We start from the raw sequence: 144,179 nt of genomic DNA, 5'->3' as shown, positions 1-144,179 counted from the left end.
GAGATCATTTGGCTTCTGTTGTTTATCATTTAGTCACTAATGTCAAGTATGACAGCCCCTTGTCATCTGGCATTTGATGCAGAAAAGCACATAAAAAGAATGGTTATAATAAAATAAAGAGCAGTTCAGAACAAACAATTCTACCATCACTTTGCATAATGCAGGAACAGCAAGGATTGTGTGTTCAATAAGAAAAGTGTCTTTGAGGTCTCTGAAGTCCACAGAAACAAAATTCAATTCTTTCCCTTTTTTATCTTCTTTTGGTAAAAGATTAAGCTGTGACTGAAAGAAAAAGATGTTACCTAGTCATAAAACTATATTGCATATATATCTGGTGAGTCAGTGGATAAATGATGCTTGAAGAAGTACGAATAGGAAACAATGACACCAAATTTTGGCATATGCTAGGTAGACCTGAAAGCTGTTCACATCTCAAAGAAAAGGTATGTTACTGGACAAAGCTATCACATAAATAGGGCCATCTTATGTATTTGGAAACTCCAAGTATTTTGGATGTGGTTGACCTCCATAGTTTCACCATTGACAGCTGGAAACATCACCGTCTGAACGAGTCAAGATGGTCTTCTTTTCTAATCAGTGGAGGGAAATGAGCACACCCAGAAGCATGACAGGGTGACCTATTGTCCTGGGTTGAGCTGGCAAAATGCCAACTGTCCAGGACAGGGTGAAAGGGTTTCTCCTCCCCCCAACCAGCCAAGGGAAAAAGAAGAGAGAGAGAAAAGAAAAACCCTCAAAACCAGGTTTATGCTGGAACTAACTACATGTATTTATACAGAAAAGAGAAAATTAAGAGGATACTACAATGTAACACACACTTACACAAGTTATATATATATATATATATATATATATATATATATATATATATATAACAAGGCATAACTTCCCACTCCCCAATTAATACAAAGCCCATTACTCTAAATTCATAAGCACTCCAAAAGACACTCAGCAAGAAAGAGAAAGTATAACAGCAAAATGTTTCTACTTCCCTGAATGCAAAAAAAATGCAAGCACAGGAACAGGAGCAGGGCCTGGCATAGTAGAGGAGCTGCCAGATGTCCTCCTCTTAGTGCAGCCATGATGGAACTGACCAAGCCACTCCCACACACTGGATTTTACACCCTTTGAGATGATGTAGTATGGTATGGAATACAATATTATTGGCTGGAAGAAGTCAGCTGTTAGCTAGCTCAGCCCAGCTTAAATCAGCTGACAATCCTAGGCCTAGCTGAACTTTAAAACCTAAATTTAGGCCCACTTGGCTAAACCCATAACACCTATCTTTCCAGTGTTGAACACTTACTCTATAAAAGCAGACTAGAGTGACTACTTCAGCTGTGGAAATCAATTATGCAAATGGGACTTCCCATCTATGCACAAATACCTAATACTACACATCTCTATATCCAAATCAAATACATACATAGTAAGATTGATTATTTTTACTAATAAATCTCTGCATTATTCTTGAAAATCTGAGCTATTTTTCCAGATGTTTTCAAATTAAAATTCCAGATATAGATTCCTTATATGACATGTTTCTTTATATGGAGATGTGTTGGAAACAAATTTTTTTTACAGAAGGAATCACTGATTGCAGCCATTTTATTTTATTTTCAACCTAAAGGATGATGCTACGATCCCTATAGACAGGCTAGAGAGATTTATCAGATGCAGTTTTCAAGATGAAACTGCAGATAGTCAGCTAAATAGTCTCATTTGAAGTAGTGACTGGTTCCCAAAGCTACTGTTGATATTAATAGTTGTTACAGGTGCTTCATGTGTTTATCTAGCTTACTTGTCTATTAGTGTGGATCTCCAAGATCCATCATCAAAATAATTAGTGATTTGGGGTGCATTGAACTTCAGATTTGTAGCTCATGATGAATTGAAGAGAACACACTTCAGTCGAGGTAAAAATTTTCTTTCTTCCTTGAACTTTAGAAAATGTTTTTACAGCAATAAGAGTTTTATTGTGGCATTCACAGTAACCGCTGAAGGATGTAAGTATTTGGTTGTATGTAATTCTTTAATACCACACATGAACACGGATTTTGGGTTTGCATCTCTTCTGAGAAGTGCAGCCATGGCAGCAGTAAATATCAATACATCTTCAAAAGCAGCATAATATGACAGCAGCCATTGCAATTTGAAGTGAAAGCAACAGTAAATTAACATGTCTAGCAGCTGCTTTCTGTAATGTCTGTTATATTATTCTAGGTAAGAGGAGTAAAATGTTCACTAGAGGAAGTGGGGAAATGCTTGAATTCTGTGGTACAATGGACTAGTGAAAGAAACGTGACAGGAAGTAATATTTCCTTACTTTAAGCTGTTTGCATTTGGATTTGATTGCTGCTTCTAACTCCCATGCCATAACCAGTACCAAAGTTTTCATTCACATTTTTCTGTGAGTGAAACATCACATGCAATAGTTTTCAGGAGATCATTTTAAAACTTAACTTCTAAAATACCCCTTTTCCAGCCTTCAGCAGAACCATGACGTGCCTTCCATCTTTAAACACAAATTTACAATTCATGTATAAACTATTTTTTTCATTAAATGTTCCTTTTTTCCTAACAATGGACTACAGTCGATAGAGATATTTATTCAGAGGGCTATTCTTGTTGTCAGAGGTGACGGAGACAAAATTATATTTGCTATTGAAAATATAGTCACAACGATTTTGCCACATAGATTTTGCCTCTTCAGCTCTAACTCAGAAACTATAAATGAGACGTGTCACTTTTTCCCCCCTCTCATTTAATAAAAAGTTACAGTTTAGTTCAAAAGTGTCATTTTAATATTTCCACCCACTCTTGTTCAGTTCGGCTGCTATAGAGGAAGGAAAAGGTGTTGTGCATTCCTAAATAGGGACTGGTGAGCAGATGGACTCTAGCTAAAAAATTCTGGGTGAGAGAAATCAGAAGTGTTTCATTTCCATGTCTGCTCTATTGGCAATGCAAACTCTAGATCTGCTCAGACGTGCACATTCCAAGAGACATGGAATGGGAGAATGGAGATCTCAGAAGTTTCTGTGAAGTTTTAGAAATGCAGTGAAAAATATAATGTGAAAATGGGAAAGTGTGGGGGAAAAAAACCCAAAACAACAAACAAACCACGAAAAAACCCAAAGAGTAAAATCTCAAAAGCATAATTTTACAATTAAAAATCTGACTACACATAGAAACTCACTACCTGCTTACTATCAGTCTACTTCTAAATATCAATATCAAGACAATGAAATGGTCTGTGTCTAAAGCTGACATTGTGTTTCATCATATTATTCCTGTGTATCATTTCTTCCTCCCTACACAACCTCTTCCTTGCAAGATGTTCTCAGCTTGGTAATTGGCAGAAGAGTAATAAAAGACTTTAATTATTATTTGTGGTAAATTACTGCCTAAAGACCAGATCAGATTCTTATTGTGCTGAGTATGTAGAAACAAAACAGAGAAACAACCAATGACTAAACCAGCTTATTGGGTTAAGGGACTGTGAGATTGTTATAGAGCAGGAACTATATGACACACCTTTATGGCAGCAAGGAAATACTATCTGGGGCCCCTTGCAGAATAAAGTCAGTCATAAACACTACCCAAAAAGCAACACAGAAGGTTACTGAATCTAATCCAGAAATTCGTATATTTTGTTCTATCCCTATTCCAGCACCTTCACCACTACATCCACAAAAATGGTATTTTATCCTCTGAGCTGGGCTTCATAAGGCCAAATTGCAATTGAATGAAGGGGAAATGTGATAGCATTTTCCCACCCACTACTCAAACATGACTCAGGAAACAGAGAGGAAGTTGGACCCTCTGTGATTAAGGCTATGGGACCTGATTAATTTACAGCTTCAGAGAGTATCTATCAGATGGAACAGGTTAGAGAGAGAAGGAATTTTTCATGACTCAGCACTCAATTTGTGGAAGCAAAGAGTGCACTGATAGGGTTGCATGTGTCTCACCAGTGGTGCCCAGCTGGCAGCTCAGCTCTGCAGGAGCAATACTGACCATCCTTGTGCTAACACGAGGCCTGTGGGAACCAGTCAAATACATTTCCTAAATTTATGGATCAAAGCAGACAACATTATCAAGCAGTGTTTTTATCAGACACTTTGAGAAGAAAAATACAGGTCTAACTCTGATCACAGGAAATTAAAGTCACATGCTAGGCAATGCATGTCACCTTCTTTCTTCTGGATGCATGTTCATAACCTGAGATAAACATTTCTCACCATGCCTCCTTTATTGTTAGATAATATAGATTTCCCATCTTAAAAATATTGCTATCAAGTATCTCATAACGCCTGTGCCATAGCAACCTGTTAGGGTGATTTACTTTGACAGGAGACGATGGGTATTTTATTGTTTGACCCCTTCTGCTCTGGCAATGTAGGCTTGTTCTCTTTTTTTTTCTTTTATAGGAGCTGTTTTATTTAATCTTACAGCAGCTGATATTGAATCTTCACATCATTTTTTCCCTTACCAAGGAGTGCTCTTAGAGTAAATAGTATGATGAAAATCCAGGATTTCACACAAAGGAACACACTTAAGCAACTTTGCACCCTGACATCTCAGAAAAAAAATGCCTCTAAAAATTTATATATTGCAAGTAGTTCAAGGAAACACCTTATTCTTTAACATATTAATTATGGATTCCCATAACTAAACATATTAAGTGTATTGAGACACATTCCAATGGATAAAACAAGAATAAAAAGGCCAATGTTGCAACTGCTGAGTGACTGTTACGGTTACCATGATGAGAGTCAGGTATATAGGAAGGCTCAAGAACTTTTGGTTATTTGGTAGTGAGGTTAGCACAGTAGCTTTACAAGGGGGGAGGGAGGGCATTAACCACCATCTTGCTCCTTACTTCATTAGCATGAATTACTGCAATGTGAGCTAAAAGCTTAACCATACAAAGTTGAACTATGAAACTGTCACCATAAGAGTTTCTAGGAATCAGGCACAGAACTTTAAACATTCATTAGCAGAATTTACTCATATGTCTGCTTGGAACAGAGACCTACCCCAGTGTCAGTGCTTGAATAGAATGCTTCATTGATGCTTCCTTTGTAACTTTTGCTTAAATTTGGGACCTCTAACCTGGTAGGTCTAGGAGTCTCCATTAAGCTGACTGCTTCTTCCAAATATTTTGAAGCCAGCCCAAAGGCTTTGAAACTTGGTAACTTATTATATATATGTATATATGAAGGCCAAAGCCAGAATCTTTGAACGATGACTCTCTCTGAAAGCAGCAAGAACAGTGTATGAAGGAAATCTCAGTGATTACCAGTTGCACTTAAATAAGATTTCAGGAAATAGATGGTTGCAAAACTCTTCATTAAAAAAGAAGTCAAGGTAGACTGTATTAATTGCTGAGGCAAATTATCTGATGTGCCCCAGAGGCAAAGGAGAACAACAATGTGTCTTTGTTTATTAAGCTCTTTTCCCAAACTGAAGAGGTAGACAGGGACTGTTCCTTTGAAATCTAGCAAGTAGATGTGAGCAGCTGTGAAAAGAACTGACCCTTTGGTACTGAGCAACAGACAGAAAGAGAAGAGGTAAGCCAAGTAGCCTCCCTACAGTATTAGTTTATTACTTCTTTGAATGCTTGCAACTATTTTTGGGACTATTAGAATTGCAAAAATCTGGTGGGACAGGTTCAAAACTCAGAATTGAAGAGGGCTTTACTGGGAGTAGCATCATGACTTTGAATAGTATTCCAGCCTTTTGCACTGTATAACGGAGAGGGATTTCCTTAATGAATACTTTATTTGGTTCTTTTTTTCAGGCTGAACCTGATGTGGTTGCCACAGTCCAAGGCTTTTGAAGACAACTGTATGTATTGGATCAGATTCTTTCTCATAGTGCCATTTCTATGTGAAGGTGGAAAAAACACCAAAACAATAAGCAGATCACAGTATTCTCTGAGTAGATTTCCCGTATTCATCATCTGACATGCATGGACCTGTCAAGTGAATGTTCAGCTGCTGTCTTCTTTCTCCTGGACTTGTCACAGTTTTAATCATGTCTTGTGTTCAATCTGAATTAATTTAGGATCCTCAGTTTTCTGAGTTTCAGCTCAACAGAAAACATTAATAAATTGAAGAATTAATTCCAATACAGAGTAGATCAATCAAATCCTCAGCTTGGGAGTTACTTCCATGTTGCTGTGTCACTTTCTCTTTTTCTCATGGGTCAAAAAGTCATCAGCCTGCAACTATGGTAATAATCAAGAAAAGAAAAATTTGCCAAGAATCCCAGTCAAGGTGACAAGACAGATGCTGCAGTTTTGTTTACAAACAGAAAGTGTTGAGCTCTGCTTTGTAGCCACTTATGCTGGAAAAGAGGCAGAGTAAAAAGAAAGGTTGGTTTTAGCTAATTAATATATTCTCTAATTGTAATATCAGCTGATCTCAGAGAAGACAGTTTCATAAAGAAGAAAAGTGATGTCTGGTTGTTGATTAAATCCCTTTATAGAAGGCAACGGATTGCAGGAAAGGAGGACATTGCAGAGCAGCATAAATATCCTTTTTCCTGCTTTTCATACTCCCTGCCCTCCCATCCAACATACAGCAGACCTCAGAGGCAGACAACCAGAACAATTTACATGATCCTGGTCAAAGTATAACATGCCAGTGTTGTCCCTGACTTGTTTCATTTGCTTCTGTAAATATAATCTGAAAGTGTCAGAATTCATTGTTTCTGGCTGGTAATATGTTTAAGTGCCAAGGCACTCACGTACAACATGCACCTGACCTTGCAGTGGTTGCAGCATCCTGCAAACAGACTGCTTGGGGTGTTTGCTGCTTGCCTGGGGCAAAAAGGTGCTATGGTCGAGACAATAAAATGTATGTTGCTGTTCCCTTGACCACTCATTTACTTTGGCTTTTGTGTGATGATACACCTTTTAGGTGTTGGAGACAATTTGATAATCTTTTTTTAACTCCAACACTCATTTTTAGTATAAGATACAAACTTTATTGCTGACAAATTAAAGCATGGTAAAATCAAAAATCCATTCCAGAGCCATTTCAGACCTCCCAACTGGCCTAACCTGAACACCCAAATCTAAGTTTGCTAGGAAGGCAATTAGGGATATTCTTGCCACTCTAAAGAGTTATGTACATCTAAATCACGGTCAAATTCAAAATACAATAATGTAGAAAATAGGATCTGAAATAGTTATTCTTACCATTATGCCTTCTTTTTAATTTACATGTTAGGCCAAGGTATTAAACTTTGATAAGTAAACTATTTTTTGTATTATTTCCAGGGGTATTTTGTATTTGTCTGTGGAAGATAAAGTTAATAAAGCTGTCTTTAGCACTTGAGAAAATACTGAGGATACCTCTTGATTTTAAGGAGTCTTTGGCACCCTAACAAACACATCACTGATATTTTGTATTCTCTCCACATAAGTTATTGTAACAGAGCAGCTCCACATTTACAGCTCAAGAAAGGCAGCTGGAAATAGTTCCTCTTGGATCCCAACAGTGTCACTGTAAGTGTCCCTCAGAGGAGGTCTTTGTGGAAGAGTGCAAAGCACTTAGTCCTCTGATGCCAGCACATGTTTCCATTGTATTTTTTTATTCTTGCTGTCCCAAGGGAAAAACAAACAAACAAATAAAAAAAAATTAAGTCATAAACCTTGCAAAATTGGAAACTCACGTGCCAAAATGCCTTGAAATGAGCACTTGCCTGACTTTTATTGGAACCTGTAAAGCACTAGATAGAAGCAGAAACAGAATTTATCTTCTGATATGACGGGAATAATTGTTTTAAAGCTTCTGGAATTCATCTAACTCTGCTCCCATTGACATCAGGACAATTTTCATTATATAATCTTTTTAAGGATGAAGACTGGAACTCATATCGAAGACTTCTTTGAATGTGCACAGTGCACATTTCATTGGTTTGGTTTGTATTTTAATTCTGTTGATAAATTTTTGCTCAAATTAGTTTGAATATATGAATTATTTCATTATTCATTAATTCAAGAACTGCCCAAGAACTGGACAATTTTTCAGAAAACTTATATTTGTCTACCTCAGTAATTAAAGAACTTGCCTTAATTCTTTCAAAAGATTTTAGAAAACTCTGAAAGTTTAGCAACGTCCCTAGTTGAAGAACTCTCACTTAAATTGTTAGACAAGCCCAGACTTTGCCATTGTCATCTTCATATTTTGGATAACTCTAATTAGGTAATATGGTTTTCATACAACGTGGTGGTACTGGTGTCTTACAGGATAGCACAGCATGTTTGCTTTGCATTTGGAATTCCTGGAAGATGGGCAGCCTCATACCCAATGAGTTTTCACTCACAATATTCATTCTGCAGTCAGGTGCCCTAAAAGGAGATCACAAGGTGCCATGTCATGGTTCATCTCTTTTCCTGTTGAAATTGTGACTGTCAATCTTTAGAGGAAAAAAGCATCACAGTGGTCTCAGCAGCACTTGATTTATTTTTTGATTGTTTATAGAGGAATTCCCCAGTCTAGATTGTAAAAATAGGAAAAGGTTTGGATCCTCAAATTTTAGATTCCTACCCAGTACATTACCTTTTATTTTATATGTAGGTAACTTGCATTTTGAGTTCTGTGTTGCAGGACATAAACCATCAGATGAAGAAGACCTAAGCTGAACTGGTGTTGGTGTCCAGTGATGAACTGTTTTTCCTGCCTAAAGTACCTACCCCATCCTAATGGACTATTGCCTACAATATGGAGGGGTGGAAGATGGCCCTGGAAAGAGCAAAGACTGTTTAAGCGCGGGAATAGATAGATTGAGGATATGGGTGATGTAATATGGTATGGAATAAGGGGTGGAATATGTTATGGGTTTAGCCAAGTAGGCCAAAAAAATTCGGCTTTAAAGTTCAGATTAGGCCTGAAATTGTCAGCTGACTTGAGCTGGGCTGAGCTAGCTAACAGCTGACTTCTTCCAGCCAATAATATTGTATTCCATACCATACTACACCATCTCAAAGGGTGTAAAATCCAGTGTGTGGGAGTGGCTTAGTTAGTTCCATCATGGCTGCGCTAAGAGGAGGACATCTGGCAGCTCCTCTACTATGCCAGGCCCTGCTTCTGTTCCTGTGCTTGCATTTTGTTTGCATTCAGAGAAGTAGAAATAGTTTGTTGTTATACTTTCTCTTTCTTGCTGAGTGTCTTTTGGAGTGCTTATGAATTTAGAGTAATGGGCTTTGTAATAATTGGGGAGTGGGAAGTTATTCCTTGTTATATATATGTAACTTGTGTAAGTGTGTGTTATATTGTAGTTTCCTCTTAATATTCTCTTCTCTGTATAAATACATGTAGTTAGTTTCAGCATAGACCTGGCTTCGGAAGTTTTTTTTTCCTCTCTCCCTCTTCTTTTCCCCTTAGCTGGTTGGGGGGAGGAGGAACCCTTTTCACTCTGGCTTGGACAGTTGGCGTTTTGCCAGCTCAACCCAGGACACAGTGACAACTCAGTTATTTACCATAACTTTAAGGGACTACAGTCAAACTAGAATCAAGATCTTTCAGTTTCCAGATGTCTTTCCCTGCTTTTCCTTGGAAAGACATTGCTCTGACAAGTTCGCTGCGACAGCTGATGGACTCCAAGTCCTGGGAGCTAACCCATTACCTGGAAGGTGCTCTCCCTTTGTTCCTCACCACGTGGTCCCAAGGTGCCTGAAAAGAGCCACACAGAGACCACAGAAGAGGAACAAGAGAGCATTTATTAATCCTGGGTAAGGGCATATAAAGGTTTAGGGGGGTTCAAACTACTACCAGTAAGGAGCCAGGGGAGATTCAAACTACTGCCAGTAAGGAACCAGGGATAATAACCAATAGAAAAGAGTAAATAAGGGTCAATAAGAAAACTTATTGAAGCTTCTTCAAGAACACTACAGCATTCCTGAGTGATAACAGTTATCTTTGGGGATTTGGGGAAGGAGATGGTGACTAAGGGAAAGAGAATGAGAGAATCCATTTTGTTACATGTATTTATACAACAGTAAAGGCTTCTGTTTTTAAGGCATTTGGGCTAGTTTCTTCATCTTTTTCTCAAGACCATTTCTGACAAGTCTTTTTCCATTCCAGATACTGCAGATCCATTGCCACAGTTCCCATCTTTAAATGATGAAGAAGAAGAGTCTCCACTTGTTTTGGGTAGATTCATCATATATTAGGTCATTTATTATATAGACATCACTGCTTATCATAAGAAAGAGATATTTTTAAAGAATTACTTATTACAAGACAAGGAGAACTTAGCAGCCCTCTAGTTCAGCCTAATAATTTATCATCTTCATAGTTAAAAATCTATTTACATAATATTTCTGTTTTGAAATGATCTTTATCTTCTATTTGGTGGATTTTTGCTGTTCCTGTCTCCACACAGAGTCCTTTTAAACAAGACCATGGCAGAGTGAGGCACAAACATCAGACAATTTTGACTACTACCCTTGATCCTCAACTGCAGAACTGTGGGCTTCCTATGAGAAAATACACAAAATGGATCATTCATTGAGATCCTTAGATTAGCTGAGCATATACCATAAGTATTAAAAATGGCTGTGACATGCTGGATTATGGATGTACTGCATTATGTCACATCAAAGCTGTTATAAAACTAGCCTGTCATCTTGTAAAAGACAAAAGATTTTTTTTTTAAAGACGAACAGAGGAAAGTCATTATTTCATTTCTCCCTATCAGTTTGGATAGTCTGCTTAAGTGCTGTTTTTTAAAAATAAAATAAAATGCTGGAAGAAATGAGCATTTTATGCATATTATTATCATACTTATTTTTATATTCAGTTACTCATACAGTATAACTCAGTGTGGTAAATAGTTCATGCTAATTACTTAAAAATCCATTAAATTTTAAGTCTCATAGCAGATGCAAGCATCATTTTAAATGTTCTTATTGTGTTGCCTACATAATTCATGAGCTCTTATTAGAATGTAGACTCAAAGTGTGCATTTGGTGTGTGAGTTTTGCTTTACAGATTATTTTGTGTTCCTGAAAAAATAGAATACACACCTACAGAACCTCAATACCAAATCCTATTCAGTGTTAATGCTGACCTGCACTAAAGAATGAGAGGTCCAGTAGTGATCCACTGCAGGAGACACTGCAGTTGCACAGGCCCCTGAGAGGGTGGATAGTTCAGGCAGTCCCTCCCAGAGCTGGAGCTGGGATGCCTGAACAAATTTCTGGGAGATGATCTCAGGTTCCAGTCCCCAATACCAAATTTATTGCATGTCCTGTGTTGTATCTACAAGAGGTCTTGGATGCTCTCAGGTATTTAAAATGGTGGCAGATACTCCACTCAAGCACCTGAATAATTTCTTACATATATGAAATCTAGCCATTAAAATCACAAGTAGATATTTTGTGTTCCTTTTTATAGATTGAATCACAGGCTGCTTCATCCCACCTATGCTACTTACCTGGGTAAGCTCAATATGTAGTGCTCTTTGGAAATGACTTCTCTCACTATTCACTGTAAGACAAGTTTAGAGTAACTAACTTTAGACAACCAATATTTATACTGTTAAAAGTAAGCAAGAAGACTCAGGTCAACCCGTCACAGGAATTTGATAAAATTCAGTGATCTGTAAATGGTATCCTGAGTCCCAAAATAAAGTTTTCTTAGTGTAGTTAAATACATTTTTTTCCTTTTCACCCTTATGATCTGTCTTTAATATATATAGTTCTTCAAGATTTTTTGCTACTAAAAGTATTAACAATTGCAAAGTACTCTGTAACTCCAGAAATGGGAACTTGTAAGTACTTTATTAGTCACTTCTCCAAGTATGGCTCTTCTAAAAGAACAGACCTCTGTACCCCACTCAGCTTTTCTGTACCGAAGCCCATCAGATCTGGCAATCTGGTGGTTTTGTACTCATATTCAAAACTCCATTTTCTGATTTTAGCATCTTGCAGGTAAATGGATACATGGTGGGCAAAGCACAGACAGTTAGCATATTTCAGTGTTCTTTATACATATTTAAAAAGCTTTAATACAGTTCTTTTGTTATTTCTAACATTTATGCTTCAATTCCCTATTCTATCCTGCAAAATTTTGTCTATCTTATTCTCTGATGTTTCACTTTGATAGAAATAGAAAACCTTTGGGAATATGAACTAACATCTCTTGTTGTTTTCCTTCTTTGTTTTTTGATGTTGGGTTTTTTTCTCCAGCATACATTTTTAGTTGTATTCTTGCCACCTTCTTTAATACTTTCTGTGTATAACAAATACGTCATGTTTTTTTCTTTTCTTAGTAAAAGACAAGATCAGATTTATTTTCAACTTTAACCCTTCACATTAATGAAGAAGGAGATAAAAACATGAGGAAATAGTCTTCATCGAGGTAGAAGAGGAACTGGCTTAACAGAACATACCCTTTTTCTTGTTACAGGCTTCATGAAAGCCTCACTAAATAAATACTTTGGAGTCAGTTTCCTCAGTACCCTACTGCTATCATCACATGCAATAGTGTCTTGCAGAGTCCTGGTGAGCACGGGAAGAAAAGCTGTAGGGAAGGGAAATATGTAAGAAGAGCTTGAGATCTTATAACCACAGCCAAGGAAGCAAGGCTTTTGCCTAGAACTTCCTCTTTATCAAAGCCCAGTAGAGATTAAATCCACACTAATGAGGGTTGATCTCACTGGCACTTATTCCAGTTGTGTTTCTTTTGCTTAGTTTTAAATTCTTGATATGTTCTTGCATATTTTAACCACAAAACATCGAACATTTTTTCATCACTTTGGTCTCTCATGCTTGAATCTGAGTGTATATTTATATATATATATATATATAAAATTATATATATTATATATATTATATATATATTCTATATTTATAATTTATATATATATATATATGTATAATTCACCGCTCCCCCCACCCTCCGGTCCAATTTTACAGAACATTATTAGAATTTCAAATATTTCCTTCAAAAATAATTTGAAAATCATAACAGATCACAGCATTCTAAAATTCTCCTTATATGCAGTCACTTTTTGTGTTCTGTGAATTTTACCTTTTAATTCATACTTCCTTTCTTCCAACATTGTTTCCACTTTTCAAACACAAGTGTATTTTAAAGAACTCATATGGCACATTTCTCTATGTTTAGTATTCCTGGGACTGAGAGAAGACTGTATAGAGAAGTTGCACAAATAATAAACTGTTACACCTCTGTTTTGCTGGTGACTATGGCCTGAAACAAGCTAATGATTACAAAGGTCTTAAGTATTGAAGTATTTTTATAGTATGTAACTTTTTTCTCGGGTAACCATTGAATAATTAGCAAAGTTTAGCTATTCATCATTGTAAAGTACTACCCATCTCCACAGAAGATATTAATCACTTCAGAAAAAAACTGATTTGTTATTCAAGACTTTATGATTTAGGTTTAGATACAGAGATTCTTGTTGAATCATGAAAATAAAGATGATGCCACATTATTTTATTAAACGCTATAAATTATTTCAGATTTTATTGCATTTCTCCAAACGTAATTTTTCATCTTCTGAAGCATGACCTAAGTATCTCTCACATGCTTTAGAAGTGTGTTGATCACGAGTCTTCACTTCTCCAAGGAACAATGTTCTCTCCTGTAATCTCCTTAACTGTTTCCTTCCCCTTTACTTTGTACTGAGCTGCAAATATATATCACAACATTCTTAAAATTTTAAGTTTTAGAATTTTTGCAAATAAACTTGCTACATGTGCTGGTTTAAAGGTGAACCAGCAGGGGAAATGAACTCACCACGAGAGAGATTATAAGTCAGACCTAAAATTTAATAATAATATTACAATAACAACACTGACACACAAGGGAAATTGCTTTCAACTCACAAAAACCCAGCAGTATAACCCAGTGTCCTGGGGCACAAACCCAAGGGGGTTTGTTTGCCCTTGTGCTGAGACCCCTGTGGCTCCCCCAAGTCCAGAGCAAAAGGAAAAGAAAAACCTGTTGGTGCAGGCGAGGGCTGTGGTCTGGGCGAGAGCGGTGATCTCCTCCTGTCGAGGTCCTGCTGCTCCTCTGGATCCGACAAGAGGTTCCCGAGGTCTTCTTACCCACCCCTTATGTACCCTCAGGGAGCTCTCAGTCCCTCCCCCTGGGCGGGGACTCACACAATGGGTGATTAACTCTGGGAGCCAGGGGGTATTGAACTGTTGATGGCCCATTAGGAGCTCCGCCCCCCTCAGGCTGGGTGTGAAGGTGATAATGGCTCCCTGGGCAGCTGCTGCTAATGGCCCATTGACCTTGGGGAATGAATAGAGGGGGTAGAATACACAGCTTTGATCACCCCCACACAGGGTTAGCTGGTCCCTCCTGCTGAACTAGGACACTACAGAAGTTCCAGGTCAACATTGTCCAAGTCATAGTTGGACAACGGGTACAGATTCCTAAAGAACTATGTCCTGTCGAAACTCAGATTTTCAATTTATGCCTAAATTAAACTCAGTAAGGTTGATAAGTTTAAACTCTTTCACATGGTTGATTGAAGTCCAGTAGAGGTTCTTGACCTTTATTTGTTGAACAGAGATTTAAATAAATTAAAAAGGGAAGTGAAATATATTTAATACAATAATGTTTAATAAAAGGTTCACTCTCTTACATTTGCAAGGGTTATTTCACATCTACTAATAAACTATTTCCTGAGGGCTCAGAAAATCATTTTTCCCTCTGAGACCATATCACACTTCAGATATTTTCTAGTATAAAGATTTTACCATGTTTAATCTGTCAAAATAGAATACATTGCTGTCATTCTTATTCATCCTTCACATTGGTTTGTCCGTTCTTTCATTATGTTTGTATTGGACTAAATGACTTACATTGCTGTCTGCTTTATTGCACTGTAGAGAAGAGCATCACTGAGTCAGAATATACATTGCAATATGATAAAATTATTCTCCATACATGTAGCTACTTTTGTACTAGAAGTGTGATAATCTTTGTGAAAAAGACAGACTTTAGTGTCTGGAATACTTAGTTTACTATGTTTATTTAAATTATTAACCAAAGTTGTTATTATGAAGATTAAAAGTTTCAAAACTTTTAAGTATTGAATATCATCTCAGATTTTTCTTATTATTATAACAATATTACTCTTCTGTGTTTAAATACACCTTATGGAAGATCACTAGCACTAATTAGGGTGTCTTACAAACATAATGATCTGAAAAAGAGACCCTTCCTGAAGTTTAAAAAACTGTACCTTTAATTGCAGGTATAACACTGCATGTAGAAACATTTAAATAATTCAGTACTTTAAAAAACATATGCGGAATCATTGATTCTGGGATATTTTAGGGGAAATACTTATTAATGTTTTAAAACATGAGGCGAGGAAAAAAAACAAAAAGCAAACAAACAGGGGAAAAAGAAAGCAAACACACTGGACTTCAGTTTCAGTGGGAATGTACAGCTGAAAAAAGCAGTAAATGTAAAAGGTATTTAATGTTTATAGTTAACCTTTCATGCAATGGTTGAGTGTCATAGAGTATAGTATATATGTGAATATATATTTGGATTAAAAAGTAATATGGCATACCTTTAGGTGGCATAATATTTTGACAAACGGTGAACTTCCTCATCTCTGTCCTTACAGAAAGGAGATATCTATCATCTCATGTGAGTAAAGGTTTTTTATTTTACCTGTCTTTCATTTTATATTGCCAGTTGCTACTGCTGCTACATTGTAATCTGTTGCATACTTACGACATCTAATATATGAAACTTTATAATGTGTCTTTTACTATGCAATATGAAGCAAATTTGCTGATGACACCAAGTTGGGAGGGAGTGTCGACCTGCTGGAAGGCAGGAGGGCTCTGCAGAGGGATCTGGATAGACTTGAGTGATGGGCTGATTCCAATGGGATGAGGTTCAATAAGGCCAAGTGCTGGGTCCTGCACTTTGGCCACAACAACCCCCTGCAGCGCTCCAGGCTGGGCACAGAGTGGCTGGAGAGCAGCCAGGCAGAAAGGGACCTTGGAGTACTAATTGACAGGAAGCTCAACATGAGCCAACAGTGTGCCCAGGTGGCCAAGAAGGCCAATGGGATCCTGGCCTGTATCAAAAATAGCGTGGCCAGCAGGACCAGGGCAGTGATCCTTCCCCTGTACTCTGCATTGGTGAGGCCACACCTTGAGTACTGTGTTCAGTTCTGAGCCCCTCAGTTCAGAAAGGATATTGAGGTGCTGGAGCGAGTCCAGAGAAGAGCAACAAGGCTGGTGAAGGGACTGGAGCACAAGCCCTATGGGGAGAGGCTGAGGGAGCTGGGCTTGTTTAGCCTGGAGAAGAGGAGGCTCAGAGGTGACCTCATCACTGTCTAGAACTACCTGAAGGGAAGTTCTAGCCAGGTGGGGGCTGGTCTCTTCTCCCAGGCACTCAGCAATAGGACAAGGGGGCACGATGGGCTCAAGCTCTGCCAGGGGAAATTTAAGTTGGATATCAGAAAAAAATTCTTTCCAGAGAGAGTGCTCAGGCATTGGAATGGGCTGCCCAGAGAGGTGGTGGATTCACCATCCCTAGAGATTTTTAAACACAGATTGGACGTGGCGCTGAGTGCCATGATCTGGTAAATGGACTGGAGTTGGACCAAGGGTTGGACTCGATGATCTCCGAGGTCTTTTCCAACCCAATCGATTCTATGATTCTATGATTTTATGAAGAATGAGTTCTATTGCAAAATAGTAGTATAAAATCTACAGATTTTAACAACTGTTTCTGGACAATTTTCAATAAGTTAACAAGGCATCCCTAATGGTCATGCAAAAAAAAAAAAGTCTGAAAGAGAAATAACTGATTGAATGAATTGTAAACCCAGTCCAAACCTCAGCTTCCATTTTTTTCCCCAAGTTCCATTCCCCTATTTTTGTTTTGTTAGTTTTTTTACATTATATAGCATTCCATATTTGGGCTATTTATAATACCAAACATTAAAAAAGAAAAAACCCAAACAACTTATTCAATGGGATGCAAAAAAATCTATATTTATATTTTCAGGAATGATGATACAGAAAATAGTTCCATAAGCACTTAAACACTGTGATCATTTACACATTAAATATTAATACTGGAGTAGAGTGGACCCTCAGCAAATGTGCTGATTATGCGAAATTGGGAGCAGTGATTTAAATTTGAGGGGGTCCTGCTGCCTCTCAGCAACCATGCAATAGAATCATAGAATCATAGAATCATAGAATCGATTGGGTTGGAAAAGACCTCCAAGATCATCGAGTCCAACCCTTGGTCCAACTCTAGTCCATTTATCAGATCATGGCACTCAGTGCCACGTCCAATCTGCGTTTAAAAATCTCTAGGGATGGTGAATCCACCACCTCTCTGGGCAGCCCATTCCAATGCCTGATTACTCTCTCTGGAAAGAATTTTTTTCTGATATCCAACTTAAATTTCCCCTGGCAGAGCTTGAGCCCATCGTGCCCCCTTGTCCTATTGCTGAGTGCCTGGGAGAAGAGACCAGCCCCCACCTGGCTAGAACTTCCCTTCAGGTAGTTATAGACAGTGATGAGGTCACCTCTGAGCCTCCTCTTCTCCAGGCTAAACAACCCCAGCTCCCTCAGCCTCTCCCCATAGGGCTTGTGCCTTGGGGCCTGGGTGGCTCTACTTGAGTGGAAGGTTTGGACCCAGGTACTCCTCAAGGTACCCTCCAACCTCAACCATTCAGCCATTCTGTGATCTCTTTCTGAAACAACTCTCCTCTTGTTCTCTTCAATAGACAAATTGCACAATGGTTACCAGTTAGGCCTAAAAATAATATTATTTCAGCTTTGAGTATGTGAAAGTCTTACACAGAGCCGATGGAAGCATTTGAAGCTTGCAGAGAAAGTCTCCTTAAAGCTGATATTAATGATTATTCTCCTAATCAAGCATTGCTGCTTAGGTTCTGCTCTGCAGTTTACATCAGGCAACAAAAAGTAACAGTGTCAATTCAACATTTCCAATTTTTAAAGGATATACCTTTCAAAAGGTATCTACTTTGCTTAGAAAGAGTTCTGATTAACAACAAAAAAAAATCTGCATAAACTCCATGTAAAATGAGACATCTTGTTTTAGTAGAAACAATGCCTTTCATTATTATGTTTATTTTCAGTCTTTTGAAAACATCAAACCCAATATGTTTTGGTTTCTTTGCAATAAAAACTGACCACTCTCCCAAACTTTTTGACCACTAATCTAAAAAGTATAACATTTGACCAGTATTTTTGAAATAAAATGTTGTATATATGGTTAGACTAAAGTATTGATAAATAGCTGAAGCTGTATGAAAATTCTTCACAAACATAAAGAAAACACTAAACACTCATGTGTTATTTTCTTTCCAATTTTCAAAAATCAAGTTTTTCATATTTATGCTAAATTACTTCAGCACTGGTCATCCCTCACCTGCAGTGATGGGGTTGATTTACATAAAATCGATCATATTTGGTCATTTAAAAATTGAACTGAGAATATTGCCTTTCTGTTCTGTATGCCTTACTGTTCATTTGCAGTTGGGTTGGGATCTCACCTTTCACTCTTGAGGGACAATTTCTTCCATCCTCCACTGCTTCTTTACAACAGGACAAATGAGAAAGATGAAAAATTCCAACAGTGCTGAATTTTCTTTGGTTACACTTGGCAACTCTTGTAACTTGTCTATACTGAAGATGTTTAGAGATAGTGAAGATTAATGCTACTGATAAAGGTAGGGGGGATGTATTTACCTTTCATGTATAAAAAATATGTGACTTTTATGGCTATAGCAAATACACTGCAGTTTCTTAAAATATCCTTTGAGGTTACTAAAAAAATGTGTAATTATATCAAGAATGACTCTGTCACAGCCAGACAAAATTAAGTAAGAAAAAAGTACCATTCTTCTGACAACTTTATAGAATATTATGGGTTTTTTTAAAGCAGCAGAAGAACCTTTTTCAGCAAGTTTTTAACCCATGATGTATCCATTTATCATTTAACAATGGTTTCATTTATTTTATAAGATTGGATTTAGGTCTGACTGTTTATCCATGCCAGTCAAAGCAATCCTATTGTGGCGAGATGCATGCTATTTGTACAAGATTAGCACCTGCTGATACACCTTTTTCCTCTAAAATGGAAACACCACATGTGTAATTTTAAAAACAGTCTTGCAGCTTTTGTTTTGTCTCTCTTGGTGTAAATTATTCTGTCTCAATCAGCTTTGAAAAAAAATCATTCCTGAGTTCTTTTCTACTTACAACTTTTTTCTTTTTTTGATTATCTAGAGGCAATTAGTGACTTTGTCAGTGTGTCAAAGCAGGTTTAATAAAGAAAAAAAATAAGTACTACTCAATGATGAAATACCTATAGGTTAATTACAAACAGGAAAACTGAAAAAGTAGGTTCATTGTTTGGTATAAATTGTCAAAGTATTCATAACTTTGATGGAATTATGTGACCTGAGACCTCAAAAGATGTAACACTATAGGTTTTTTCCATTTTGTAAGATTGCACAAACTTTGTTCTAATCCTGCTTTAGCATATGTGCTTTTTACTCTAGGTGAGTATACAAAAATGCAGCACTAAAATCACTTAGAGCTGTGGGTTTTCATCCATTCTGAAAATCAGGTCACTGTAAGGAGGGCTGCATTTTATTTCTTTACTATGCAGGAGTCTGTTTACCCCAGACATACTTGCCTTTTTACATGGTACACTTACAACACTAAATTCCATCTAGATGCCTTTACTTAATTCATCAATAAATGGTGGGAAAGTCCGGTCCAGTTATCTTGATTCTCAGATTCTAATCAAAGGCTAATTAGCATTAAAAGATCAACAAACTCTCTAGAATATACACCTAGAATCATCCTCGTGGGTCAAAGGGGAAAGAGATGCTGACAAAGCTACTTATGGGGCTGGTGCTTTAATACTATTCTCTGCTTGGAAACTTTGTTTATTCAAGTTGAGGAAGACAGAAATAATAGAGAATAATAATAGAGGAAAAGATATGTTGTGGGCAGGGTCAATTCACTGGGTTCTAGAAGTATAGACACTTTTATCAGTTGTAAGGACTGAGTTTGGTTTAGATCATATGTTAAGATTTGGAAAAATGTGAATTCATTTGAAAACTCTTTTTTCCTCACCATAGTAACAATCCATCCTTCTCCTATTTTCTACACATTTTCCATAAGATTCCTTTCATACTCACCCCAACAGAATAAAAAAACACTGTTTTTCATGTGGTTGTCTCATGTGACTGGTCATGCCTGCCACTGTTTTTGTTGAGGATAGTTTACATATAGGTGGCAATTTTATGCAGTTACGAACTACGTGACTTAAACAAGCTTCAGATCAAGATGCATTGACCAACCATCAACCGGATCTAAGGGCCGGGAGCTGAAAATGCAAAGCTCATAAGGATTTTAGAATTCTACTAAAATAAATGATAGAACTACAGCCCAGATTAGTCATCAGAAAGGATTAAAACCTGCATTTAAATACAATAGATTCTTTATTCCATCTTCTAAGATCTGTGTTAATTGGGGTAAGAAGAAGATGAGAAAAAGTTTCAATTGACATATGGCATGTACAGAAATTCTGGGCATAACCTGGATGTTCATCAGCTCCATCTACCTTCATGTTAGTTAGTGTTTGAATACAAGTACATTCATTTACTGGGGAGTATAAGGCAGTATTACAGTCTTCTCTGTAATTCAGTGGATTTTTATTTTCCCAGATTTTTTTCAAGTGAAGAGTTTATTAACTGTGGACATGTAACTGACTGAAAGAGAAATAAATTTTTATTAAATTGAGGTGCTGATTTCTCCCCTGATACCACAGAAATCCCAGGATCTATAGGCAGGGTATGAATTCATATATGTAAAGTTGAACTCAGAAGGCTGTGTTTGGTGATGTAATTACTGATGCAATACTGTGGAATAATGTGACACATCAGCATAGATGATCCTGTCAGGTTACAAGCACCGAATAACGTCCAGAAACGGGGTTGTGAAATGGAAGAGGGCAGAAGCCAATAAAGTCATAAAAATGTCTTTAAGGACTAGGATAGTGATTATGAACAAGGACTGAACCTGCTGGAGTTTTTGAGCTAAAGGAACAAACATTTTCAGGTGCTTTTTCAGATTTTTTGATCTAGCACAAAGGAAAAGGTGCACAATACAGTACACAAGAAACAGCACACAAGAAACAGAAGCAAGTTTTCCCTGAAGTTTGGTTTGGGTCCACTAGTACAAAAGCAGACATGCTATTGCTGCCAAACATGTTTGATATCTTTAAAATCAGGAATTATATAATCCTGTCTGGATAGAATGGTGGATAAATAGTAAAAGCCATTTCAATTTCCTATATTAAATACTTACTTGGTGTAAATCAGAACATTGCCAATGATTTCAGCTTTTATTCCTACCAAGTTAAGACCCTGCCTTTCTTTCACGGCATGTTGCCAAGATACAGTACATATCACAAAATCCTTGAGTAGGGATAACACTTAAAGAAGCAAGAAAAAAGTATGTGAGTTGGAGAGGCGGTGGGATTGATTTGCTCTGGAAATAAAGGAATTGATTTACTCTGGAAATAAAATAAGCCTTTATTTCTGAAAATACCTATCCACTATAACAAACATGCATTCCTCATGCGGTGTCACTTGTCTCTTGAATTCCGAGAAAAATAAGAGCAATGATAATACAATAAAGGAGTCTCAGAGATAAAGTAAAATAATAATAGTAAAATAATAGTAATTTAACCTTCCTTAATTCAAGAGAAAATTTAAATGTCAAAACACAATATTTGTCTTATCATGATATTGATTACACAGATGATTTTTATTAATGGGAAGCAGGCAAAATCCCTCAGGTAAGGAGCAGGTTTCTTTTTATGTTCAACATGAATTTAAAATTACATGTTTGTAAAGAAACTCAGTTTATCTTTTGGCATTGCTTCCAAGACAATGCTAGTCCATGTTTTAAATTAATCATTGATTTAACACCAGAAGGTCTGGAATTTACTTAATGAGACAGAGACTTTCTTCATATTTGCTATTCCCTAGGGCCAGGATGGGTTTGGAAGACTTACAAGTATTTAGGTACTTATAAGTTAGTACCTCATACCACCTTTGAGAAGTTGTGCCTTTGTCAATACATAATTATTTTGCGTTAAAGACCAACAGCTTCTGCATAATAAGTCACTCAGTGCTCCTTCTTCTGTGCTTGTATTAGGCCATGGGTGAGCAATTGTAGTTATTTCCTTAAACTGGCTCCATGAGCATCTCCTTTACAGATGGCTGGTAATTTTGTATGTGGCCTGCTAGGAAACTCCCATCAAGTTTAGCTTTCTTTCTCCTTCTTTTCTGTATACTGAAGATCTGGTACATCAATGAACTGCTGGATCCCTTCAAACAATCCTTAATTCTTCATTTTAAAGTTCAGTACCAAATAAGAACTTATATTGTTTGGTGACCTTTTGTACAAGCACTTCAGCAGCAATTAAATCTTCCTTTCCTTTTCTGCCATGAGAAGACCCAGACTGTCTGCTTGCTTTTCAAGTGAAGAGAAAAACAGTGCTGTTGAGAGCAGTGACAGCAGCCTCCTTTTTCATTAGCAGCAACAGTAAGAAAAGTCAGAAAAGGCAAAGCAGCTGCTATAGCTGATACCAATGTGCCAATATTCCAGCAGGAGTATAATTTGATTTCCAACTGTGAAGTGACACACGCAGCACATAGCTGTAATTTTGATATTAGTGCATAAATAACACTGTGCTCAAACTCAACATTCATATTTTCACCTCTTGCAAAGAACAGGAAGTCAATTTACTCCTTGCACTTTACTGTGCCATGGTGTATAAGTTGTAAAGGCTTTTAACTACTAAATTGATAAAATCAATGAGTTTTGTGCCTCTGCGTAATTATTTTTGTTTGATTAAAAATAGCTAGTGAAAGCTGCAGGACTAACCCAGTTCCCTCATTCGTTCCATGTCTGTTGCTTTTCACCTTGGCTTGTCCACACAGATGTGCTAATTGAAAGGCTGAACTAGAAATGATGAAAACCATCATATGCTATTTATTAAAAAACCTTTTCAAGTATTGTACTGATGAATGATGAGTTGTAATTAGGCACTTTCTTACAATGAGAAGAGCTAATTAGAAGCCTTCATGGGATCTACAAGCAGACCAAAAAAACAAACAAAAAAAAAAAAACAGGGAAAGAAAAAGATCTGATAGCAAATGACAGGAGCACTGCAACATGGCAGTTTCTATCTAGTCATCAGATCATACAAAACCCAATGTAAAAACTTAAAGTTGTATTGAATCACTCATTTCAAGAAAAATAAAATAAAAAAAGCATAATCCCCTCAACAGAGACATCTTAGCATTGACTGGTGGGTGTCCTCTCTGCTTCCTACATAACTGCAATGAAAGACTGTCCCTATTCAGTTGCTTTTCTTTCCCTTGACACCCTCAGCCACATTAATGTAAAAGTGACTTTTCTCTGCTTAGAGTTGCTTCATCTCCACTGCACGAGGCTGTACAGAAAATGAGAGGCTGTCATGAAATGGCAAGAGGAAGGCAGCTAAGGCTAAAGACCATAAGAACTCAGCATCTTTAATTCTGATGTTCAGGTAGCAACTTACCTAAAAATGTAAATTGTGCCTCAAGGACTGAGGTACAGGAAAGAACCCTAAATCCAATTTTTAAAATGCATTTTTGAGGTACTACAAGGGAAAAGAAGATGTGAATCAGCTACGCTTATTTACACTCTTGTTCTTGGACTCCGTGCAGAGTCAGTGAAAGGAAAGAGGCATTGCCAGGGGATGAGTTCTATTTTAATATACATTAGCTGAACCACTGCTTGGACATGTCCCTTTCTATCCCTTAAATGTATAGACTATGTCAATATTTAAGCATTTTTATTAAATTCAGATGATATGATAGAAAGAAACTAGCTGCAGAAACAAACTTTTGGATGGAGAGGGAAGAAAATATGCATTGAGGTGAGTTGAGCTGCCCACAAATACAAGCTACAGGAAGCAGCAGCACAGTAAGGAACAGAGGGAGGTGGGACCATACAAGTCGTTCATGCTGAGGAAGTGTGATGGATGGGAATTCAGTACTCCCTCATGAGGCTGCTGGCAGGAGAGGGATCAAACAAAGCTAACATGCATAGTCCTCAGCACACTCCAAACTTCAGCAATTACCATTCTTATGAAAGAAAAAGTGCACAGCTGCCACAGAAGAGAATGTATGAATATACAGCACAAGTGGATAATACATACAAAGGCAGAACAAAGGCTGAAATGGCAGTTGGAAAGGATGCATTATGGCCACAAACCCGATTGAATCATCATCATGCCCTTTACAATCACATTTTCCCCTTGCTCTGCAGCATATTGGTAATTCACAAGATTATTATGCTACAAATAACCTATTCAAAATGAAGCACACCGTACCCTGTCTTTAATACAAATGTGATTCTTTTTATAAATGCTGTAGCACAGAAATACACAGGGAGATAAACAAAGTAAGAAAAGCAGGGATATATTTTCTATTTGGTTGGGGGGAAGGGGTTAAGCATCTGGAGTCAGCTGAAGACTTTTGACAGCATTTTTTTTGTGATTAGATCATAATTTTGTCCAGTCAAGGAGATAAACTGAAAAAAAATAACAGAAATGCATAAATGAAATTAGTACAAATACTTCAGAATAATGTAATTTCAGGAGGTAATATTGGTTCTTATGAGTGGTTTTGAGGTAAAGAAAATGGTGAAAAAGAGAAATAGCAAGACTTACCTAAATCATGGCATACTGAAATTCAAACCCCATGGGTTTTGAATAGCTCTATTATATGAGGAAAAGAAGAAATTACAAACATACAGAACAAAAAGAAATTTGAAAACCTCAATATGTGACAAAATATAATTATTGTTATTTTTTCATCCATGCCACATATGAATTGTTTTGACAGCTGAGTATTAACTATTAATAGTCAGAAGCCCTAAAACGTATACCATTTTTAGCAAGTTTAAATGTCTACACAGGAATTCAGTAGTGATTTCTTCTGTCACTCTCCTGGGAAAGATGAGTTAATTTTATGCTATCCTCATTCCAGGGCTTAAAAAAAAAAAAAGAAAAATAAAATTATTTGTTCTATGTTGTACTTTAGTCAATAGTGTAACCTGGACTAATATCATCCTCTGGCTAGTATATAAAAAATGTCTTAATAGAATTTCCTGTACTCTAAATCCTCTGGGTCAGGCATAATGTTTAAATATGTGTTTATACAACATGAAGAATATTATTGGTTCTTGTAAGTTTATAATTGGGATTTTCAGACATTGTTGCATTAAAACTAGTAAACAGAAACAAAAGGCCTTAATCTCACTTATGATAACAACAGAAGAAAAAGAAACAAAAATTGATTTGCAAAAATCTTCTGAAAGAATGCCTTGGAAATCAGAACAAGCTTCATGAACTCAGTGATGATGAAAGTGTATTTTGAAATTTAGCAAGGGAAGTTAAGGCTTCTGAAAACTAATGTAGCTTCGCTCACTTCTGCCATGAAGAGTACACTGAAATTTTCTTAACCTGTCTTATATATATAACTAGAGAGAGAGATATGAAATATTCTATGGTCTTGCAAGTATCTGTAGGTATTTTGCCTTGAGGTGCTTTTCACATTGTGGATCTAGCTGAGATATATTTCAAATTACAAGATGACTAGAAAATAAACTAAAGATTGAAATTATTGTTAAGTGATTCAGACAGATTTTTACTTTGGTTTACCAGTAGGATTATTTCCTTTAGAATGTTGTTCTCTTTCAGAGATACTTGTTTTGATCTGTTTCTTACATTTATTCTATCCTTTGAAAAATAGCTTTTCTATAAATAGGTTAAAGAACTATGCTTTTCCTTTTTCCTTTTTTTTAAAACTTATGTTGTTCCTTTGTTAATCTTTCGTAATTCCAGCAATTGTTAGCTTTCTTTTTTTTTATTTTGTCCATAAAATATAATGTTACTGTGATATTTTGTAACGTGGATGATATTTGTATCTATGATACCAGATTCTTGAAAGGCTTTTGTTGCTATTACTGTCAGAAAAGGGGCAAAGAACATAATCCTCATATTTTCCAGCAGTTTAAAGATATAATCCAATGAAAAAAAATTGCTTTCTTCTGATTTTTTAATTTTGGAGAAGCCCAAGGGTGAATTTTTATGTTAAAACTGATTTGCATCATGTGCAATAGCTACTTAAAGTGACACTTAAAACACAGATTTGATACTTTTGTGAATTTTGTGCTTGGAAAATTGTCTTGGTTTGAGATAAGCAACTGCCAACCCCCCAAGCACAGAGAGAAAAGCCTCCCTCCTAACACCAGGGAAAGGGAGGAAAAGAGAGGGGAAAGAAAAAAAACACTTCAAACCGCGTGTATACTAAAACTACATATATTTTCACAGAAAGAAAGAGACAATCAGAAGAGAGTACAAATATTCACTCACACAAGTCTGGAACAACAAGTTCCCCACCTCAACTTCTTAACAAACACAAATTCTACTGTCCTAACTACACATTACTTAAGAAAAGACTTATTCCCCAGGGAGACAAACCCAAGCAGGAAGGAGAGACCCAGAACAACACATTTTACTTTCCTGAGGTACCCTGTGAGCCAGTGGTGGGCCTGGTCCTCTCCATCCCCCCTGGGACAGCATCGTGCGTCCTCCCAAGAGGAGGGCTGAGAAGCGACTGCCTTAACCACTCCCACACTGGTTCCTACTTCCCTGGAGATGATGTCATAATGTGGTATGGAATACAAAGTTACTGGCTAGAAGAGGTCAGCTGTTAGCTCAGCCCAGCTCAAGTCAGCTGACAGCTTTGGCCTAATCCAGACTTCAGAGCCCAAATCTAGGCCCACCTAGGTGAACCCATAACAAAAATTGACAAATATGACCTGCCATTGTTTGCATGGATTGAGAACCTAGCAAATCTTTCTCCACAAAGAGACGGTCCTTTTATTTGTCCCTGGAGGCCTGACCAATACCCCTAAAATTGAGAGTGCTTGTGTAACTGAAGCTAAACAGTAATTCTGCTGTTTAGGGTCAGTGCTGAAATAAATCCGAGAACCCAGTGGGACTGATCTGCTTCCAGCCCTGTGAACCAAATCATCGTGTCATGTGTACAGATCCTTTCACTCTGTGGGTTCAGCTTAATTCAATAAACATAGTCAACTGGAAAGACAAGCCCCAACATTCCCAGGTAGACCCAGTCTTACTTGCAATTAGGCTAAAAAGAGGTATAATTTTGTATTTTTTACTTGTATTTTTTGTTCAATAATAGTAGAGTTCTTACACAAATCAATACTTGGTTCATAAAGCTTGTGATGCAGAAGATGCCGATAGGAAACTTTGATGCAATAAGACTGCATATTTAAGAATGTTGTAATTCTTATTAATGATCCTGAAAAGTTCAGCTAGAGAGCTGACATGCAGTCTTTCTATGCTGGAAGTAAACTTTATTGTTGTTCATTTCAAATCCCATCTGTTTCCATAATAGTGCCTAATTTTGAAGTTATAACATTTATCTTCAGTACAACATAAATCAAAAAATTTCACCCCTAAATCAAGTATTTGCACATATTTCTAATTCAAAACAACAAACCAATAATGATTAGTTATTTTCTCCCATCAGAAACTTCAGCTGGAAATACAAGAATTAATTAGCTGCCAGTTCTGTGCTTGTTTTCTCTTAGTTTTCTGTTACTACTGTGTTTGACTAGACAAGGTCCTGAATCTTTTCTCTATTAATGAGAAAAAGGGGTGAGTAGAATCATTGTTCCTGTTCTTTCACCATAGTTTATTGGAAAACCTTTTTTTCTGTATGAATGGAAAAGCAGAGATTTTATGTCTTCTGTTCATTTCATAAGTAGGGGTAATAAAAAAAGAAGTATCCACAGAAGCAATGTTCTCCTAGCAAGTTCCAGTTATGTGGCACTTTGAAAGTCCAAAAGCAGGAAGAATTATGTAGCAGTTTAGGCACTGGTCAAAGACTTGGATTAAATTATATTTTGTTTCCATTCTTGAATAATTCTAGCAATGTTTAAAGATTGCCAAGGATCTTATTGATGCAATTCAGGTTCTGTGTAATGCAAGCCTCCTTGCAATAGAAAGTAGCTCCAGGCAGGACTCAGAAGCACTACCTGAAGGTACCATTACCTGCCTCTTGTCTCACCAGCTGTACAAAGGCTGTCACCAGATGGCAATAACCACTGGGGAAAGAAAATATTTCAAAATCACGCACCACCCACTAAAAGTCTATGGGACCAGACGGGATCCATCCCAGGGTGATGAGGGAGCTGGCAGAAGAGCTTGCCAAAGTGCTCTCCATCATCTTCCAACAGTCCTGGCTCTCTGGGGAGGTCCCAGATGATTGGAGGTTGGCCAATGTCACCCCAATCCACAAAAAGGGCTGCAAGCAGGACCCTGGCAACTCCAGGCCTGTCAGCCTGACCTCCGTGCCTGGCAGGGTTATGGAGCAGTTCATCCTGAGTGCAATCACACAGCACCTTCAGGATGGACAAGGGATTAGACCCAGCCAGCAGGGGTTTAGGAGGGGCAGGTCCTGTCTGACCAACCTGATCTCTTTTTACGATCAGGTGACCCACCTGGTGGATGAGGGGAAGGCTGTGGATATGGTCTATCTGGACTTCAGCAAGGCCTTTGACACTGTCTCCCATAATATACTCCTGGAAAAGCTGGTAGCCCATGGCCTGGACAAGTGTACCCTCTCCTGGATTAAGAGCTGGCTGGAGGGTCGGGCCCAGAGAGTGCTGGTGAATGGAGCTGCATCCAGCTGGCGGCCAGTCACCAGTGGTGTTCCCCAGGGGTCTGTATTGGGTCCAGTCCTGTTTAACATCTTTATTGATGATTTAGATGAGGGGATTGAGTCCATCATCAGCAAATTTGCTGATGACACCAAGTTGGGAGGGAGTGTCGACCTGCTGGAAGGCAGGAGGGCTCTGCAGAGGGATCTGGATAGACTTGAGAGATGGGCTGATTCCAATGGGATGAAGTTCAACAAGGCCAAGTGCCGAGTCCTGCACTTTGGCCACAACAACCCCCTGCAGCGCTCCAGGCTGGGCACAGAGTGGCTGGAGAGCAGCCAGGCAGAAAGGGACCTTGGAGTACTAATTGACAGGAAGCTCAACATGAGCCAACAGTGTGCCCAGGTGGCCAAGAAGGCCAATGGGATCCTGGCCTGTATCAAAAATAGCGTGGCCAGCAGGCCCAGGGCAGTGACCCTTCCCCTGTACTCTGCGTTGGTGAGGCCACACCCTGAGTACTGTGTTCACTTCTGGGCCCCTCAGTTCAGAAAGGATATTGAGGTGCTGGAGCGAGTCCAGAGAAGAGCAACAAGGCTGGTGAAGGGACTGGAGCATAAGCCCTATGGGGAGAGGCTGAAGGAGCTGGGGTTGTTTAGCCTGGAGAAGAGGAGGCTCAGAGGTGACCTCATCACTGTCTAGAACTACCTGAAGGGAAGTTCTAGCCAGGTGGGGGCTGGTCTCTTCTCCCAGGCACTCAGCAATAGGACAAGGGGGCACGATGGGCTTAAGCTCTGCCAGGGGAAATTTAAGTTGGAGATCAGAAAAAAATTTTTTACAGAGAAAGTAATCAGGCATTGGAATGGGCTGCCCAGAGAGGTGGTAGATTCACCACCCCTAGAGATTTTTAAACACAGATTGGCCGTGGCACTGAGTGCCATGATCTGGTAAATGGACTAGAGTTGGACCAAGGGTTGGACTCGATGATCTCCGAGGTCTTTTCCAACCCAATCGATTCTATGATTCTATGATTCTATAAATAATATTCAGAAATTCTCTGCTGTAAGATGAAGCTGAGGCAATATAATTGGTGCTCTCCCAGTGTGTGGGCAATGATGTTTTCAAGCAACCCCAGGTCATTTGATTCTCCATGAATTAAGGACTGACTTGTTCTGGCTATTGGGCTGCTGACAGACAGCTTTCTGGGAAAGAGGGCTTAAACCCTCTGATTTCTTTTCCATGGCTCTGGGGCAATGATACCCCTCCTTCCACAGTGTGTCTCTTTAGACAAAGAACATCACATCAGAGCTATAGACTGTGATATTGGGGTTTAACTCTGTCAGTAGTCTAGCATCATCCTGAAGAACTGGCAGCAACTCCATGCCCTCAAAACATGACAATTTTTGGTATCTTACTCATGTCATGTCCTAGTCTGCAAGACTTAATATGAGCTTTAAGAATGTTCTTGGTTTTGCTGTCAATTTTCTAATGAACAACATCTTTATTTACATTCTGTAATTTAACTGCACTAACATCTAAATACTAAATACTAATTTTTAACCTTCTTATTAGGAGACACTTTATTATTTTGACACTTTATTGTTCTCCACCAGTTCATTAGACCACACAAGATAGAGGTGGTTGTTTTGTCACTCCATGGGCCACTTTCAGATTTTATTTTTTATCCCACTATAGATGTGACATAGTGATCACTACTTTGGAAATCATTATCTTAATTTAAATTTTGTCAAGAAAGTGAGAATAAAAATCCAGGAGAGGCAGAACAAAAAATAAAATTCCAAACAAAAAAATCTAATTTCTTACTGGACCAGTTTTCTGGAGTCTTGATTTTGTTTTGTTTCAGGATTTTTTTAGCTTCTGATGAGCCTAAACAGATTTAAGAGCATTATAACATTGTTAATAGCTCTAAGAATGATGTATTACTGTAAATGAAATATAGTTTTTAAGGCTTTTCAGTTTATAACAGTCTTGGTATATCCTTCAAATGTATTGTCATTGTAACACCTTAAAAATGCCATATGAATGCAACTAAACAGTATCTTATTCTTTATGTTAACAGTTAGTAGAGTGCATGCTGCGAATAAGAAAGTCAGTCAGTTGTGGCAGTGAGTGCCTGTCAGTACCCACCAAGTTTCAGTCAGGTCTGAATTCAGTTTGTAACTTGAGAATTCATAGGGAAAATTGGGTATGAGTGGTAGGCGGTGGGTTTACGAGGTACATGACCTAGAGACTGAGGAAGCTGGTTCTCCTTAGTCTGAAGGACAGAAGTCTAATGGATAGTCTAATCACTACTACCTAATTATGGATTGCAGAGAAAACAGCACCAGGGTCTTCTCAGAGGTGCACAGGAGATGAAAAAAAAAAAGTGATGAGAACAAGATGCAACAAGGGTGATTTAAATTAGCCACAAGGAAAAGAAAAATCACGATGAGAGCTGTTAAACCATTGTCACAATCCATAGTTCACTTTAAGATGACAAAAGGCAGGTTTAGATTAGATATTAGAAAGAAATTCTTCCCTGTGAGGATGGTGATTCACTGGAACAGGCTGCCAAGAGAGTTTGCAGAATGCCTCCCTGGAGGTGTTCAGGAAAGGCTGGATGGGGCTTTGAACAACCTGATCTAGTGGTCCCTGACCATGGCAGGGAGCTGGAACTGGGTGTTCTTTAAGGTCCCTTTAAGGTCCCTTCCAACCACAAACTATTCTGTGTTTGTGAATATTTATAAAACATATTTACATACTGTAAGATATGCATCATATGTCAACCAAATGATCAATTTAATATGGTCATAAACATAGGCTATTGCCTCAATCCACTTTACCAAATCATTAGTATTTTATGGTCAGTTCCATCTGACTCCACCTTGCTGTAAGTGAATAATTTCTTACTCCATATACTAAAGAGCTTTGCATTTCACAAGAATTGCAGCATCCTGTTTCAATAAAGATACATAAATCTCTTCTTTCCAGTTTTGGCTGTATTGATGTGAAGAGGTAATGTCAATTTTCTTCTCAGTGGAGTCTCAACAACAAAGACTTCATGGTCTTTCATGACTGTGGATTTATTAATCAACTCATTTGGCTTCCCTAGATTTAGAACTAAATTCTGTCTCCCGTGGACATTTTTGTGGTGCCTTGCTATAGAGCAAGCATTTTGTTTTGTTTGTACTTTCTGGGAGTCTTTGCATCCTTCCATTGCCTACTGAGACAAGATTAATGATTATCTGAACTTTACCTGTGATCTCTGTGTGCACCTTGCTGTGTCAACATCTCTTCAAGGTGTATTTCACGTTACGTTTTTCCCTGTTTTGTGCTATTCTGGTAAGTCTGACCCTGTCAGAGCTGACAGAAACTCCCAGTTATGTTCCTCTACTACTTTTCACCCTCTATGCTGCAAAAAATCGTCTGTCTTAATATTTTCTGCATCATTAAAAAATTACTGCATTTGTGTGCAACAGATTGTCTGTAGAACAAAATCTGTGACCGCCTGTAAAGCTGACAGACCAAAGGGATATCAAATATGTGCAAACTCAGGAAGAGAAAAATATTTGAGATCACTCACATTTGCTTTCTGCATCAGAGTTTATTCTGTTTTAAATTTTAGGGTGGGATGAAGAAATGCTAGATTTTTCTCTGGGTTTTTTCCTCTTCCAGAAACTGTCATAGAACTAGTTATTTCTCATTTATGTCCTTGTATTCTAACAAACATACCTTTCTCTGAAGGCAGTCTTGTGGGTTTTTGCAGCTCCAAGGCTATGGTTTAGGAACTGAGCTCTTAACAGTTAAATCTTGCTAAGAATTGCTGGTTGAGTGAATGAGGCATAAGTGTGGTGATCTCAGAGATGACACAGATAGTAACTCTATTTCGAGCAGCAACTGTGACTGTTTCCTAGCATGCTGTATGTGAAATTTGGGGCAGTTGGGCTAGTCTTCTGTTTTGCACCCAAAATCTGATACTTATCTATCATCTTCTCAGCTCCAGATTCTGTGAGTGTATCTTAATTCCAATATTGGCCAACAGCATTGGACTAGGTGCTAAACACTTTTTCCTTGCAAACCATACCAATCTGTCTTTGAAACACAAATAAATTCCTGAAGTAAATATAAATGGTCTCAAAGTATAAGTTTCTGAGTATATGCTCCAGAAAGCTTCTTTGTATTACAAGATTTTATCACATGCTTCCTCTTTTGTTTTATTCTTTTTATCCCTCCAACAAGTGTACGTTTTGAGAACAAAACAGGAATTGAATAATTGCTCCTTGTATACTGGGTATTTTTGCTCTTGGTGAAATCCTGTATTGTACTGCATTTTTCTCAAGTTTATTATTTACAGAGAGCTTTTGTTTGCCTTCTTGGTGAGACGCTCTTCACTTTAAATCCTATGTTTTTATGTTCACCTCTTATTATTGACATTTGCTGTGTGGGGGTTTTTATTATTATTTATTTTATTTATTTATTCCTGGACTGCTATTACAATCTCAGTGACATATTGGCTTATGAACCCATGTACCTTAAAGTTAATAAATCCTCTGTTTGTTCTTTGACAACTATTCCATCCATCTTAAGGTATACCTCATTCTTCTGTAAAGAATTCCTTGGAGCTAAAGGTAGTATTGTCATCCTTTGCCCACACTGTGTGTATTCTGCTTTTCCTTGCATATCCTTATAATTGATAAAAATCAATGCACTTTACTGTATTCCTTTATTTACCAAGGTTCAGTGTGTGCTGCTCTGTCTGTAGTTGTCAGCAGACTTCACCCTGGAGCTCTTTGTGTCTTCTTTTGTCAAATCTAACTTTTAATTTGACCCATGTGATTTACTTGCCTTAGCAAATTCTAATTGCATTTCTTAAGGTTTAGTTTCAAGTGTATCTTTGAACATTTTTCATTCTAGATATCAATCACAGTGTGACATTTTATTAGAATTTTGCTTAGTTCTCCACAGATTCTAAGGTTGGCTCTGATACTAAAAATTATTCTATATACAACAAAACAAAAAACATCAAACAAAAACCCCATAACAAAACAACTGAACAACCAACCAAAAAAAACCACAAACAAAAACAACAAAAGAAAACAAACAACAAGCACACACACAAACCAAAAACAAACCAAAAAAAAAGAAAAAAAGAGGGAAAAAACCACCCAAAAATACCAACACCAAACAAAAAACCCACCAAAATAGAAGGGCATGCATTTAGGCACTTATTTTGAAATAGAAATATTCCTCCAAATTCTAAAATGTTTTCATTCCATTTTGCTTTGTAACAGAATAGTTCTGAAAATTATAAACATCAGAGCAAGCTATTATCATAAATCCTCACCACCTTCCTCTTTATTGCACCCTTTACTTGGGGATGCAAACAGAAACACTGTCTACATGTTTTACACTTATCACATACATATATTTCCAAGTTTCTTTGCCTTCATGATGTGGCAAAATCTGGCTTTGCTCAGTCAGATTTTCAACTTATAATTGCAAGGAAATGTGAACTTCTGCACAGCGTAGCATCGACTTCCAACCAGCTTTGGTGGGCAGTGCTCCTCCCAATGTTGGCACAAAGCTCAGGGTACTTTAGCACCGTTCAGGTCAGTGTTGAATTTCAGTAATTGTAATTGCCCTGTGGCATTTTCATGCCTTGGAAAGGCCAGGTCTGGGATAATAAAGTGCCTGTAGAAGGGACCTGGAGAAGTCAGGCAGGTGCCTTTCCATCATAAACTACTCAAGAGTGACATGCCATAGAAGAGATGTAGATCCCCTTGGCTGTGACATTTACTTGTGAATTTCTCCCTGGGATTAGGAGAACTGTAGCTACAACAATGATGGCTAAAACTGATCCTTTTACTTCTCAGGCTGGGAATCTGAGCTTTCTACATGGGTAATTCTAATTTCAGGGTTAAAAGTCAGAGCTCTATGTAATTACATAGGTAACTTTTGCCCATATTCCCTGAGACAAAAACATTAAACTTTTAGAGCTCATACAGAATATGGTATGTCATACACTATGTCCTCAGTCCAGAGCAGAGTACTGGTATAGGTTTTCCTGCATTAGGACAGTCAGACTTTGGCAGAGGATGCTTTGTGGTGTTCATCATTGAAGATTTTTAAGATCCAGCTGTGTAAATCCCTGAAGAACCTAGTCTGAACCCAAAGATGACCCCATTTTGATCTGGACATTGGACCTCTTGACACCTCTTCCAACTTGCTTTGTTCTATCATTGTATGATTCAATGATTTACTAAAGACAGAGTGTCCTAGGACACAGGATGGTTTAATCTCTCTCCTTCATTTACAATTCCCCACACTTTTTGGGATGTGCTCCAATGCAAAATGAAATAAGGATTAGAAATCTAGCTGCAGCAGTGTTGGAAAGATAAATACATTAAAGATTTGTAAGTGTTCAGACACTGTGTTAATGGGGGCCCTATAAGTACCTCAGAGAGATCCAGGGACCTAAATCACTATTAATGAATTGTATTGATTTCTCTTTAATTTGTGAAATGAAGCTATTATAATAAAGCTTGGCTTTTATTTGACCTTTATCCAATGTGGTAATTATAAACACTATTTTACAATTATTTTATTCTTACTCCCAAAGGAAAATAATACATGCTAATCTAGTCTGGACTAAATGTTCCTTCTTCTGCTCCTTTTGTTTTTCCTGGTATTTTATTCTTAGGCAAATAATATCAAATTGCTTTACAAAAAAATAAATCAATTGACAGAGCGAGTAACAAGATTAATACTTAAATTTGGAACTAGAACTTCAGTGTATTGAATTCATTCATATTTAGTCTAGCTATGTCTAGGGTCAACAATAATTAAATAATTGGAATGGAAAGGATGGCCTGGTGGCAATAGTATGAAGAAAACGAGACTAGAGGGAGAGGAGAGGGAGAGGAAAAGGAGAGGGAGAGGGAGAGGGAGAGGGAGAGGGAGAGGATGCAACATTTCAGACTGTTGCTACCCTAATAACTTATCTATGTGCTTGGGGATTAAAGTAGTCACTGAAGATGTGGGCTTCCTTGTCTGAAGAGTTGAAATTTTCTAACTCTCAGAGTGCTCCAAAAAATTAACTATATATAAAAACCAGGATGTAGGGATGAATTCAGTCTCTCAGTCTCTCTTGGAAGACACTGAAGAATTAGTCACTCAACGGGCCAAGAAGACCAAGAAAAATTTCCTGCCATGGCAAGCTCTATGTCATTATATTTGGCATGGTATAGTTTTGTGCCTGAACACCTGGGTACTAATCCATGTTCTGAAATGGTGTTAACTCATTTATTTGTTTATTGTTTTATGTAAAATACACAAGCAACAGCATTGGAAAAATTGCTCTCCTCCTTCCCTTATTAATGGAAGAAACTTTTACTCCCTTTTGGAAAGAGTTCACTTTCAGTTTTCTGAAATGAATGCAGAGTTCAGAGATAAAAAGGAACAGCTTCTCAAGGAGGAACAGTTTTACTCTTACTTCTTCCTCTTTCTAATTAAGCAATGACTTATTGTTTGGAACTATCAATTAAAATGTAACCTGTACCCTATCAGAGAAAGGTAATTATTGAATGTAGGCCTTAGACATCTTCAGTGCTTCATTACCCTGAAACATTGGATGAAAGAGAGGGGCAGTATCTCCACAAGGTTGCTGACTGAAGAAATTATTACCTCTAGCTTTTTAAAGAGAAAGAATAGGAAAGCTCAGAGAACTCTTGAGGATTGTGAATCCTCCTTTCAAAATAAACAACTCTGCTGCCTGAGAAGATGATTAAGTCTCCAAGTCCCCCAGAAGATTAGCAAGCATATTCAGAAGTATAGATGAACAAATGAGGATTTCTCTGGAGATCCACTACCTTCTCAGAAGAGCTTTGGCTTGCCCAGACCTGTGTCTCAGTTCTGTGGAAGGGAGTGGATACTCTCCTTAGAGGCCATGGATCCTCCTGTCTGGGGCTGTTCTTCCTATCGTCCCAGCACCATCTAACCACACAGCAGCAGCACAGTCCATTGACCAAGGTTCACCTGTAGTCAGCTCCACATCCCATACAGTGTCTGTGAACTAGGCTTGTGTCAGATTATGAGAAGCACAAACCATTCAGGTGTACTCACATATGTCCCCATTCAGCTTATTATCTTAGCAGTACACTGCTGAAAGCTGAGGAGGAGCCCAAACCCAAGGCAGATATAAACTGTTTAATGACTCTTTGGACTGGATTACATACTGTAAATGAAATGTGAAAGCCTCAGACTAGACATGATATGTCAGTACCAAAAGCAGGAGGCAAAACCTATAGTTCTACAGAGGATCTTCTACCCAAAATCAACAGCTCCTTACTGTGCTGCTTTTCTGTCTGGAGGAAAACTGGAATTTACTCATGCACTGTGGTTATCCTGCCACTCAATTGTTCCATATGTCCCACACTGATTTAGTGACTTTTTTGCTGAAAAAGTGTGAGATAATGCTTAAGAAACAGCCTACTCTTTATCATTTCTTATTCCATGCCTTAACCACTGTCTTTTTTAATATCTTAAACTGTTCCTTGCTGCAAAGGTTAAATTTTGTGGCTCCTTCCTTTCTCACATGACCAGATGAAATCCAACATTGCTAATTTCATCTTCATACCAAAGTATCTAGGTCCTTAAATTTAAACACTTACTCCTTCTAGGTCTCAGTTCCCTGTCTCTAAAAGAGTAATAAATCAAACTTTCATTAGTCTGCTTTATTGCTGTGGTTTACTCATGGTAGGCAGTTCAGTCCCACAAAGCCATTCACTCACTCCCCTTCAGTGAGATGGGGAGAGTATCAGAAGGCCAACAATCAGAAAACTTGTGGGTTGAGATAAAGACAGCTTAACAGATGAAGGAAAACTTACATGCACAGGCAAAGCAAAATAAGGTATTCATTCACAGCTTCCCATCAGCATGGAAGTGTCCAGGCATTTCCAGGAAATTAGGGCTCCATTGTGCATTAATTAGGAAGATAAATGCCGGTAACTCTGAACATCCTTCCTTCCTCTTACTTTCCTTGAGCTTTTATTGCTGAGCACAATGACATATGTTATGGGATATCCCTTTGGCCAGCTGAAGTCCAGCTGTATCCCCTTCCAACTTCTTGTGCAGCCTCAGTGAGAGCAGCAAGAGATGCCTTGATGCCCTGTAAGAACTAGTCAGCAACTGCTGAGACATCCCTGCATTATCAACACTGCTTCCATCACAAATCCAAACCACAGCCCCATACAAGTGGCTGTGAAGAAAATTAATTCTATCCCCACAAAAACCAGGACACTTATTTAGACATGAAACTTTTATATTTGAGACTAATCCTTACTGTGCATTTGTACAAGCATTTTATAGGCATACACTCCCTTGAATCTCTAACAATTATGTGCATTTGTTTGAATTCTTTTCAATTATTTTCTGTGTTAATGCAAGTAAGTACTAATATTATAGTGATTACTTGCCTCTATTTACAATCTTCTTCAGCATGATGCTCCAAAGAGCCACAGCAGACCTCGATGAAGAAAATGGCATCTACATCCGATATCGTACCGATGGAAGCCTCTTCAACCTAAGGCGACTGAAGGCCCACACCAAGACCCTGAATCACCTTGTCCGTGAGCTGCTTTTTGCTGATGATGCCGCCCTCGTTGCTCACACAGAAGCAGCTCTGCAGCGCTTCACATCCTGCTTTGCAGAGGCTGCTGAGCTTTTTGGGCTGGAAGTCAGCCTGAGGAAGACGGAAGTTCTCTACCAACCTGCACCTCAAGAAGTCTTCCATCATCCCCACATCACCATAGGCAATTCAGAGCTTAAGTCAGTCCAGCAGTTCACCTATTTGGGAAGTATCATTTCCTCTGACGGTAAGATCGACAAAGAAATAGACAACAGGCTGGCAAAGGCATACAAAGCCTTCGGAAAACTCCATAAAGGAGTCTGGTCCAATAAACACCTGAAGAAAAGTACAAAGATCAGTGTCTACAGAGCCATTGTACTGTCTACTCTTTTATATGGGTCTGAATCCTGGGTCATCTACCGCCACCACCTGCAGCTTCTCGAACGCTTCCATCAGCGCTGCCTTCGTTCAATCCTAAACATCCACTGGTCTGATTACATGACCAATGTGTCTGTTCTGAACAGGCAGGGGTCAGCAGTATCAAGGCCATGCTGATGAGAACGCAGCTGCGCTGGGCAGGGCACGTCTCCAGGATGGAGGATCACCGCCTTCCGAAGATTGTGCTCTATGGTGAACTCGCCACCGGCTGCCGCAAGAGAGGAGCCCCGAAGAAGAGATACAAGGACTCCCTGAAACAACACCTCAGCCTTGGCCATATTGACTGCCACCAATGGTCCACTCTGGCCTCCAATCGGGATTCATGGAGACACACCATTCACGACGCTGCTGCTTCCTTTGAGAATGCACGGAGAGTCAGTCTGGAGGAGAAAAGACAACGCAGAAAGAACCGTTCCTTGCCAATGTCACCCAGGGAGACGTTCCACTGTGCCTTTTGTGACCGGACCTGCCTATCCCGTATTGGCCATTTTAGTCACCAGCACGCTTGCAGCAAGTGTGGGTAGTGCCCTTCTCAAATCTTCATTCGTGAAGCCCAGCCATGATGATGACTTGCCTCTCCAAATAATTTTTGTTGATCTTCACCAACATATCCTTTTACCACGAAACCTAAATATCCAAGCTGTTAATTTGTCTCAGAGTGCCATATACAAAAACCTTACGTATGGCAGCATTTTTCTGCATGAGTTTGATCCTGAATTTTTGAAATACCAAGTTTAACTGACCTCTTGACTCTAATGACGAAAGTGGGGATTGAAATCATTGAGCAATTTATTGGTTTAGACCTCTTCACTTCTCTAATCTCAGAGGATTACTTCCAGTCACACTTGGCTGGCAGGGTACTAGCCTTTCTAACATACTCTTTTAGAGTAGTTTCAACATCTGCCCACTGCCAACCCTCTTTTATCTATGAGATTCCCTCTCTTGGTAGACATCAAATGCTCAATAGGTCTTAAAATAGCTTTCCTTCTTTTACACAGTATTGTGTTTGTTTTTCACTGACAGTAAATTCTAGTGTTATAATTCACCTGGTGATCCTGCATGATTCTTTCAATTATACAGTGAGATGATCACAAGCTGAGAGTAGTAAAACGGATGAAGTGAAACAATGCCTTAAGCCAAGGTTATATTCCCTGGGTTGCTCTTCATATGGATAATAACATTACCAAAATATAAAAAAAAAACCCAGTAGGTATCTCTTTGACTCCTGGTAGACAAAAGTCCAACTCAAGTGCTGCGGGGGAGGAGAATGCTGATAAAAAGTAGATTTGAAGGATTAAAAATAATTGTGATGGTATGTCTAGCAAGTTGCCAGTAAAGTTGTCTGACCTCAAAGGGTAATGAATGAAAAGAAAATAGATTGGCAGAGCAAAAGTAAAAACCTGATGATTCACAGGTAGCGCACCTGCAGAAATTATATTTGCTGAAATTAGAAAACCTAGAAAACAAAAAATCTGGAAATAATATCACAAAAGCAGGTGTGCTGCTGTGTGGTTAGGAGGCTCTAGTGAAGGTGGGAGTGCTTTTAATTACTTTTTTTCCACATTTAAAAAGCTTCCTTTCCTTAATATGTATCTACATATGTTTTCACCAGAAAAACAAAACAGAAAAACAAAACAAGCAAGCAAGCAAGCAAACAAACAAACACAGAAAATTTGGCATACTTCTGGAAATCCTCCATGATCAAAAATAAAAAGAAATTGTAAAGATGAATAATCTTGAGATTTGCAGTAAGATAATCCAACACAAAAGTATAAGTCAACAGTGGCATTTTTGTGTGATCTAACACAACTGGGAGGAGTTAATGGAATTAGCAGAAGAGTTTATTTCAATGACAAGAAAAAAGCCTGAACCATTTCAAGCAGTTTTAAAAGGAAAATACCTCACATTTTCTTCTCCCACTTAAAAATTAAAAAAAAAAAAAACTAAAAAAAAAAGAAAAGAAAAGAAACACACGAAATAGAAAGCATCCCAACCAAAATATGCTTTTGAATACAATAAAGAAGCTCCCTTCCAATATATCTCAAAAAGAAATTCAAAAGGGCCAGCCTAGTACAGTGAACATCAGTGACTGGAAAAAATAGTCAGTGAGCAATCTGTTCAGGTGCATAAAATACAAATAATCACAGTACAGAAGTGTGACCACTAGAGAAAATCAGCTAAATTTAAGTCTGGTGTCATCACAGCCCTTCCCAGTGCAAACACAGGCACTTGGAGCACTGGTGCTGGAGTCTTTCCAGCACCATCAGCACCCCAACCAACCATTACAGGATTGCCCCCAAAATCCTTGTCGGCAGAATGGCCTGGATGTTGGCAATCAGAGACCTCCAGGTATGTGTGTGCACTCAAAGAACAGCAAGCAGGAATCCTCAGAGCACATGTGCAACCTCCCAGGAGTTTCTCCCTGTCACACACATCAGGGGTTACAAGGAGCAGCACAGGCCCATGTAGTGCTGGAGCATCTGCATCTCAAATAGAAGTAGGGTGCAGATGGGCACTACACCCTATAGAGAGAGGAATGCTGGTCACCCACAAAGCCTGTGAGGAGTGTCTTGGCAGGCTGCATGTAGTCATGTGAATGTACATGTGTTTGTGTGCTATATGTGTGATTAGAACTTCTCAGGATATGTCTTATAAGGATACTTAGAAATTTGTAGGTGTCCATTAACATTCTGTATCCAGTACTGTGGTTTGTCGATTGTCTTGCTGATACGGACCCTGAATATATAGTTCACTGATTGCAAGTTAATTACATGCTGTTAATAAATCAATAAACTGCTTCAATCCTATTCTTGCTTTAACTACATGAACTGAGGAGTTTTTCCCTGTGACAGGCATCACAGTGCTGTTTTTTTCTGCTTGTGGGGATTTTTGTTGGCTTTTTTTTCTAGCAGAGGCAATACTGAATTGGTTTTCACACCGAACCAATTAAAAACTGTGAAAAGAGCTAGAGGGGTGCCCAGTCCAGACTGATACTTTGGACATGGTTTATCAGTTTGGCTTCAAAACTCTGCAAAAAACATCATCGCAGGTCTGGCATGATTTCAGACCTCAGCCAGAACAAACCTAAACCTGTTCAAAATGCCAGCAAAACAAGACCATATTTGCTTTATGTTTCCCAGACTTAAAAAAACCCAAACAAACAACAACAAAAAAAACCAAACCCAAAAACAAAAAAACCCAACCAAACCAAACTAAACCAAACAAATCAAACCAAACCAAACCAAACCAAAATAACAATAAAATAATAATGGTGGATGCTTTCTACTATGTGGGTACCAATGCAAAGCAAAATCAAAGACAATGTCTGACCTGTCTCACAGTCAAGAGGAAACCTAGAATTTTTAATTTTTTGGCCAGACCTAGACTAGATTAGAGGACAAGCAGTATTCTTATGGGGCTGCCTCTGGGTCTGCTGCTGCTCCGTGTTTCCAATGGTGTCTGGGCTGGAGAGTATCCTTCTGTGTATGTGCACCACCTAAAGCTGCTGTCTGGTGTTCAGCTTGCAATCTACTAAGTGGCCAAGATCCTTTACTACCAAGTGGGTCCTGACTCAGTAACTTCTCTCCCTGTTTTATATACCAGAGAGACAGATCAGAATTTTCTTAAGTGAGAGCAATGGTCTAAAAAAAAAAATAAGTTGAAAAAAATGATGCACAGCTCACTAAGGTGTGTAAAGAGCAATATAATTTGTACAATATGAAATAGTTCTTTCATTTTCCTCAGTGCTGCATACTGTGCTCAGTCTCAGCAAGCACACTGTGCTTCATTTTCTGAACTGCATTTCAGAAAAAGCGTGGAGCAGTTTCAAAAGAATCTAAAGGAGACCAACCGGGAATTATCAGTGATCTAGAAAGCAAAACTGATGAGGAGAGTTTGAAACAATTGGAGTAGTTTAGTTTATAGAAGAGAAGACTGAGAGCACACATAATAATGTAAAAAGTAGCTGTAGAGAGTAAAGGACTAGACTGTTCAGGTCCCCTGTGGTTACAGCAAGGGTAATGGGTTTAAGTTGGTTCAATAGACCTTCAGCTTCAACTGTAAGGAAAGAAAATCTATGAGTCCTGTCACTAAGTTTCAGAAGGCTGTGTTTTAAAGAGTGCAGCTGTGAGGAATAGTTGAGGACAGCTAATGTTATATTGGGCCTGCAGAATAGATGAGATGAGATCCTTATCCTTTTTCAGTCCCAGAGTTTTTTTCATCACACAGTTCTTCTGGATCACATGTAATTCAGAAGCAATCGAAACCTTCCTGTGGCTTTCAGTGTTTGCCTTAGCAGGACTGCATCTTGCCTTCCATCTGCAACAATGTGGCATAATGTTCTGATGGTAGTGTGTCTGAAAAAGTCAGCCATAGAGGCAACTGCTGTGGATTGGCAAGGCAACTGTCCAGACCTAAATTTTACCTGATGAAAGAACCATGAAAACCAGAAGGAATAGATGGAAGGTAAACTTCTTTCCTTAAAAAGTGGTAGAGCCCCTTCTGTGGTCCAATGAGGAACTTAAGAGAATCATGTTTAGGAAAAGAGAATTAAAAAATTTGGTGGCACTATCTGAAATAGCAGGAATATTGTGAAAGAATTTGTATTCATATGTGAACTACATCACTTCCATTACAGAGTTAGTGTTGTAAGCTAGAAGACAGAAGGTTATAGAAGCTCACCATTTTATTATATGAAAGATAATTGTATTTTACAATAGATAAAGAACAAGATGATGAAAATGGGGGTGGGTGGGTGGTAATTATGTCTAACATCAAGGAGAAATGTAGAAGCATGAAATACTGGCCCTTTAAATGAGAGAAAACTAGGATTTGAGGAAAGGTGAATGGAAAAACCTTGATATTTAATCAGCTGAGACATGCAGAATGGTATCGTGAAGCTGGTTTCTTGCCTTGAATCCACATTCAAATTACCCTTTTATATTTAATGTCATTCCATTGGTTTGTAGCATGCCATGTCTGGGTAAATTAGCTATTCAAAAACATTGCAGCATTGCTATTCAGTGCACAGTCACAAGATGATGTACTGCACCTCCACTGCACTATCTACTGATTTACGTCAGCAAATTATAAAATATTTGATGCCTTTAGTTGAGTGGCATGTTCTGTTGTTTGCAAGAGTTGGGTATGTGCTGTATCATCATAGCAGTATATTACATTGAAGTAGAGCACGTGTACTGCTGAGGAAATGAACTTAAGAAATAAATGTTTAGTCATGCACAGACCAAAATTTTCCTTCTAGTCTCACAGAAAGCATCCATAAGATTGTCTATAAGAAATGTGATAGAAAGAATCAGGTGCCATTCATACCAAAAATAAACATTCTTCTAGTTTGTTGAATGTCTGGTAACTCTCCTAAGGACCAATTTGAAGTATCTTCACAATATTCTTCCTTTCTGAGCTAACAAATTCTTTAAATTCTGAAATATGTGGGTTGAAGTGACGATATTTTTCACAGTTTCACTACAACAGTGAAACAGAATCTCTAATTCCCTTGTAGCAGACTTGATCCAACAGCAACATAGGACTGAATTAGCAGCATCCCCTTAGTCACACAGGCACGTTAGGGGTAAAATCCTCTTACATAACTGGCACTACTGAACTCATCTACATTCTCTTTTCATAAGCATAAAAATCTCTTGTTGCAGAATAAGAGCATCTTGTGATATGCTGGCATATCTTCTTCTGGCTCAGTAAATCATGGCACTGGGATGTCAGCACTGGAGAAAGAAAGATGGAAGGTGATGTGCCTTGCCTTTATCAATAACAAAGAGACTGATGTCTTAATAAGGAGTGGAAATGATGTCATAAAACTAAAGAAAGTGACATCAACTAATCTTGCACTGACTGCTTTGGTCAGAGCCTTAATAGCGTAAGGCATCTAATAAATGCTAGTTTCAATCAGAGAAGTTAAAAACCTCTGGAGATATGACTATACCTTTAATAGCCCTGGGAGTATGAATCATTGTTCATATTTTGCTACATTTCTCACCCATGTTTTTCTTCTTATTTTCATACTCAACCATGGCTCATGTCTTCTAACTTATGTTAGGTATTTATAGTAATATAGAATCAGCTGAGGCTGACTGTGGCCTCGAGATCAGTTAGTCAAATGCCTCTGGTCAGAGCAGGGTCATCAAAAGCAGGTTGTCCAGGACTGTGTCCAGTCAGATATTAAATATCTCCAAGGATCATCCCACATCATCTCTGGGCAACCTGTTTCAGCATCTGACCACCTGACACCTGCTTGCAGACACTATGCTCCTTGACCAACATTGTCAGAGTGCACACACAGCTGACCATGCCTCTTGACACTCTGACCATTGACCAATTCTGGCAGAGTAGACAGGGTGCCATTCACATTTGATATAAGGTGTGATGCTCTCAAATCACAATAGCATTGATGGAGCCAAGGGGTGGTATGACTCTTCCTTGGATTTAAAGGGCATTTGAACATTGACTTGCTCCCTGATGACCAGGACACCAAGTGTCTGCAACAGCCTGCCAGAGCCATGGCATTGCTTATTCCTGTGTTTGATATCAGTGATTGGATGAGTTGCTGTATGGCACGTTGTTGCTGATCTTTCCTACTGCCTTAATAAAGTTTGTCTTATAATGTTGTAAGACACATTTCTACTTGGACCACACCGCACTCATAATGATCTGAAGTCCCTGGGCTGAGGTGGAAAAGAGGATGTGGGTGTGGGCTTCAGCTGGGGCTGGTCAAGGACATCAAGGACTATAAATTGTCAACAGGGTGTGCCAACAGCCTTGTTTAGTTCACAGTAAACATCTACTACTCTTCCCTCATCCACAAACCATTAACTCACCCTAGAATGCTATCAAATCTTTCCACCATGATTTCCCCATCACAAATTCATGCTGACTGCTACCATTGACCTTGTCAACTTACATGTCTATGTCATGTTTGGAAATGGTATCCATGATGATTTGCTCCACCAGTTTCCCAGGAACTGAGGTTGAGTGTGACCAGCCTGCACTTCCCTGGGTACTTCTTTGTGTCCTGGAAGATCAGAACATTTATTTTCTTCTGGTTTCAAGGAATTCTTCCTTTTACATGTGCATATGTTTAGGGCAGGGTCCTTCTCTCCTGTTTTGTAGTTTCCAAGCTCTATTGTCCATATCTAGCAGTTATTATTTGAAAAGAATAAAATATTATTCTTATATGCTACAGTGCATGCTATTCTTCATGTACCATCAGACAGAAGTTTTCAGCACAGTGTCATAGTCCTGATCCAATTAGCTGAGATTCACTCTTTCAAACTGAAGAGTGTTTTTGCCACAGAAGGAAGATCACTAATGACTCCCTAAAATCCTTATCAGTCAGGGTATTCAACGGAATGACAAAGGTAAAGCTTTTGCTGACAACAGATGTTTTGTCATATTAGAAAGAGAGAGACATGGAAATGGCAAGGATGCTGCTTTCATCAAGGTTAACGCTGAAATAAAGCCATTTGTTAATGTTTTCATTCATTTCTTGTGACATGGGATGATAAAAATGTTCATGCAAAAACCTTCTTAGTACCACAACAATTAATTAGACCTATGTAGCAGCAAATGAAAAAAAATCTTTCAAGAATAATGAATAATTCAGCAAGCCAATGAATCAAAACAATATGCCTCTACTAATCTCAATTTTTATACTCTGGCTAAAAGTGAGTGGAAAATTAGCATTTAGTAGCACAATCAATAAATATAATCTTTCCATTGTTGTGAAATCTGCATATTTGGATGGACTTTGGTCCCTTCTCCTGGTAAAAGCAACAAGAGTAAGGTCCCAGAGGTTCATGGCCATTGTCTTTAGAATTAAAAACATAAAATTACTCTTTTAAATAAAATAAAATTAATTATCTGTTTGTAGTAATAAAATACTGAGATTAGAATGGCCTTGTAACTAAGATTCTTTGTCTCCAGTCATATTAAAACCTTTGCCTAGTAGACTATTATAAAGGTAAAATGTAGTTCATCAAACAGATCAGAAATCAGCAGAAATATTTCTTTAGCCTTTCATGAGATTTTGGTAGGACCCATCAATATTTGGGGGTAGAGTTATCTCACCATTGCTCCAATTATGTTCTGGCACTATTCTGGGGTAGCTCACTGCTAAACTAGCAAAATCCAGTTCTAATTATGTATAGAATTTCTGCAGCTTTCTAGAACATATTGATCAGAAAATTTTCTCTAGTGTGCACAGTATAGGGGGAAACATTCTGTGGGTTGGATGGTTTTTATTTCCTTTTAATAGCTATTATGCATTTCTTTCCCACTAAGAATAGTGTCCATTTACAGCCTTACATATTTTCATGAAAACCCAACAGATGTTCTTCCTGAAAGTGGAATTTTTTTTTCAGGAACACTTTGGTTTAGCAGAAACCTATTTCATATTATTAAGTGCAGAAAACTTTTCAGCTAGTGCTAGTTTTCAGAGATTTCTAAAAGTTTGAAGGATACTTTGCAGAGCTCTTCCTGAGAGCCAAAGTGGGAATAACAGAGTTGATCTTTTATCTTCTTCTTGGCATTCTGTTGTAGGTATCATTAAGCATGACAGTTTTTAAAAGTCTTCTGTTTCAAAATGCCCATTTACAGAACTCAGCATAAAACCCTGTCTCTCCTGTGAGAGCACAAAGCAGTTTAAAATGCAACCTGATTTAATATAATTGCCATGTTCCAGTCCCTTACCTCTTCACTTAAGAAAACAACGATTTTAATGAGTTTGTTGGTTTTGATTTTAAATACACTTTTCATATAAAGTGTAACAGCCAGCAATTTCTTCCTCCCTTGATAAAAATGCAGTGAAAACAAACTCCTTCTCACACTCATACTTATTAAAGAAGACACAGAAGAGACACCTGTCCTCTCAGGTGAGTCAGATATAAAGCTCTGTCATGGGTAACAGAATGAAAAATTTGGCTTTCATGACAACAAACAAGTCATTATCTTCATTCCATTGTTTATTCAACACATGCCACTTCACAAAGAGGACTAGGTTCAAATATTCATTCATTCAAATATGCCACCCTCAAGTCCTTTTCCTCAAAGTACACATTGCAACATTTGTCCCTAAAGCTCCATGCTCAAGGTGAAGAGCCAAGGGGAAGGCATTGAATCTTCCATCTCTAGGACTCTGATGCTTTGGAAGCAAGATACATTAGCTCTCCTGTTCAGGGACATGGTCTCTTCAAAGAAATAAAAAGCATTTCCTCCCTTTGCAAAGTATCAGTGGTAGTTGTGGAAATAATACCATTGACTACAAGAAGAGGATTCACAGTAGTAGAAGTGTTGCCAGTATGATCAAAAGCAAAGTTCCCCAAAGTCTAGTAGACACCCAACAGGATACAACAAAGCCAATACCAGGCCAAATTCTCGATTATGAAATCCAATATATAAAATCTGTAAGCTGGATCTACTTTCTGCAGCCTTTTCTGGATTCACACAATGAAATTGTGGAAGTCCCATACTTATTTGAGGATTTAAGACATATAAAATATATGTCTATATTCATCTTGTGTATATGAAGGCTTGATATTTTACTTAAGCCCTATTTTCAAGCTCGGCTTTGTCAAGGTGCATATTTAAAAAGATGTTCAAGATTCTCACTTAAACACAGTCTGGTTGAGGCAGTTGGAAGGTAAATCAATAATTGAGTCAACTGAAACTGAAAAATTTATCAAGACAATGGAGTTTGTTTGAAAGAGTCTGAATATTATACTTTGATTATGTGAGGGTCAAGGAGCAATCAAAACAGAAAATGAAGAAATGGTACATAATTTATTCATAAAATAGTGCATTAAAACAAAAATACCATAATATTGTTTCAAAATTAGAAAAATATGTCATAGATTTGAAGCAGAAAGGAGAAAAAATATCATGATAATCCATATTTGAACAGGAATCTCAGGCAAGGAAGTGAAATCCACACTTAGAGATTTTGACAATCTTGCACCCTTGGCTTTTCTACAAGAAACAGAAGTAGAATTGGTTTTGCATAGCAAATTTACATGGAAAAAAATATACTACCTAAAATAGTTGACTAGGAAAACTGTAGAAACGTTACAAAGGTGAGACTATAAATATTTAAGAAAATTTAACTTCTGATGAAGTAATAAAAATATATCGAGGCTATTCTGGTTCAGACAAACAGGAAGATCTTGGGGAATGGGGAATTAATGGTGAAAAATATTGTCAAGGCAGTAAAAAACTACTCCATTATAAATATGTAGAATTTTATGGCAGTATTACATGGAACAAAGATTGATATAAGAGTTGGGCAGAGGAACCAGGTTAATTTACCATTTTTTGCAATGCACAGAACATGAATTTAAGGTGATCAGGCTTAATGATCATAGAAAGAGTAGAACAGGCTGAAAGTGAACTAGAATGTCCTGGAACAAATTTTTCTTGTAACTGACTGTCTTGGGTTTAAGTAGGTGTAGGTCTAAATTTAGGCTTTAGTTTTTAGAGTAGGCATTGGATTATCAGCTGACTCGAGCTGGGTCAGGCAGCTGACAGCTCTGACTTCTACTGCCAATGGCATTCCATACCATATTCTAACGTCACCTCAAGTATAAATGCAGTAGAGTAAGAGGAGGTCTTTCAGTTCCTTCATGGCTGTGCTGCTCAGTGGATGTGCTCTGTGCTGCTCTGCTGACTCAGCCCAGCACCACCTCACCACTATGTTATCTACAGGAAAGTAAAGTATTTATTCTTACTCTTCTTTCTGTTTGGGTCTATCCCTTGGGGGATTGAGTTTTCTTGGGTGATTTGTAGCTGGAATGGTGAGATTTGTGTTCGATGGGGCATGGGGAGTTATCATTTGTTATTTTTAACTTTTGTGGGTGTGTGTTATGTTGTAGTCCTCTTTTAATTTCCCCCATTTTGTGTCTAAATATATAACTAGAAGTTTAAGTTTCCAGGTTTGTTTGGTTTTTTCCTTCTCTCTTTTTCTCGTCTGGGGTGGGGGGAGAGAAAGCTTTGTCCTTTGGTTTATACTTGGCATTTTGCCACAGTATTCAAACCAAAAACTGGCTATTCTTTAAGTGACAGAAAATGGACTGAATGTATTCTGTCTAAAGTTATAACACTGAAAAAATAATGGCATGCCAGTGAGAGGAAGTCACTGTGAAGAGACAAGCATGAGATACAAATAAATGGAAGATTAACAGAGTTAGAAGAGATACATACAGATTTACAAAAAAAGGCAACAAGTTTTAAATGGAATGCAAACCTGAGAACAGAAATTAAGAACAGATTTATGTGTGAACCAGTGCATTACACATCTAACAGCCCTTTATACTCAATGAAAAGTATAGAATTCACATAGCAGACAAAAGCCCAGATGTCTGCTTCAAGATAAGCTCAAGTTTTACTGTGTTCAATGAGTAGGGATTTACCCCATGTATGTGTCTCCTGCCATTTAAAGTGCTTTGTGAGAGTGGCACCTTGGCACCACTGCCTGAATATTGACATCCAACATCAACTATAGTGCTCAAGGAATTCTAACTGTCCTTAAGCTGCTACTCCAGAAAGACCAGGAGGGTGCTATAGTTCTATAGCACAGCAAAACTGTCTTGTGTAGACAACTTGAACAACCTAAGGCACACCTAAACACTATAGATATTTGTTTGCATGCACTTAAATTAAGCTCCAAAGAAACCTGTAAATATATACATGGAAATGCATAAACATATGCATCTCAAGTTGGAACTAGTTTTTACCCAGAAAATTTAATTATAGATTGTTATGGGTTCACCCAGGTGGGCCTAAATTTGGGCTCTGAAGTCTGGACTAGGCTGAAGCTGTCAGCTGACTTGAGCTGGGCTGAGCTAACAGCTGACCTCTTCTAGCCAGTAATTTTGTATTCCATACCACATTATGACATCATCTCCAGGGAAGTAGGAACCAGTGTGGGAGTGGTTAAGGCAGTCGCTTCTCAGCCCTCCTCTTGGGAGGACGCACGATGCTGTCCCAGGGGGGATGGAGAGGACCAGGCCCACCACTGGCTCACAGGGTACCTCAGGAAAGTAAAATGTGTTGTTCTGGGTCTCTCCTTTCTGCTTGGGTTTGTCTCCCTGGGGAATAAGCTTCTTCTTAAGTAATGTGTAGTTAGGACAGTAGAATTTGTGTGTTCGTTAAGAAGTTGAGGTGGGGAACTTGTTGTTGCAGACTTGTGTGAGTGTATATTTGTACTCTCTTCTAATTGTCTCTTTCTTTCTGTGAAAATATATGTAGTTTTAGTATACATGCCATTTGAAGTGGTTTTTTTTCTTTCCCCTCTCTTTTCCTCCCTTTCCCTGGTGTTAGGAGGGAGGCTTTTCTCTCTGTGCTTGGGGGGGGGGGGGGGTTGGCAGTTGCTTATCTCAAACCAAGACATAGATATATAGAAGATCACTCACAAAACATTAAGGAAAGAGACACTGTAGAAAAAATGTAAATCTATAATGCATCATATGTGGTCAAAACCTAGAAACTATTAATCGTATGTAAGAGCATGAATGAGGTTCACTAGAAATCAATATAAAGTACAGAACTGAGAGTCTTGTTAGGAGCTTTGTAGGAATTATGGACTCAAAATAGAAGAGATGCCATGCTGTCAGAAATGCAAGAAAATTGTAAATAAGAAAGATACAAAAATGTTACTAGACTAGTGGAAATCATTAATGTTCATGAAACACACTGAAGAACCAATAGCAGACCTCTATAAGGGAAGAGGAAAGACTTTGCTGTTTTACAATAGGTTTAATTAAAAATTAATTTTAAAAAATGGCAAACAGGATTTGGCAGAAACAAAAGAAGCTGTGGGGTATGAAAAATATAAGCATAAAACCAATCACTTGTTATGCACTAGAATCTCATGATACATTGTCACAGCAGTACTGTGCACACAACATAGTCACACTGAATACAGACACGACAGAAAGCAACCTTGATGGGAACACTTACAGTACTGAAGAAGGTGATAAAATTCTGAATTCACTTATTACAGTCTAAGTTAGAGATCCATTAGTGGTTATGTTCCCATTGAGATCTTGGGTAATGGGAAGAAATAACAATAATATATAGATTTTATGTGGGATGATCGAAATGTCTTTGACTTCACTAGAGCTAAGCAGTGAACATGTTTTTAACTTTGAAGTGAATGACTTCATAGACATCTCAGTTGAGATGAATCTTACCTTCCAGATAAAATAAGCTATGGATTTTACAAGTGATCTGTGTATTTGCTTTATGACTTTTCACTGAACTAGATTATATTCCTTGGAATATAACTAAATGATTTAATAGTTTTAAGTAATGTTTGGATTTACATATCTTTTTCTGACTAGATCAAAAATGAATTACCACTATAGTTAAGAACAAAAAAATTGGTCATTTCTGATCTAGAAATGTATATTACTTGCAATAAATCCAGTAGATTTAAGCCTGCATTGCCAGTCAGGTAGGTTAAGATGAAGACTTCAGCTAAAACAACAATACTTTTCCAAACCAACACATCTGGAAAATGCATTTGGCTCTTTAAATATCTGCCCTTTTTTTTGAAAAAAAAAATTTAATTGACCCCGTATAGAGATCATATATATTCTTATATTCAAAAACTCTGAGGAACCTGAGCTTCTGATATAAGTTGGACCTACAGATACTGAGCATTTTTCTACTGTTCAGGAGCCTAAATAAACATTTAGAATCCTAACTGTACTACTGTACTTCTTGCTGGAATTGTTCTTTTTTTTTTTCTGTCTATACCAAAGATTGGAAACTGTCCTTGCATAGTGTTGTCTTGCACAGAGGAAGAATGAAGTAAGGAATATGTTTAGCCATTGTGAAAATGCATCTGAGGCAAAGTGCTGATTAGAGCAGCTAATATAAGGCTGAACTAGCTAGCAAGTTAGGAAGGTGAGGAACAGAGTACGTAAGTCAAACAAGTAATTTTAGAGAGGCTGTCTGAAATTCTGGATCACTATCACTTTTTTAATTTGAAATACTAGAAAAAAATTTCTTGTAGTCCTCAAAGCGACACATTTTTTGTCTCAGTTTGCAAGCCTTTGCAGAAACATGATAATATAATCCAAAGATTGCTTCAGAATTTACCATGAGAAAAAAAAAAAAGGAAGATAGAACTTGCTTTACTTTAGAGTTTTATTGAAGGCATTGGTAGTTGCTTTTAATTTTCAGTGATAGAAATTGTCTTTAATCAAACTAATCTACCTTGCCCAGAGAGACAAAGTCATCATAAATTATGCATTAAATTCAAAAGTCTATTTATGTGTGGTGAGAATTTATCTATATGTTGTGTGATCACCAATTCCAAAACTTAGTTTAATGTTTGAGCCTAAAAGTAAGTTGATTTTTTTTTTGTTTACTCATAACATAAAGTAACCTCCTGAGATTATTTCAGTTGATTCTGTTTACAACAGAACCGGTTCGTTCTAGATTAGCAAGTAATTTAATCAGTGTCTCCAGGCTCTTAGTGACTTAAAGATTTTAAAATCAATATTTAATAAAGATAATGTTTAGTATGCCCCACAGAGAGTGGGTCCTGTCTGCCTTTTGTAATAACAACATGCTGCTCTCCTGCACCTCCAGTAGCTGCATTCAGAAACGAACTGATTTAACTGAAGCATTATGAACTACTCAACTGGTTTTGCAATACTAATTCAAGTACAAGAAAAGACTTTTTTTTTCCCTGAAGTGTAACCTTCCCTCTGGCCCACCTTTTTTTCTTGAAGAGAAGGAAATAGTTGTTTTCTCTGTGAAGAAGAAATGTGTTCTTTGAAGAGCTGAAGAGCCACACACACAGACACAGAGGGGGAGAGTGCACCTATTGTGCTGTTCAGACAATCTGAGAAGTAACACTGTGCTTCCCCTATTTCAGCTAACCTGGATTTTTTTTTTCTTAACCTATATCAAGCACTAGTACAGCTTCTGCTTTGTGTATACATCCAGCAGAATGAAGTGGAAATAGAGGAAAAAGGTTTTCAAAGTCTGGACTAAAGCAGTATTCAAACAGTGCACTAGAACCAGGTATTTTCTTTTCTTGTAAGGAAATACAAGGGAAAACATCCAAGAAAGCCATTTCCTCAGAAATTAGGTATGAAGAGCTCTCCTTTTGAAGTGTAGTGGGCAGGGGTAGAAAAGAGATTGTTTGGGGATATGTTTTAAACTTTTTGTCCAGAAATCAAAGTACTTTGTTTTTCTATAAAATTATTTTTAATTTTCACTGAAATAATGGAGGATCAAAGCAGTAATTTTCTGAATATAAAATTTATATCCTCCTCTGCAGAAGGCAGAGATTATCAATATAGGTGTTATCTGCAGTAGTTATCTACTGTTAGCTAATCTTTGGCCTTGTTCATATCATATTCAATTGATTTTTTTGAATTCACATCTGTTGGAACTGAACACAGTTCAAATTTTGTAATATTTTGTTTTTTCAAAAGCATAGTTTTCCATCAACAATAATTTCACAGGAAAATGTCTTTGCAGACATCTTTAGGAATACAATATACAGATTGATTTTAAATTGGAACAAAAGACCCTGTCTTTAGACAGAGTCTTGAACTTAAAATATACCCAACAACACTTTCCACAAGGACTAATAATTCTGCACTAATGCCCTTGTGTACATGCACTACAAAACTAGACCTGGCACCTTATTACACTTTACGAGTTATAACCATATCTTCTGCTTTTTTTTCCTGGAAATGGGTTCTTTAAATATTTGTTTCTGCTATGTGATGAATAAAAGTATACTGGTTTTATAATCAATAAAATTGTTAATATCTCTCCAGGTAATTTTAATCTAGTATATCTCCATACAGATTTTGATAAAGGAAAGAAAGTACCTCTGTGAGGCCTGTAAGATCAAGTATATTTTGCCTCAAGGTATGTTTTAATTTGACTGGTTTTCTATATTATTGTCTCCTCTATAACTTGGAGGGTAAAAGTCTGGTAATCCCATCACTGTGTTTATAGAGTTGTTATTGGGTGTATGTAAATTACGTATTTATTTCATCAACAGGCAGCTTTCTGAAGACCTCTGCAAATTAGCAAAACCTCATGTTAGTTTATTGTGAATTCAAGGGGTTTTTCCTTCATTTTATTCCTCTTTTTTTCCCTCTTTTATTTTTTCTCTCCCTTCCCTATCCCACGTACTGTATTATTTTTCCTGTGAGTTGGTATATTTATGCACATTCAATATACCATATTGACATAATTTTTAGTCACCTTTTCCTCCCACTTTTTAATAATTTTCTCCTCCCTCCTTCATGCTATGTTTCAAATAAATTTATTTAGGAGAGAGATGGAGGGAAAAAGGCTTTCTCTTCAAGGTTTGGGGAAGAGCTTTATGCTTTTTTCTACCCCCAGGCAGAGGTGATGGTGTGGCACATTATCAGGAATTTAACATAGTGACTAAAGGACAGATGGACCATATAGGGAACATGATCATCCTCTCTGCTATGTTTAGTACAGAAGCAGCAGCAGATGAACTGTCCCATTTATGCTTATTTTAACCTCTGCTTTCATGTATCACTGCTATTATTGATGAAAGCTTCTTTTCTGCTTTTCTAGTTAATGGAAACATCTGTCTTCAAAGATTCAGAGTATAAAACTAGAAGGGATAGAACAGTCTATGCTTCTGCATGATACAGGCCATTATAAAGACTGTGAATTAGTGTTGTTTTGAAGTAGAACATATGTCTTAGTAACACAGTCACTATTGATTTTAAAATTTCTACTGATTGAAAATCTACAGTAGTCCTTGACAAGTTCTTCCCATGTTCAGTTGTTCTGTTTGTTAAATATATAGACTTTATTTCTAGTCTGAATTTGTGTTTGGCCTTCTAGGCACTGTAATTTGGTGGTGTATGTGTTCATTGTGAACCAAGGCAGGGCACCTTACCTTAGAGACACAGTTTGGGAAGCACATATAGTGTTTCCACTCTCTCCACAGAAAATAGAAGGAATTCTATGTTTCTGAAAGGAGAAACCAATGTCCTAAGCAATGATTTGCCAGGGCTGACTAAAGTGAATCAAACACGAGGAGCTTCCAATCATCTTTTTGCAAAATGCTTTCAGATTTACAAGTCATTCAGAATATGCTAAATACAGTCTTTAAGTCCTTTTCTTCATAAAGGTGTTTCAGTATTCTCATTTTATATCTTTTCCAGCTGGGAAGACTGCACTGCAACAAGAATGCACGTAAGTAGATGGTACACTTCCTTTCTCCCATGAAAATTGCTCCACGTTATAGGGATAAACACAAGAGATGAAGAGAGCCATTTATGGTGTCATTACTTATTGCATAATGAGGCCAGAGAACATAGCTGTTCCATCTTAGCTGAACTGCCAGTACATAGAGAAATATTATTGTTTTGCTGAATCTAATAATAAATCATGATTTTATTTTTCATACTAAAAATTGAGAAAGCCAGAAAGCATCAAATTCCAAAACTGATCCATGACTTGGAAATTTGGTTCCTCTGAAATCTACTTGTAAACCTAATTATTTTCTGTGTAGTGCATGTTCTTTCCAAGGGGTCTTTGAGGAATCCAGCTCTACTTCCTCTCAAGATACTTTTTCTAGTAACTAACCTTCAGAATAGAGAAAGGTTAGCAAGAAAAGGTTAGTTCCTCCTTACACTGGGAAGAACATTGATTTTTTCTTTTTATTATTTTTTTATTCATACCATTCTCTGAAGCCAAACGTAGGCTTTTAATGAGCAGTCTGGCAGGAAAACACTTTTGTAAGCCCTCCTTAGAGCTGCCTCCACCTCTTCCAAAATAAAACCACCTTACTTGCAGTGCTGCTCTATCAGTCTAGCAATACCCACAAATTTATTCCCAGGAAGGCTATACATTTATAGATACCTTTAGCAAGTGAAGAACTTAATAATATTAGTTATGGATGAAGTAAGTGTTGGGATTCAGAGATGTCAGGTTGATAAGAATTAAAGTCAGAGATGAGACTACTTCATGGGTGGCACACTCCAGATTATTGCTACTTGTTCAACCTCAGAAAGATCTTAAGGTCACCAGAGAATTTCAGATCTTGGACATTTTGTCTGAACTATATTTATAATTTTTAAATATTGTTTGCTGTAACAATTATGACGACCTTGATGGTCATATCTTTTTCTACTTGGAAAAAACAGTAATGATTAGCCAGCAATATTTCATATATGCTCATGAGGTGAAGATATCTGCAGGAAAAGAAAAGATATGAAAACTTTATGTGGACAAAGCAAAATAGAATTAATCAATTACCATAAGAACAGATTTGGTATTCCATTTCCAGTAAGGAAACTGAATTTATAGTTAGAACAGTTTACTTCTGAGTTAGTCTGTGATATACTAAAAGAAAAACTAAAGAAACTATAACAAAAACTAAAAAAAAAAAAAAGTTTTCTTTGCTGGCCATTGTGTCAGACATCTGCAGAAAACTAGAAAACTACTCGTTCTCCAAAGGGAAATGTTGCCACATTCATCTTTCCATAAATCTACTTTCCTCATTAGTAGAAAACCATTTGCTTACCATTTTGGTATCTCTAATGTTTTTAGTCCATGCATCTTTTCTTCTTTTCATCTTTCATCCTCAGATGCCTAAATAGCTTTTACAATGTTGGAATTGCAACCTTTGTAATACAAAGTGATCAGGAAAGAAGTGAGACAATAGACCTTAAACTCATACAACCTTTAGCTAGAGAATAGACCCTTTTTTTTCCATATCCTATTTCTTTTTTTGCCAATACAAATATTTAAAAGTATTGTATAATCTTGTCATTAACAATGATTTCTGCAACTCTGCCTCCCCAGGGTTGAAGCTCCAGGACAGAGCTGTCACAAAGCCAGGAAATCTGGAAGCTTGTTCCCAAGCCAACCAAGCTATTTACTTGGTCATGTGTAACGATGAGCCATTGACAATTAAACTCCAAGTTTGCACCATAAAAGTGACAGTGACATAATGGGTTCAAATTGAAAGAGAGTAGGTTTACATTAGATATTAGGAAAAAAATTCTTTACTGCAATGCTGGGGAGGCACTGGAATAGATTGCTCAGGGAAGCTGTGGATGCCCCATTCCTGGAGGTGTTTGAGACCAGGCTGGACTGGGCAACCCAGCCTTTTTGAAGGTGCCTCTGCCAATGTCAGAGGGATCAGAACTAGCAGATCTTCAAGATCCCCCTCCAACCCAAACCATTCTATGAGTCTATGTTTTTATAATTTTAAAGAAAAGAACACACTAGTTTTTACATTTCTTAATTCCTTCTAACACTAAATAATGTAAATATGGGAGTGGAATTATCCACTGTTCTTGTTGCTTTGCGTTAATTCTTCCACTGTAATGCACAAGACAGATCTGGAACAGACCAGGACTTGCTTTTTGACTATTAACCTTTAACTGGTTAACTGTTAACATCTTTTTTTTCCCATTTATCTGATTACAGTTAGGAGCAACACAGATGAATTGCAGAAATTAGTTAGGAGCAAGTTGAACAGAATGGAAATATCCCTGCTGAAAAGACAAACTCAACTGAAAAAATTAACCAGGCCAACAATTTTGGTTGAGTAACTTGTGCATAGAATCAATGGAGCTCTTTTGTTTTAAATGCTTTACCTGAAGCTGTGTGGACATATTTCCTTATGTCAGCATTAGCTGGTATCTTTAAATCAAAATGTCTAATATAACAATGCAGTAGACTCAATAGTTCTGAAGTGAATACAGGTTTTTATTTTAATAGAGTTACCATTATATTATTCAAAGGCTGAGACATTTTATCCCAAGTTCATTCCACATCAAACCCTTCTGGATGAAGCATAATCCCCAGAAAGTACTGGTTTGTAACAGAAATGCTGACAGGACCTTAGCTATAGAAGCTCTACCAGCTTTGCTGTTCTACAAGATCCCTAACTGAATTTTTATTCTCTAATTCAATGAGAGGATTTTGCCTCCAAATCACTTTTAAAATCCTCCAGCTGTGCTATTTCTTAGTTTATGATAGCTACATTAGTTTTCAATTAAATTATTCCAATGTTCATATATTTTCTATATTAAATTGTAGTTACATCTACACATTTCAAATATACTGGGATCTACCAGCATTTCTCATTTTACCTTGTAAGTACCCAAGTGTAGGAGTTTTATAGCCTATTTAAGGCTAGTCATGACATAAGGTTTAAAGTTTCATTTTATTTTATCCCTCTCTCCCCAAAAAACTTAGTAGACCTTGCTTTGTTCTCTCAGGGGTGATGGCAGCAAATAAATTAAGATACACCATTTTAAGTATGAGGCAAGAGAGACAGAGAATATGTGTCACAGCATGTCATTGACATCTCTCTACAACTACTACAAAGAAAGGTGTTAATTTGATACATGCCACCTCTTCTAAGGATTTTGTTGCCTGAACAGAGGTATTTAATGTTCTTAGTTAAGTCTTATGAAGTTTTCTGTTTGTGCTCCAGATGTTGGTCGAGAATGATACAATCTTGTACTGGATGTTCCAGACTTGTGTAGGTGCCTGGGATCTTCCATGGCATCTCAAATGACACTAGGTAGTCAATTTGTCTGTTCTTTTACTTACCAATATCACAGGGGTTACCTTGCAATGGTAGATTCCTGTCGCTATGGAGCAAGCCTGGAGCAAGCCTGGAGCAAGCCTCAGGGTGTTTCCAGAGCACTGGGTCAGATGTGCAGTAGAGCCCACTGCTGCACTAACATTAGAATCATAGAATCATAGAATCGATTGGGTTGGAAAAGACCTCCAAGATCATCGAGTCCAACCCTTGGTCCAGCTCTAGTCCATTTACCAGATCATGGCACCCAGCGCCACGTCCAATCTGTGTTTAAAAATCTCTAGGGATGGTGAATCCACCACCTCTCTGGGCAGCCCATTCCAATGCCTGAGCACTCTCTCTGTAAAGAATTTTTTTCTAATATCCAACTTAAATTTCCCCTGGCAGAGCTTAAGCCCATCGTGCCCCCTTGTCCTATTGCTGAGTGCCTGGGAGAAGAGACCAGCCCCCACCTGGCTAGAACTTCCTTTCAGGTAGTTATAGACAGTGATGAGGTCACCTCTGAGCCTCCTCTTCTCCAGGCTAAACAACCCCAGCTCCTTCAGCCTCTCCCCATAGGACTTGTGCTCCAGTCCCTTCACCAGCCTTGTTGTTCTTCTCTGGACTCGCTCCAGCACCTCAGTATCCTTTCTGAACTGAGGGGCCCAGAACTGAACACAGTACTCAAGGTGTGGCCTCACCAACGCAGAGTACAGGGGAAGGATCACTGCCCTGGGTCTGATGGTCACGCTATTTTTGATACAGGACAGGATCCCATTGGCCTTCTTGGCCACCTGGGCACACTGTTGGCTCATGTTGAGCTTCCTGTCAATTAGTACTCCAAGGTCCCTTTCTGCCTGGCTGACAGCAGAACGACTTGGAAAAGTTCTCTACAGTCTTCAAGATGTCCACAGGGCCAACATATGGGCAGAAGGTAAACAATATGTAGATCATGGAGTGCCTGCAGCCAATCTAGAGCAGAGTAAGAAAAAAAATACTGACAAAATCTAAAAACATTTTTAGGCAGATGGGTTTCCAGCTTGTTCTGTCCTTCTGGCAATGTTTACTGAAGAGAGTGCTTTGACTATGATGTGCTTTGTTGAGGTAGGTTGCCACTGAAGATTGGGAGCACACCACTGCCATGTGAATTACAAATGAAGCTTGTTCTGTTCATTTTTCTTGTGGTATCAGGATAGTTGTGTCTCAGAACATCATGGTCATTAGGAGTATATTTTGGGGGTGAATGTGGGCTTAGATTTCATAAATCTAAGCAGTTTGAGGAGATTTTTGAGATCAGCCCTTTATATTTAGCTATCTGATTTGCATATAAATTTAATTTGAAGTATATAGGTGTTATTTTGGCTTTCAATTTATACCCTAAGCTAAAATTATGGGGAATATGCTGCAATGTAAGAAAAATATATGCCAGAGCTTAGAATCAAGGTTGTGTTCTTAAATTTAATTTTGGTGGCTTAAAGCAAGATTTATCTCCTTAATTTAAGGGAGGGAGGATTTACTCAGAGATCAAAATGCTTATTTTTAAATGTCTGTATATAGATTTCTAGGGGGACATTAAAAGCAGGATTCGGCTTCCTGAACATGTGTCCAATTTTATATACCACAATGGGACTTATTACATGGTCTCTAGCTGTCAAACCAGAATGTTAGAGGAGTTCATAAGTAATGTGTCAAAGCTGCCAGCCCCACGTGGTGCTCAGTCATCTCAGAGCATCTCAACAAATAAATCACCTCGTATTTATTTCCTTGGTCTAAGACGAATCACGCTCCAGATTTTATTGATTTCATGGTGTGAAATCGCACAAGCAAACGGTGTGATTCTTGGGGTTCAATTGTGCAAGGCCAGGAGCTGGACTCATTGATCCCTGTGGGTCCCTTCCAAACTCAAGATACTCTATAACTATCTGATTTACCAGAGATCAAACTTCTAGTACTTGCTGATGCTTAATTGTGGTGGACACCCAAATGTAGATACCTCAGCCTCAGATGAAATCCCACTCCAAGGATTCACAGTTGCTTTAATATGAAATCCTCATATTGGGACCTAAATGATCTAGATAGACTTTTAAAGCAGAGTGGAATCATAATTTCTAGAGGGTGACTCATTAACTTAGTGTGGTGGGTTGGCTTTGGTTGGATGCCAGGTGCTCACTAAGATGCTCTGTCACTCCCTTCTCAGCAGGATGAGGATGGGGTATTAAAAAAAAGATGGAAAAAAACCCTTGCAGATCAAGGTAAAGGCAGCTTAATGAAGTATAAAGAAACATCCAATGTGGAAGCAAAGGAAAACAAAAGATTTATTCTCTATTTCCCATCAGCAGGTGATGTTGCTCTGGAAGACAAATGTAATAGCTATGTCCTTCCTCCTCCTTTCCCTTAGATTTCATTGCTGAGCAGACATTATATGGTATGGGATATACTTTTGGTCACTTCGGGTCAGTTGGCCTGGCTGTGTCCCCTTCCAAGACCTTGCCCACTCCCAGCCTGCTGGTGAGAGGGGACAGCCTTGATGCTGCACCTTGATGCTGTGCCAACTCTGCTCTCCAGGAGCCAGAACACTGCTGTATTATAAACACCTTTCTAGCTACCAATGCTTAGTAGAGCACTAAGAGTGCTGCTATGGGGAAAATTAACTCCATTGCAGCCACAATACATGCATTTAGCAGCCTATTTTAAGAGTGGAATATCCTCATTGAGTATTTCCTCACCAGCTTAGAAATAAGTCTTCAAAGTAGCTAAGATTAAGGTGAGCTGTTTCCTTCCCTGCCTTACTTCTAAATCACTCCCTTTAAATTATAGGGGGGGAAAAAAAGAAAAAAAAAAAAAGAAAAAAAGAGACATCTACAATGAATATGGCTCCAAATTTAATTTTTTAATTAGCAAAGAGTCACAATGCCACAACTGCTGTCTCATTTCAGAGTTGTGGCATTACAAACATTCAAACTTTGGGAGCTTTGAAACAGCCCCTAATCAAAGCAAATGAGACATACACAATGTGATGTAAAGCAAATGTTATAGTGCTTACACTGACTTTGGGCTGTTACCAGAGCCTTTGCAGTTTCTGGAGCTGAAATCCAAGCACCCAGATGATTGCAATAGTGGAAGACACTACAGTGTATGTTGAGCTCACCTGTCCAAAAAAAGTCTTAAGCTTTAGACAAGCCACAGAAGAGGGTTTCAGATAAAAATGCAGGATACGAGGCAAAAAAGAGAAGAGATAAGTTTGCCCCTGGCTTCCTGTTTTTACTGTGATCTGTTTCCTGCTTTTCTCCTTGCAAAGGGATGCACAGGTGCTCCACCCCCCCACCCCACCACCCACCTCCAATCTCCAGCACACTTTTATAACACTTCCACAGGTGGATTGACAGGTCCTGTACATGCTACATTTTCTTGAACTCTCTGGATTATTCCAGGACTGAGGGATTCAGCTTATCTGCATCATGAGACTTTATATACTGAGTGGAAAGGGAGAAGATACACTTGTAATTTCACCAGTGTCCTTTATCTGATAGAGGCATTAGTCCATAATAACAGTGAATTTTCTGATAGTTTCAGTGATCTTTTCCCTGAAGGTCTTGCACAGATGAGTATAATAAACACACACTCACACATACAGTTACTTGCTTCCTTCATCCATCTTGTCTTCTCTAGAGGGAATTTTTTTCACTTTGATATGTTGCTCACCTTGTTACCACTCATCTTGTCGGCTTTTTCCTCTGTGGTTTCAGACATTTTATGCATGGCTGCTTATGTCTTGTTTTTAGATTCTTTCTGCCTAGGCCTGGAATAATTTTTGTCTATTCAATACTACACTCCATTTCCTATATCCAAAAGTTTAAATTTATTTTGCAGTATCTCTCCGCCTACTGTACAACACTGCCTAGGCTTAAACATTAGGAGAACAGTACTGGTAGTGGAGGTGGAGATGAAGAATTTAGTGAAGGTGAGATAAGTGACACAGCCATGTAAAACATACAGTGTGGCAGGTTCATTTCTCCAGTATATTTAATGATGTCTGGAGCAACCAGACCCAAACCCCACTGAAATAATGTACTAAATGCAATTATCCTCTTTAAATTTTGGACCTGAAGAATAATTGTCATGAAGGTGTTATTGATATGTGGATGTAGTACAGATGGTATCACGATGAGGACATAGGGGACTTTCTCTAACAACAGTCTCCCACTTTCAGATCCTCCCATTACAAGGGATTTTGAACCAACTGAACATCTCTAGGGAGATAATATAGAACTGGGTACATGGTTCAGGAGGCTCCAAGATCACACTGGTAATAGTTTCCTTAAATGAATGCTTGAATGACCAATCAGGGGTAATGCTGAACTTGACCCACTGCTCAAAAATGGGGAAAACCAAGGTGGCAGTGGTCACAGAAAACAGCTCCAAACTGAGGTGAAATCAAGACAAAGGTGGGAAGCTGGATAGCAGCATTAGGACTCTGACTTTTAGAAAAACAGACTTCAGTCTGCATAGGGAATTGCTATGCAGAATGCACTGCAAAGACATCATGAGAAGGGAAGGTACCAAGCAGAGCTAGTGTGGTTATTTAGGAATAAACTGTTACGTTATGCAGAAGAACTGAGACTTTTAGCAGAAGAATGAAACAATTTTTTGTGTGAACTGATACACAAAAAAGGAGCATACAAAAGATGGGGGGAAAAAAGGAATAAAAAAATAATAGCAGCAGAAAAGGGACATAAAAGCCCAAACCAGTAGAGGTATTGTATTAGTGCCCTCTCCCTTAGCCTTTTCTGCCACTACAACTGTATTAGAGATGAGGCAGAGTAATATGGAAAGGTGCCTCTGAGCAGAAGACTGAAAATCCAAGTCTAGAAAAGGAGGAAAACAGGAAGCTTTTATTGTGATAGACAATGATGATTCTCTTAGAATCAGAAAATCACTTAGGTTAGAAAAGGCCTCTAAGATCATTGAGTCCAACCATTAACCCAGCACTGTCAACTCTACCACTCCTCCTTTTCTAAGTTCTAGTCTATTACATATTTACATTAACAAGAATCTGTCCATTGGCCTCATCAGCTTTGGTTTCAGATCCCTGTATGTCTAAGGGTTATACATGATAAGGCAGGAAATGAGCAATCAGGCAAAGTAGTTTTTGAAACCTCATTATCCCAGCAAGATGCGTTTGCCCAGACAGGTTTTGGTCTCTGTTTCCTGATGTCATACCTGTACCTTTGCATTTCTTTTTTTTTCTTCCACATTTTGCACAGTCCTGTCATAGACCTCTTAGGAAGTCTGGAATTAAGGAGTGAGTAACAGCAAGAGTATCCATTATTCTATGAGAAAGTTATTCTAACATCTAATATTCCGTTAGGAAAAAGCTTTTGGATTCTTGCAAATTTCAAGAACTAATCAAGATTTAGCTCATCACCTGCACCATTAGCCTTAAGCACTATGAAAATCTTCTGTGTAATCTACTGAACATAGGCCCAAGTTAGTTAAAAGGCATTTTAATTTCTGATATCACATAATCATATTTAGGAAATCTGAATCTGCAGTTCTAAGATTTTCCGCTGCTGTGATTCACAAACAGATTGACCAGGACATACCTCTTTTCTATAATAATTACCATCCTACCATAAGGAATATTCTGCACCAAAGATTATTGCTTAAAAAATATTTCCAACAGGCTCAGAAGAAAGCTGGAAAAGTGTAATCCCTCGTTTTCATGAAGACAAATTGCATTTTAAAATTCTCTTAATGAAGCAGCATTCATCAGTCCTCCTTTCTCTATCTTTTCAGAGTTTCAGTGCATAGATAAGATTAATGTCTCTGAACTTTCCACCACTTTTTGTGCTGTTATAGTAGTACCTCAGTGAGATGAAATAAATCAATGGGGTTACTACTGAGTCCAGAAACATTTTTACATGTTATGGTATTTGTCCCTTCTGCCTTTAAATTATATGTCAATAAAGATAAAAATATTGTCAATCTGAATTGAATTCTAAATCTCAATTCATTACCCAAGGATTCTTAATAAGCAGAATGAGTAGGACAAAAATTCATTAGTATAACAATCTTCCAAGTTCATATGTGGGCATGATTATGCAAGTGTATATGAATATATGCATCCACCAGACAAGTATTTTTTAAATGCTTAGGGAGTTTGCATGTTGCTTATTTTGAAACAGCAATTTTTCATGGAGTGAGTTCTCAATATCCTACCACAGAATCCACAATCAGCATCACTTGGATACTGACCATGTCATCACACAAATCCCCTCCTTCCAGCTCCCTTATTAAATGACCTCAGAGTGCTGGTCCCCCAGTGTTTCTGTTCAGACTAGAAAATGCCATGATTACATGTTCCAGTTGTTAAGAGCTGGAATGCACTCACTTGTTTTGACTAAATTCTTATTCTCTGTGCCTTCTCACAGAGGCAAGTAAGGCTGCCATAGCATAAATGGCTATTCAAAGTTGGTAAAGATAGAATAATCTACTAAATGTAGCTACCGGAATCAATGTTGATTGAAAGTGTTTGCAAAGAATATTAAATTATACTTATTTTCTGGCATTTGAGAGGTTTTTAATCAGAAACCAAATTATGTGTCATACAGTAAGACGTCAGAAAATAAAATAAAAAATACATGATCTGTCAAAAAAAGTCAAAACCAATGAAATTACAATCATACTTCATAGACAGGATGTTTACAAGAAAACATCTTTAGCAAATTGTTTTAAGATCAAGATGTTTGGCAGAAGTATTTGTCAAATAGTTTTAAGTAATACACCTAGTTGAGAAAATCACAACCTGCATAAACTCCTTCATAGTGCTAAAATGCAGTGAACAAAATCTAATAGTGTGTGTAGACCAAAGTGGTGACAAAATCTTCATATAACATGAAACTGGTCCAAACATTGTTAGCAATTTCATGAGGGTCAATCAGTTCTCCTTTAGAGCAGTGAAAATTCAGGGTAGCATCACAGAAAGCAATAATTACAGTCAGAACCAAGCCCTTGGTTTTTAACAGACCTGTATATATATACATACATATATATACATACATATATATATATATATACACACACACACACACACACACACACATACACACATATATATACATATATACATACATATATATATATATATATTTACACATAAACACACACACATGCACATATATATATACACATAAATGAATCAGGGTTACAGCACAACCTGCCAAGACTATCAGTGACATATTACAGGATGGCTTTTTATCTATAACTTGTCTTACTGGAAAGAGCAGTTTGACATGACTTATTTCAAGAAAGCATTCACATTTCACAAAATGCTGACAACTACCTCTTACATTTATTTCTTTTTTTAGAATCAGTTTTAATTCAATTAGTTTTGCATGACAAACTAGTAGCCAGGAATATTTTCCTACTCATACAACTAAATGAGTAAGGTTATACTTGGAATAACTTTCAGATGACAGGTATAATCCTCATTATATCTTTAATATCAAAAACCTCTTTTTTTAATACATATATTGGTGCATAAAAGCCCAAATTCACAACAACCTGTTTTTTCATATTCTTATTGTTGTGCAACAATTTAAGACAGACATCAAAAGGTAATGGATTATCATTATCATTTATTTATAATAGCAGTGCTGCTAATGGACCAAAACTTAACCATAGCACACACTAAACAAGTTCAAACTCCTATTCAAAAATACATAGATTTTCTCTCTCTCTCTCTCTCTCTCTCTCTCTCTGCATTTATAAATCTGACAGTGAATTTGCTGTGTGGCATTAATGTCATTCCACTAAGAGTATCTTAACAGCTTCTTCAAACTTCCTCATAGACATATTGTCTTGGTTTGAGATAAGCAACTGCCAACCCCCCCAAGCACAGAGAGAAAAGCCTCCCTCCTAACACCAGGGAAAGGGAGGAAAAGAGAGGGGAAAGAAAAAAACACTTCAAACCACGTTTATACTAAATCTACATTTATTTTTCACAGAAAGAAAGAGACAATTAGAAGAGAGTACAAATATACACTCACACAAGTCTGCAACAACAAGTTCCCCACCTCAACTTCATAACGAACACACAAATTCTACTGTCCTAACTACACATTACTTAAGAAGAAGCTTATTCCCCAGGGAGACAAACCCAAGGAGAAAGGAGAGACCCAGAACAACACATTTTACTTTCCTGAGATACCCTGTGAGCCAGTGGTGGGCCTGGTCCTCTCCATCCCCCCTGGGACAGCATCGTGCGTCCTCCCAAGAGGAGGGCTGAGAAGCGACTGCCTTAACCACTCCCACACTGGTTCCTACTTCCCTGGAGATGATGTCATAATGTGGTATGGAATACAAAGTTACTGGCTAGAAGAGGTCAGCTGTTAGCTCAGCCCAGCTCAAGTCAGCTGACAGCTTCGGCCTAGTCCAGACTTCAGAGCCCAAATCTAGGCCCACCTAGGTGAACCCATAACACATATATATCACTAATTACATTTTGAATTATTTGCCTTATGTAGAAACACCAGTAACAGAGAAGAACAATGCCTACAAATGATAGAGATTGCACTAGGATACTGCTTCAGGCCTCAAGTCAGAAAAATGTACCACCTTTGTAAATTTGGGAAATCCAAACACAAAAAATAGTCCTTTGCACAGAAAACTCATGATCTGCATGTGAAACAATGAAAGACAGTTAAATATATTTGTAGATAGCAAGGTGAGTGGAAAAAATTGTTGTTTACTGTGATGTACAGCAGCTGAAAGGATCGTAACAGCAAGATTTTTATTTTTGTAGCTATTTTGTTAGCCTGGCTAAAAGGTCTTAGTGAAACAAGTTGTTTCTGGAGTTTTTCCAACTTTAAGAGATTAGAAGAAGGAAAGCATTTAAATTTTTGAAGAAAATCAGGAGTTTGGTCTATAATACATGACCCAGATGTCTCTAAAGAAAAAACCCAAACTGTTAAGGGTACACAGCATTAGTCCCCGTATATCCAGAGATCTAGAGCAATCTTTCCTTCTCACCCCATAACCAGGGCAGAAAAGAGAAATAGATGGCTTAAATTACAGCAAATAAATATCAGTTTTCTGATATGAAGATATTGAAGGATGAAGACAATTTTCTGGGCAGGTTGTTAGTTCATGCATTCTGGAGATCTTTCAAACAGGCTAGACCCAATCTAAGGACTTGAAGTCTTGGGGATTGTTTGGGGACTGAAAATACAAGATTTTTGGAAGCAAACACCACTAGCTTGTTTTTAATGTATCTGAGGTGAGGGAGTTAGTGGTGAGTTAGTGGCACGTTAGAGGGAAAGCTGAAGCATGAGCTCACCCATATGATAAGAAAATGCTTTTGTAGCAGAGAAATCTGTAAGTAGGATGAGATTTTACTCCCTAGGGTGAGGGAAAGGCTATTCAAGGAGGTTACATGAACAAATGGTGCAACTGTATGTGGTTGTTATGTTTTGGTTTTGGGATATCTACATTGGCATAAAGATCTACAAAATTATGTATCTACCAGTCAGCTCCTCAATCAAATTTATTTCTGGACATCCTCATTTGTGTTGTTTATTTCAAAAAACATTGAAACTCAGCAAAATTCTCTGCATGCATTAGGCAGTAGGTCAGACTAAATGATCAGAATTATCCCTCCTTGTATTAAAATTATTAAATCCTGAACCATGTGAATTTATATTTCATTTACAAAATGAGCCCAATATTCTAGTTTACAATGAGGAAATGCAAATGTGTGATGCACAGGGCTTAAGTCTCACATTTTGCAGTATAAACATACAGCATATACAACCAGTACAATATACATAAAAAGGAATGATAATGTACATACATATGTTATCTAAGTTTCAATGTTTTAAATGTATGTATCTCTGATTATTAGTGAGATCAAACAAGTGACATCACCTACTGCTAGTATGAGGTAAACCAATTCTGCAATTGAGAGTTCTACCATTGCTAAGATATAAGAGCATAAATTACACTTTTGAGCACTGACCACAGCAAAGTGATGAACAAAATGCAGTGTCCCAGAAGCATCCCTTTAAAAACACCACCCTGTGTATCCAAATCTCCCTATTGCTTCACCTTTGCTTATGAGAAGGGGAGGAGCATTTTGTCAATAGCTCATATTATTGCTAGACAACACCATCCCAGAAATCAGCTTGAATTCATTTAACTGTAACAAGGAAACATCCAACAGTCTGTTCTCTCCTTTGTTACTACGTTTTACTTGCAAAACTTCTGAGATAAGAGCATACACCTGTCTAACAGGAAAAAAAGCTCAGGAAGTTTACAATAGAAATACACTTTTATTCTTGAAAAATATCATTTGTCAAAGCATGAAAGTCTGCATAACCAAGACATTCCTCTCAAATGTCTTGCATGTGCATATGTTTCTTTGTTGAGCTTTTGCAATTTACTGCTAGAAGTGGGATTCATCTCACCTAATTTTAGTTATCTAGTGCAGACCTCTGTAAACTCGATTAGTTTTACAGACTGGCCCTGTAGTTTGGGGAGAGAAATAGGCACTGCTAAATTGTCATTTGTATCCTCTTTCCTCATATATCTAAACTAGGTGAAGACAAATTAGTACCTAGAAATGCCCATTCCTCCCTCTTTATTTTAAAATGAGTCTGGCCTGCTTGGTTCAAACATAGATGTCTACACTGCAGTCATGGATGTTCTCTTCAATGACTACATAGTTAAGGGAAGCAAAAAGTATCTGCAGGATCTGACAAAGCTTTACTACAGTTTTATGAGTATTAGCAATCTCTGAAGATAATGAGCTTTTATTTTTCTTGTCACATTTGCTATTGTTATCTTTATAGACCTTTTGGAACAATGAGCAGCCGAGTGAACAGAAAATATATGGCAAGTGGTATGAGAATCTGCAAATAATATGCCAACTACCAAAACCTTCCTAACAGAGGTAAGAGGGCAGGGTTCAGAATATGTTGGAAAGATGTAAGGTATGATAACAAGCAGTTTTGGTCTATGTGTACTGACCTACTCTTATGGGTTTAGGTAGGTAGGCCTAAATTTAGGCTTTAGATTTCAGACTAGGCTTGAAACTATCAGCTGACTTGAGCTGGGCTGGTCAAGCTGACAGCTGACTACTGGCCAATAGCATTCCATACCATATTCTGACATCATCTCAAAGTGCAGGAGCTGGTGTGGGAGGGGCTTAGTTCCTTCAAGCTGTGGTCCCAGAAGGACGCACTGTGCTGTCCCAGGAGGGACGGCAGGCCCAGGCCCAGCACCTTCTCACCACCATGTTATCTTAGGGAAGTCAAATGTTTGTGCTTAGTCATTGTCTCTGCTGGGGTCTGTCTCTGGGTAATTGAGTTCTCCAGAGTGATTTGTAGTTAGAATGGTGGGATTTGCATTCGATGGGGAGTTATTTCTTGTTATTTAAAACTTGTGTAAGTGTATTATAGTATAGTTTTCTTTTACTTTTCTATTTTCTGTATAAATATATTTAATCAGTTTGGGTTTAAACCTGTTCTGAGTTTCTATGTTTCTTTTTTCCTTTCTCCCTTTTCTCAGCAAGGGGGAGGGAAACTCTAAAACTCTGTGTTGGGCAGTTGGCATTTTGCCAGCTCAACCCAAGACACCTATCAATAGCAAAATAAAACAGGAAGATGAGTTAGAATGAAAGATTAAAAGCTAAGATGAAAGAGTGTCATGAAATCTCTAAAAGGAAATCTTTCAATCCACTGAGGTGTTAGTTCCAACAACAATGTTTAAACATAGCAGAAATCTAATACTTACAATATTTATATTGTCTTGGGATATTTGATATATCATGGTCATAATACAAAGAGTATATAACTTTAAATATTCATCTTTAATACTGCCAAATAATCAGATTGTGTAATAATATTTGAAGACCACACAGAAAAGATACATAGGAAAGCAAAATATGTGAGAACAGGGAACAAATAGAAGGAGAAAGATAAAGTGTAAGTGCTATAACATTATCATAATATATAACATAGAATCACTAGAAAACAGAAAAGACTTGAAAAGGCAGAGCAATAAACCACAGCTGATTTACAATTGTTATCAGGTAGAAGAAACATAAAAGCAAACATAAAAGGAAAAAAAAAATAAACAGACGAGCAACAAGAAGGAAACAAGTTTGAATGTATAACATAATCTGGAAAATAATTTGCCTCATTGCAGAGTACAAAAATTAGTCATCTATTTGAAATAGTACATAATAGTATCATTTGAGTTGAAAAAGTCCCTTATGACCATTGAGTGCAATCTTTAACCTAACACCACCAAATCCACCCTTAAACCATGTCCCTAAGTGCCACATATACTCATCTTTTGAATACCTCCCAGAATTGTGACGCAACAACTTCCCTGATCAGCCCATTCAAATGCTTGATGTCTCTTTGGTGAAGAAATTTTTCATAAATCCAATCTAAATCTCCCCTGTTCCAACTTCAGACTATTCCCCTTGCTTGTTGCTCATTGCCTGGAAGAAGACACCAACACTCATCTCACTACAGCCTCTTTTCAGGCAGTTTTAGAGGCCAATAAGATCTCCCCTAAGCTTCCTTTTCTCCAGACTAAAAACTCTCAGCTTCCTCAGCTGCTCCTCATAAGACCCTTAACCAGCTCTGTTGCCCTTCTCTGGACTCACTCCAGCCCCTCAAGGTCTTTCTTGTTGTGAGGGGCCAAAAGAGGACAGAGGACTCAAGGTGTGGCCTCACCAGTGGTCAATACAGAAGGATGGTCACATCCCTGGTCCTGCTGGACCACATAGTTTTTGATACAGTCCAGGATGCCATTGGTCTTCTTGGCCACCTGGGCACATGCTGGCTCATGTTCAGGACTGTCAAACATCCCTAGGTCCTTTTCTGCTGGGCCATAACACTCGAGTGTCCCGTTGTGAAAACTTTAAACTGAGAATCCATAGTCTGCAGTTTCTATTCATTACTTGGAAAAGTAATCAATACAAAACATTTGTCCTTAAAATGTCATTATAGATACTACTGCAAATACCTATTAGGGCAATTCTGCATGTGCCAATTGAGTCACAGAGTTTTCTCTCATCTCAGCAATCTGCTTGAGGGATCTATCAAATTCCAAACCATCACCTACTGTACAGAAGTTCATAGAAAACTTAGATTTGTCATTCCACATATGTCATGAAGTGTTTAAAGGACACTCAAAAAATCACCAACAAACGTATCAGTGAAAGCAGGTTTAACATAAAGAAAATGGCAGGCAAAACAGAGTTCATGGCAAGGTTCACTCTACTACTTACAAAATAGATAAAATATGCCAAGAAAAAAGCACACAAAAATCTAAAATCACTGTCAGTCAGAACTAAAATGAACACAAGACCATGAATGTGGAGGCCCAGGGGGCGGAAGGACAGTGAGTGGAGGAGGGCAGTTGAGTGTGTAAAAGAAAGGACAGAAAGGGTAAGGACAAAGAGAGATACCATCTAAAGGCCTGGAAACACTTACTTATGACTTGACAGCATTTAACTTTACACTTTAAGAGCATTTAATAAGGATCCATATATGATTTACTATGCTATAATAGTAACTTAAAGTACTTCAGAATTTAAGATGGCAGTATCCTTAGCACGTTTCATTTAGCATATGCACACAGATAAAAAGAATCCATACAAAGTACCTGTGAAAAATTTCCTTTAAGTTCCCTAAAACACTCACTTTGAATGATTTTGCACTCATCTCAACAAGCCAGGGATTGAGTTTCAAGGAGTGAGATATCAGCCCAGGATCCATCAGTCAATGGTCCTCCAGGAAACAATGAACATGGAAGTCAGTAACTCTGAGAGGCATCCCAGCACAGGGAGTTGCTGGTCACAGCCTGTTGCAGTCCAGGACAGCTCAACAGGTCTTGTTTGCACTGCTATTTATAGGGTCACAAGAGAGTGGGCTTTAGTCATAATGATCTTTCACCTTGACCACACTTTACATTCTCACACTTTGAAAGTGTGAGAATAAAAGGTATTATTCCACTTGGATTGTTATTCAGGAAAAAAAACCCTCTTTAGACAACACTTAACTCCTGGGAACAAGCAGTATTCCTGATAAACTCCAAGGACCTCAATTCTGGTGTTGTCAAGACTGAGACCTAGAGAGTTTTCTCAGATAATACCATGGCCTATGGCAGGGGAGGGGTGTAAGGAGGGGTATGGGAATGCACCACCACAGCATATTTTAACTAATATATATTACTATAAAAATCATAAAGTATGTATAAAAAATCAAAATAATTATAGTTATTATCAAATTCTGAAAGTAACCTAAATATCAAATCAAGTCCAATAGATTTAAATTATTACGTCATTAAAGTGTTACATTATCATTAAGAAAACAGCAACCCTATTTCACTATCAGCTATAAAAGTGATTGAATATTGTCAGTCTCAATTCTGAACAATATATATTTATAGCATTTCCAGCAAAATGTCTTGCTGCCTGAGGGTCATATCACTGCCAAATTTAAACCAATGTCAGATTAGGCAGCCTGCCCAAATTACAGCTCCTCATGTTATGCAGGTCCTGTGTTGTACACAGGAAGACACATTAGCTGGTTGTAGAATTCTGCCTGACTTCAAAATCTTTGAATCTAAGATAATACTTCATCTCTTCCCTGTCAGAGTAGAGTTTCAATAAAGCATCCCAATACAAACATCCCAAGGTGACACAGATTGCTACATTTCAAATTCACATGACAAATTTAGGTGAAAACAACATGAGCTCTCAAGACTTAACGTACAACTTCTAAACTATGAAATATATGCACGTGTGATCTTTAAGACAACAAAGTTGTTCACCCAGGGGCTGTTTTAAGTATGTGAGGAACTATCCTGTCAGATAGTTTTCAGATAAATTCTGTAAGAAATAAACATACCCATGCATACACCTATCACCAGTCACTTGTTGCATGAAGGCAAGAATGCTGCTTGAGTTCTTACCCTGATAAGTGAGAGGGGAAATAAACCAGAAACAGTATTCACCAGTATGGTTGTTATGACAAGAAACTGTTTATAAGAATGCCTTCTGGTTTCACTGACTTTTATGATTAAGGGGTGGATTCCATGGCTCTGGGAGGTTCAGTTTTGTACAGCTGTCAAATATTAGATGTTTAATGCTCATAGAGTATTCTCTGATGTCAGTGTTGATGGATCCTGCTCAGGACTGACTGGGGCACAGGAGAATGCCCTTTCTTAGGTTCAGTGTCATAGGCTAAGGCCAACAAGTCATTTATCAGCTCTGACAAAGACTTTGTATTCTGAGAGCTTCAGTTTCTCCTGTTCTTTCCATTTTTTAGGGTAGAGGTTTAAAAAGAGGCTCTTCTCATGGAGAAAAATCAGCATAAGGCACAGTCATGAGAAAATAGAGTTCAGTTGTCTTAGTGTAAGAGATAAAAATTCCCCATTGCGATAACTAGGAGCTTTAAAATTATACAAATCCAGAAATAAAACCTGTAACTTACCTAAAAGTAGGAAGTACCTACAACAAGATGATTTTTAAAAAACAGCAACAGAAAAATAGAAATCAAATTATCCAGAATACATTAGTCAAATTTGTTCAATCTTTTTTCTGTATGGGATAATTCCTGCACCCACCCTTAGATCCACTTTTTTATGTGCGTTTTTGGTATCTTAACTTTGTGTTTCAAAAGGTAAACCTGAAATCAGCCAGAAAAGCTGGATTGTAACTTGACCAAACTAAAGAGGTTTTATTTCCCCAAAGTCATGAGTTGGAAAGACAGTTTTTATGTGTGGACTTATCTACCTTATGGTACAAGACACATGTTGGAATTCTTATTCTGATTTTGTGTCAAAAGATTACCAAAGTTTGTTCAGCTGCCACTTTTATGTGTGCAAAACAGAAGTAACTCAAATGAACCACATTTATATATGATTTATTATAACTGTGAAGGAGATTAGAATTTGATCTAAGAATTAAAATAGGATATCTCCATCAAACTTACTGTAAAAATCCAAAGAGATGATACCAGCTAAGCCCATTGTTCTTAAAAGTCTAAAATCCTAATTGCTTTCTTTAGTAGTGAGGTAAATGCCAAATATGGTTAATTTAATTTTTATTACTTTTTAATCTGATGAATAAGTTTTCATTTTTATGAAGTCTAATATATGGTTGATCTAATTTAAAGCTTATAAATGATAAAGTTATACATAATTATAGTATATAAGTCTTATAGACTGGTGATCTTCTTTAGAGATTCAAAGGGTTGTTGAGGTCAGCACTCTATGGATGAACAATTTTCAGTGGTTGGTCTAAAGTTATGAATTGTTTAATATGAAGTGGCCATGTGGATCACCAGTCTTAATAGGTGTTAAAAGCAGTTGAAGTAATTACCAATGTGTCTCCAAAGGAGAGCAAAAATTATGACACTTTAATGAAAGATGGAATTATATTTTTTTTACAATAAAGGCTGTGCTCATATTCAAACAAACAAACAGATAAACAACAATAACAACAACCCTCCACTCCCACTAAAGTAGTCATCATTTACTCAAAAAGGAAGGGAAGCCCTACTCTGTTTTCATTTAAACATCAGGTTTTATGCTATTTGGAGTATTCTTTAGTAAATTATCACTAACTATCTTCAGGATTCTTGACCTGAAGATGAAAAAAAAAGGAAATATTTTTCTCCAAAATACCTTATTCTGTTGACTTGCTAATGAATTCCCTTGAAAGACCGAAGAGTCACCTTTTGTATTTGATGTAGTTTAGTTTCAATACCTACTCTAAATGACATCCTTGAAATCATGCCGTTAACTGCACAGCAATGAGAACTGCATGCTTGCCGTTTCACCTATCAAATGGTGTTCCATGAACACGCTTTTAATACACAAATATGAGACCATGTCATTCAAAAATTTACCTTCCAAGATTATTTTTATTCAGGTTAATGTAAGCAACTGGAACTGTGTCAAAATAATGAAGTTAAACCTGCCTTCTTACTAATACTTCCTCAGAGTCCTTGACCAGATAAAATTAAACTAAAGCTTCATCTTTACCAGTCAGTCAAGATAAGACATCTCACCTTACCCACTGAAACTGTAATTATATTTTGATGATTCTAATGGTTTGGGGGCTGATTTTATGGGGCTTTTTAATTTGTTTTTTTGTTTTCCACACAATAATAATTTTAAAAGTTTTAGAGATCACAATTAAAGAATATGCCCAAACTGGTTCAACAGGAGGATGTCATTCTTCACTCATATTCTAGGAAAATATCATATTCATATAAAAGAAAGCAAATCCACACATACTCGTAGAGTGGTTGAACACAGCTGCTTGCAGGTGTCACTATTCCAAAACTGCAAAATTTGGGATATAAAATTCAATAACTGTAACTGTCATAGAAGGTAATATTACAAAGGTTTCCTCCTCAATGCAGGGAAGTTGGAACTAGATGAATTTTGAGGTCACTTCCAACCCTAACAATTCTGTGATCCTGTGATTCTCTGATTCTATAATTGCAATCCATCTGCAGTGACCAAATCTGATGATTCTGGCTTTGAAACAGGATGTGAAGAAGTACATGAAGTAGCACTATACTTGATACAGTCAGTGGAGTGAGACAAAAATCCACTCTGTACCAATAGAGGGGAAAATTAATTCAATAACAGGTCTCCAAAGGAGTTGCTAGTCTTGATATAGTGGATAAATTTTATAATGTTCTCTATTCCCAGCCCTTGAAATTCTTCTTAAACTGTGAGTTTTAGCTTATTCTCCTTATTTAACTTGTTGTGATTAAAAAGAGTAAAAGCAGGTATCTTCCCAAAAAGGACACATCACCGCACCTTTACTCAGCACCCTTCTTCAGTTTCTTGGCTAAAAAATGTTAACTTCAAGGAAATACATATAATGGTGCTCAAAGTACTTAAAACCTGCTAATCATCATGCCAGTCTTGAAAATGTTGAAGTCTTGCAAAACCCTCAAAAAATCATTGTCCAAGTTATGAAAAGAATGTATTGTTCACTTGTGACTTATTGAACATGCACAGCACAGCACAATATTGAAGCTTATCTCCTCAGCTACTGGAGACTTACATAATTAATGAAACAGTCTTATCTCATAGCTATCCCCAAAATATGAGGATGTAAAGATGAAGGGAAAGCATATTAACTGAGAGGGCTGAACCTATGTAGAGGTACAATTTAGAGATTCTCTAGCTACATCTGTGTTAGTAATTTGAACTCTGCAGGGTCTACTTGGGCGGGGTACTCAATGACAATTTAAGTCTCTGGGAATAGGCAGAAGCTGAAGCACACAATGTAAAGACACGACAAATGAAAATAATTTGAATTACATTAGATGCCACAGATCTGTATTCTCTTCTGCCCTGATATATCCAGTGATCCTTCATTTTCTTTAACATGTATAAAAGATCTCTTATAAGCTCAGGACCTTCTCATCTTGTAGCTCCTTTTCCACCTATCATGGATATACTCTCTCTATTCATGGTCCCATACCTCTTTGCTGTAATTACTGTTCCTTCAGCTCTCACTTTCCTTATGTCTTCTTTCTAAACTTCTGAAACCATTCACCTCTCCTTATAATTTTGAGGCTTCTTTAAGTAGTAACCTCCTTATCAGCTTCAGCATTATCAAAACCTGTTTCAGATTCTCCACTGCTGATTACCTGCTCTGTGGACAGAAGAGGTTATATGCTTAAGAGTAGTGCTCCTTTCATGGACAATCATATTCAAACAAAACCCCCCATATTTCTGAAATGTTGTTTCAGGTAATAATCAACTGACACTCAAGTGAATTACTATGCTTCAGGATATTCAAAGAATCAACATATTATTTAAAAACAGGTCATCTAAATGGTCTATTACATTGTCTGTTTTCATAACAGGAAACTGGAGAGTGAGGAATACAAACACAGGCAATGAAACATCCATCAGCCTCCAGGATCTGAATACCAGCCCACAATACCCACAACAGTTTTTTCACTTTTCCCAAATATTTATTTTGTGCCATGTAGACTGCAAGAACTAAACTTTAATACTGTTTTGTCTATTCAACTTGCTGTTTTAAATATTTGTATTACAAACTCACCACATTCATGTCGATTCAAGTTCATTAAAGGTTTAACAACTGAATTGGTATGAAGGACATTTCCTGAGAAAGTTTCTGTGGATAAGTTGTAAATAGGCTGATAGAGTTATTTTACTCTTTGGTACATATTACCTTAAATCAATTTTGAAAACTATTTCTCTATATTAAAAGTAGCTCTAAATATTCAAATTCAATCTAAAGCAAAAATTACTGCTCTACTTGGTTTTCAAAGTAATTTTTAAACTATTATTGAGCTCATACTGTTTTTGCAAGACTTTTCAACCTTGAGAAGTTTACAGTATTAAAATAAAAATGGTTTCAACTTGGAAAAGAGATCAGCCTTTAGGAAGAAAACACATGAAAAAAATTGATTACCTGGTATATTTGATAATTTAAAAAAACCCCTTCCCTATTGACACAGAAGTTAATATTTCCAGTATTATGATCAATAAAACAGCCTGGACATGTTGCTATGTACACTGGTCCTTTTATTGAATAAATAACCAAATAAAACACATCAAAACTACAATGTAAGACCACTTTTGGCTTGTCACAACTGCCTTCATCTTTGCTGAAGAAAAAATACATTTAAAATAGCTAGCACCTTCCTGAATGTAGAATAAAAAAATAAAATCAGTCCAAAGAACATATCCATCTCCTGAAAAAAAATACACCAGAATTAAATCTAGCATCCTTTTATTTCCTGTAACCCTGGTATGTGCATTTTACAGTGATGATGATACTAACTGATTGTCTTATTTCACCAGATCATGGCAGAAATGGTGTAGAGGTACAGGATAGTTTTCAGAGGTAAAGACTAAGCAGATATTAATTTAAAAAAAAAAAAAGTTATGCTGTTGAGGAGTTTAATTTGAAATATAATTGTGTTCTCTGTTTAAACAAGCTACGTGCAGTTATCCAGAATATATATCTTGTGTCCTCACAAAAAAAAAACCAAACCAAAAACAAACAAAGAAACAAACAAACAAAAGAACTTGTTACTTTGTTCAGAAAAAAAACTGTCCAAAGGAGCATCTGGGATCTCCACAGACCATCCAGCACCTTGGTGAAAAAATCATCCATGTGAATAAAAGTGATGATAGTCTATTCATTTTTTTTTTTAAAGATACACATGCTCCATGTTCACTACCCCCAGGGAATGTGGATTTGATTAAATAGGAGCGGTCTTGGCAGAATGGAGAACTTTGATCAACAAATGAAAGCAGCTGGTGAGTGCATCCATCCACATCACCGTGCTGTGAAAGAAATTTGTAAAGTCAGCTCCAGCAGGATTGTAGTCCTGAGCAAGCAGGCCAAATTCCAGGGTCTTGCTCTCTCTCAGAGACCATGGAGGCCAAGTGGAAAAAATCAGACAACATGAAACCTAACATCAGTCTTGACAAGGATCCATCCTAATGCTGTAGTATCGGAATTAACAGCTTGGGTCATAAGGTGAGCCTACTTGCTGATTGTGCAGAAAGGGACTCTGAGAAGGTTTAGGATAAAACTACAAGCAAAACTTACCTCTTCAAATTGAAGAAATAAACTCTCATGGGATGGGGATAGGGTGGTGAAATAATGACAGGAGGAATTTTGACATTCTATTCTCAGGCAGAAAAGAAGAGCAAATAGAGGATGGTGAATGGCTAATTAGTCAGCAGTTCTTCAGAGAACACCTGAGGGCTATGAGATGGAAGCAGTCATCATATGATTGCTGATAGTAAATTCTCTTCTAATGTTTATAAACTGCAGCATGGCTCTGATCTGGAGCAAGAGTTAGGAAGCAGTGCTTAAACCCCACTAAGCACTGTGAACACATCAGTCTGAGCTGGCTTGCAGCTTTGCACTTCAATAAGTTGACCCAGTTGACGGGAAAAGCAAAGGAAATATCTAGAAAACACAGGAGCAACAAAACAGATAAAAATACCCTATTTTTGTTGAGTCTACAAGAAATTCAACCAAGATATATAGGTAGCAAGATGCTGAAATAAAGGTAGAAATAACCTGTGCTTAAAATCTATGGAGACTAAGACAAGGGGTGTGGATAAAAATTTAGACCTGGCATCAGGAAAAAGCATTTTAATGCTAATATTGATTGTTTTAGGAATCTGTGCTGTTTTCATCATTAGATGTCTTTTACAGGAAGCTTAAAAGCACTTATCAAAAAGAAACAGCAATAATTTATCTTGCTTTGGGTCTCTCTTCCCTGGATGGTCCCTTGAATTCCTTTTTAGCCTTATTTTTTAGTGGTTCTATGACATGAGAAAACTTCCACAAAGATAATGGAATTTTATTGCTACCTGGCTTTTCAGCAGCTAAGTCTCATTAAATTTAATTTTCTTTCTGAATTCATAAAGCAAATTCTGAAGTTCCTATGGGAATTTTGCTATCTCCTAATCTTTTTTTCTGCAAATACTCTTTTATCAAAGGATTCCTACCAATACATCCAATTTTCTCATGAGATATCTGTAACTGGTAATGTTGTAGAAACAAAATATTCTGAGGTGAATGAGTATTAGGAAAGGTCTTTCTGGAAGTCAGAATTCAGGTGCTGGTACTGTACTGATTTCATTATCCTTAATAATTGTAAAAAGCACACCTGACTGCAGGTAGTGTAAATGACAATGTGCATCTAAGTAGGTTCTCATTTCATTTTTTTCACGTCGGTGTGGTTTTTAATTGACTACAAGTTTCATTGTGTACCTCAGCATGGGAGAATACTACTGCAGTCTTGTAAAAAGTGCACTTTGGAACTCGTGTATAAGCTAAATGCCTTCTCAATGCTTGAAGCTGAAGTCAATGGAAAGTATTATGCACCTCTGATGATACAATCTGACAATTCATGAAGCTCTTTGCTTCTTAGCAAAAGAGATGATTCTTTTTTGTCCCTCTTCTCCTCAGCTTTTTATTTCAACTCCAGTTTGGAATGCCAGCTCTAGAAGAAAACAGATACAGTTTTGAAATTCATTGTTATAAAGCATGATTGAATGGTATTTATGATGAAACCCTTTAAGTGTGCATGTGTATATATCCACATTATGACTGAAAGGCATCAATTTTTATTGTTGCTCCAGACAAGTCCTCACTGGGGCAACTCTTTTATCTCTCAGTTTAATAAACTTAATCTTTAACCCAGCAATCATATTATGGAGCAGTGTTATAAAGATATAGGTATTGCTGATAGTATAAGGGAGGAAACTAAGGCACACAAGATAAAGCTCTGGAAAGGACTTCTGTTGATAAAGGATTCAGAAATTAGAAGGGATCTGTAAGCTGTCAGAGATTTGTTAAGACGGGAGAACCACAGTTCATTCAAAGCTGTCACGGCTGGACCTTTTGACCACATGTCTTGGTTTGAGATAAGCAACTGCCAACCCCCCCAAGCACAGAGAGAAAAGCCTCCCTCCTAACGCCAGGGAAAGGGAGGAAAAGAGAGGGGAAAGGAAAAAAAACACTTCAAATCACGTTTATACTAAAACTACATATATTTTTACAGAAAGGAAGAGACAATTAGAAGAGAGTACAAATATACACTCACACAAGTCTGCAACAACAAAGTCCCCACTTCTTAACGAACACACAAATTCTACTGTCCTAACTACACATTACTTAAGAAAAACCTTATTCCCCAGGGAGACAAACTCAAGCAGAAAGGAGAGACCCAGAACAACACATTTTACTTTCCTGAGATACCCTGTGAGCCAGTGGTGGGCCTGGTCCTCTCCATCCCCCCTGGGACAGCATCGTGCGTCCTCCCAAGAGGAGGGCTGAGAAGCGACTGCCTTAACCACTCCCACACTGGTTCCTACTTCCCTGGAGATGATGTCATAATGTGGTATGGAATACAAAATTACTGGCTAGAAGAGGTCAGCTGTTAGCTCAGCCCAGCTCAAGTCAGCTGACAGCTTCGGCCTAGTCCAGACTTCAGAGCCCGAATTTAGGCCCACCTAGGGGAACCCATAACATCATAGTGACCCCAGCTGATGGTGAGTGCAAAGTCAAAGATTAAACAAAATATATTATAAAGATCCATCATGTTGTCATAACATAACGACCTATAACTAACAGCTAGAACATTTTTGAATAGCTGAGAATTGCTCTAACTTCTGGAAGGCCTCAGCTGTTTTTACAGCATCCTGTTCTGAAGTGGCAAGTTCTCCAGTCTTACTTATATTTACTTTTCTTTTGTTGAAGTGGTTTTACCAACTATTACTTTTAAGTTCAAGTGACTTGGTGAGGACTGTCAATTTACCTCAGTGGAAAGATTTAGAGTTAGCAGATCGTGTAACATCCACCAAAATTTTCTATGGTAGACATAGATAGGTAACTGGATAGTGGTAAATGTCCAGCAGATCACAGATACTGTTTGGAAAACATGATGATCTAGTACCTGAATAAGAACAGAATTCAGTTTTGGGACTGGTCCTGTGCAAGGCCAGGAGTTGGACTCGAAGATCCTGAGGATCCCTTCCAACTCAAGATGCTCTGTGACTCTATGAGTCTGTGCTTGTATGTGTGTCTGTTGTATTCCAGGTTGTAAGGAAATCTTTGTTGCCCATTCTGTCTATAAAGACATCATGTTCAGAACATTTCCAAGTTTGTTTTATATACTCAATATACTGCAAAATTTGGTTTCAAGTTTGCTGTCTATTATGCACATGAAGACTCTGGAATTTTATGATAAATTGATAATTGACCCAACAACATTTCAATAGTTCAGTCTGCTTCAATACATTATTCTAGGAGTACCTAAGGCCTCAAAAAATGACTGATTCATTGACTAGCATGCATTCTCAGTTGATTAAGTATGCCTGCTAAATATTCATAGGATATTTTTTAATATACTGAATACTATATCATCTTTTCAGTTAATCACATTCAAACAAAAATAAGGCAATTGCTTTTAATTTCCTTTTTTTCCACCCAACGGTTAATTGTCTAAAAATTCAGTGCGTGAATTAATTCAGCATTCATTAATAAACCTCTCTCCCCACAATGAGATTATGAGGTATCAGATCCCGTAGTGATTCTCTTCACAGTTATAAAGCCATATAGAGGTCTTTATTTTTTTCAACAGGTTTGATTAGGGTTCCCCAGGGGACCCTGTGCCTCAGACAGAACTCTAAGAGAATGATTCACCCTTTGTCACTTCATGGTTTTTCTACAGAATAAATTTGTTTCTTGGTGCCCACCTCACTGTCTAATTACAGAATGGTGGTGAGATGTTAACTCTTGGTTAATGACTCATCAAGGTACATTAAGTATATTTAGCCAATACAGAGCACAGGAGGAAGTATATTCTCATTTCAGGCCCAATACGATCAAATTTTCTAAACAATACAATTGGAAATTATGAAACTGCAAGGTCAGTAGTCTAGAAAGATGGAGTGAGCAGTCTCCACAGACCACATGGAGCAGAGGTTGGCTGATGTGGTCCCACAGAGGTACGAGGCTCAGAAGATACCAGAAAACTGATACCAGAAAACATTAGTATGTCCCAGATATAGATAAGGACCAAAAACTAGAAGATTAAATAAGTGCCTCTTCTCAAGGAGAGAGAGATTTCAGACAAATAATAAAAGTAAGCATTGCCTCTTACTTGGGGCTGGGTCACAAGACAGAAGACAAAAAATATAAGACTGGGATTATTAGCATTAGAAATCAGACACTTAGATGAAGGCATAGGCAATATGTACAGTTATAGAAAAAAAAAGGTTGGGAAGGACTTCTGGAGGTTATAAGTCCAACCTTCCACTGAAATGTGAATGAATCTTCTAGTTTCTTAAATTTCTCAGTACTTTGCTCACCTAAATTTTGAAAATCTCCCAGAGTGAAGCTTCAACAGCCTGTTCAGACAAGCTGTTTTAATTTGTAACCACTCACAGTTTGAAGAACTGTTTCCCTTCTTGCCACTTTTGCCCAGTGTGTCTTGTCCATTCCCTGCACAGCTCTGCAGAAAGTCTGCCTCTCTCTTCTTTAAAACCTCTCTTTTATGAAGACTGGAGTCAAATTTCATGTGCCATACCCTTTCCCACAACCTTCTTTTCTCCAGGCTAGGGAACTTCATGCCATCATCAGAAAAGACAAACAGTATTGAACTGAACCCAGTATTGCTCATATTGCTCCATGAGGAACTTTTCACTTGCTACTTTGAGCAAAATTGTCCTGTCAGTTTTCCACCCAACTTATGGTCTTCTTGTGTAAACAATACTTAATTCATTGCAGAATTATTATGTCATACTGTGTCAAAATCTGTGCTGACTGTTCCCAGACACCTTTATGCCTTTCAAATGCCTGGAAATTGCTTCCATGACCCCTACATAAAATCAAACACTGTAGAGAAACCATCTGAAGTGTTTGTCTTCTCACTAAACAAACAAAGAATAAAAGGATTGTTCATTGAAACAGACAAGAGATTTAAATATGCTATATTTTCCATGTGCACCCTATTTAGGTGGAGTAACACATTGCCACAGAATGCCAAACACTGGTGGGGAAGATGAACGCTTTGTGATTGTGCACAAGGATGCAGAGCTTGGCCTTGTGAAAACACTGCCTTAGAACAAAAAGTGTGTTCACTGTTCCACTTCATGTCTTCCTTTCTTTAGGATCAGAATCAAGAAAAGAGGGGCTAAAGTTTATTCCAGTGGAACTCCTCAGGTATACTGCTCTACCTGAAAGAAGTTGTCCATGATGCATGTTCAGGTTCAGTCTACAATTACACTTCTGCAGTTCAATGTCAATTCAGTATTTGAACCCTAGTAGACAGGCAATGAGCACCAGCAGGGAAACATTTTTAGCCAAGTGTTACCTTACTCAGTTAAAAGAACTTCAAATGGGATTTATTTTTCTTATGACATGGGGTTTTTTTCTCCCCTTAGAACCTTGATTTAAGATGGTCACAATCCTCACTGAAAACAGTTTTTAATGTAAACTTCAGCTTAGAAAAATAACTGCTTGCTTTTATTGATAAGAAGAGGAGCTGAAACTATTATATGTAATGCTAAAAAAGTACTTTGAGAGCTGTTATAATCCTCAGTCTTGAGAGATCAATGAAATCTTAACAGAATGAAGTCTTCCTGGGGACAGGGTCTAATGTGTTTTCCTGTTTCTCAACTGGCCATTGCTAGAGACAGATTATTGGATTAGGCAAGGTATTCCTGCGTTCTTGTTCTCCACTGTCTTGTAGGAAGAGTTATCAGCAAGGAGGCTACAGTTCTTGAGAGAAGGGACTTGCTGTCTTTCTTATGGGTTGATGTTATGGGCACGTTGACATATTTTCTTCCCTTGCAAATCTTGAACTCGACCATGTGTTCTGAAGGACATCCCACTTATATTTGTTTGAAGAAGGGGTTTTTGTGAAAAAGGCATTAGTAAAATTTTTTCATCCTTCAAAATTCATGTGCACAAACCCCATGAATTCTGCAAGACAAAATATAAGTAGCTCACATTAGATGTGCCAAAGATTTCAAATCCAATATATTGAGGTCTTCCACACCTGGATATAAATTTTCTCTTTCTCAAAGGGTGGTCTGCATATTGTCTTTCCTCAATAACATACAGCTTTGATTTCTGTAGACTGGAAATGCTAAAATAAGTTGGAAAATAGCAAAATCACTGTATATGTTTCAGGGCCATGTGACAACTTGTAAGAAAGCTCTTATAAGTGTTGAAATCAAAGCACAGTGAGGAAATGCTCCCCAATATATTTGAACAAAGAACTGCTGCCCATGAAATAGAGTCATCATTCTGAATCTGCCACTAATTTTCACTCTTGCCTTGAGCAACTCACCTAAATCTCTCTGTTCAGTTTTGTCTTTTTAAAACTGAGGTACTCAATTATTATTTTCCATTCTATGTAGGCAGCTTTGATTAATTAGTTACTATCTGTAAAATCCTCTGTAATATAAAGCGCTCTAGAGGCATGATACATTGTTTAAGAAAATATTTTCAGGTGTAAATGACAAACTTCCCCAGTCAGAAAATTTCCTAGAGGAATAGATTAAATACAAAATGAACATATTCAGAGGGTGAAAAAGAGCAAGGTTAGATATAACTTCAAGGAGGAAACTGGAGTATAGATGGAATGGATGGTAGAGCTTCACAGCTACCAATATCAGGCATATTTATGTCCATTATACATCGTGCATGCTGTAGATCTCTTGAGGTGCCTCAGGAGAATGACGTGGCAGTAAAACAACAAAATGTGATTGGACTAAATTAAGAGTGGTGTCACTATACAAAAAGAAAGACAGTTACTTGTGGAAACATATTTTCAATTTATTAAAAAATCAGAAATGCAAAGCAATGGAAGACAGCAGCTTGCTATAATGCAAAAACAATAAATGAAGGGCCAGAGTGCAAATTAATATCACCTCAGGCCAAGCCACTTGCTATTATATTTGAAAAGTTATGAAACTCAGATTTTTTAGTGGGGCCTGAAGCACTAGAAAGAAAGTAGAATCGGACTAAGAACAGAGAAGAATTTTTTTGCAATGAGGAGGGTGAAATACTGGAACTGGTTGCCTAAAGCAGTGAAAAAAGCCCCATCCCTGGAAACATTTAAGGTCACACTGGATGGGGCTCTGAGCAACCTGAACTAGTTGCAGGTATCTCTGTCTGTGCAGGGGTGTTGGATTAGATGGCCTTTAAAGGTCCCTTCATATCCAAACTATTCTATGGTCACACACTACAAAGTTCTGAAAAATAAAAGAATAATTAAATGTTGAAAAATACACAATTAAAATCTAATCATTGGGATAAATATACAAACAGAAATCAAACAGCAAAAAAGAGAATTTTTGAGATTCAAATAAAACAAACTAACAAGTATTTCACCAAAGGATACTGCTGTGTATTTAGAGCACATAGAACATTTCATGTGTTAGAAAAACAAATTCAGAAGGTTGATAGATCATTGGAATAGAAGAGGCTCCCTCATGGCAGTAGATTATTTTCTTTCTGCACTCAGGGTGTAAAAATTTTTTACTAGATATCCTCTCACTATTACCCAACATCATGGACAAAAAATAACTCTAAAGTATTTGGAAAAAAGGTGTTTGTAATTGTAATAGTTTGGGTGGAAAGAATGATTGTAAAAAATGTACTTTTTTCCTATAAATTAATAATCTACTTTCAATTTAAAAATCTAAAGTTATAAACATCCATTATGGTATGACATGTCAGATGATTTATACCAATAAATAGTTTAACATTGGAAGCTAAAGCTCAAAACAAAACTTTTCTAAATAGAAATGAAGCTTTAGGATGGATTATTTCCCTCTTTTCCCAAAGCACCCAAGATATACGTAGTTTAATGTTAATTTAGCAAAGAAATAATAAACATTTTGTTGTTGTATACTTTGTGCAGCTGAGAATGATAATACTGTTTAGGAGGTAACAGAGGTGCTGAGTAGCTGATTAGATGATGAATTTATACATGTTTAGTCTCTTTTTAATCATAAAATTTACTTAATATAATAATAAATACCACTAAATGACTCTTAGTAACAATGACATCTATAAAGACACTGAAAGTCAGAACAAATTGTCATTTCCTGCTGTTAATTCTGGTACATCGTTCACCCTGCACAATTTTGAATTCTAATTATCGTTAACCATTGAGGTAACATTTGCACCAGCAATCTGAACACAACCAGCACACTCAGCTAGACCCTAATAACTATCTCTTTGGTTGGTCTCAGTACCCATCACACTGCAATATTTCTTAAGTGTTTTGTCACCTGAGAATGCATTTAGGTTCTCCAGAGCTTTTCCCAGCTGATGTCCTGGTCACTCACAAAGATCAAATCCCACACTGCTCCAACAGCATAGTCAGCTCTAAAGAGCCTGACGAAGAGCTTGATCTTATATTGATCCCAAACTCACTTGGTAAATTTCCCTTAAGTCCAGCTGGTCTTCTCGATATGAAAGAGTTCCCTTCCATCAGAACTGGCATCAATATCAGCTTGCAAAAAACCCTTTTGAAATCATAGAATCATAGAATCGATTGGGTTGGAAAAGACCTCCAAGATCATCGAGTCCAACCCTTGGTCCAACTCCAGTCCATTTATCAGATCATGGCACTCAGCGCCATGTCCAATCTGCACTTAAAAATCTCTAGGGATGGTGAATCCACCACCTCTCTGGGCAGCCCATTCCAATGCCTGATTACTTTCTCTGGAAAGAATTTTTTTCTGATATCCAACTTAAATTTCCCCTGGCAGAGCTTAAGTCCGTGCCCCCTTGTCCTATTGCTGAGTGCCTGGGAGACCAGCCCCCACCTGGCCAGAACTTCCCTTCAGGTAGTTCTAGACAGTGATGAGGTCACCTCTGAGCCTCCTCTTCTCCAGGCTAAACAACCCCAGCTCCCTCAGCCTTTCCCCACAGGGCTTGTGCTCCAGTCCCTTCACCAGCCTTGTTGCTCTTCTCTGGACTCGCTCCAGCCCCTCAATATCCTTTCTGAACTGAGGGGCCCAGAACTGAACACAACACTCAAGGTGTGGCCTCACCAACGCAGAGTACAGGGGAAGGATCACTGCCCTGGTCCTGCTGGCCACACTATTTTTGATACAGGACAGGATCCCATTGGCCTTCTTGGCCTCCTGGGCACACTGTTGGCTCAAACATCATGTTAAATCCCTTGCATGACGCATTTCCTGTAGAGAATATTTTGTTGTGCTTGGTAGATCTCAGACTGCTGTGTATGAACACCACCTTCCAAGACTGAAAAGTGTTAAGTCATACTCACCTGAGGACCTCTTTGAACGATTGTAAGATCATCAACTTGGGAGCTGATTTATGCATTTGGAGGTGCTACAGCTGTAAGATACCTGACAGAGTTGTCTTAGTAGCTTTTATTTGTTTATCACATTTTTGATGTCAGGTGATCTTCCAGGAGGACACAATATAAAATCATTTTCATATGACCATTGTATATGTGTGTACATATATCTGGTATGTGCATTCACTATAAGTAGAGAAATAACAAGATTTGTTTATAGTAGTACAAAAAAAAAAGACACCAAGCATGCAAAATAAAGAAAGAAGCAAACATAAGCTACTGATATTCTATCTCTCCCCGTGTCAACAGTTGAGTATATGTCTAGAATAAGGTATGCAAAGCCTCACAATATTAGAAAAAATCTTGACACTTTGGAGGAAATTCAAGGAAAAGCAACATAAATTATTAAGGGACTGAAAGGATTGACTTACAGTGAAAGATTAAAAGAAATAAATATGTATAGTTTCCTAAGCAATGACTGGAGGGGGAAAGGAAGAAGGGACATGTTAACTGTTTACATACATTTCAGGCTATAAAAACTAAGGATAAAGAGAAATTGTTTAAAGTGGTCTTAGTGCAAAAGTGAGTTTAAATAAGATGCACTAGGAATTAATATTGTTAAAATTAAACCAGAAGTGAAAACAAAAATCTTAAATCATATATTCTTTTGTAATGCCATAGAGTCTTCTAAGAGAGACATGGTTCTTCAGAATTTTTAGCAACCTTCTTATTTGGCCAGGGTGTGCAAAAGGTACTTTGAAATCACTCTGTTGTCAGAAACAGGAATTCAAATTTTCCAAAATCCCAGTGAGTTTTTACACTGGTGAAATATGTTTAGTATTGGTCTCTCTCTATCTTTTTAGTTCTCTTATGAATTTTGAATGGTCTTTTGATTCAGAAAGAAAATAAATGTTGAAACCTCTGGTAGAGAGGGAGTGGTGGGGTTTTGTTTTGTTTTGTTTTGCTTTTCTTACAAAATTGGGTTGTTTTCTGTCTAGGCCTGCACTAGATAATTTACCATAGGAAATGTTTTTGCACTGACAAGGAAAGGGATGAAATGATCTAATAGGCTTATTTCATCTGTAATACCTATATTTATGTGACAATTTTTTCAGGAAAACAAAGGCTTCACACTCAGACAGTGATCAAAAAGCTCACAAAATAAAGCACAGAGATGGAATGCTAAAATAGACTCATAACACCAGATTTTAAAGCACTTGTTTTCCTGTTTTCTCTACTCTTCCTTGAAAAAGGCTCTTAAATCCTTTAAACTGCTGGTCTATTTGTAAGTCACAAAACTTGTTATGTAATCATAGATTTGTTTAGGTTGGAAGACACCTGTAAGATAATTGAGTTCAACGGTAACCCAGCACTGCCAAGTCCACCACTAAACTATGTCCCTGAGCATCACATCTACACGTCTTTCATGTACCTCCAGGGATGATGACTCAACTACTTCCCTGGGCAGCCTGTTCCCACACTTGACAGCCTTCTCAGTAAAGAAATAGTTCCTAATAACTACAGAGAACAACTGGTCTTACTGTTAAAGACTGAGTCAAAGAAGGGATTAAGTACCTCAGCCATTTTCTCAGCCTTTGTTATTCTTTCATCTCACATCCAGTATAGGATAGGGATTCTCATTGGTTCTCTTTATGTTGAAAATGTATTTATAGAATTTTTTTTTTATTTTTTCTTGGGCAGTAGCCAAATTAAAGTCCAGTTGGGCTATGGCCCTTCTAATTTTCTCCCCACATAACCTCATGACACCCTTGTAGTTCTGAGTTTCCTTCCCCTTCTTCTAAAGGTCATAAAGTCTCCTTTTTTTTTCTCTGAGTACCAGACAAAGCCCTCTGTTCAACCAGTCTCATTCTCTTCCCTCCCAGCTCATATTTTGGCACCTGGGGACAGCCTGCTGTCCTGTTACCTACAATACTCAAACCTCAACCGGTCACAATGTTCTATTAATAAAGAGTTTCTTCCGTAAACTGTTTGTGGGAGTTCTTCACAGGCATTGGCAATTGCCAGCAGCAGGGAACATATTCAAATACAGTGGAAGACACACTGAGGAGTCTCCCTTATGCTGTCAGAAAAAGTCAGTTGAACCACCCTCCTATTCAGTGGGACAATTCAGTAAAGGGTCCCCATAACAGGACTCTTGTCAGGCAGTCTCCCTTGTCAGGCACAAGGGTCTCAGCTTTCCTGGGGAGCTGGCAGGCAAATAAAACACTAATGATCAAGGAAAATCTCCCCCTTTCACCTACCAAATGTAATTTTATAATTCCATTTTTCAACAATGAAGGATAGATAGAGTAATACATATACCACAGGATCAACTCTGAAGCAACTCTTTAGGTCACTGAAAAAAAAAGCTCTGGAGAAAAATGGATTGAAACTTGTGTGCGTGTGCGTGTGTGTGTGTGTGTGTGTGTGTGTGTGTCTGTGTCTGTGTGTGTGTGTCTGTGTGTGTACAGGTAGGTTGTGTGCTCACTTGGAAACCTGAAATAGCAATTTCTAAGAGTAATGCATCATTCATCTTATAATTTCTTTAGATCAGGGATTTCAGGAATTGCTGATGGAGAGTTTACTTTCAAGCAGTATTAATGGCCTCAATTATTTTTCCTTACTAAAGTGAATAACTGCAAAATAATAGGTATAACATATCCGGGACTCTAACTGAAAATATTTAAAGGAGTTTTTTGCTGTGTTCTTTTCCAATAAGTTAGTTTATGATCCTCTTATTCTTTTTGCCTCAAATCTCAAAGACAAATGGAAGAAACATATACCACAGTTTTACCAGCAAAAATTTGTGTTGAACCTGCCACTTTAGTGGATGTCTGTGTAAGCCATAAAGCAGGAGAGAAGCTGCTACTTAGCTGATATTCTATTTATATGGAAGAGTCCTGAATGTGCAGTGAATTGTTGGCTGTTATAGCTTAATCCAGTAAATGCCAAACCATATATTAAATTCCACTAGTGTAACAGATGTAGCATTTGCTACCAAGTTATCCTTAACATATCCAAGAGGTAGACCAGGCAACATGTCTGAATGATCAGCTGTTGGAAAGTATTTCAAGCTATTCTAACATTAGAAGAAAACTTGGAAAGGCACCTTCTCTGAAGAATATTCAGTTTTGTATGGGAAAGTGTTGTGGCTTAACCCTGCATGGCAGTATGCTCACTCTCCTCAGGTGGAATGGGGGAGAGAATCAGAAGTGTAAAAGTGGGAAAACTCATGGGTTGAGCTAAAGACAATTTCACAATTAAAGCAGAAGTTGAACATGTAAGGCAAAATAAGGAATCCACTCACCACTTCCCATTGACAGGCAGGTGTTTAGCTGTCCCAAGGAAAGCAGGGCTTCATCATGCATAATATGTACTTGGAAAGGAAGACAACATATGCCAGATGGCGCCCTACTCCCCTCTTCCTTGTTTTGCTGAGCTTTTATTACTGAGAATGATGTCATGTCATATGGGATATCTCTTGCGTCAGTTGGAGTCAGCTTTGCCAGCTGTGTTCCCTCACAGTTTCTTGTGCATTCCCAGCCTACAGGCTGGCCAGGCAGTGAGAGAAGTCCTTGACCCTGTATAAGAACTGCTCAGCAATAGCTAAACATCCATGTATTATCCACACTGCGTCCAGCAGAGACCCAAAACACAGCCCCATACCAGCTCCTGTGAAAAAACTCTATTCTAGCCAAAACCAGTACAGAGAGAAAGAAAGAACACAGCTCTGACTTGCTGTACTTCAAATCTTTTTCACCACAAAGAATAGTCTAGTTTTGGAACAAATTGCCCAGAGGCATTTTGAACTTCTCAGGGTAGGAAGCCCTGAGCAATCTGGTCTGATCTCATAGCTGTCCTCACTTTGAGTGGGATGTTGGACTAGAGAACAACTGCAGTCCTTTCCATGCTGAATTATCCTGGGGTTTTGTAGGTCTGCCTGAATCTTGCAGCCCAACAGAGGTGAGATGAACAGTCCAACAGCTCCATCTCCTCACATTCAGCCCAACAAAGCTCAACATGTACTCCCAACAGACACACGGCAGAGGTAAACAACACATACATAAATATACACATGGCCAGCCACACAGATCAACACAGACAGAAATGCAAACAATATTCAATATTCATGCAAACACAAAAAGTACCAGCAGTCTCATGCTGTTCTCTTCTCTGTCTGATCAGGATAAAAGTCCATTAGTGGTAAATTTATTGGCATATATAGACTCATATACAATGCGGATCCCTCCAGGAGCTGGCTTTGGACTCTGTTTGTTTTGTGAGTCAGTAGCCTGAAAGCTTTAACACTTCCCTAGTGATATTTTGTATCTAAACTACAACATGATCAAAATGCAATAAGAAAACTGTGTACTTGAATTTTGGATAGAAAGATCTGCATTAGTGAGCTGGAAATTGAAAACATAAAGAGGCAGAATTTTAGCACTAAGCCTTCTAGGGGTAAAAAAAAAAAACAAAACCAAAACCAAAACAACCCCACACAAACACCGAAAATAAACCACCAACAAAAAAACCACACAAACAAAACCATAAAATAAAACAAAGCAAATAAACCACAAAAAAAAATCCACCTTCTCATCTTGAATATTAACTCAGAAGATATGAAAGATAACACAAGTTCAGGATCCTTACATCCTTTGTATTTTGCCTCATTTTTAACAATTGGACCTGAATGGTGCTGAAGTCTTTATCTTACCTGAAAGTGTCTCCAGCAGACATTAAACCTACTTTATAGTCATTGCTTCAGAATTACTTCTGATGTATTTGTTTAGCTTCCAAAGCAAATTTGGATCTATTCCAGATAGTTATTAAACAGAGATATTCAATTCATGAAGGTATTTTCCTTTAAAGTATATCAGGATGCATCTTTACATGATTGCTCTACATTCAAATAACTCTAGTGAGTAGAGTCCATATTCCTTTACCTATGAATCAGTGCTGGTAATTATTGGAGTTTTCTCACAAGTCTTAGAGTAGTTACTAATGACTTTAAAGATACTATTCTGGAGGCAAACTGTCTGATACTAACTTTTATATTTTTCATGAGTGAATTTTGAAGAAAATTTGTCATGGTATAGCCTGAGAATATCATTAGTAGGTTACTTTCAAAAGGTTTGGAAAGAATATATATGTGTAAAACCATATCAATATCTATCTCTGTGTGTTTATATATTAAAATCAATGTTATACCTATATAGGTTATAACATATGTGTGTGTGTATATATATACATATATACATACATAACGTGTCCATATATATTTAACATGTTCTAACATTATTGCAAAAAAACCCCCAAAACAAAACAAAAACCCCCACTTTTTATTAGTCTTTAGGTGGGAGTTGGACTCTTCTCTCAGGCAACAAGAGACAGGACAAGAGGAAATGGACTCAAGGTGCACCAGGAGAGGATCAAGTTGGACATCAGGAGGAATTTCTTCACAGAAAGAGTGATAAGATATTGGAATGGGCTGCCCATGGGTGTTGTGGAGTCCCCATCCCTGAAGGTGTTCAAGAAATGACTGGACATGGCCCCTTGTGCCCTGGTCTAGTTGGAAAAGTTTTGGTTGGTCAAAGGTTGAACTCGATTATCCCAGATGTCTTTTTCAACCAAAATGATCTTGTGATTCTGTGATTATATATATCTGCATTAAAATGTTAAAATTGACTCATGAGTTTTGAACCTTTTGATTTACCATGCCCTAACTGCAGTATATGCTTTCTTAAAATAATACATTGTCTTACAATTATGAAGTATTCTTCAGCCCTAAAAATTAACAGAGGCCTATTTCTCAGTTGCACAGACGCTATTTTACATTTCATGGCAATATAATGAACCATTTGGTGGACACAACTTCACTTTATTCCATTTTCAGACCCCTTTAAACTGCCACAGATTTATAATCAAGTCTTTGTGTGACCAGAAATCACAGGCAGACTGTCATTACAAGAATCACCCTGCTGATCATTGTCTGGCACTCAGCAATGTTGCATGACTTTTAGGACAGCAACGGAAGGCATATTAGATATGAAGGATGTAGAGAAGTATTTACAAAATGTGATTTCCATTAGTAGGATTGATTAACAAATTAGTTTCCTTTTTTTTAAGTTATATTTAGTTCTATTAATTCTTACTAAATTGCTCAGCAACAATATTTGAAGGCTGAAGGGATGTACATGTAGTTCCTAAGGAACATCTCAGAACTCTGAAAGTTACATAAGGCAAAAGGAATTATGTGTGCTTCCCAAATGGCTGTGGAGAGGGACAATAAAACAGGATCCTCAGTGAGCTACTCTCTGCTACTATCACTAATGCAGTAGGAAAAATACTCTAAATTCACATGGATTTTGAAGGCAGCTGAGAAATTGCTAAAGTGCCCCCTTGTTCCATACACTGTTGATCAGGTTGAACTGAAAGTAGATGTCATTCCAAGACATTGACTAAAGTAGCAGAGGTTTAGAGATTTCCTTTCAGGGAGAGATTGTTCAGGGCTAAAGCTGGTTCTCCTCATTTACACTGCCACATTGCCAAAAAAAAGATATTTCTCCCATCACAATTTCACTGGCATTCCCTGCAGCAGGGTCAGTGGAAGTCCATGCTTTCAGAGGGACGAGATCACCTCAGAGATAAAACATCCTGGCACTCTTATCAAAGGCATGAACTACAGTGAAAGACACAGCACGAGAAGGACAAGGCAGTTATTGTAACTGCTTGACCAAAAAAACTGTTTAAATGTGTGTGTGTGGCTCGGCTTCGCGAACGAAGATTTGGGCAGGGCTGTCCCCACGTGGGTGTGCCCTTCCAGCCTGCGCAGTGGATTTTAGGTGAGGCTCAGCATGCCCAGAACTGGCCCCACCGTTTCAGTCCTGAGGTTCATCTGCCATGGCCGAGCGAGCTTGGACAGTGCCAGTGAAGTCCTCAGGACTAGAACCTACAGCACCCGGCATTTCCCAGGAGGTCTCCCATCCAAGTACTAATCCGGGGCTGACCCTGCTGAGCTTCCGAGATCTGACGGGATCGGATGTCAGGGAGGCATTTAACTGCCTACTGTTTAAACAGGTCTACAGAATTTAGCATCTTCCAATAGTGAGGAACCCTACCTTAACAGAGGACATTGCTTATCCTTGGTGATGATTAAAGTAAATTTATATGTGTGATAAAAAAACCTGTGACCTTTCTTTTAATCCCCCATGAAGTTTCTCTATCATTCTCAGTCACACACCCAAGCCAAAAGCAATGCAGTACCATCAAAATAATCAGGTCCAAAGTTTATGAGAGGTGTGAATTCCCCCTCCTTCTAAGGATATGACCTCCTTACCCTTAATCATCTTACTTATGAGTTCTCTTCCATGAATGATAGACTGTTGTTAACATTAAAAACCGCAGCTGATTAAATCTCAGCAGGAGCAATAACCAAGTTTTAAATCTCAGGGGCTCTAGAATAAGCACCAGAGTCTAATAGCTCTGCTTTGGGCTCCAACTGGTAAATGTGAGATCATAACATGGAGCATCAAAACAATAAATACCTTGATTTTATGTCTCAGTACTTCATACTATGCCTACTTAGTAGTTAAATTCCACTTTCCAAAGCAACCATACCTCTTACAGACTTTCTTTAAAAGATTTCTGCCTTTGTACTAGTCTATTCTTTTTATGGTTCACATTAGCTACTGACATTGAGATGTCTGCATCCTTCTGGTCTCTAAAAAATATGTATTTTCCTATCCCAAAATCTTAAACCCATAGTTACAATTCTACTATGCCAGGAAAAGTTTGTAAGAAAAGTTTGTCAGGCTACTGTCACATTTATGATTTAGGGTGGTATTGAAGAAAACTTTCTTGATTATGGTAAGATAAATTCTCCAGACAATTTATGTTAATTTTTTTAATGGAACGGAAGTTTGGAACACAGTGATTATTAAAACAGGGAAACTCATCCAGCCTCTTATTAGATTAGATAAGGAAGTCATTTTGCTTAGAGCAACAAATTTGAAATCTCTTAATTTTCTTTCCCATTCATGTGACTCTGGCAGTTTAGATAAAACAAGCAGTTAAAGCAGATGATGAGTATCTGATCTCAAGTTAATACAAAGTAAATTGAATTCTGAAGTATCTCTTCTATTTGCAACTTTGCTGCAGGTGCCAAGGTTCACTTTGTGAATAGCTTCACTTATTTAGCAATGGTCCAAAAGTCAGTCAGAGAGAAATAAACTTAAATAAATATTTTCCAGTTTCACAGATTTTATGCCCCTAAAAATACTGAAGTACACTTCAGATTCACATACAGTTTTTAATGAAAATTCACATTATAAATGACCCTCACCATTTTCCTTCCCCAACAGCTATATCCTATTGTTTATAGTTGGCATACATACTCCAGGAAGCCTCCCAGCAGAGATGCCTCTATATAACCTTGTTGGGGACAACCAAACTACCTCAATTGACATCTACAGGTTTTTTATCAGGCCCTCCTTAAACACAGCACGTCTGTGCACATAGAACAAGGTTTGGGATCATCCATAGGAATGTGTCTAAAGTCACTTGGTAGGGGATTACAAGGCTGGGTTTACACTATTCTGTGAAATTCAGTACATTCACATCTGGTAATAGTTTTAAATTAGCACATGAATATTTCTTTTCCAGGCTCACTAAAAACACTTTTGGAAACAGATTTTAAAAAGTTAAGAAAGGGCTCAAGGTGCTATATTTTTTTGGCTAGAGGTTCCTCCATAAGTTAGACAAAGCTCTGAATTTTACTCAGTTTGGAGGGATTTGGGGGTTCACACACACACACACACACTGGAGATGATTCACTTCCTTTCACCTTTGTTATTCATAATTATATTGGTTTTATTCACATATTTGAAATAGTCAGTGGGTTTAGACTGTTTGAATTTGGTTGTATTCTAAAATGTGGCTATGTGAGTTATATACAAGCAAGGAAGAGACTAAAACTGGGATTGGATTACAGCAACCTCCAGAGACAGAAAGGAAGCAGGATCTTCATCTATATAATCTCTCTGTATGCCTCATTCTTCTGCTGGAGATTGCCCTCCCATAATATTTTCTTATCACAATCACCATGGTGATAGTCATATCATTGCCATTCCCTTAAAACCTGAATGACCAAATCCTGGGACTGGGTTCATCCCAGTCATACAGCATTGATTATGTCTCTCTCTGTTTTTCTAGAAATAAAAGGCAGACGAGAATTTTGCTGCCAACAGAGAATGCATCAGAGGGAGAGGCATCAGGAAAGTAAACAAGGGCTATTCTGGAGAGCATTAGGTGTGGTGGGTTGACACTGGCCAGCATCTAAGACTCCACTCAGTCTCCCAGTTACTCCCCACAAATATCCATGAGGAAGAGAATGGGAAGAGCAAAAGTGAACAAATGGTTGGGTCAAGATAAAGACAGTTTAATAAGTGAAGCAAAGCTGAGCTTGAAAGCCAAACAAAATGAGTAGTCCCATCACTTCTTCCCATCAGCAAGCAGAATTCAACCACTCACTGGAAAGCAGGGCCTCAGCACAGGTAATGGTTCCTGGAGAAGACAAGCACCTTAAACCCTAAAGTTCCCTTTTCCTCATCCTTTTCCTCACATTTTATTGATGAATATAATCGTAAGACATGGAATATCCCATTGTTCAGTTTGGGTCAGCTGATCCATCAGTGTCCCCTCACTGCTTGATATACACCCTACTCACTGGGGAAATAAAGGAAACCATGACAGTGTGCAAGCACTGCTCCAGAATGTCCAAAACGTGATGTGTTATTGACACTGGTTCAGCCATGAACTCAAGACAGGACTATATGAGATGTCATAAATAAAGTTAACTCCTTCCTAGTCAGATCCAGCCCTCTGGTATAGAAAAGAGCAAATTTAAAATGTTAGGCTTCAGCCTTGCATGCAAGAGCTTGATTATGTGTGTTGATAAATTATTCTTGTAGTTGCAGGTTTTTTCAGCCAAAATTACTTGAACAGTGCCTGGCTGTAGCTCAGAAGTGAGCAGAACCCAGGGACCAGTCTCAGCAGGCAGTTTGGATGCAGTCACTCTGTTTTGGAGCGAAAGAGATTGTAGCATTATGCATGTGACCTCAGGGCCAGATAATGAATCTAATTCTAAGTTTTGTAAAGTAAAGAAAACCTTTATTTTAAAAGCTGTCCTCTCTTTTATATAAAAATAAATATTTGGATTATTTTTAAAAAGGCATTAATCTTTAATAATAATAAAAATAACTGAAGAGGAAGACATAAACCACTTAGGCCAAAATTTACTGGCAATGTACAGAAAGCTACTTTTAATTACCTTTTGTCACCAATACACATGATAATTGTATTTGCATTTACAATCCTGTTTGAAAAGGTCATTGTCACATATCTTTGCCCATCTTGTTTGATTAATTGCCTCACTGTCAAGATGTTAACCAAGGATTTTGGTACTCTATTTTCCTGTCACTGATCTAATACTCCATGATTCTTTCTGTTAAATTAGCATAATTTTTTTCCTACAGTTTTCCCACTAAAGATCTTAGTAAAGTTCTTTAAAGTATCTTATTTAATGATGCAACTTAAAGTTCCAACATTAATAAGATCCTTACATCTTTAGATGTAAGGCATGAGATATTTTCTTAGATCAGCTGGGGGAAAAAAGTTTAGTTTTTGGACATACAGAAGTTTATGTCCTGTAATTCCACCTTGTAAGAATAATTTTATATCCAAATCATATTTGATTTAAAGTATTGTTGGGGGAATATCTTTTCTAAAATAAAAAGATAACAAAGACTCAGCCTCTAATAACCCATTACTCTTTTCAATTGCCACTTTTTTATTGTTATTATTTTTTATTCTTGCAGTATCAGCGCCATATTGTGTCAAGCATTATGCAAGAAAAGTGAAAAAAATATGTTCCCCATACCAAAATCATTAAAATCTAAATGTTCCCACACAAGTATGGATACAAAACTTTCTGTAAAGCTTTATGTGCTGAAAACTTTGGTGTTTTGTCAGGAGTTTTTTTCTGCATTGCATTCCCAAAAAGACAGAATCAATTACAAATTCTAGGTTAATCCCTTTAGTTATATGTGAAGCATGCTAAAGATCTTTAAAATGAAACCTTGGGATCAGCAGTGATGAAAACATTACTAAACTAATAACAGTAATGGATTGATGCTGAGGAGATAATCTTCCCTTTTTTCAGTTTTTAATCATTTAACACATAAGGGAAAATGTTCTGTTAAGAATACAAATACTAAAGGTTTACCCTTGTCTTGGTTTGAGATAAGCAACTGCCAACCCCCCCAAGCACAGAGAGAAAAGCCTCCCTCCTAACACCAGGGAAAGGGAGGAAAAGAGAGGGGAAAGAAAAAAAACCACTTCAAACTGCATTTATACTAAATCTACATCTATTTTTCACAGAAAGAAAGAGACAATTAGAAGAGAGTACAAATATACACTCACACAAGTCTGCAACAACAAGTTCCCCACCTCAACTTCTTAATGAACACACAAATTCTACTGTTCTAACTACACATTACTTAAGAAGAAGCTTATTCCCCAGGGAGACAAACTCAAGCAGAAAGGAGAGACCCAGAACAACACAGTTTACTTTCCTGAGATACCCTGTGAGCCAGTGGTGGGCCTGGTCCTCTCCATCCCCCCTGGGACAGCATCGTGCGTCCTCCCAAGAGGAGGCTGAGAAGCGACTGCCTTAACCACTCCCACACTGGTTCCTACTTCCCTGGAGATGATGTCATAATGTGGTATGGAATACAAAATTACTGGCTAGAAGAGGTCAGCTGTTAGCTCAGCCCAGCTCAAGTCAGCTGACAGCTTCGGCCTAGTCCAGACTTCAGAGCCCAAATCTAGGCCCACCTAGGGGAACCCATAACAACCCTTCAATACAGAGTTTAGTCTAAGTTCACTCCAATTTTCCATCTGTCCATTGTTGTAGAATTCAAGCTTCTACATTGTCATGGAAGACATTAGAGATAAAAAGGCATATTTGTGCAGTGATACTGTCACCGTTACACTGGGCACATTGAAGGCAAATAGATCCACCACACAAGTATAGCAGAAAGTTGCCATGGGCAATTCAAGTGGACCTGTGGAACTGCACAAAGTAGAGGCACCTGGCATTTAGAGAACACAAAAATTAGCTTAATTTACTTTAGACATCACATAAATAGCAAGAAAAGGAAACAAATCCTCTATCAGTAGCCTCTGGTTAATTCTGGAGATGTCAGAAAGTTTTCATCTTTCTTAGTAAAAGAAGGAGAACTATGTCTGAGATTTGCCTCCCCAGCTGACAGCTTTCAGAAACTTTGAAGAGTGCATACGAGATGGGAGCACCTATCATCCACAAGATTGTTACTGATTTAATTATTTTGTAATAGGTTTTTTCCTTAAAGAAAATAAGGAATTTAATCATGGTCCAAGTGTTGTTACAGTTTTGCTTTGCTTTATATTGTGCAGATAATCCTAAACACCACAAAATCTGTTGTTCTTTGGATCTCTTTAGTCCCTAAACTACAGCTGAAGTGAGAAATATTTCAGTGATTCTCTTGAAAGAGGTGTATATAGAACTCAAACAGCATTAATATGTACGGATAGTTTGACTGAGTCAATTTAGTCCTGCAAAGACATTTTGAAATCAAAGTTTCCTAGAACTCCATATTCTGTTTATATAGAAGCTTCACTAAGAAGTATTAATGATTCATGACATGTGACAAAATAAGGGGGAAATGGAACTTCCGTATCAAATATCTGTGTCTTTCTTCCACAGCTTCAGCTATGTATTCAAGTTTATCACTTTTCACATTCCTGTGACCTGTTACTTTTAGAATTTCAGGAGATGCTTAGTGACTTCCTAATTCTGCAGTGATTAGAGATAACTTTACAAAACATTATCAGTAAACAAGGTTAAATTTGGAAGTAAAAAGGAAAACCGTGTAAACAAACAGAAAAGCAACAATATTTTTGATAAAGTAACTAAATTCTCATTCAGTCAAATAGCTATTTTCCTCAGTTGATTACAAAAACTAATGCATAATTATTCCCAAAAATACCATTCACTGCAAAATAATCATCAGATTTAGATCAACAAAGACAGTTTTTCATACACATCTGACAATTAAAATCACAATCTCAGAAACAAATCACCAACTATTTAGAATTTTTGAATTTGAAATATCATTTGGAATATTTTTGTTCTGTGGGAGATTCTTGAGCCTTTCAGAAGGTCATTAGTTGGTGTTCTATTTAGTTAATGAACCCAGAATCACTTGCAGTTGAATCAGAAAAAGCTGCACTGAATAGAGGTATTATGTTGCAAAATCACAGGACAACTGAGGTTGGAAGGTCCCTTTGGAGATCTACTAGTCCAATGCTCTTGGATTCATATCAGGTTAAATCAGGGCAGGTAACTCAGGGAAAATGTGCACTCAGGTTTTGATTACAAGAGATGCAGACTCAACAACATCTTTGGATAACCAGTTCCAGTGTCTGACTGACCTGCCAATAAAGAAAATGGTTTGTTAAGTTTACACGGGATTTCTATATTTGTGCCCCTTTTAATAGGCCCCAATGCGACTGGCTGTCTTTTTTGCACTTCCTGATTAGATTTATGCATTGATGAGACTCCTCTGAGCCTTTTTTTCTCCAGACTGAACAGTCCCAGATTTCTCAGCCTCTCCTTCTAGGTCAGATGCTCCACTACCTTAATAATTTCTTGGCCCTCTGGTGGACTCACTTCAATGTTCCTGTTTCTCTGTTGCATTGGGATGCCCCAAACTGCACTTTTCACTCCAGATAGTTCTTGGCAGGACTCATGAGAGGGGAAGGATCACCTCCCTTGACCTGCTGGTAACCCTCTGATTTCTGAAGCCCAGGAGGCTTATGGCCTTCCCTGAGGTTAGGGCACATTTCTGATGGCTTTTTGTTCTAGCTGGATTCCCCAAGTCCTTCTCTGAAGAGCTGATTACCAGCTGGTTCATCCCAGAGGGTATGGGTGTGGGGATTTATTCCTTCCCAGGTGCAGGACTTGGCATTTCCCTTCTGTGAGTATTGACCCATTTCTCTAGCCTATGGAGATCTGTATAAACAGCACCACACCAACCTTGTCTACAAGCCACTCCACTCATTTTTGTATCATCTGCACACTTCCTGAGAGTGCACTGTGTGCTACAATCCAGGACATTATTGGAAAGGTTACACAGGACTGGCCGCATTATCAATCCCTGAAAAGACCAATACTGACCATCCTCCAACTGGACCCTGTGCTATTGATCACAACGCTTCAAGCCTGGAAGTTCTGGCAATTTTAAGTCCATTTCACTGCCCACTAACTAATCCTTAGTTCATGAGTTTACAAATGAGATTATGGGAGACGATATTTAAAGCCCTACTAAGATCAAAATAAACAAAACCTCTGAGCAGCCCTCAACCACTGAGCTAGCAATTTCATTTTAGAAAACTATCAGGTGGATCAAACATCATTTCCCTTTCATAAATCCAGACTGATTGCTCCCAATCACCTTGTCCTTCATGAGTTTGAAAATCATTTCCAGCATTAACTATGACATCAACTTCCCAGGAACTAAGGTAACAATGACCAACCTATAGTTTCCATTGACATTCATGAAGATAGGAGTAACAGTTGCCTTCTTCTAGTCCTCAGTAATCTTTCCTGATCTCATGATCTCTCCTGATTTCATAAGCTTTTGAAAATTAGCAAGAGTGACCTCACAATGACATTGTCCAGGTTCCTCAGCACTCATGAAGCCATTACATCAGGTACCACATTTTTATTTATGTCCAGATAAAATTTTCTCTGTCCTGATCCTCCTTTACAGAAATTTCACATTTTTTTAAAATTTGACTCTCCTTATCTTTGTTGTGGTATAGCTTAACACAGCAATCTACCATCTATAAGTTTTCTTGTGCTGCTCCCTCCATCCCCTGCTAACTCCTGTGTTTGCTCCAGGTACTGGCTAAATCTCACAGCTCAGAATGTGGTCTCTTTAGTACAAGGATTGACAAGTTGCAACACATTCCTGCAAAAGCTTTCTGGCCTCAGTTGTGCTCTTATTGGTCCAGTTGCACTGAAAATATATAAATACATAGTGAACATAATAGTTCAACAATACAAGACACTCTGGACATGCATCTGCCATTGGAAAGTCTATAAAGTCAGAAAATTAAAGAATGAAATGCCCAAATTCTGACTACATTATATATTATTTCCTTAAGATTGCTCCAGATTTATTTATATTTATTTCTTTTGGAGGTTTGCAATTCAACGGTCCTCTGTAGTATATGTGAGAACAATTGAGTGAGACAAGTAGCTACACATGGAATGAAAACACAAAAGTGGACTTCTGATTGTCATCTATTGTGTTTGTCCATCAGACTTTAAATTTACTTTTCTGGCTCTATTTATTTGTAAATATGAACCCTTTACAAAACAGACAGACAACATCTATACTAAACTAACATCAATACTTCCAAAGTCTGCACCAAAAGGCACAAAATTTGACCTGGAAATAAAAAAGACAAGTATTCCCCACCAGACATCCAGCTGTTGCTCCTTTAATCCCTTGTTTCCACATTGTCCATGATATTTCTTTTCTTCTAAGCACATTACAGAAAACAGGAATTTCTGGTCAGTGCTAGAATTGAATTAAAATGGATGTTTGTTAGGGATGTCAAAATATCCATGACATTGTTTTTTTCTTAAAAACATTTGTCTTTTTTAGTATAGGCATTCCTCCAAAAATGGCAGAAATAGTCTTCCTTCCAACATTGATACCAGCTGTGCTGGGAATCTCTTAACACCCCCAGACAGCACAAGATTCCCAAAGCAATTTTAATACAGGTGAACTTCAGGTGAACAATCAAACTATTAGGTAAAAGCTGACACATACGTAAACTGAAGAATGTTTGAGATTTATTTTTATTATCCAGCTCATGGAATAAGATAACTGAAGGTATTTCTGAGAGGCACTCTTCATGGCTGATACTGAAATGCAACAAATTCAACAAACTTCAGCTGAAATCAATATGGTAGTAGAATAGTCATCAATCTGCTCCTTACTTGCTTAATCCAGGCCAAGATTTAGACAGATTACATATGGTGGCACTGCATACTAACAGGTATTTATTAATGTCTGGAAGCTGGAAAGCCTTGGAGAGCTTTTCTTTTGTGTGAACAGTGTGTCTGTCAAAGAACGGTGACTTTACTTTCCATGTGGATCTGAAGGGAATTTCATGTTGCTTGCACTGGATAACCTGAGCAGGAAGGATCTTTCAGGTATGAGAAATTCACTGTGTGCACCTGACAGGGTCTCACTGGAGGCACAAGCAAAGGAGAGGGTGTTCTGCAGTGTCCTTTGGGTGGGACTGGGTGGCATACAAGGTATCTCATGATGATCAGAACTCACTGAACTTCATGTGGTGAAAAATAATTTTTCTCCTTTTACCTGAAACTGTTTTGAGCATGTAGAATTGCTAAGGATCATACCCAAAGGGAACATGGGGAAGAAGAAAGGAGTTTTGAGGATGGGGTGGTTACTGACAAGAAAATATAAGAACAGAACAAGTCTATGCTCTGTACATATTCATATGGGTTTCCCTTAACGAACCCAACTGTTGATTTCCTTTGTTCACACATCTGTTGTGATGCCTGTGAAGTTTGATTTTTGTCTTAAGAAGCTAGTGTTTCACAACTGATGTTTTCAGCATAATTCATGGCAACTGATATACAAGGATGGCCTGAGGCCTGACATATCTTTATACTGACAATCAATGCCACACATTGCATGGTGATTAAAAGGAATAAAACTGTTTATTCTAGAACTTAAATACATCGTTAAGAACTAGCCTTCTAAAGCTACTCATTAATATGAGGATTTGGCCATCTAATAAGTTATGGTTTATTCTTGTTTTACTGTTCATTAACACATGGTCAAAATAGCTGGCATCTCACAAAACTATTTTAAGAAGTATAGTCATTATTTTTATTTTTGCTTCAAGGGAAATATTTTTATTAGCCAGACCAAAACATCAGGCTGTGATGGGTATCATCAGCCTATCATAATCAGGCTGATGTTTAGAGTCAAAATTTGCAAATTATTTTTAGGAGCTTTTCTACTCCCAGGTTGCGTGGTGTTTTCATACTTTTGTAGCCGTTATCCTCCTTTTAAGCAGACTGTTTTTGTCTTGAAAATATATGGTCCTTCTCTCAAACCAGAATGATGAGAGAGAAAACAAATTCATCATGACCAGCAGACTCTAAAAGAAAGTGAAACAGAGATGACAGCCTGTGTTGTGTAACTGTAAGGATTTAGCTTGAAACAACTCAGGAGGAAAATGAAAATCTATTCCCGTTCAAAAACAAACGGCAACATGGTATGTATTGCTGTGATTCTAACCATAGTGATCATGGAACTTGTAATTAAGGCCTTGGCAATCTGCTTTAAATACCACCTTTCATCACTGATCTGAAACTAGCAGTGGCTTTTTCTGACTTTCTCATTCTTTCTGTTTCTAGGAAAATGGTATCAACCATCCCCCAATGAGAAATAGTGGGATTCCAAATCAGAAAGTTGCAGCAGCCTCATAACCCATGTGTCTCTTCTACAACACATCCCATTTTGGAATCTTCAGGGAAATCACACTGCCTTTAACATCTCAACAGCCTCCATCTCTGGTGCAGCATACCCAGATCTCAGGCCATACGTTCATGAAGTGTAAACTCATTTGATTCTATTGCCTTCAAGGGTTTTATTTTAACCAGCTGAGGATGTACGCCCACACACCTATTTATTTTGTAAGAGTATTATTTTCTGTGGAAAATCCTGTCCTGTTTTTCTTTAATGATGCTGCCATTCAGTTTTATAGCATTGATGTTTAGTGTCAGAGGCACAGAGTACTTGACAATACTACAAAGAAGCTAAATATTAAGGGTGAAAAGGTTCTAAAGTACCAACTTATATATACACAGCATAAAAAATTGTGAAATAAGAATCCAAATAAATGAAAAAATTGCAAGTCTTCTGACCCCTGTGGTTTCAGTAAATACTGCAACTATGATTAAAGAAATCAGAGACCTTGGAGAGCTTCTTAAAAATAAATAAAAGGAAACAGCTAAGAATGATGCAGAAATATCCATGAAGAAAATGTGTGAAAACCAGATAAGGGAAAGGCAACATTAACAAAAAATTATTGGCAGTAAACTAAATCATTAACAAAGGTTATATTAAACACCATTCTTTCATCTCTCCACTCCCTCCTGCAAAGTGTAACAATTTGGCTGACACTAAAGGTAGAAGTCTTGCAAACCATACATAAATCACTGAAATAAAACTGTTCAGATCATAAACAGGATGAATCTATCCTCTAGTTTGAGATCAAATAAAACCAGGTCTTTTGGAGTGACACTCCTCTCCTAGTCCTGCTTCACTCATAAATTCAGAAAGCTGCTTAAGTTGTTCCTAATAGATCAACATGAACTATTTCCCCTTTCATTTTACATCACTTCCTGTCTCCTTTTTACCAATAGTCCTCAGGAGAGCAATATTGCCTCCATACATATTTGTCTCTAGTGATTACTGGAAATGATTAGTGTATTTAGACTTTGAAGTTGAGCACCTGAATACAAATTTTAAATTTTTATAAGCCTAGATTTTGGCATAATTTCCACAGAACACATTGATTTTACACTCACGAAATGAAGTACTGGGTCATTGAGGTTGAAAAAGAATAGGGTAATTCTTACAACAATGAAGGAAATCAAATGTCACATTACACAGGTAATCCTTGTCCTTCCATTTTCAAAGCAGATGAACCCAGTTTCTATGTTTCATTCACCAACACAGCAGTTTGTGTTTATGAATGAAAAATTACTTTTCTATGAGTAAATCACTGGAACTCTTCTGGTGGTCTCCATGTAATGTCATACAATAAAATTTAGCTTTTTTACAGAGCAAAACATATTAAACATGCTGTCAAGTCTAGTAAGTATAATATTCTATTGCTAACACTCATACTGAAAATGTAGAATATGGTTAAAACCATTTTTGCTAGCCAGAGTGACAGGTCAGTTTGGTAGTTTGGATACTTACCTGCAAGGTTGAACAGGTATCTGAATTTCATCCAAAAAAGTAACTTTGTAAAATGGAAACACTGGGCTAGAAATGTCTCATAAGGTTCTCTTGCACAGCACCCAGTCCTTGCAGCACTCAGTCTGGTCTGAAAGATGTAGAGAACAATGAAAACTTTGCTCATCACTTGCTGGGGTCTTTGGTGCGAGGTCTGGACCATCACACAGTTTGGAGAAGATCCCTTTGGGGATCAATGCATCATCCCTTTTCCAGCATTACCCTGAAGTGGAGTCTAAGCACAAAATTTAAGGCCTCAACTTCAAGCCTCCCTGAAGTGCATATGATTTACTGTGAATGTGGCCTTAATCTGTGTTCCCTATAGGTAAATGGTTTACTGTAACTCTTTTATGGTTCAAGACTTTCCTCCTGTTTGAATAATGAATAACTATATTGAAGTTAAGATAATGACAGCAAACTGTGCCTCTGCTGAAGCAGATGACAATTTTGCTGTCAGGGGGCAGGATTTCACAAGTAATGGTCCATTTTACATACAAATTAGAGTTCTTAATAATGCCTTAAACAGATTATTTTCAAAATACATAGCAAACTATATTGCAGGTGTATCTTAGTATACTGAATCAACTTTATTATAAATTAATTATAATTTTTCCCTAATCTTTCCAGAGGAAAAAAAAAATAGGTAATAGAAATTAAAATATTGGAAATCATTCTTCATTACATCAGTGCATCTGTACTGGATTAAAGACAATTACCTTGGCATTAAAATAGTGTTGTGAAATGCAGAATCAAGTCCTTTGAAAAAAAAAGTCCCAGAACTTTAATTATATTGCAGCTTTACCAGTGACCCTACTGACAATAGACATCCTCCCTAGTTTTACTCAGGATTTAGTTACTGAATACACACATAATCCTCTCAGTGACTCTTCTTTTAAGCAGTGCCATTTGCTCAGGAAAAACCTGTTTGTTGCCATATGCTAGCTAGAATAAAATGTAGCACTTACTGGGCATTTCATATTGTCTAGCACAGTGCCATGTGGATATAATGGTCTATGGACATAATCAAGTCAATTTTTGTAGGCTAATATGAAGTGGTTATGACAGGAAAAATGGGTGTCATGCATTGGAGTTCCCTGTATAATATCTCAGCTCAGAGCTATTCAGATCTAGGTGTTATTGAAATAAATACATTTAAAGGCCAAGTCTATATGTGTATCTCCCATCTGAAGTTCCCACATGAATTTTAGTGGAAGTGCACTGGAAAGGCAGATGCCATGATTAGCTCAACCCTGTTAACAGATGTGAATGAAAACAAAGGATGAGAAAGTCAGTGCTGATGTTCGAAATATTTGCACACCAAGGGAGGTGCATCATATGAAATTTCCTGAACCAAAAGGACAGAAGGCTTTATAGCCAGAAAGAGATGTTTTTCCCCACACCATAACAGTTGGTCTAATTGCAATATTTCATTTTCAAAGCACCTTACAAGCATGTATCAATGTTTTAATAAAACAACTCATGAATCTTTTTCTTGGTCCTCTTCCTATGTTCACAGCTTGGTAGTAAACCTAGTAGTTAGGAATAGGCATCTCATCCCTTCATCACTCCAGCCCTAAGCCATTTCCAAATTATTACACCCACATTCTCATATGCAGCTTGCAAATTCACTCCTACAAGTCTTCTATTTATCAATATCTTGAGATCAGAATGTATTGTTAGGCTGCATGGGTATTGCCATTCTCGTCTTTATAATTCCTAATCAAGAACACTTACATTTTTTTAATCCATTAATACCTGAAATCATGGTGGGTTTTCTTCTAAGAGAAGAGAGGGGATGACGAATTCTCTCTCAAAGAAGTAGCACTTTTGATATTGAAATACACACATGACCTTGAAGGCTATGAACAAGAGGAAGAGGCTTAGAGCTGGAGCACACAGTCCTGCTCTGAAAAAGAGGAAAGTTTTGCAAGGGTGTTACAGCTCATCTCATCATCTATTCTCAGTGCAGCATTCAAAAGAAATTAAAGAAGAGGAGAACAGAAATGAAGAAACAGAATTAGAAGTACCCTTAATAACAAATTATCTCAGCTTTTCTAGGGAACAAAAGCATCAATATCGTATATGAGAAAAGTTCTGAAAGTTCGATTGAGGAGACACAGATAGTATTTGGAATAACTTACTGATAAAACTTATCACCTCATTTTGTTTACCTTGAATCTTCTCTCCAGCAATGAATCTATCTACAGCTTGAGAGCAAAACACAATTGCAATTACCTGCACCAAACTGTGTTCTGTTGAATCTTTGTTGTCAGGGTAAATATCTGTAAATAGGTACAGTCCTAGGTGACTGCAACATCATAATAAAAGACAGAAAATGTCCACATCAATGGGGAATAAAGGTATACTATCAGAATAATATACTACATAGTGAGAGGACATCTGCAGTAATAGAGGTGGTAGGGATTCAACTTCAAAGTCCAGAAGTCCTGTAAGTGTTTACATGTAAACTCTCTTATTGGACTCCATAAACTCAAGCTGATTACATAAACAGAGGCAACTAGTGCTATTTCAAACATTATACTCTGCCAGAGATACTTCCACACCCTATAGGAACCTTTCTGTATCTCAAATGGCAGTAGATAACTATTTTTAGGCAGCTGAACAAGACCTAAGATTTTACTCTGAGTTGCCTGTCTCAGCTCCCATTTTACTGAATGGAGAGCTCATCACCACAGTCTATGGATCCTACAGAGTAGCTCAGCTAGTAAAACTTGTGTCTCTGCTACAAAATAGCGATAACCCAGCTCTTTAGCCTCCACTGATGTTATTTGCTACGTGTGGGATCCATGCTCAGGTTTTGTCTAGCCTCCAATTGCTGCTTCAGAAGGATAAAGATCTCTCCTAGAGTCCAAGCCTACTACAAGCCCTATGTACATGCCTCATGCCCTACGCCCAACCAGCATCAAGGACTCATGTTGGGTAACAGAAACCCACCCAAGAATCCCAATAGCTGCACTGACAACGTAGAGAACAGATTATATTCTGTCACCAACATTGTGTTAAATTAATCTGAATCTGAATGCTTCTGGAGAATTCTCTGTTATATTTTCACAAGCATCACTCTTGGGATAAAAACAGTTTCTGACTGTCTTCTCACCCTTCTCTCTAGTAATGATTCTGTCTTCACACTGAGAATCAACTTGGCTTAACCTTAATTGCAGTTATATACAAAAATAGACATGAAAACTAGTAATTGTGAATCAACATAAAAGATGAAATATTGAAAGGTAAACAGAACCTTAAATAAAGGAAATTCACTTAGGAATGTCATTAGCCAGGGTGAATATTTGGGACTCAAATCTTTTTGCTAGCATAAATAACTTGAACAAAGCTACTCACATGGGTAAAATTTATCTGATACTCTAAATTCAGATTGTTCAAAGAATTGCTCTTGAGGGTAGAATAAATCTTTCTGGAAGGGTATCTCAAATAACTTAAAAGTAAATTGTAGATATTTAGATTCTTTGTTGCTCTTGTTAGAAATTTTGGCCCATTATTTTATTTTATTTTATTTTCCCTACAAAACTATGTATAATACATATCTAGATTTTCATAAGTAAAAACAATTCTTGAATGAATTTTTTCTCAGACTAAATACAGTTACTTTTAGTATTTCAAGATTTCCCCCACATTTAATGCTTTTTTAAAAATGTGAGAAGTTAATTTGGTGATAGATTTTCTATTTTAATTTCCTATAGGAGACTAACAGTTCTTTCTTTTCATTTGGAAGAGAATTTGTCCGATTTAAATAGTGAATGATTTCCAAGACTGTATCATTAAACAGACTAATACAAGAAATATATATTCACATCACTAAATCTCTATAACAGTGAAATCATTTTTTTAAACCAGTACATCTTCAGAATAAGCAAAGCTGTCAGCAGCATTTTGCCAGATGCTCTGGAAGAATATCTGGCTTCCATTCTATTTCTTTATAAAAACTTCAATTTCATAGGATCCAAGTTTGCTACTGGCTAAATTACTTTTACAGACCTCAGCAGGAGTATCTGAGCTGTGTGCCCGGGATGGCCAGAGGGTCAAGAATGAAGGAATACTTCCCAAGGCCAAGGAATGAAATAGAACCTCTTCATAAAATTCCATTTTACTCCCGAGGATAAATAATCTTCTGAGACCAGACTACCTTAGGGTCAAACAGGTCTAATCTAATTCTTAAGAAGATCTCCACAACGGGTGGGCTTCTTCTCCTATAATCCTATTCTGCTAAGCATTCATAACCCAGCTGCAACTGGTCTTCTTACCTCCCCCCACACTCAGGTGGCCATTCATCATCCTGTATGCTCCTGCCAACATCCCAGAGGCAAGAGGAAAAGAGGACTGGTCAAACAGCAGCAAGCACTAAGCTGTGATAGATCGGAGGAGAAGAGGAAGGTGAGAAAGGAGGGACTGGCTCAGGCTTTTAGTGTGATTCCAGGATCCCTGCTGCTTACAACAGACATGTCCTGCTGCATTATGCAAGTAGCCTTGTATGGGTTATTACGACCATATGAAATATCTGTTTGTAAATCACAGTAATACTTAAATCTTTGCCTAAATTATGAGCTCTTAAAAAGTGAGTAATAACAGAGTAGACACTAGGAGAAATATGTCCTAATTATTTTAGCTCATCCATAACCACTCTGGATCTCTCTATGCCAGCTGCAGAGGCACTCAGTTGGAAACTGCACTGTTCAATAACCTCTGCATATCACTTTCCATTAAGATATGAAAGCCTAAGCTATCTACTTACGTCAGAGCCTAGAAGTCAATGCAACTTTAAATTGATGCTTAATATTCACAAATTCTTGTGTTAGCATGCAAGAACATTAGCAGTTGTTTGGGAATTTTTTCCCCTTCTTTTTGTTTATTATTTTAGATTTCTTCGGAATGCAAACAGTCTTCTCACACAGGATGGAAATTATTATTACAATGAAAGCAGCCAGAAGGACAGAAGCTTGGAAATGATTTCTCCTCCGAGCAGTAGGAGATTGTTTGGGTCCTGCTGTTTTGAAAACCTTCTTCCCCCCATGCAGGCTACCCTGTGAAGATAAAGCCGTTTGAATGTTTTGGCAATCAGAGAAGGCCCCAACATAAATTATGGATACAGGAGCTCAGAAGACATTCTAACAAATAGAATACTATGGAACCCATTTTTCAGCCACCATATGGTGTCAACAGAATGCCACTTTGTTTCTTTTGGGTAGCAGCTCGTCATTAAAAACTAAACAGGCTGGGTAGGCTGGGTTGATTTTTATTTGTTTGTTTATTTTTTTGCTGGTGGGTTTTTGGTTGATTTTTTGGGGGGGAGGGTGTTGTTGTTTGTTGGGTTTTTGGTTTTTTTTGAAGGGGAGATGAGAGGAGGGAATCTACAGTCATTATCTTGAAACAAATAACAAATTATAAATTGGCCTATTGCTTTATCACCTTTCCTTGGTGCATATAAATAGGTATTTACTTTTTTCTCTTTTCAAACAAGAACAGCAAAGTGTCTGTCATTGAAGCTCAGCTTAAATTTGATATATATTTTCTGATCTGATAAAAGTTATTCAAAGTATTTTAGAAGATTAGACTTGTTGCAGGTAATTTACAAGTTGTTCTTTTAAAAGCTAAACCTTGTCTCCTTCTTAGTCATACAGTGCAAGCACTTCCCTTGTATCCTGGAAGATTGTAATGGAAGATGAGACCAGTTTTGATTTTTAGTGTTCATTTATGAAAAAAATGGTGTAGTGTGCAGAATGCAAGTATGTCCTAACCCAGAGAAGATTCTGTTTACTTTGGTAAATTTTCTTTCATCATAAAATCTGACATAAAGCAAACTAGTTTACTCCATTAAGTGGAAAACTTGAAAATAGATCAGTTTTCACCATAGTTCCAAGGACATTTTATGCATCTTACATAATTTTCCATTCCTCCAATACTAACCCTAAATTAGGTCACCTTTCCTTTTCTGCTGTTGAAAGTAATGCAGTAAAGGGCTACGCAAAAAAAAAAAAAAAAAAAAGCTCCAGAAAAACAGTCTGTCCCTCTTTTTTCTAGGTTTTCTATACTCACATCTTTTGCCAGCTATCCTGCAGTCAGAACATGAACTGGATCTTTGAGTTTGATTTTCGGCCTCATGATGACAATTAGCTCTAACAGAGTGCAAGGTCACAAACAGAACAATTTGAAATTTTTGAATAAGTCAATGGCTTGACAGACATTGGTGTATTAGGATTGCAGTCTGAAGTTGTTACCCTTAATTTTTGTCTTTTCTATGCCAAAGTGAATGTACTTGGAGAGATCTCTTGACTCTTTCATTAGATTTCATTGTCTCTAATTTTCATTCAATACTACCACATGTTATATATTAAAAGAAAAACAAATATCATGTAGAGACAGAATAAGCCATACTCACAAGCTGTCAAAACAATGACCCTGAGTCCATTTACAATCATAGAAATTTGGCTTTCTATGGAAAATTGCTCATTTGTCCATAGGACTATATGTCTTCTTCCTCCTTCATGGAGGAATATATCACAAATATTGCCCTCTCTCTTTCCCAAGTGAAAGCAGCAAATCATGAAGCATGTGTAGCAACTTCTCCTCTGTTTCAAGTTAGCTTAACCTAGCAAAAGTTTTGTGTAATGATAAAGCAATATTGGAATCTGTCTCTGTTGATAAAGATTAACTCATAAACCCAGCAAAACTCATAAATTAACTATATGGAATTAAAGAAACCAGAATGAAATCCCTGAGTTTTGTGTTAATTGAGTGTTGTCCTGGTTTCAACTGGGACAAATTTAATTTTCTTCTTAGTACCTGGTACAGTTTTGAGATTTAGAATGAAAATAATGTTAACAACACAATGATATTGTAGTTGTTGCTAAGTAATGTTTACTTGAAATCAAGGACTTTTCAGTTTCCCAGACTCTGACAGTGAGGAGGTACATAAGAACCTGGGTGGGAGCATGGCCAGGACAGCTGTCCCAAAGTGGCCAAAGGGATATTCCATACTCTATATTGTCATGCCCAGTGCATGAACGGGGGGAACCAGGCCAAGAGCTGCCACTGATCACTCTCAGGGGTGGTCTGGCCATTGGTAAGTGGATGTAAAACAATTACGTTGTGCATCACTTGATTTTCTTGGGTTTTATCTCTGTCCCTTCTTTTCTTTATAATGATTAGTATTATTGTCATTATTACCATTACTAGTATAGTGTAGTTATTGTTCTATTTTATTTTCTTTCAATTAACAAGATGTTCTTATCTCAACCCACAAGGTTTACACTTTATTTCCAATTCTCCTTCCCACCAGGGCTTGGGAGGGGAGTGAACAAGCAGTTGTATTGTTCTTAGTTTCAAGTCGGGGTAAACCCCTACAGGTATTTTACAAGTTAGGAATCGAATAAACCAACTAAACCATTCTCCCAAGATAAACTCTTTCTGCAATATTTTGTCCAATGCATTTTTCAATCCAGTTCTAAAAAACTATTGGCTATGTGCCATTTCCTGTATGGGATTTGTTATTAGCCCAGGATACACTACAGCCAGGAAAATCTTGTTATTTTTTTCTTTTTCTCAATTTTTGGAATATTTTTCTCAAAAGTGACCTTCAGAAAGATTCCATGACTAGACTAGGTATTCCTCCTTTTTTTGTTGTTTTCAGTTGAGTCTACTTTTTCTTTTTTTTTCTTTTTGCTTTCAGATGTGAAAGTGAATAAGTGAAAAGCAAAACAAAACATGCTGCTTATAAGCATATGTTATGTTCTGTCTGAAATTTATACAATTCAGCTCTGCTTGCCTGGTCACAGTTGTCTTTCTTCCATTTATGTCTGACTGGATAAGTATGAATTAGAACTATAAATAGCTGTTGATATTTATTATTTGTATAACAAACAGTATGAGAGAGATATTTCAAAAAGGTGTTATCATATATTTGGCTACACAGGGTGACAGCAAAAAGTGATGGAACCCTGACAGCTTTGTTTTTGAATTACATGCCAATATACAGGAAGTACAAGACTTTCCCCTAGGAAATTCCATGTTATCGGCTAGGGATGAAGATAATGCAGGGAAAGTCTAGAAAAACAAGTGTGGCAATATATGCATATAAGTATATGTCCATTAGGGAATTAGAGATGGTTAGGTTGGGACTGCTTAGACGAGTATAAGATCAGTTCAGTTTAAATCAAATCTTTTCGGCATTAATTTATTTCTTAATAGCACACATGCTAATGGTTAATCCTTACACATTATTAATCCCTAAGGTGATACAAAGCTATTAGCCTTTGGTACCTATATCCTAAGTCAGAGATCACCAGAGATCACATCACCACATCCATAAGTAAACACTGATGGCTACGGCCACTGACGATCATTGTAGCTAAGATCAGACTTCATAGTAGTTGATTAGAGAAGTCAGAATTGAGCCAGACTTATCTTGTTCCATCCTGTGACATTGTTGTTATTGCCCCCCTACCTCATCTGCTTTATCTGCTCATGACTGCTTATCATAGTTTTCAGTTTTGCCAATCATTTTCCATGTATTCAGCAGGATTATCTATTTGCTAGTATTTGAGCTTTGTCTAGAAAATTATCATCATTTGAATGTCTCCTACCTATTCATCTTCCCCTGCCTTGATTATTTCAACTTAAATAGTCATACTTATATGTTGTATCTGTCTGTCTATGCCATCACATTTCTACAAAATGCTTATGGAATCACTGCATGATTTGTTTTGGAAGGGACCTTAAAGATCAACTAGTTCCAGATCCCCCATGCCGTAGGTAGAGACACCTTCCACAGGATCAGGTTGCTCATATACTTGTTCTCATTACTGGGTTTTAGTGTACATATGTTCAGTTTCAAAGCAAGCTGAATACTGATTATATTCTGATAAGACATTTGCGTTAGCTGCAGAGGTAATGCAGTTTGACCCCTTATTGAAGACAGAAAGGAAGAAGTATTAATCTTATAATCTGACCTAAGGTTCTCTACTTGAGATGTCCAAAGAGGATCCCACTCAAATTTACTTGATCACTGAAAAATGTCCAGTAGTGAGCAAGACTGATCTGGAACCAGTTGCTCTCTGTTAGTGGCAAACAAAACCATCCTGATTAGGCTACTTACAAAGACAACTCAGAGAAGAGAATAAAGTTACAGGAGATGAACTTGGATCTTTTTCTTAATCCTGTTCTACTAATTTTTTTTATAGAGTTGAACAAACTACAGCAGATGCAATTATTTTTTCAGCAATAATAACTGTATAACAAGGCTTCAAACAGCTCAAGGCATGTTTTTAGGTGATGTACAATGTTGTAAATATTGCTATTAGTTTACCATTTCATATCTAATAAAACTCCCTGTGCCTTATCTGGCAATTTATGATGTGAAGAGAGAAAGAAAAGGGTCTTTATGTGGCTACTACACTCTTTAAATTAATTTTTATGGTGCTCTCAGAAAGTTATTGTTATCCATTTCACCAACAGAGAAATGAATCATGGATAATGGGTAAGCACCTTTGTACTGTTTACAGGGTTTCAGACTTTAAAATTTACATCCTGGTAAGAAAGTATATCAATTTAATTAGGTGCTTTGAGTAATTTACCCAAGTAAGTTGTTTGGTGATAAGTCCTTAGTGCTCAGTCTTTTTCTGATTAAAAGGATGATTAATCTTCCATTGTTTAAAAAGCCCTCAGCAACAAAGGATTCATCCACAGGTTTTTCTAATATTCCCTTTTCCATTTATATTCTGAGCATGGGAAGTAGGTGGAGACGAACTGCCTGGCACTTTGTTTGTTGGAATATATTCAGTATTCCATAATTGCAAAATTTCCTCATGTCATGCTTCAAGGGTGGGCAGTTTTATGTTATTCCCAGTTTTGATGATATGCCAGTTGGTACAGCTCAGTGCATTTTGGAGCACTGTAAAATTGGAGTTCATGGAGCAACTGGTTTTCATTTCAGTCCCTTCTTTCTCATAGTCTGCTGCTTTCTCCTTGGTTCTGAAGTTCAATCTTTATGTGGAATTGTATCTCTACTCTTTGTAATGCCCATGAACACACCATTACAGAATCTCTCCACTAATAATTGTGAATTTAAAGCCTCTGATCCCTTTTGCTCTCCCAGGAGGAATAAACACCAGCTACTTTTCTACCCTCTGCCCACCTTGCTTCTTAATGTTGGAATTTCTCTGGAATTTCAGTGGCAATTTCCAGCTGCTCTAGAAGCCGGACTTTCATCTTATACAACCCAAGAACACTGTCAGGAAAGTGAAAATGAGCCCTCTGGGCTTGTGGAAACCATGGATGTCTCTATAAAAGGGTTTCTGGAGGATGTCAGGAGAACTACTTTCTTCTATGAAGGAGAACTTTGGGCCACCAAGGCTTTCTGACCCAGTTTGAAAGGTCTTCATGACCATTCCAGTCATGCTTGCTGACACCAGTGGTGTCTTTGCTCCCACAGTGCTGGCCACTCCCAACGTGTAAATGTTAATGATGCCAGGAGAGGAGCAGGGATACCTCACCTGACTTCTTGACTGTCAGTCAGAAAGTAATAGTCAAGAAGTAGAGTATTTGTATTTTAAAACTGTTGGGAGGAAGAATACAGCTAAACCCCAAGTGTCCCACTCTTATCACTTAGGGCAGAAAAAATATCTCAAAGGTTCCTCACTTCAGTTATACTCAGGTCCAGTAATATTAAGTCATCTGAGTTTATAATGTATTTTCATACACTGACTAGACTAACTCTTATTTCATGCACTACATTTTAGCTGAACCAGATTAATTTAACCCATGTTTGTGGCTGGCCATATTTAAGACTGCCTTTAGCCTGCTACTTTACCAGATTTAAGTCAGCAGTGAATCACAAGCAAATTTTGGTCTGGCATTACCTAGCTTGCCCTCAGGTTAGCAGCACTGCTTAGAAATGTGTCTTAAAGAAAGTTGCCTCAAATGCTAACTTGAGCAATTTTAACTTCTCTCTTTTGTATAACACTGCTCTAGGCTTACAGAGGTAATTACATCGAGCAGAAATACCTGCTGCTATGTTCACTTTCTGCACATTTGCAACTGCGGAAGGTTTGTGAATCTGTTTGGGATTTTTTAATTCATTATTTATTATTTATTTGGGGGCACTTAGCACTGTCTCTCTCTCTGTATATCTTCTCTCTTTTTTTTAGCTCATTCTCCCTATTTCCTTATGTCCCACAAGATCCTCAGGACCACTTTTCCTTTTCTCTCCTTTTTCCTTATCCTTTGTTTATTTTCTTCCACTGTTAAGCCTTTGCTTTCTGCTTTCCTGTTGCCTTCCCTGCCCTTGTTTTTGGCCAGGTATTGCAGTTGACACAAACTTAATGTCTTCAGAACAAAAAACTATCCAACAGAATGCCTCTTCCCTCCATTAACTAAGGCAGGAGAGGGAATTAGCTAGGCCACTAAATCTGAAGGCTATTTCCTTATCTAGTCCAGAAGTTACTGCCTGCTGTGGGAGAAAGACAACTGTGATTTTAGAATGTAGATTTTAGAATGTGAGTGTAATGATGATGTAACATCTTTGCTAAGCTTTGCCAAACAATCCCTCATTACATTTTCCTCTCATTTACCGTGTTTATCGTGGCATGCCAAGCAAGGCAGAGGATTTGCCTGATTTAATGTCAGCAAGTCCAGTGGGATGAAAACATTGCTACCCAGTGTTTTGCTTGTTTCAAGCAGGTCATGGGGAGTTAAACTACCTGAGCAGTCTCTTCCATCACCTCAGTGTGGACTGTTCCTCTAAAGGAAACCTACACAGAATGGCTTTTGATTAGCCCAACTTCTCAGAAAATTTCCTGCTTTCTGTAACTCAGCTGAGCACATACTTGCAATGAAGTGTAAAGAACTGACTTTGCATTAATCCAATACATTCTCTCTTTAAAGAAAGTAAAAATATAAATGCCAGCATTATTCACAAAATCCTGGAATTACAGGATAATTTAAGCTGGAAGAGACATTTTGGAGGTCAACTCGTAGGTCAGAACAAATTTTTCTGGGTTTTGTATTGCAAACCTTAAAGGGTAAACTCTGCACAACCTGTCTGGACAACCGGCCCCACTGAAAGACAGTGGTTAAAAAAGGGGGGAAAAGGCAGAAAGTATTAGCAAAGTTCTTCTATATATCAAATTTGAACTTCTCTTTTTCAGTTTATTGTCTCCCATCCTCATATCATGCCCTACTGTGTAGAGCTTGACTCCATCTTCTGCTTTTCCTAAACAGCTGCCTTTTAACTCCCTATTGGATAAGCAGAGGGAATTCTTCCCTCCCAAATGCAGTTGTTTTGCACTTTTCTTTGGATCTTCTCTCATCATTTCTTACTCTCATAAATAGAGCCATAACATCTTCTGATGAGTGTGCTTACCTTGTTTGTAACCCAGTTTCATGTGCTGCTAGATATTGCAAGACACATCATGAAGGATGACTCAAGTTTCTTGAAATTCTTACTGTGGGATTTTGGACAAACAAATCTATTTCTCACATACATTCCTATTTAGTAAGTAAATTTTCCCTTCCTCATCTCTTCCTTAGTGCCATGGTCATCAACCTTTTTCTAGTCTTCAGACTCTTGATTTTAAAATGAGTTGTTTTCTTCTCTTTCATGACCAAACAACTCTTCATAGCCAAATCTTCTCCTCATTTCAAAAATCTCTCATAGGATTTTATAGGTTGCTATATGTTTTTTAAAAACATATATTACTTTAAAGTTTACTTTCCCCCTCACCTATTGTCATAGTTCCTTCCCACTGCAGTTAAATTATATGGAGAAAAATGTCTCTGTTCCTTCAACTCTTTCTGCTAATGTTGTCCTTCTCAAAGAAACACAGATGAAGAAGAAATCCAACAAATTTTGTTTTTAACTGGCCTTTTGAACACATCAGTAGAGGCTACAGTGGTGGCAAAAGCAGAATGTTGTTCAAGCTATAATGTACTGACTATATGATTGACATTCACCAGAAGCAATATAAAATTAATTGTCTTCACTTGTTTTCTGATCCAGTTTGCTGATCTCAAGTTTTCAGGATAAAGGGCATCTATAGGTAACACTCTTTTTTCCCCTCCTATTAATGTTGTTCTAACAGAAACATGGGCCTTCAAACAACTCTGGTCTACAGCTAAACAAAAAGTTCATCAGTTCTGATGCAGTTTCTAGCACTTTACAGCTGGTCCATGTCTTTATATAGCATTGGCACTTTCATTTATCCAAATTAGATCTGTCACAAGATGTAATCTCATCTTCTTCAGTGATTTACACTGGGCTCTTGTTCAGATGAATACTCCTCTTATAATGCTATTTAGTTTTAGTTATGCTCATCACTGGTACTGCCAGATATTAAAAAAATATTCCTACAATTCTTGCCCCATTATCTAAACATCTCTTTTGCACAAGAAACATCTAGAAAACCTCTTAAAGTGCCACTTTCCCAGGGGGGTGTTTAAATGCCTGGTTTTAGTCAACTCAACCTGACGGGATCCAATGTGAAATCAAATATCCTGGTTATTTCTTGCCACCAAGAACTCATATACAACTTGTGAAAATGAGAACAGTGTACGGGTGTGCAACACATTGTACTGTTTGGGGTAGTTTTTTTCTGACATTACTGCTTCACACTTAAGTGAAGAAGATTCATTTTATATCTCACTGGTCTGACAAAGAAATATTTTTGAACTGTCGACATGTTTTAGAAATGCTTTTATTTTGCTTTGTCTGAAGGAAACAGTTAAGGTGTGATTCAGTATCAGTTGAATTTATCTACTTCTGGTCTTCCAAGAGGCACCTCATCACAGTCTTTTTGTTCTTTGAACACCTCTGGGAGAGTTTAATCTTTCTCCACTGAGTAAGTAGACATTTAGAGACCAACTTCTAATTTTGTGGAAGTTGGCCCAGAATACAAACCAATAGTTCCCTGTCCTGGGAAGCAGCAAATGAGGATTTGAACTAATCTTAAACTACGTAGGGCCTAAGACCAGATTTACAATGTCTGTAACAATTTGTCCCACTGTCTACAAAGTAAGACTAAGTGCTGTGATTCTGGTGCCAACTTGGCACTTTGGTAGAGGAGAAGGGGAAAAAGAAGAATATGTTGAAGTTTTTCTCCCTAAAAAAGTACACTTAAAAAAAACCAAAAAAAAACCCCAAAAAAACCCAAACATAAAATCCTAAGTTCAATAGAGTTCTTCAAGGATTTCCCTGCTTGTGGTAAATTACATTATTGTGTGATGAACCATAAAGGACAAAAAGGTGAAGAACAGTGATTGCTGCTCTTTGCTTTGTCTCACTTTTCCTTGTACCACTGGCAACAGCCATAAGACAGACTCTGAGATTTAAAAGACTTGCTAAATTATTGTATTGCCTGTAGAGTTTGTTTGCTGCACCAGGTGATTCATAGAATCAATGCTAATAAATAAAGCTGTATTCTTTTATTACTCTTTCCTATGTGAGAGTTTACTCTCGGTTTAAAATGAAATAAAGACATGGTCATGGACAAAAATTTCAGTCCACCAATTTTATTTGAAATAGTGTAACAAGCTTTTGCAATCAGAATGGCTGCAAGAAAGTAACAGACAATTAATCATCCAAACAAAACAGAAATAAGGAAGAAAGTGAATTTGTTTGCAAAGTAAGGGATGACCATCCTGTAATAAAGTCCCTTTCCAGCAATAACTTAGAGCGATAAATCTTAGAATCTATAATAAAGCCCTGTGACACAGCTTAGAAACATTTATAGCAGGAAAGGGACAAATTTTTAGTGAAATATTATTACATTTTGTTAAAATATAAGTACCTATCTTTGTCTCCCTATAATCTAAAATGTCAAAAGAAAAATGCTAAATAATGAATGCCATGAACTCAGCTGACTGCCTGTTTCCAATAGATCTATGGATATGGCCATTGGTATTTAAAGCTTAAGACATTTAATGACTTGAATGAGATCTCATGGTGTAGTGGGTATGGTTGTGATGGACGTAATTTTCCTCCCCCCACTCCTCCCCCAGTAATTATGTTAGGGGCACACAATAAGTTGGGAAGGGACACAACCAGGAGAGTAGGAGAGTTAACTTAAATTCACCAATGGCATATTCCATGCCATATAATGTCATGCTCAGCAATTAAAATATAGGGGAGAGGTTTGGGGGAGGAAGGTAGACATTGCTCAGAAACTGAGCCTCAATCTGCTTGTGAGAGGTGGTGAATCATTGCCTTTGCATCACTCGTTTTGTTCTTTGCCTCCTTTTTTTTTCTTTTTTTTTCCTTTCATATTTCTCCTTCCTTGACTTAATAAACTATTTTTATTTTGAACCGTGAGGTCTTTTTTAGTCTTTCTTTCCTGTTGTTTCCTCTGTCCCACTGCAAGAGGCAGGGAGTCAGCAAGTGGCTGTGTGGTGCTCAGCTGCTGCCTGGGGCTAACCCACAGCATACAGCTGGAGAACTGGTGCTAGTACAGCTAGTTTGCCAGTGGAAGTAGTATGAGCCATCTTGTTATTCACTAAATTCCTAAATCTATTTTTAATCTTTGGTCATCTTCTGCTGATAATTTTTAGTATAGAAGAGTGGCTCTAGCTATTTGTTGTTGAGTTATTCATGCACAAACATTTTCAGAAGAGCATGGGATCGATAGAATCAATTATTATAATTAACTGGAAAAGAGAAGAATCACAAGTGACCTAACAGTCCAGCAAGCCATATTTTAGTTGGCTATTAGGAAGGTTTTTATCTCAGGATAGAGTTTACTGTCAATAACAATAAAGAAATCAGTCTGAATATCAGAATTGCTTGAGACTTTAATGGATGCCTTTTAATGGTAAAATTTGATACCTAAAATGACCTATTAGCACACCCTAATCACTATTAGACAACAACTCTACTGGAATTCCCTCTATCCTGGGACAAAGGTTTTTCTCCTAGGATGGATTATGGTATTGCTGTTTGCCAGATCTCTTGCATGACCTTAGACACATCCGTTACCCAGGCATAAAAAATCTAGTTTATGAATATTTTTAATAGCATTTTGGGAAAAGATTGTGAAGTGCAGAGATATTCTGATGATGGAAGCTGTATACATTCTAAAGTGATTGTTTTTCTGTTTGACTTTCACTTCTTTTTTTTTTCCCTGAATAATCCTGAGTTCATTTTAAAGGCATTACTTTGTTGAAGTCACTGTGAGTTTTGCTTGCACAGGGTCTAGATGACTGAGTAAGCTCTGTGAGTGATGAGGGGCTGTTTGGCAATTACTTTTGAGGCATGTCATCATGCTGAATATCGTCCAAACTCAAGGCTACATCTGACTCATTAGATTTGTGAAAGGTTTTTTTGCCATGGCACAACACAGCATTTACATTCAAGCCACAGCTCTTGCTGTCACTCTACTTTAACCACATTGTATCATGTTATGTTATTTTGATAAAAGGTAGTACGATTGTTGAGATGTTCAAGGTCTTGATAAGCAAATAATTCAGTAAAAACCATTAAAATGTGTACTGTATAATTGAGGGACATGACATTGGTGAATTGTTTCCTTTTAAATCATTAACTGTCCATTAGTGAGACAGTTTAATTAAAGCTTTAAAAGGCTAAGCTATTGCTAAAACCCAGAAAAGAATGATAGTCATATAGAAGTGGATCTGATGCAAAACATATGCAAGACATAGGAGGTCCACAGGATATGCCCATCTGATCCTTGAATTTTCAACCTTTTCCTCCAAAAAGGCAATATCAGAGCTCAAGCTACCTTCTGTCACCTGGTGCAGAAGTATTTAGAATACAGAAGATGATCATCTGTTAAGTTGGAAGAAGCAGAAGAAAGTAAATTTTTTAATCACCCATCTGGAGCTCAGGGTTGAGTTCTGGGTTCGTCAGTACAAAAGATTTATGGACGTGCTAGAACATGTCCAGCAAAGGTCCACAACTTAGTTAATGGCTTGGAACATCTGACATAAAAGGAGAGGCTGAAATAACTGGGACTGCTCAGCCTGGAGAAGCAAAAGTTCAGAGGAGTGACTCTATCATGTGTTCAAACACCTGCAGGGAGAGTGAAGAACCTGGTGACAGGCCCAGTGGTACCCAGGGAAAGGAATAAGAGATGATAAACACAAGGCAAAGCACAGGGAATTCTGTTTAAATAGAAGAAGTTTTTACTTTTGCTTTTGCTTTTTTACTGTGAGACCAATCAAACACTGGCATAGGTTGCCCAGAGAGGTTGTGGGCTCTCCATCCTTGATGGTATCCAAACATGACTGGATGCTGTCCTGAGCAACCTGCTTTAGCTGATCCTGCTCTGAGTAGAGGTGTTGAACTATATGATCTTCAGAGTTTTCCTACAACCCTACCATAGTGGTTTTGTCATTCTTTATTAGTGTAAAAGACTTTCTCAGTGTCTGTGTAGTGGATTCTCAGCTGCACTGTGAAAATGCCTTTCCTATCCTCTCCTGTGTATATATCTATTTAATCACAATTTATAACTTTAATAAAACCTACTAAAAACCTAGCTGACTGCTGAAAGAGCTGTGAGCTATGAATTCCGTTCCTACTCCTTAAAAGAAGTTCTGGGCAGATATGAAAAAAATTTAGTACTTTTTTATAAGCAACATAATGCAGATGTACCCAGTGCCAGAAATGGAACATCCATTTCTGGTAAGGAGAAAGTAATGCCTCTATCCTTTTTTTCCCTGCCACAGAAGGGCCCCAATTTTTGTCAAGAGTGCTGGTGGCTTTTGTGTTACAGATACCTCTCTACTCTGTGCCAGAGAGACATCAAACCATTTTAATTAAATTTTCTCTAGGGGGAGTTTCGTAGAGCAGGATGTAATTACCCAGATAGGAATTTTGTAAGAACTTAATATCCTCTGCTTTGGGTAAAAGTGTCATTGGATGTTTAATGAAACAAAATAGTGAGGGACCTCTGTTTTACTTTTCTTCTAAAACAGAGTACTTCATTATGAGTCATGAACATTGATTTAGTGAAGAAAGTGTTAACTAAGGGACTACCAATGCTTTTTGTCCCAGCGTAGCATCTTCCTGACTCATTTATGGGAGATGTTTCAAAGCACGAGGTCAAACTTCATATTTTAGGGTAGCTGAACATGAACACAGTCATGAAAACTGTAAGATTTAGGGTTCTCTTGTGAGAAAAATATTTGGTTTTAAACCATTTTTTGCTCCTCACAGGAAATGCTTTCACACAGAGGGAAGGTTGTCTCTACAGTTAGAATTTATGAAATAAAAGTAAATCTTCCCCACTGAAATAGAAAAGTGAGGATTACTTCAGAATTCATTTATATGTCTATCTATAGTTAATTTGGGCTGCAGTTTGGGTTGCAAACCCATTTACCCAAGAATATAATTTTGTTTATGCATCTGCAGTTGTCAAGTGATTTATGAATTAGGCAAGGTACACACAGAGTAATTGTCTCTCAATGTGTCCTTTGAAACCAAAGAAACCATGTTCAGCAAGGAGTTCAGTCTAAAACAGACCAGAAGCTCCTCCTAGGGAAATGTCCAGCTGCTCATGTCTTTTTTTTGCGTTTTTTTTTGCTCTGAGACAGGAAATTTACTGTATGCTTCAAAGGCCACACTTAAATTTGCTAGGGCAAAAACATATTATCAGAGCTGAAATTGCTGGGATGAACTGATAAACAGTTTTTTGGTTTTTGTAGGACTCTCTTGCCATGGCAAATTAGTGGCACTAGCCTTACAAAGTCAAATCAGACAAGATAGTGTCATGGTTTTGGCAGGCAGGAGCCACATAACTGTAGAAAATATTGTCTTCTTGTCAGACAGGAACTCAGCTAAAAGTGATGCATTTAGCCTATGAATCTGAGAGAAAAGAACTGTATGACAATCAAGTGTTCTAACCTGTCAAATTTAGACCATCAGGTTGGATATAGTCCTGCATTTGTTCTACTCAGTTCTCAAACCAATGCAATTATTGGGGTTTGGGGCTAACTCTCACTTTCTGAAATAAAGTATGTTTCATCTCCAAGGCTAAAAAATAAGGAAGAAACAGGAATAAAGTTTATCACACAGGGAAAGGGAAGGGAATTGGGCATCCTTTTTCTTTTCATCTATTATTTCTAGACCTGGAAATTAACAGAATCAAGATTAAGGTCAGGTCAAGTGTTTTACCTACCTGGGATGGAGACCCTTGTCAGCACTGCAAGTATAGCAGTGAGGAAAGCAAATTGTTGGCTTCAGAATTCACCCCAGTTCTTTGACACCATTGAGAAGAATTTTTCAGAAAGTCAGGTGTGTTTCCCTGAGGCTGAGGTTCTAGACTGTTGACAAATCCCAGATATAAGACAGGAAGACCTCACCTTACTTCTCCTTCCTATACAATATGCTCATCCATGGAAGTGTTTGGCAGGATCTCGAGACGGGCTAATTTGATATTAACTGATACACATAAAGCCATAAGGGACAGATGTATTTTTGTATGACTTCTGATATCCCACAAGGGACCCTGAGATCCTTTACCCTTAGCATTTTCCTTAAGTGTTTGAGTTAGATACATTAGTGGAGTTAGAAATTTTCATTGTAATTGGGGCACAGATCATAATCAATTACTATTAATTCCTATATCAACATTAGGAAAGGCAAAAAGTAAATACACTTTTCTAATAATTCTTCTAAAATTAATTACTTCTACCTGTACATGCATATATTGAAGATTTAATGAAATCTGTGACAGATCCCTCCAAGCTTCTAGGCAATTTAGAAGTAAGAGGGGAAGAGAGAGAGAGAGAGACATGGGAAATAAGAGATACCATTTCTGAGCAATAGACTTACAAACTATGTCTGGCAAAGAGATTATCAATAAACATAAGGTATTTTAATAGTGACAAAACATTCAAAAGATGGAGTTTATATTGCTGATAAGTAGCAGTACTCCATCTCTTTCTTCCTCTCCATCTAACTTCTGTGCATATCAGCAATAGCTGAACTCTTCAGTCCTTTATATTCAAATGAATGTTTCCCACCAAAATATTTATTCAAATGGCAATGGTAGTGATTTTCAGATTCTCACAGGCAGAGTGGAAACAGAAAGATAAATGACTTTCTCACATTACTTCAGTGTTATTGTTATCATATATTGTGTGATGTTCCCTCATTATCTGTCGGTACACAAATCCAAGCAATGCATAATTTCTGAACCAAAAGTAAAATAGCAAAACATTTTTCAAGATGTTTGCAGCATTTTTAGATTTAGGTGAAGAGAAAAATGTGCCTAACCCCGGCTGATAATAGACATTGAAATTCGGAGCATGTACGTAGGCTTGAGGTACCTGAGCAGACAAGCAGCTGAATTCTCTGTTGAGTTCTGGTCCTTTTGTTCAATTGGGGTTATGTGAAATGGAGTGATTCTAATTTAAACAACCATGGAGGGTTGTCATTGCTGATAAAGGATGGGCTCTGCTCTAATGAATACCTCCCTCCATACTGAAAAAGTGTTATTTAGTGAGCAGAGGGACACTGTAGCAAAGCACAGTTACCCCTGAACCTCTTTCCTGCTCTCACAGTCTAGGCCATCATGAGACACACATTTAGGTTGTGTAACCAACTTGCAGAGTGAAAGAACTCACCTGCTGCAGAAAGAGTTCTATCCCAATGCAGTTTCCAAGCTGAAGTTTTCTCCTTTTTTTCAGCATAGGAAAAGTAGATTCATTCATATAAGGGGTGGGTGAAAGGAATCAGAATACTATAAGGTTAGGAGGAGATTTCTGAATTAGATTTTATTTTTATTGATACTTTTAATTGTTTATACTGTAAGCAAATACAACGAGATAAAGGAAACACGAGAAAAGAAATGTAACAGAGATAACTATTACATCTCACTCTATGTGGTTGTGGAAACACAGGTTCTTCACCTTTCAGATTTTTCAGAAATATGTTAGATCATTGGCAGCTGAAATAGTTCATTTAATTTAGATTCATACCTAAATTTTAGGCCTCTAGTGAATTCCTAAACCCTACATTCTTAGAAAATCAGATAAGATAATAAATGCATTTGAAGATTCAAGAAGAGGAGCTTGTTTGCCTAAACTTGAATTTAAACAAAAATTTTATAGAGCAAACCTACCAGTTCTCTTCCTGTGGACTTCCATCTCAAGAGGACAAACACTGACATAATGAAGGACCACATTAATAAATGATGCTGAAGTGACTTGTGTTTTGGGATTCAGATGTCACAGAAGAATGTTGCTTGATCTTTCATACATCAGTAGCTCCTGAAGTGACTTCTAAACTAATCAATGTATTTATAATCTGTCTCCATCCTAGTCTCTAATATCTTTTGGGTTGACACATTCACAATGAAATGCTTTCTGTTTGGCTTGAAAAAGAGCTGCATACCTGTTAAATGTTCAACATTCCCTTTTTCTGAATCCTTTGGGGTTCTTTCAGTGTGTTGTTCTGCTTTTTTCCTACTAAGATATGGAAATAATCATGTCTGGTTTTGTGGGTTTCCTACCAGCCTTTAGAGAAAATGATGTAACATGGGTTTTACAAATCATACAGTGTAGATGTTCTAAAAAGAAATGGAGAAGATCAAACCAATTAGACTAGATCAGTTCAGAGAAATAACTTTAACTTCAGCTCATCCCTCAAATCTGGTCCACTGGTGAGGTCTAAGTTAGGAACCTAATTTTCTGTTCCTTCACTAGAAGTTAAGAGGTAAGTATTTCTGGATGGCCTTTTCATACATCTAAGATGTGAAATGCCTTTATAACTGCCCTCTGTAAAGACAGCCCAAGGGAGTAGCTTTTTCAGACAGCTAACAATGCCTGATCAATAATGCAGTGTTGGCTGAAATGCTCAGATATCCAGCTGTGACCTGACTTTGGGGGGAATTTTTCCTCTTTTTTTTTTTTTAACCTTTATTTCATTTTATTGCTTTAGCAGTTTCTAATCTGTAAAAGAATTTTAACTTTCATCTCTAGCTATTTAGGCATCTAAATGCTATTGCTTGAGAGGAACATTGGAACTCTCAAAAACCCCATATAATGTATTTCTATTGAAAAGTATCTCGTTCTGTAAAACCTTTTATCTGTTTTATTTTGTATTTTTTTTCTCTGAGGAACTCCAAAAATCATGGTAGATCAGGTCCCAAATTTTAGAGGAAAAGTAGTAACCATAAAAACAATATCTTCTATCCTTAATGTGGCATGATTTGTAATTTTCTTTATAAATTTAAATTTAAGCACATGTTCTGGGCCCTGAAATAATTTTGAATGACCTTACTTTTTTTCAATATCCCTTTTCAAAACTCTTGATCCCTCCAAGCTAAAAGTAGTTTGCAAAAAGGCCTTCCACAGTACTTTAAGGGCTTTCTATTGACCACGATGCAGAGAAAAAAATAATCAAAACCAGCCTCTCCAAGTATTTTGCAGTATCTATGCTAGGCCTGCATCAGCACAGAATATTTGAAACTGGAACTTAAAAGTCATTCATTTGAATCTGAGGAAAGTATGACTCAGAAGAATGAGAATTCTTAGGGGTTTTAAGCTTCATAATACAAGGAAATTCACAAATAAATAAGAAGGAAAACAATTTGTACGTTGTTTGTTGCATAATTTAAATTTTCTAAACTTTCTGATCTATAACTCTGAATTCTGTCATGAGGCCACCAGGATACAGGTCTAATGGGCAATTTGCTCAAATTTATTCAATGTCTGTTAATTTCTGAAATTTCCAATTCTATCTTGACTTAAAGGAAAACAATGCTACGTATCTCCCTCTGTGTCCCAGAACAGGATATCCACTGTATCAGCCAGCAAAGTGTCCAAATTCAAATATGTCTCCCTTTTTTTAGAAGTAACATTTCTAGTGGTAACAGTTAATTCTTACATCTGACAGTCTTCATGGACTTTCACTTTCCCCACAATCTTACACTTCAGACTAATTCAATTTATCTTGTCCATTTTACTCAAACAACTGAAACAGATCTATGGTAAATTAATGTAGTATAGATAATTTGGAATGCAGTGCAAGAATTCAATGCACACCAGCACTACTGTATTACCTAAGGATATAAGATTTTAATTTAAAAAGTTAAAGGTCCATAAATCACACTCTATCTACACTTGTCAACATTTCTGACAACCTATTTTAACATCTAGAATTATTTCTTTTATCACAGAAGAGATTTTAGTTTAACTCCACTCTACCCTGTAAAGGAGTGAGGGAGCCTTAAGCAATCAGAAGAAGGAGGAGAAGGTTGAAGAAAAGTAAAAAAAAAGCATGATGTACTCACTGAAGACATTCCCAAAATATGGTGGGGGTACTCGTCAGGTAAATGAGGAATGAGAAAATAACCTTCTCATGGTATTGTTTAGCCTGGAGAAGAGGAGGCTCAGAGGTGACCTCATCACTGTCTAGAACTCCCTGAAGGGAAGTTCTAGCCAGGTGGGGGCTGGTCTCTTCTCCCAGGCACTCAGCAATAGGACAAGGGGGCACAGGCTTAAGCTCTGCCAGGGGAAATTTAAGTTGGATATCAGAAAAAAATTCTTTACAGAGAGAGTGCTCAGGCATTGGAATGGGCTGCCCAGAGAGGTGGTGGATTCACCATCCCTGGAGATTTTTAAACACAGATTGGACATGGCGCTGGGTGCCATGATCTGGTAAATGGACTAGAGTTGGACCAAGGGTTGGACTCGATGATCTTGGAGGTCTTTTCCAACCCAATCGATTCTATGATTCTATGATGCTATGATTCTATGATTCTATGATTTTTTGTTACTTAGCTTATGCAGATAAGGCTCAGGCACATGAGTTATAGGATTGAGAATGCACGAGCACTGCATGGCAGAAGGCAGCTGGTGACAGCACCACTGGCAGCCCAAGTTCAGGAAAGTCTGCTATATATTCCAAAGCATGAGGGCAAAATGATGACCTCATTCCTACTTGGGTTTGTAAACAGCAATTACAAGTGAGTAGCAGAAGGAAAATATATGAAAAGACAAATTAACATCCATTCTGACTCAAACCTGGAAGGTAAGTCAGGGTTTATTATGTTGTCCTCCTTTCTATCTTAAGGGCACAATTTAAAGCCTACAGCATATTTTGTGTTGCCATGGCTATCTCCCTAACAGCTGCAGAAAGTAGGTATTTCAAAGCCACCTTGCAGATGTCTCCAATACCTGACAGTCAAACAAACAGTCTTGGTGTATGTATGGCCAGGCATTGTGAACAAATATTTAGGAAGGGCTCTACTCATGTGGGTGTGTCCTTCAAGCCTGCACAGGGCATTTTTCAGGTGAGGCACAACATGTGTAAAACTGGCCCCACCCTTTAACTCCTCAGGTTCACCTGCCACGGCTGAGTGAGCCTGGATGGTGACAGTGAAGTCCTCAGGACTAGAACCTACAGTCCCTGGGATTCCCAGGAGGTCTCCCTTCTGAGTTCTAACCAGGCCTGACCCTGCTGAGCTTCCGAGATCTGACAGGATCGGGCGTCAGGGTGGCATTTAACTTCCTAGTCTTGGTATAAATATAAACTAACCAACTGCTACAAATGTGGGGAAAAGAAAGCAAAAAAAAAAAAAAGGAAAAAAAAAGAGGTATGGAAATTTTAGATAGGGAAATAAAAATTTATTTAAAAAAAAAAAGATAAAAAAATATTTTTTCTTCACAATTTAAAGATAGTGTCTAAGGAAGGGAAAAAAAGACGAAAAATCCTTCCCAGTTTATACTCCATGACACTAACAGGAGTTCCAGCCTTCAGTCTGTTTCACACTTTGATTCATTTTTCACTAAAATATGCTCATACATAGAACCAGAATTGCAGGAAACTTTCATGACACCAAAAGAAGATTTAACGATAGTGTCCTTTTCTCATCTGTTTCCCATCCATTCTCTCTCAGCATACCCTCTCTTAGCCTCCCAAGCATCTCCCTGCTGCCCAACACCAAGACTTTTCCCACAAGCACATGCCAGTTGCAGTCTTAGTTACACCCCACTGGGGAGGAATCTGTTTATCCCAAACAAGAAATAAAAAAGTCTTTGTTTCTAAACCAATTTGCTCCCCTTTTGTATTGAACTATGAACTGCTTAGAACACTCTGTCTCCTAAAGCCAAGCTTTCCTGTGAAGCCCACCTGGGATTCTTTTTTGTCATTGTCCAGAAGTTTGGAAGAATAAGTAAAACAGCTGTATGTTTCTGTCACTTCACACTTCTGCTTTCCTCCATTTGGTATCCTCTCTCATAGGATTTTTTTTTTTAAGGCATGTGCCTCTCATGCAGTCCTTTCTGGAATTTTGGATACTAGTAAGCAGGAGTAGGGACAAAAATGTCTGAAAAATAGAGGTCTTACTGTATTGGATGTGTCCAAGCATCAATGAGTTCAAAAGCAGTAAAGTGCTAGAAGCTGAGTAGCCAACAAAGCAGAGATGCAAATTCAATGCAGATAATATATCAGCATCTTAACAGCACATATATCAAAATGAACACCAAAGCAAATAACAATAACTAAAGTAGTCATGTTTTTAACCTACCATTTACGTGAACCACTGTTTAATACAGTTTGAAAAGCAAAGTATAATTACACCAAATGCATGATGGTAAATACTTTTTTCAGAGCATACCCTTTCTCATGGATTATTTTCCACTGAATTCTTTTTGTGATGGAGTTTATCCCACCATATTAAAGCGTTTTGAAACTGGTCAGCTAATTTTAGCCAGCTAAAAAGAAGAGGAGATACTTTCGGCAAGCAATTTTTTTCCACCAATTTGGGCTGTTATGAATTGGCATTCTGCCATTACACTGCTAAAATCTCTTCAAAGGTGCTGAATGGAGGGAAATTAAGCTATTGAATCTCTTATATATATACACACATACACATCCACCCACCAACACATACATATATTATATATATATATACATATATATATGTATATATATATACACACACACACATATATATATACATATACATATATATATATATATATATATATATATATATATATATATGTATGTAAAATCAAACTCTTTTATGTTGCTACCAGTATTGTTTTCATTCCTTTTGGGGCAGAGAGTAGAGGGTAAGGAAGTTGATGACAGCCCTACTGTGGCTATTGGTCTGCTTCCATATAAGTTTGTTGAAACAAGGGCTTTATTCAATAAAGAGAACAGTAATCTAGTATTTTATGCCTCAGCACCTATGCTCATATCAACACAAAATTGGCCTTCAGAAATTAAAAAATGCTGCTCACTATTATTTTTTTTTCTTTCTTCCTGATTTTTACACCATAAATGTGCTTAAACTAAAAACTGTTTAATTGCAGTTTCTTGTCATTGGCTTCCATTGTGACTCCAACAATAAAAAACTTCCATATCTTGAATTTTTTCCCTTTGAAAGAACATACACAATGTGATCCGGCCACATCTCATCATTCTTATGGATAATTCAAATAGCCTGAGCATTTTAACAGGTCTGTAACTTTATTTCTCCAGCTTCTGAAAGTTTTAAGGGGTTCTTCTCAGAATTTTCTTTAATTTTAGAAACATATTCAAAACATGAATATCATTGCCGACAAAATTTCTGAGTTTTGTTGCAATAATTTCTCCTGCGTGTAGTTATGAAATTACATATATATTCTAGACAAAACCTTGATTAATGAAGAGTCTAGCATTAGATAAATTTTTCTGATGTTTATTTTTTTTTCTTCAATGGTCACCTCTCACTCCTAACAGCAAAATTTTTATCAATATTTAAATACCTTTTTTCCCCTCAACTTTGCTGTTGTTAAAAATAATGATATATTCTCTTGGTTAGGTGTCCAAAAACAAGAGTAATTTGAAGTTTGTGAAAATAGAAGTTTCTTAATGTTGAGTGTGTCTCCCAATATCTTCTTGTGGATTAATATAGAAAAATTGTGTGTGATAGTTTCTGTTTTATCAATACATATTCAGGACACTCCCCATGGTGGTTCTGTTCCATTGTTGGCCTGTTTGATGTGCTCCCAGATGTTCTCAACTCCTTGTAACCTGATCTCATTTTACCTGTGTTTGTGTTAATTGTCTGGTTTTTATATTTGATCTCTGAGTTGATCACAGGATTGGATTTTTTTGTTCATTTGGGACTTTTTTTGTTTGGTTTGGCTTTTTGCTTCTATTTAACTTTCTAGAGGAAGGAATGAAAAGATGAAGGGTTGTGGATACTATACTCAAATCAGAACATTGTCAGAAGTAATGATATCCACTTACTCAGGTCACTGGAAGTCACTTAATCCACTTTTGTGGAATATGTATTACCAGAATTGTATCCTGTAATATTTCACAATAAATGTTGCAGTAATGCATAAATCAGTGACCTATGTCAGGATGAAAGTCATCTCACTGAAGAGCAGTTGAGTGCAGGTAGACACATTCCCCATTAGCCATTCATGCTCCCCCTATAGTATTTGAAGACAAAGAGAAAAGTATATCAATTGATGCAATTCAGATCACATTCCTTATGTGCCTCTTTCAGAAAGGGAATGAATAATAGTCAAAGACATCTGTCTTGACTATGAAAAGAGCCTCCCTGGTCACCTTACTCTGGATATCCAACTTTTAAATTGCTGACTCCAGCCCTCCTAACTGAGATTCATAGTTGTAGCCTTCAACTAAGATTTCTGCTTAGCAAGTGATCCACATATTTCCTTCCTGAAATTATTTTACCTCATTCTGAAACAGAGACAGAAGTGTTTGGACTATTTTTCCTGCTAAGTTAATTAGTGCAATTAACATTCCTATCCTGACTACTGACATCAAGGCCCACAGTCAAGTACTCTTCAGAGTAGTTCTCTGAGATGTACTAACCAGTTTCTTCTCATCTATTCAGCATCAGTGACCACCTTTACTTTGGATTGTGCTGTCCATGGTCAGAAAACTTGTAGTTAAAAAAAGTGATCTCATTTGCAACCCAAAAGAAAACTAAGGTAAATAAGCATTTTTTTTTCTCTGAATTGGCCTCAGGTAGTAGTCAACCTAAAGACATTACAATAAATTGTGGGTTTGCAAAAGAGTTGTTGATGTTCCACACTCAGTTATCTGTTAGTCATCTCAGCAAACTTTTTGGCTTGCTTTGCATTCCAGTACAATTACATGTGCTAGAATTCCCTTAAGCATGCTGTCCTCACAGGCTAATTTATTTTTATGAACATCCCAGGGACACTGAAGGCATTTTGCTGAACTTTGTTAACACAACTTGCTGTCAACTTGGTGCATTAATGAAAATAGTTCCACCTTTCTGATATTCTACCGACATTTAATTTCAAAAGCACAATGTATGCAATGTTGTTGTGAGTCTCTCTCTTTTGTAAGCCAGTAAACACTAACTTGGGATTTATTAACTGCTAAAAGCAGTAGACATTCAATCAATACAGTGTACTTCTGGCATGTGAATGTGGCAAGAGCATAATCAATCTTTTGGGAGTGATGTAAAACTTAAATCCTGATCATCTGAGAGATTTAAAATCTTAGGATATTGTTTCCTTGTGGTTTGCTTTGGTTGGTTTGGGTTTTGTTGTTGTTTTGGGGTGGCTTTTTGGAGGGGCTTGGGGTGGTTGTTTTAGTTTTGGAGCTTTTGTTTGCGGGCTGTTCATAAAAGAGAGAATCAGCTAAGGAAACAAATACATTGTCTACATTTTTGCATGGCAAAATAGCTTAGTTACATTACTAGTGATGCTGTGAGTGACCCTTCCCCCCAAAACAGGACTCTGAGCCACGTTAGTGTAGGGTTAGATAAAAAGTAAAGGTCCTTTAATATCACAGGGCCTACAGCCCACAGGAATACAGGATGACATGCATGTGTCCCAGTTCTTGTTTCCATGGCTTTTATAATAAGATCCTTCCAATCATTGCTTTACACATTTCTCAGTTCAGCCCCAGTCCCACCCCTGGTCCAACCCCCTGGAATTGGGTCTGGGGTCGTCAGGACCCTCTGTCTTCATCAGCTCCTCTTCCTCAGGCACACAAAGGTCTCTTGGAGTTCATCCAGTTCTGGCTTCTGGGTCACTCTGACCTGTGTTTATGTTTCATTCTGTAGGCCTTCTGATATCCTTCAGCTCTTTACCTTGGAAAGGAGTCTAAACAAGATTAATTAACTAAAGGAATTGGAGCTCCCTGTTCTGGGACAGGGCTAGTGATAGAAAGGCATTAAACTTAAACTGTTAGAAATATTAACCCTCTAAAAATCCACAACTACTGTGTTCCTAAAATCTACAAAATGTAAAAATCAGAACAAAACCCCTTTGGGCATCACTAGTACCATGACCACAATAACATATGATTCCCATAACAAAATACCAGGGTCATATTACCTCAGGATCTCCTGCCTGAATTACAGCCTCTGGTCATGTAAAACAGAGTAAAGTCTTTGTCAGCTGCAGCACTTCAGAAATTTGTAGTTGTATCTAGTGGATAGTTATCAGATATCAGTTGGGTGTCTTGCTCTAGAAACCAACAGAACATAAACACTGGCTAGTAGCTAGTCAAGCCCAATATGGTAACCTGTTTTCATCCTAAATTCATGCTGTGTTTCCAGAATCAAGGTCTCCATGTTATTTTCTTGAAAATCTAGTTTTATTTATTGGGCTTTAAGTAGCATGAGAATCATTTGTAATAAAATAAGCTAAATAAATATGACATTTTTGTATAAGCATAAAACATTTCTTTCGATGTTTTGATTAATGTAGGTTGAAAATGATATTTCCAAAACCCCATCAATTGTCTGCATTAAATGTAATACATTATCAGTTTACTTTCTGGAAGATAATATTTTATTGCATAAAATTATTTTTAATTGGCTTTTATCTACAGATTGAATGTCTGTCCTGAAAACTGAACACTTTCTCCATAAACATATGAGATAAGATTTCCTCTATTTCTAAAAAATGTCTAACACACAGGGGGAAAACCTAGGTCTTCAAAGTTAGTCTCTAATACAATTTCTGATGTGTTTTCTAAAATTTATTAAATTTAATCTTAAAACTTAGAACAAGACATTCTTAAAAGTCAATTGTTTGCAATTGAATATGGCAACTGCATTCTAATGAAAAATATGTCTAGTTGGGTTTGCTACATCATGCTACTCAACATTGGGCAGCACCCAGATAATAATTTTAGCCACTAACAGACTCCTGCACAGATGTCTCACTGGGTTGAAGTTTGTTGTTTACATGAAAGTCTTACTGGCTTGAAGTTTGTTTTTTACTTTGAAGTAAAGTATTTTTGTTGCTTTTTTAATGCAAAACCAGGCTTTTCACCAAATATATTTAGTCATTTGTGACAAATTCCCTGCAACATTTAATGATTTCATTGAGAAATTAGAAGCTTTGGTCTAGACTATCTTATCAGAATAACTCTTCCACAGCTGTAGCAACACAGCTACATTATATTATATATCCTATTCGGGGCTCTACAGAATCAATGAGGTTCATTCCATGGAGCAGTTTGAAAGGACAGAGGCATAGCACTATTTTGGCAGTACATATGCCTTTCCTGATTCTGTTTTACTAATGAACTTTGAGTTCTTTTCTTTTTGAAAATAATAATTGTCTTCTATTCTTTTCTCCACATAAAATGACTTTTGCAGGGCAAGGCACTGCTGGTCTGCTGGCACAAGCTGTTATGAGAGACATGGTTCTTCTTCATCAGCATAATGCCATCTGCCATAGACAGGAAGGAGGAGATTAAAACTGAGGAAGAGGAAAGAAGACTTTTCCAACAGGAAAGATCAGATAATTAAGTCTCTGATGGTGTCCATTCAGTATTCTCTAGTTCTGGTCAGGAAAACAATCAGACTGTTCAAAACCTAATTTATTCCTAGAAAAAGAAGTGCTTTAATTTTGTTCTTCTTCATAATATTACAACTGATCCATGTGTACTTTTGAAGACTGGGAAGCTCTGAGAATATTGCCAAAAAGTGCATCTAATAACCCTTGTGAGACAAGGAACACTAACATATTTTTTGTTTCAAATATTTGAAGGCATTAAGAAAATGTCACTCAGGGCAGGATGAATACCAAGAAAAAAATCAAAACAAACTATGTAAAAGTCCTCTCACAAGTATATTAAGAAAATAATAGACTGACTCCTTATTTCTGGATTAGCCACCTGAATCCAAAATAGTGAAACAACAAACACAAGATGTAGTTTGTGTTTATATAAGGTAATGAACACCACAGGAATATGAAAACTACTTTGATATTTTTGCATTAAAGTTACACTCACAGGTTTTAACTGAAATGGATTCTCACTAGCTAAAATATTGTAGAAGCACTCAGAATAGCCTCAGTCCCTTAAAATGTACATCGTACACAGGCAAATTAGATCATGAATAAATAAAAATATATATATTTTTAAGGCTTTGTGGGTTTGTGCAGGGAAGCAGAAAGAAGTAAAAAGATTGGAAGTCTTTTCTTACAGCTGCTTATTTACAAAATCAGAGTATAAGTAAAGTTGATATTCTTACTGCTACTCTAATATGTAGAGAAAACTGCTTTAGAGTGACTTCTTGAGCTCTGATATCAGGCTGCTACATCCAGAGGAACTGGGCTGTAAACCCAAGTGGAGGAAAATGCATCTTTTCAATAAGGAATCATCCATCTAACAAATTAATGCCTATCCAGACCACTATTTCTTTGGGCAGCAACTTGCTTAAGGATACCCATTTGCTATGTTTATTTCTCCACATGCACTATACAGGGAGCCAAAGAACCTAACACAGGATGCTGTATTCCCTCTGGGAAGCTGGAACAGAAATGCTGTGATGCAGCCATGGCTATGCATGGCAGTACAGGTGTGGTACCAGATAACATCCACACAGGAGAACTACAGTATATTTAGGAAAATCATGCCCTGTTCCATCCCTGTGAATGAATCCTTCAGTGATCCCCACCCTTTAATTGATGATCCCTTTTCAAAAACACCTGTCCAGTCATTACGAAGGAAGCTGCTTCCTCCTGTGTCACATCTAACAAAACATAACAACACAAACTGCAACAGGAGCAAGGAGAAAAAGCTAAACTGGAGTTATCATAACATCATCAAATCTATGACTGGAAAGTCATATAGTAATATACCTGTCAATACTAAAATGCCCTCAGGAGCATGATTCCTCATGCCTTTTCAGCAATACTATTGCATGTTTCAATAGAATTCACTTGCTGAAAGTTTGGCTTAACACTCAGCTTGAAGCTGCCTTTCCTTTTCTTCACAGCATTATTTCTGGTTTCTGTTAAGATTATTTAAATGAGTCTCTGCTCATGCTGAGCAGAAGAGATTCTGCTCTGGCTCTGGTCTATGCTTCAGAAGAGGCAGCCTGTAGAGGAAAACACCGAGTGTGAAATACTGAATTATATCAGTTTGTCCATTTATCCTACACAGGTTCTTATGCCCACTTTTTAGATTTTTTCATTTTAGTTTTGTCTCTCAGGACATGTCTCTCTTATTCATTCTTATTCTTTAAAAAATAGCAAAGTTGTTTCTTTCTTTTCATCCTGAAGACACACAAACCAATGAGAAGAGTAAGAGTTTCTCTCTCTCTCTTTCTTTCTTTCTTTCATTTCTCTGTTTATTTCTTTCCTTCCTTCCTTCCTTCCTTCCTTCCTTCCTTCCTTCCTTCCTTCCTTCCTTCCTTCCTTCCTTCCTTCCTTCCTTCCTTCCTTCCTTCCTTCCTTCCTTCCTTCCTTCCTTCCTTCCTTCCTTCCTTCCTTCCTTCCTTCCTTCCTTCCTCCTTCTTTCTCTCCTTCTTTCTCCCTTTTTCTCTTTCCTTCTTTCCTTTCTTGTTTTTCTTTTTTTTTCCACTGACAGAATTATTACTTTTAATTATATTAGCCAACATAGTTGCTGTGCTATGACAGTCCAGATGAAAATATAATCTCACCGTATTTAATTTCATGAGAGTTTTTATACTGACTTTTCTGTAGGCAGGATATCAGCTGTTCTCCAAACCTTTGAGTTTTATATGGAGCACTGAGTGTATGTGAGGTGAATTATTTTTCATCTATATGTAATACAACAATATTCTGTGGACATCTAAGAACAAACCTGACTAAAGTCAGGTGCATATTTGCAGCAAGTCAGTAATTTGTAAGGCCATTGGAAAAAAAATATCCCCTAACCAAGGTGATATTATTCAGCATAGCTCATCTGGGGCTAATATATCTCTAAAATAATTTATTCATTTAGCTCAACTCTTCATCATATTCTTTTGTCACATTTCCTTCATAAAACATTACCATCATTAATATTTCTTATTTATTGCTGAAAAGTAAGAAAACACATGTAATGCATAATTTCCATCTCACCTTTAAATGTCTAAATGCCTTTAAAACTGTAGCCCTAACTGATTTATGTGCATTCAAAACAGAAAATGAGTACCTTAAAAGGTTGCTAAATATTCATGGCCATGTACTTCTCTATTATTTTTAATGAAAAAAGTCACTTATTTTGGACAGAGTTTTCTAAATGTATGTGTTTATATTTCAGCTACTTGTCTGGTTTTATTTTAGCATCACTAAAGAGAGATTGGGATTTGGGAGAGTGATTAACCCTTCCTAAAGCTGACACTGCCTCTCCACTAATTTTAAGAGAAACATGCAGCAAATTCTGAAGTTGAAGATATCTATACTTCGGTATTATAAGACTTGTTTCACGAGCAATGTCAATATGAGTGTAGGAGTGAGCACTTATGTAGGAAGATAGATAGATAGATAGATAGATAGATAGATAGATAGATAGATAGATAGAACTTTAACTGATTCCTTACTCCACGTTTTCCCCAGGGAAAGTGGGACAATATTGTATCTTTCTGTCCTAGTTCAGCAGGAAGGACCAGCTAACCCTGTGTGGGGGTGATCAAAGCTGTGTATTCTACCCCCTCTATTCATTCCGCAAGGTCAATGGGCCATTAGCAGCAGCTGCCCAGGGAGCCATTATCACCTTCACACCCAGCCTGAGGGGGTGGAGCTACTAATGGGCCATCAACAGTTCAATACCCCCTGGCCCCCAGAGTTAATCACCCATTGTGTGAGTCCCCGCCCAGGGGGAGGGACTGGGTGCTCTCTGAGGGTACATAAGTGGTGGGTAAGAAGACCTCGGGAACTTCTTGTTGGATCCAGAGGAGCAGCAGGACCTCGACAGGAGGAGATCCCCGCTCTCGCCCAGACCACAGCCCTCACCTGCACCAACAGGTTTTTCTTTTCCTTTTGCTCTGGACTTGGGGGAACCACAGGGGTCTCAGCACAAGGGCAAACAAACCCCCTTGGGTCTGTGCCCCAGGACCCTGGGTTATACTGCTGGGGTTTTGTGAGTTGAAAGCAATTTCCCTTTTGTGTCAGTGTTGTTATTGTAATATTATTATTAAATTTTAGGTCTGACTTATAATCTCTCCCTGCTGGTTCACCTTTAAACCAGCACACTTTCTAATCAGATTATTCTAAGGTAACTGGTTCATAATAACTATGGAATACTACCAAGATTTGAAAAATATTGTATTAACTTGTATTTTCTCTTTTTCTCTACTCCTATTTCAAGTGTCTCTGCCAAACTCACTTTAAAAACAATTTGAAAAAGGAACCAAACTTTCACTCGTGAATTAAACCAGGACTTTAAATGGTAACAATATCTACAGAATGGCTTTTTTTTGATAAGTCTGAGTGTAAAGAGAGATGCATTAATGAAAGAAAAACAGTGTTTCATGTTTGCTGAACAACAAAATATGCAGTAGACTCTCCTTTGTGTTTGATTATAAACTTTTTGAGAAGAAAAAGCCTTCTGGCAATATATCAAACCTTCCTGCTTAGTTTCAGTCTAACAGCTCCAAACTAAGTACTTCTTTACAACTTCCCTCCGCAGTGCTCTTTAGAATGTCCTTAGGTTTTCCTCCAGGCAATGGCAGCTACAGTATGTGCTGAAGGATTTGTCACTACAGATATTAATACACCATCAAACAGAGAAATTCTTTTTAACTGTGTCAAATGCAAAATTATCATCACTAATACAAGAACTTCGCTATGTTCTGGGGTTTGTTTTTTTTTTTTTTAATCTAATGCATTTTCATTAATATAACTTCCTTATCAAACTTGAGGGATCCTGTAACAGACAAACTGTGATGACCTTGTACTGAATCTGTACTGAGATTTTTAATTTGAATACATAATATTGTCTGGAAATACATATTCAAAAAAGGACAATATGGACCACAGTAATAACAATTCTCTTTTTATTACACAGCTAGATTGTCAGTAGTATAACTAGTATATTAATTCCAAAATTAAAGTCTAAATAACATTTTTGCTGCACATATTTAGAAAATTATTCAGATGCATAAAATATAAACCAAAATTTAAATGACAGAATTTAAAACAGTGTCAGAATACTACTCCAAAATTACTCTCCTATTTGTTAGGGTCTTTCTATAAGTCTGCATAGATGAAAATGGCACTGAGTATATTTAATTTGCTTTTACATGAAGATACATGGCAGTTAAATGCCTCCCTGACATCCGATCCCGTCAGATCTTGGAAGCTCAGCAGGGTCAGCCCCGGATTAGTACTTGGATGGGAGACCTCCTGGGAAATGCCGGGTGCTGTAGGTTCT

The sequence above is a fragment of the Pithys albifrons genome, chromosome 2 (genome assembly GCF_047495875.1).
Source record: "Pithys albifrons albifrons isolate INPA30051 chromosome 2, PitAlb_v1, whole genome shotgun sequence".
Classification (NCBI taxonomy): Eukaryota; Metazoa; Chordata; class Aves; order Passeriformes; family Thamnophilidae; genus Pithys; species Pithys albifrons.
This window is presented reverse-complemented; position numbering follows the sequence as displayed.